Source organism: Physella acuta, unplaced genomic scaffold, assembly GCF_028476545.2.
Source record: "Physella acuta isolate Inbredline_101_S28 unplaced genomic scaffold, ASM2847654v3 ptg001326l, whole genome shotgun sequence".
NCBI lineage: Eukaryota > Metazoa > Mollusca > Gastropoda > Physidae > Physella > Physella acuta.
The window spans coordinates 28,206-172,384 of NW_026732841.1; the positions used below are offsets into that span (position 1 = coordinate 28,206).

The window sequence follows — 144,179 nt, forward strand, 5'->3', positions numbered from 1 at the left end:
TCCCCCATACATCCAGATATATGTCCCCCATACATCCTAACATATGTCCCCCATACATCCTAACATATGTCCCCCATACATCCAGACATATGTCCCCCATACATCCAGACATATGTCCCCCATACATCCTAACATATGTCCCCCATACATCCAGACATATGTCCCCCATACATCCAGATATATGTCCCCCATACATCCAGACATATGTCCCCCATACATCCTAACATGTGTCCCCCATACATCCTAACATGTGTCCCCCATACATCCAGATATATGTCCCCCATACATCCAAACATATGTCCCCCATACATCCAGACATATGTCCCCCATACATCCAGACATATGTCCCCCATACATCCAGATATATGTCCCCCATACATCCTAACATATGTCCCCCATACATCCAGATATATGTCCCCCATACATCCTAACATATGTCCCCCATACATCCTAACATATGTCCCCCATACATCCAGATATATGTCCCCCATACATCCTAATATATGTCCCCCATACATACTAACATATGTCCCCCATACATCCAGATATATGTCCCCCATACATCCTAACATATGTCCCCCATACATCCAGATATATGTCCCCCATACATCCTAACATATGTCCCCCATACATCCTAACATATGTCCCCCATACATACTAACATATGTCCCCCATACATCCAGATATATGTCCCCCATACATCCAGATATATGTCCCCCATACATCCAGATATATGTCCCCCATACATCCTAACATATGTCCCCCATACATCCAGACATATGTCCTCATACATCCAGATATATGTCCCCCATACATCCAGATATATGTCCCCCATACATCCTAACATATGTCCCCCATACATCCAGACATATGTCCCCCATACATCCAGATATATGTCCCCCATACATCCAGATATATGTCCCCCATACATCCAGATATATGTCCCCCATACATCCAAACATATGTCCCCCATACATCCAGATATATGTCCCCATACATCCAGACATATGTCCCCCATACATCCAGACATATGTCCCCCATACATCCTGATATATGTCCACCATACATCCAGATATATGTCCCCCATACATCCAGACATATGTCCCCCATACATCCAGACATATGTCCCCCATACATCCAGACATATGTCCCCCATACATCCTAACATATGTCCCCCATACATCCAGATATATGTCCCCCATACATCCTAACATATGTCCCCCATACATCCAGATATATGTCCCCCATACATCCTAACATATGTCCCCCATACATCCTAACATATGTCCCCCATACATCCAGACATATGTCCCCCATACATCCAGACATATGTCCCCCATACATCCAGACATATGTCCCCCATACATCCTAACATATGTCCCCCATACATCCAGACATATGTCCCCCATACATCCTAACATATGTCCCCCATACATCCAGATATATGTCCCCCATACATCCAGATATATGTCCCCCATACATCCTAACATATGTCCCCCATACATCCAGACATATGTCCCCCATACATCCTAACATATGTCCCCCATACATCCAGATATATGTCCCCCATACATCCAGATATATGTCCCCCATACATCCAGACATATGTCCCCCATACATCCAGATATATGTCCCCCATACATCCAGATATATGTCCCCCATACATCCAGATATATGTCCCCCATACATCCTAACATATGTCCCCCATACATCCTAACATATGTCCCCCATACATCCAGACATATGTCCCCCATACATCCAGACATATGTCCCCCATACATCCAGACATATGTCCCCCATACATCCTAACATATGTCCCCCATACATGCTAACATATGTCCCCCATACATCCAGACATATGTCCCCCATACATCCAGACATATGTCCCCCATACATCCAGATATATGTCCCCCATACATCCAGATATATGTCCCCCATACATCCAGATATATGTCCCCCATACATCCTAACATATGTCCCCCATACATGCTAACATATGTCCCCCATACATCCTAACATATGTCCCCCATACATCCAGACATATGTCCCCCATACATCCAGATATATGTCCCCCATACATCCAGATATATGTCCCCCATACATCCTAACATATGTCCCCCATACATCCTAACATATGTCCCCCATACATCCAGACATATGTCCCCCATACATCCAGACATATGTCCCCCATACATCCTAACATATGTCCCCCATACATCCTAACATATGTCCCCCATACATCCAGACATATGTCCCCCATACATCCAGATATATGTCCCCCATACATCCAGACATATGTCCCCCATACATCCAGACATATGTCCCCCATACATCCAGATATATGTCCCCCATACATCCAGATATATGTCCCCCATACATCCTAACATATGTCCCCCATACATCCAGATATATGTCCCCCATACATCCAGATATATGTCCCCCATACATCCTAACATATGTCCCCCATACATCCAGATATATGTCCCCCATACATCCAGATATATGTCCCCCATACATCCTAACATATGTCCCCCATACATCCAGATATATGTCCCCCATACATCCTAACATATGTCCCCCATACATCCAGATATATGTCCCCCATACATCCTAACATATGTCCCCCATACATCCTAACATATGTCCCCCATACATCCAGACATATGTCCCCCATACATCCTAACATATGTCCCCCATACATCCTAACATATGTCCCCCATACATCCAGACATATGTCCCCCATACATCCAGATATATGTCCCCCATACATCCAGATATATGTCCCCCATACATCCAGATATATGTCCCCCATACATCCAAACATATGTCCCCCATACATCCAGATATATGTCCCCATACATCCTAACATATGTCCCCCATACATCCAGACATATGTCCCCCATACATCCAGATATATGTCCCCCATACATCCAGATATATGTCCCCCATACATCCAGACATATGTCCCCCATACATCCAGACATATGTCCCCCATACATCCAGACATATGTCCCCCATACATCCTAACATATGTCCCCCATACATCCAGATATATGTCCCCCATACATCCTAACATATGTCCCCCATACATCCAGATATATGTCCCCCATACATCCTAACATATGTCCCCCATACATCCTAACATATGTCCCCCATACATCCAGACATATGTCCCCCATACATCCAGATATATGTCCCCCATACATCCTAACTTATGTCCCCCATACATCCTAACATATGTCCCCCATACATCCAGACATATGTCCCCCATACATCCTAACATATGTCCCCCATACATCCTAACATATGTCCCCCATACATCCAGACATATGTCCCCCATACATCCAGATATATGTCCCCCATACATCCAGATATATGTCCCCCATACATCCAGATATATGTCCCCCATACATCCAAACATATGTCCCCCATACATCCAGATATATGTCCCCATACATCCTAACATATGTCCCCCATACATCCAGACATATGTCCCCCATACATCCAGATATATGTCCCCCATACATCCAGATATATGTCCCCCATACATCCAGACATATGTCCCCCATACATCCAGACATATGTCCCCCATACATCCAGACATATGTCCCCCATACATCCTAACATATGTCCCCCATACATCCAGATATATGTCCCCCATACATCCTAACATATGTCCCCCATACATCCAGATATATGTCCCCCATACATCCTAACATATGTCCCCCATACATCCTAACATATGTCCCCCATACATCCAGACATATGTCCCCCATACATCCAGACATATGTCCCCCATACATCCAGACATATGTCCCCCATACATCCTAACATATGTCCCCCATACATCCAGACATATGTCCCCCATACATCCTAACATATGTCCCCCATACATCCAGATATATGTCCCCCATACATCCAGATATATGTCCCCCATACATCCTAACATATGTCCCCCATACATCCAGACATATGTCCCCCATACATCCTAACATATGTCCCCCATACATCCAGATATATGTCCCCCATACATCCAGATATATGTCCCCCATACATCCTAACATATGTCCCCCATACATCCAAACATATGTCCCCCATACATCCAGACATATGTCCCCCATACATCCTAACATATGTCCCCCATACATCCAGACATATGTCCCCCATACATCCAGATATATGTCCCCCATACATCCAGATATATGTCCCCCATACATCCAAACATATGTCCCCCATACATCCTAACATATGTCCCCCATACATCCAGACATATGTCCCCCATACATCCAGATATATGTCCCCCATACATCCTAACATATGTCCCCCATACATCCAGACATATGTCCCCCATACATCCAGACATATGTCCCCCATACATCCAGACATATGTCCCCCATACATCCAGATATATGTCCCGCATACATCCTAACATGTGTATGTGTCTCCTATATCAAATCAACCACCTTCTGATCGGGGTAGACAGAATCAAATCACCTTCCCTGTTCCATCAACAGTAATCAGCAATAGATACTATTTTTAGATTGGCCCACTGCGATTCGGTCATAACACTTGCTGATATCTAGATCTATAATTAGATCCTTAATGCAAAAAGCTGATTAGTATTATCTGTAGGCCTATACGAGTTTCTCTTACTGTGAGCTTGCGGGAAATGCTCTAAAACCACTGGCACATTAACTAATTCTAGGCCCTCATTCAGTCGTGGCAAAACGAAACCAGTGAAAGAGATTTTACGGTAATCTCACAGCGCGTCATCGCGACAGATAAAAAGGGAGCTGGTGGCTGGATGTTTTTTCTTTAGCTCAGTCCATTCGTGTTTTCTTTAGCTCGGTCCATTCGTGTTTTCTTTAGCTCAGTCCATTCGTGTTTTCTTTAGCTCAGTCCATTCGTGTTTTCTTAAGCTCAGTCCATTCGTGTTTTCTTTAGCTCAGTCCATTCGTGTTTTCTGTAGCTCAGTCCATTCGTGTTTTCTTTAGCTCAGTCCATTCGTGTTTTCTTTAGCTCAGTCCATTCGTGTTTTCTTTAGCTCAGTCCATCGTGTTTTCTTTAGCTCAGTCCATCGTGTTTTCTTTAGCTCAGTCCATTCGTGTTTTCTTTAGCTCAGTCCATCGTGTTTTCTTTAGCTCAGTCCATTCGTGTTTTCTTTAGCTCAGTCCATCGTGTTTTCTTTAGCTCAGTCCATTCGTGTTTTCTTTAGCTCAGTCCATTCGTGTTTTCTTTAGCTCAGTCCATTTGTGTTTTCTTAAGCTCAATCCATTCGTGTTTTCTCAAGTGTGTAGTTGCTGCTGGTGTTTTCACAGGATCTACCTGAGGCACCACGTGACACGGGTGTTATTATGTGACAGTCGTTGGTGGCGGTTCATTGAAGAAATATTTCAGGTGAGTAGATAGGATGAAGTCGTTAGTGAGAGAATGTGTTGGTATGAGAGATTGTGTTGGTGTGATGGAATGTGTTGGTGTGGGGGATTGTGTTGGTGTGGGGGATTGTGTTGGTGTGGGGGATTGTGTTATTGTGTTGGTGTGAGGGAATGTGTTGGTGTGAGGGATTGTGTTGGTGTGAGGGAATGTGTTGGTGTGGGGGATTGTGTTGGTGTGGGGGATTGTGTTGATTGTGTGGGTGTGAGGGATTGTGTCGGTGTGTGGGATTGTGTTGATTGTGTTAGTGTGAGGGAATGTGTTGGTGTGAGGGATTGTTTTGGTGTGGGGGATTGTGTTGGTGTGAGGGATTGTGTTTGTATGAGGGATTGTGTTGATTGTGTTGGTGTGAGGGATTGTGTTGGTGTGGGGGATTGTGTTGGTGTGAGGGATTGTGTTGATTGTGTTGGTGTGAGGGATTGTGTTGATTGTGTTGGTGTGGGGGATTGTGTTGGTGTGAGTGATTGTGTTTGTGTGGGGGATTGTGTTGGTGTGAGGGATTGTGTTGATTGTGTTGGTGTGGGGGATTGTGTTGGTGTGAGTGATTGTGTTTGTGTGGGGGATTGTGTTGGTGTGAGGGATATATATTTAAAGGATCAATGTCATAAGTTTATATATATATATATATATATATATATATATATATATATATATATATATATATATATATATATATATATATATATTATTATTAGTCAATCAACGACAGTAGAAGGGGTGACACCAAAATCAAATGACTTACGATAAAATAGATGGATTGTACGCACAACTCTAGGCAACTATAGGGGGGACACCACGAGGTTACGCACCGGGTAACACCCTACCTCGCGACGCCACTTGCCTTACCTAAACCTAACCATTTAGCCTAACATACACATAACCAGCTTCTAGCCTAACCTTAATCTAGCCAGCCTTTAGCCTAACATACACATAACCAACCTCTAACCCAATAAAAATATAACGATCTCCCCCCCCCCCCCCCCAAAAAAAATAAAATAAAAAAAAGATTAAATTCCCCATAAATGTTTTAACAGTTCAGGACAGGTGTTTATCTTGAGTGTGATGAGGGAGTTCAATTCGACCCCCTCCTCCCCCCCCCCCCCCGAGGGAGCTCAATTTGTTCCCTCCCCCCCCCCCCCCCCCCCACAGAGGGAGGCTAATATTTGAATATAAACGTATATCTTCAGCGCCATAAAACACAACATTATAGCGAACATCTGTTGGTGTCTGCCGTTTCTGGTGCATCCGCTTCCGGTAATCTGCGTAAACAAAATATGATCGGTGAGATAGTTCAAGAATTAGGGCACATCACCATTTGCAATCTAAACAAAATATGATCGGTGAGATAGTTCAAGAATTAGGGCACATCACCATTTGCAATCTAAACTTTTTGCCTTGGGAGGTTTAAAGCTAGCTACTGTTATTGCTGGGAGGTTTAAAGCTAGCTACTGTTATGGCTGGGAGGTTTAAAGCTAGCTACTATTAAGGCTGGGAGGTTTTAAAGCTAGCTACTGTTATGGCTGGGAGGTTTAAAGCTAGCTACTGTTATTGCTGGGAGGTTTAATATTAAAGCCAGCTACTATTAGGGCTGGGAGGTTTAAAGCTAGCTACTGTTATGGCTGAGAGGTTTAAAGCTAGCTACTGTTATTGCTGGGAGGTTTAAAGCCAGCTACTGTTATTGCTGGGAGGTTTTAAGCTAGCTACTGTTATGGCTGGGAGATATAACGTTATCTAAGTCTACCTGGTAGGGGGGTGGCTAAAATATGAAATGATTTTTTGTTAAGATCTTGCGTTTGTGAAATGATCTTTTGTTAAGATCTTGAGTTTGTGAAATGATCTTTTGTTAAGATCTTGCGTTTGTGAAATGAACCAACGTAGACGGTAGACGTGGAGTAAATTTCCCGCGCAATGACTTTGTTGTGACGTGGAAGTTGTTGTAGCCAGTGTTTCTTCCAGACTTTTTTCTCTGGGAGGGCACTTGAAATCTTCGGGGGGGGGGGGGGGGGGGGGGGGGCGGTAAACTTTCTTCGGGGGGGGGGGGGGCGGACACTGTTAAAAGTATATATTTTCTATATAAATTACATAAATTCCATTTCGTTCGGGGGGTGGGGCGGTAAAAATTTTTCGGGGAGGGGGGGGGGGGGGGGCAAAGCCCCCCCCCCCCCGAAGAGATGCCTGGAAGAAACTCTGGTTGTAGCAAACGTCTGATCTTGTCGTGCTGGAGTCAGTGTGTGGAGTCAGACAGCAGGAGTCAGTAAGTTTAGGCAGACAGTGGCGTCAGTGTTTGGAGTCGGACAGGTGTCAGACAGCAAACAGCTGGTAGCGCCTGATGAAATAATTTGTTTCTATTTTAGGAAACTTTTAACCAAGGCCGTTGTGGTGATATGTGGTGACGTCTGTATGTCGTGACGTCTGTGTGTCGTGACGTCTGTATGTCGTGAAACAACAATGTGGAAACTTGGAGGCGTGGCCCTGCTCGTGTTGCTTACATGCAACTTTCCCCAGGTGAGTACAATATGTGGGGGTTAGGGGCTGGTGGTGGTGGGGGTAGGGACTGGTGGTGGTGGTGGGGGCTGGTGGTGGTGGTGGGGGCTGGTGGTGGTGGGGGCTGGTGGTGGTGGGGGCTGGTGGTGGTGGGGGGTAGGGGCTGGTGGGGGTGGGGGTAGGGGCTGGTGGTGGTGGGGGCTGGTGGTGGTGGGGGCTGGTGGTGGTGGGGGTAGGGGCTGGTGGTGGTGGGGGCTGGTGGTGGTGGTGGGGGCTGGTGGTGGTGGTGGGGGCTGGTGGTGGTGGGGGTAGGGGCTGGTGGTGGTGGGGGCTGGTGGTGGTGGTGGTGGGGGCTGGTGGTGGTGGTGGGGGCTGGTGGTGGTGGTGGTGGGGGCTGGTGGTGGTGGGGGTAGGGGCTGGTGGTGGTGGGGGCTGGTGGTGGTGGTGGTGGGGGCTGGTGGTGGTGGGGGCTGGTGGTGGTGGTGGTGGGGGCTGGTGGTGGTGGTGGGGGCTGGTGGTGGTGGTGGGGGCTGGTGGTGGTGGTGGGGGCTGGTGGTGGTGGGGGTAGGGGCTGGTGGTGGTGGGGGCTGGTGGTGGTGGTGGGGGCTGGTGGTGGTGGTGGGGGCTGGTGGTGGGGGGTAGGGGCTGGTGGTGGTGGGGGGTAGGGGCTGGTGGTGGTGGGGGTAGGGGCTGGTGGTGGTGGTGGGGGCTGGTGGTGGTGGTGGGGGCTGGTGGTGGTGGTGGGGGCTGGTGGTGGTGGGGGTAGGGGCTGGTGGTGGTGGGGGCTGGTGGTGGTGGGGGGTAGGGGCTGGTGGTGGTGGGGGCTGGTGGTGGTGGGGGTAGGGGCTGGTGGTGGTGGGGGCTGGTGGTGGTGGGGGTAGGGGCTGGTGGTGGTGGTGGGGGCTGGTGGTGGTGGGGGTAGGGGCTGGTGGTGGTGGGGGCTGGTGGTGGTGGGGGTAGGGGCTGGTGGTGGTGGGGGCTGGTGGTGGTGGGGGTGGGGGCTGGTGGTGGTGGTGGGGGCTGGTGGTGGTGAGGGTAGGGGCTGATGGTGGTGAGGGTAGGGGCTGGTGGTGGTGGGGGTAGGGGCTGGTGGTGGTGGGGGTAGGGGCTGGTGGTGGTGGGGGTAGGGGCTGGTGGTGGTGGGGGTAGGGGCTGGTGGTGGTGGTGGGGGTAGGGGCTGGTGGTGGTGGTGGGGGCTGGTGGTGGTGAGGGTAGGGGCTGGTGGTGGTGGGGGTAGGGGCTGGTGGTGGTGGGGGTAGGGACTGGTGGTGGTGGGGGTAGGGGCTGGTGGTGGTGGTAGGGGCTGGTGGTGGTGGTGGGGGCTGGTGGTGGTGAGGGTAGGGGCTGGTGGTGGTGGGGGTAGGGGCTGGTGGTGGTGGTGGGGGTAGGGGCTGGTGGTGGTGGTGGGGGCTGGTGGTGGTGGGGGCTGGTGGTGGTGGGGGTAGGGGCTGGTGGTGGTGGTGGGGGTAGGGGCTGGTGGTGGTGGTGGGGGTAGGGGCTGGTGGTGGTGGGGGGGGCTGGTGGTGGTGGGGGCTGGTGGTGGTGGGGGTAGGGGCTGGTGGTGGTGGGGGGTAGGGGCTGGTGGTGGTGGGGGTAGGGGCTGGTGGTGGTGGGGGCTGGTGGGGGTGGGGGTAGGGGCTGGTGGTGGTGGTGGGGGCTGGTGGTGGTGAGGGTAGGGGCTGATGGTGGTGAGGGTAGGGGCTGGTGGTGGTGGGGGTAGGGGCTGGTGGTGGTGGGGGTAGGGGCTGGTGGTGGTGGGGGTAGGGGCTGGTGGTGGTGGGGGTAGGGGCTGGTGGTGGTGGGGGTAGGGGCTGGTGGTGGTGGGGGTAGGGACTGGTGGTGGTGGGGGGTAGGGGCTGGTGGTGGTGGGGGTAGGGGCTGGTGGTGGTGGGGGTAGGGGCTGGTGGTGGTGTACCAACACACATATATACATGTACCAACACACATATATACATGTACCAACACACATACATACATGTACCAACACACATAAGAAGCATAGCGTGAACTTTAAAACCAGCTCTTGTTTGGGTTAAGACACATCCCAGACACACGTCTGACCCAGGGCTGAATGTTTGCACGATCTTAAGGCCGGCAGAGTTCAAGGTTCACTCATATATTTACACCTGGCTTACCTGAGGCATTCAGTGCAACACGCTTACCCGATTGCCGTCTGTTTATAATTTAATGCTACTTCAATTTTAATTAAAGGCCAACTAATTCACTCACACATCTGTAGGCTAATTCACTCACACATCTGTAGGCCAACTAATTCACTCACACACATCTGTAGACCAACTAATTCACTCACACATCTGTAGGCTAATTCACTCACACACATCTGTAGACCAACTAATTCACTCACACATCTGTAGGCCAACTAATTTCACTCACACATCTGTAGGCCAACTAATTCACTCACACATCTGTAGGCCAACTAATTCACTCACACATCTGTAGACCAACTAATTCACTCACACATCTGTAGACCAACTAATTCACTCACACATCTGTAGGCTAATTCACTCACACACATCTGTAGACCAACTAATTCACTCACACACATCTGTAGACCAACTAATTCACTCACACATCTGTAGGCCAACTAATTCACTCACACATCTGTAGGCTAATTCACTCACACACATCTGTAGACCAACTAATTCACTCACACATCTGTAGGCCAACTAATTCACTCACACATCTGTAGGCTAACTAATTCACTCACACATCTGTAGGCCAACTAATTCACTCACACATCTGTAGGCCAACTAATTCACTCACACATCTGTAGGCCAACTAATTCACTCACACATCTGTAGGCTAATTCACTCACACACATCTGTAGACCAACTAATTCACTCACACATCTGTAGGCCAACTAATTCACTCACACATCTGTAGGCCAACTAATTCACTCACACATCTGTAGACCAACTAATTCACTCACACATCTGTAGGCTAATTCACTCACACACATCTGTAGACCAACTAATTCACTCAGACACATCTGTAGACCAACTAATTCACTCACACACATCTGTAGACCAACTAATTCACTCACACATCTGTAGACCAACTAATCCACTTACACATCTGTAGGCTAATTCACTCACACACATCTGTAGACCAACTAATTCACTCACTAACATCTGTAGGCCAACTAATTTACTCACATATCTGTAGGCTAATTCACTCACACATATCTGTAGGCCAACTAATTCACTCACACATCTGTAGACCAACTAATTCACTCACGCACATCTGTAGACCAACTAATTCACTTACACATCTGTAGACCAACTAATTCACTCACACATCTGTAGACCAACTAATTCACTCACACATCTGTAGACCAACTAATTCACTCACACATCTGTAGTCAAACCAATTCACTCACACATCTGTAGGCTAATTCACTCACACAAATCTGTAGACCAACTTATTCACTCACACATCTGTAGACCAACCAATTCACTCACACATCTGTAGGCTAATTCACTCACACACATCTGTAGGCCAACTAATTCACTCACACATCTGTAGGCTAACTAATTCACTCACACATCTGTAGACCAACTAATTCACTCACACATCTGTAGGCTAACTAATACACTCACACATCTGTAGGCTAACTAATTCACTCACACATCTGTAGACCAACTAATTCACTCACACATCTGTAGACCAACTAATTCACTCACACATCTGTAGTCCAACTAATTCACTCACACATCTGTAGGCTAACTAATTCACTCACACACATCTGTAGACCAACTAATTCACTCACACATCTGTAGACCAACTAATTCACTCACACATCTGTAGGCTAACTAATTCATTCACACACATCTGTAGACCAACTAATTCACTCACACATCTGTAGACCAACTAATTCACTCAGACACATCTATAGACCAACTAATTCACTCACACATCTATAGACCAACTAATTCACTCACACATCTGTAGACCAACTAATTCACTCACACATCTGTAGGCCAACTAATTCACTCACACATCTGTAGGCTAATTCACTCACACACATCTATAGACCAACTAATTCACTCACACACATCTATAGACCAACTAATTCACTCACACATCTGTAGGCCAACCAATTCACTCACACATCTGTAGGCCAACTAATTCACTCATACATCTGTAGGCTAACTAATTCACTCACACATCTGTAGACCAACTAATTCACTCACACATCTATAGACCAACTAATTCACTCACACACATCTGTAGACCAACTAATTCACTCACACATCTATAGACCAACTAATTCACTCACACATCTGTAGGCCAACCAATTCACTCACACATCTGTAGGCCAACTAATTCACTCACACATCTGTAGACCAACTAATTCACTCACACATCTGTAGACCAACTAATTCACTCACACATCTATAGACCAACTAATTCACTCACACATCTGTAGACCAACTAATTCACTCACACATCTGTAGGCCAACTAATTCACTCACACATCTGTAGACCAACTAATTCACTCACACATCTGTAGACCAACTAATTCACTCACACATCTGTAGGCTAACTAATTCACTCACACATCTGTAGGCCAACTAATTCACTCACACATCTGTAGACCAACTAATTCACTCACACATCTGTAGACCAACTAATTCACTCAGACATCTGTAGACCAACTAATTCACTCACACATCTGTAGGCCAACTAATTCACTCACACATCTGTAGGCCAACTAATTCACTCACACATCTGTAGACCAACTAATTCACTCACACATCTGTAGGCCAACTAATTCACTCACACATCTGTAGACCAACTAATTCACTCACACATCTGTAGGCCAACTAATTCACTCACACATCTGTAGACCAACTAATTCACTCACACATCTGTAGGCTAACTAATTCACTCACACATCTGTAGGCCAACTAATTCACTCACACATCTGTAGGCCAACTAATTCACTCACACATCTGTAGGCCAACTAATTCACTCACACATCTGTAGGCTAATTCACTCACACACATCTGTAGACCAACTAATTCACTCACACATCTGTAGGCCAACTAATTCACTCACACATCTGTAGACCAACTAATTCACTCACACATCTGTAGGCCAACTAATTCACTCACACATCTGTAGACCAACTAATTCACTCACACATCTGTAGGCCAACTAATTCACTCACACATCTGTAGGCCAACTAATTCACTCACACATCTGTAGACCAACTAATTCACTCACACATCTGTAGACCAACTAATTCACTCACGCACATCTGTAGACCAACTAATTCACTCACACATCTGTAGGCCAACTAATTCACTCACACATCTGTAGACCAACTAATTCACTCACACATCTGTAGACCAACTAATTCACTCACACATCTGTAGACCAACTTATTCAAACAGACCTATCCCAGCATTCACAGATATATTGAACAAATAATTCACACAGTCCCTCCCCCCTCCCCCCTCCCCCTCCTAACAACTACTACTCACATCAGTCGAGTTCGTGCGTTGGTTTATCCCGACCCCCGGGCTAACCCCCGATCCCCGGGCTAACCCCCGACCCCCGGAGTTTGTCTTAAGGTTTCTCATCCTTGTGGACATCTCATTATTGTGGACATCTCATCCTTGTGGACATCTCATTATTGTGGACATCTCATCCTTGTGGACATCTCATTATTGTGGACATCTCATTATTGTGGACATCTCATTATTGTGGACATCTCATCCTTGTGGACATCTCATTATTGTGGACATCTCATTATTGTGTACATCTCATTATTGTGTACATCTCATTATTGTGGACATCTCATTATTGTGTACATCTCATTATTGTGGACATCTCATTATTGTGTACATCTCATTATTGTGTACATCTCATTATTGTGGACATCTCATCCTTGTGTACATCTCATTATTGTGGACATCTCATCCTTGTGTACATCTCATTATTGTGGACATCTCATCCTTGTGTACATCTCATTATTGTGGACATCTCATTATTGTGTACATCTCATTATTGTAAACATCTCATTATTGTGGACATCTCATCCTTGTGTACATCTCATTATTGTGTACATCTCATTATTGTAAACATCTCATTATTGTGGACATCTCATCCTTGTGTACATCTCATCCTTGTGTACATCTCATTATTGTGGACATCTCATCCTTGTGTACATCTCATTATTGTGGACATCTCATTATTGTGTACATCTCATTATTGTGGACATCTCATCCTTGTGTACATCTCATTATTGTGTACATCTCATTATTGTAAACATCTCATTATTGTGGACATCTCATCCTTGTGTACATCTCATTATTGTGGACATCTCATTATTGTGTACATCTCATTATTGTGGACATCTCATTATTGTGGACATCTCATTATTGTGTACATCTCATCCTTGTGTACATCTCATTATTGTGGACATCTCATTATTGTGTACATCTCATTATTGTGTACATCTCTACACAATAACACGGTCTACACACCGGTACACACTAGCACATTCTAACCATCATCACATCCCACACACATCTACACTTTAGCACATTAATATCTTACTAGATTATTACTTGAACACACATTAGCACCCATCTTCATTAGATAGCACCCAACTTCAATTCTTATACTACATAAAAATAATATAAAATCAGGCCTGCCGAACAAGAGATACATACATTGTATTGTGTTGGCTAAGCTAATTTTAAAGAGTATTGATGAAGGGAGGGGTGCCGTTGGCAGTTCTCATATTCAATGTGTACCTTTCGCCGTGAGGCTCAGTCTTTACGAAAACCATATTTACAGGGGCCCTTTTGTCGTGAGCCAAAATGACAGGAGTATAGGCCTATTTGTCGGGAGCCTAAATGACGGGAGCCTATTTTTCGAAAGTCTATATGACGGGGTCCATTTGTCGCTGGACCTTTTGACGGGGTCAATTTGACGGGGCAGTTTTGTCATTGGTCGTTTTGACGCCGCACGGCAATTGAAAGTTATTTCATCAGATCGCATCTGATCGCTTAGCGCGGTGGTAACAAAAATAGATAAAAATACTGAATAGGTTCAACACTCTCACTTGCAAGCATTCAGGGCTGCCATTTTATTTACCAACTAAATATCAGTTGTTCCCTATGAAAATAAACCGGGAGTGATCTCCCCTAAACTTTCTCGAATATTTTTATAACACTACGGGGAATGGAAACGCCGGATATAGACATGATTTTTAATCAATTTTTATTACTTAAACTTTTTAAAATAGAATCTCATAGAAAAAAGAATTGCGCACCAATGGAAAGCCAAACAATCTGCGGAATATTATTAGTACTTTATAAATTCATTTTCATTTTTTGAGAAATCGGAAAGAGCTTAAATTACTACTTCCCGTAACCAAAAATTACTCAGAATTTGATAGAAGGCAAAAAATTAGATCTTTTACTTATATGTGAAATTTCGTTTATCTATCTGAATCAGTACTCAAGTTATAGGCTTTTAAAAAACTAAAAGTAGAATAAGTCCCACTTCCAGTTATCGGAAATCGCTGAAAAGTTGATACAGAACTACAAATTTGATATAATACGTATATATGAAATTTCATCAACCTAGCTGTAAGGGTAGACCTACTCAAGTTATCCTGTTTACACACACACACACACACACACACTCACACACACACACACACACACACACACAGACACACACACACACACGGTCAGCATTGCAAAACCCAGTGTTGAATGTTGAATCTGGAAACTGTTTCTTACAGTCTCAATGAATGTTGAATGTTTACAAATACGAAAGTATGAGATTTTTTTCCCACATGAAAATATACGGATGTCCTGTAGTTGGACATAAGCTCTACAATACAAACATTTGTAGTGTTAGCTGTCATCGCTTCATGTCCAACAATATAACGTGAACTCTCACCTAAAATAATAAATGGGTTTTTGATTGATCTTGCTCAACCAATAAAATCAGACCAGTAGGCCTAAGTAAATTACATCAGCCTAGCTTTGTGGGACGGGAAAATGAATAGTGGATTGATGACACATGAATATAGAGTGACATGACTATTTTTATAATCGTGGGCCTTCCACTGGGTTAGGGTTAGGCCTACTAAATGAATATAAAGTGACATGACTATAATTATAATCGTGGGTTAGGGTTAGGCCTACTAAATGAATATAAAGTGACATGACTATAATTATAATCGTGGGTTAGGGTTAGGCCTACTAAATGAATATAAAGTGACATGACTATTTTTATAATCGTGGGTTAGGGTTAGGCCTACTAAATGAATATAAAGTGACATGACTATAATTATAATCGTGGGTTAGGGTTAGGCCTACTAAATGAATATAAAGTGACATGACTATAATTATAATCGTGGGTTAGGGTTAGGCCTACTAAATGAATATAAAGTGACATGACTATTTTTATAATCGTGGGTTAGGGTTAGGCCTACTAAATGAATATAAAGTGACATGACTATTATTATAATCGTAGGCCTTCCGTTGGCTCCAGGCAGGAAGAACTTTGTTTACAATATAGGTGGGTCTACAACAAATTCCCGAAGGAAACCTTCCCAAATGCCGCTTTCCCCGATGGACACTTGCCCGAATGCGACAAACACCCGAATGGGACAACTGCCCGAATGCGACAAACACCCGATAGACTAGCGATAGAGAATTGATGCTCTAGACTCTAGACTAGCGATGTGTAGAGTATAACATAAATTGACCCGCAGTTGCATATCTCATCAATCTGTTTACTTCCGGCTTCACATTTTTATAAAACCTTATCTGATAGGCCGAGCCAACAGTTTATCAACAGAACCCATTTTTTAGGTGCACATTTTTTACTTTCTCGTATATACGAAGTATAGAGAAAGTCTTGTAATCGTGCAAAAAAAAAAATCGAGATTTTTGCAAATCTCGACGTTTTACATCTCACTGATACGGAAAAACATAATTTTGCAATCTTGTCCGTATGTCTGTGTGTCTGTGTGTGTGTGTGTGTGTGTCCGTGTGTAAACACGATAACTTGAGTACCGTTACAGCTAGGTTGATGAAATTTCATATACAAGTATTTTATCAAAATCGTAGATCCGTATCAACTTTTGAGCGATTTCGGATAACCGGAAGTGGTACTTTTTCTTCTTTGAATTTTTCAAAAGCCTATAACTTGAGTACTATTTCAGATAGATAAATGAAATTTGATATGTAAGTAAAAGATCTAATTCTCTACCTTCTGTCAAATTTTGAGAATTTTTCGTTGACCGGAAGTACTTATTTACGCTACTTCCGATTTCTCAAAAAACTAATGTAAATTTTAAAAGTACTAATAATATTGCGCACTATTATGCGCTTTTTTATTCGCGTTCACATGGTGTGCAATTAATTTGTCTACGAGATTTTATTCTATTTTTAAAACTTTAAGTATTTAAAATGGATTAAAAATCATGTCTATAGCCCGAGTTCCCATCCCCTGTTATTTTATATAAGAATATTCGAGAAAGTTTAGGGGAGATCACTCCCGGTTTATTTTTTCTACTGAGCTTGAGGAAGCATTCCAGATCTAAATGTTATTTCAAGACATTCGTCGGAGACTTTAAAGATAAAGAACATGGACGAGAACTGAAAAGTCGTTTCTAATGTTTTTTTATGGTTTTTATTTTATGCAAATCTGTTTGATCAAATGTTTTTTTATGGTTTTTATTTTATACAAATCTGTTTGATCAAATGTTTTTTTATGGTTTTTATTTGATGAAAATCTATTTGATGAAACGTTTTTGAAACTGACTTTATGAAAAGCTTCCACTTAATTCAAAAAGTATGTATTAGGAAATGTCGTGGTAATGTATCTGTTGTCATGGTAACCAGTGACGGTGTCAGGTTATTTAGCGCCCTAGGCAAATCTTATTGAAACGCCCCCCCCCCCCCCACCCCCACGCAATTTTTTTTGGGCCTCCATATTGTACATATAGTATATAAATACATATATTATGCATACATATATGTATTATATATATATATATATATATATATATATATATATATATATATATATATATATATGTATAGTCGAATATATATATATATATTCGTCATGGAAGTAGTTTAAAGGTTTGCATATTTTTCATACTACAAGTAAGTGTTTCATTTGTTAGTTATGTATCTGTTGTCATGGTAATGTATCTGTTGTCATGGTAATGTATCTGTTGTCATGGTAATGTATCTGTTGTCATGGTAATGTATCTGTTGTCGTGGTTAACAGGTTGCAGGAGGCGACGAACTTCAGGATGAAACCAGACTCGCTGGCTCCAGCAAGGTCAAAGTTCAAGAGAAATTGTCGAAAAAGAAAGGTAGGTCAGTAATAGGAAGAAGATTTGGGTTTGTCTCAGATTTAAGAAAGCTTTAGGCTACTATGTAGGACTGGTGGAAGGGGAATCGATGATGATGCAGTAGCTGATGGAGAAGGGGTCTCTTCCAATAGTTGTAGGAATGTTGTCAGGGGTCTATTCCAATAATGCTGTCAGGGGTCTATTCCAATAGTTGTAGGAATGTTGTCAGAGTTGATCAATGAGTGTAACGCTCTCTATCACAGTCCGTCAGAGTTGATCAATGAGTGTAACGTTCTCTATCACAGTCCGTCAGAGTTGATCAATGAGTGTAACGTTCTCTATCACAGTCCGTCAGAGTTGATCAATGAGTGTAACGTTCTCTATCACAGTCCGTCAGAATTGAACAATGAGTGTAACGTTCTCTATCACAGTCCGTCAGAGTTGATCAATGAGTGTAACGTTCTCTATCACAGTCCGTCAGAGTTGATCAATGAGTGTAACGTTCTCTATCACAGTCCGTCAGAGTTGATCAATGAGTGTAACGTTCTCTATCACAGTCCGTCAGAGTTGATCAATGAGTGTAACGTTCTCTATCACAGTCCGTCAGAATTGAACAATGAGTGTAACGTTCTCTATCACAGTCCGTCAGAGTTGATCAATGAGTGTAACGTTCTCTATCACAGTCCGTCAGAGTTGATCAATGAGTGTAACGTTCTCTATCACAGTCCGTCAGAGTTGATCAATGAGTGTAACGTTCTCTATCACAGTCCGTCAGAGTTGATCAATGAGTGTAACGTTCTCTATCACAGTCCGTCAGAGTTGATCAATGAGTGTAACGTTCTCTATCACAGTCCGTCAGAGTTGATCAATGAGTGTAACGTTCTCTATCACAGTCCGTCAGAGTTGATCAATGAGTGTAACGTTCTCTATCACAGTCCGTCAGAGTTGATCAATGAGTGTAACGTTCTCTATCACAGTCCGTCAGAGTTGATCAATGAGTGTAACGTTCTCTATCACAGTCCGTCAGAGTTGATCAATGAGTGTAACGTTCTCTATCACAGTCCGTCAGAGTTGATCAATGAGTGTAACGTTCTCTATCACAGTCCGTCAGAGTTGATCAATGAGTGTAACGTTCTCTATCACAGTCCGTCAGAGTTGATCAATGAGTGTAACGTTCTCTATCACAGTCCGTCAGAGTTGATCAATGAGTGTAACGTTCTCTATCACAGTCCGGTCAATGAGTGTAACGTTCTCTATCACAGTCCGTCAGAGTTGATCAATGAGTGTAACGTTCTCTATCACAGTCCGTCAGAGTTGATCAATGAGTGTAACGTTCTCTATCACAGTCCGTCAGAGTTGATCAATGAGTGTAACGTTCTCTATCACAGTCCGGTCAATGAGTGTAACGTTCTCTATCACAGTCCGTCAGAGTTGATCAATGAGTGTAACGTTCTCTATCACAGTCCGTCAGAGTTGATCAATGAGTGTAACGTTCTCTATCACAGTCCGTCAGAGTTGATCAATGAGTGTAACGTTCTCTATCACAGTCCGTCAGAGTTGATCAATGAGTGTAACGTTCTCTATCACAGTCCGTCAGAGTTGATCAATGAGTGTAACGTTCTCTATCACAGTCCGTCAGAGTTGATCAATGAGTGTAACGTTCTCTATCACAGTCCGTCAGAGTTGATCAATGAGTGTAACGTTCTCTATCACAGTCCGTCAGAGTTGATCAATGAGTGTAACGTTCTCTATCACAGTCCGTCAGAGTTGAACAATGAGTGTAACGTTCTCTATCACAGTCCGTCAGAGTTGATCAATGAGTGTAACGTTCTCTATCACAGTCCGTCAGAGTTGAACAATGAGTGTAACGTTCTCTATCACAGTCCGTCAGAGTTGATCAATGAGTGTAACGTTCTCTATCACAGTCCGTCAGAGTTGATCAATGAGTGTAACGTTCTCTATCACAGTCCGTCAGAGTTGATCAATGAGTGTAACGTTCTCTATCACAGTCCGTCAGAGTTGATCAATGAGTGTAACGTTCTCTATCACAGTCCGTCAGAGTTGATCAATGAGTGTAACGTTCTCTATCACAGTCCGTCAGAGTTGATCAATGAGTTTAACGTTCTCTATCACAGTCCGTCAGAGTTGATCAATGAGTGTAACGTTCTCTATCACAGTCCGTCAGAGTTGATCAATGAGTGTAACGTTCTCTATCACAGTCCGTCAGAGTTGATCAATGAGTGTAACGTTCTCTATCACAGTCCGTCAGAGTTGATCAATGAGTGTAACGTTCTCTATCACAGTCCGTCAGAGTTGATCAATGAGTGTAACGTTCTCTATCACAGTCCGTCAGAGTTGATCAATGAGTGTAACGTTCTCTATCACAGTCCGTCAGAGTTGATCAATGAGTGTAACGTTCTCTATCACAGTCCGTCAGAGTTGATCAATGAGTGTAACGTTCTCTATCACAGTCCGTCAGAGTTGATCAATGAGTGTAACGTTCTCTATCACAGTCCGTCAGAGTTGATCAATGAGTGTAACGTTCTCTATCACAGTCCGTCAGAGTTGATCAATGAGTGTAACGTTCTCTATCACAGTCCGGTCAATGAGTGTAACGTTCTCTATCACAGTCCGTCAGAGTTGATCAATGAGTGTAACGTTCTCTATCACAGTCCGTCAGAGTTGATCAATGAGTGTAACGTTCTCTATCACAGTCCGTCAGAGTTGATCAATGAGTGTAACGTTCTCTATCACAGTCCGGTCAATGAGTGTAACGTTCTCTATCACAGTCCGTCAGAGTTGATCAATGAGTGTAACGTTCTCTATCACAGTCCGTCAGAGTTGATCAATGAGTGTAACGTTCTCTATCACAGTCCGTCAGAGTTGATCAATGAGTGTAACGTTCTCTATCACAGTCCGTCAGAGTTGATCAATGAGTGTAACGTTCTCTATCACAGTCCGTCAGAGTTGATCAATGAGTGTAACGTTCTCTATCACAGTCCGTCAGAGTTGATCAATGAGTGTAACGTTCTCTATCACAGTCCGTCAGAGTTGATCAATGAGTGTAACGTTCTCTATCACAGTCCGTCAGAGTTGATCAATGAGTGTAACGTTCTCTATCACAGTCCGTCAGAGTTGAACAATGAGTGTAACGTTCTCTATCACAGTCCGTCAGAGTTGATCAATGAGTGTAACGTTCTCTATCACAGTCCGTCAGAGTTGAACAATGAGTGTAACGTTCTCTATCACAGTCCGTCAGAGTTGATCAATGAGTGTAACGTTCTCTATCACAGTCCGTCAGAGTTGATCAATGAGTGTAACGTTCTCTATCACAGTCCGTCAGAGTTGATCAATGAGTGTAACGTTCTCTATCACAGTCCGTCAGAGTTGATCAATGAGTGTAACGTTCTCTATCACAGTCCGTCAGAGTTGATCAATGAGTGTAACGTTCTCTATCACAGTCCGTCAGAGTTGATCAATGAGTTTAACGTTCTCTATCACAGTCCGTCAGAGTTGATCAATGAGTGTAACGTTCTCTATCACAGTCCGTCAGAGTTGATCAATGAGTGTAACGTTCTCTATCACAGTCCGTCAGAGTTGATCAATGAGTGTAACGTTCTCTATCACAGTCCGTCAGAGTTGATCAATGAGTGTAACGTTCTCTATCACAGTCCGTCAGAGTTGATCAATGAGTGTAACGTTCTCTATCACAGTCCGTCAGAGTTGATCAATGAGTGTAACGTTCTCTATCACAGTCCGTCAGAGTTGATCAATGAGTGTAACGTTCTCTATCACAGTCCGTCAGAGTTGATCAATGAGTGTAACGTTCTCTATCACAGTCCGGTCAATGAGTGTAACGTTCTCTATCACAGTCCGTCAGAGTTGATCAATGAGTGTAACGTTCTCTATCACAGTCCGTCAGAGTTGATCAATGAGTGTAACGTTCTCTATCACAGTCCGTCAGAGTTGATCAATGAGTGTAACGTTCTCTATCACAGTCCGGTCAATGAGTGTAACGTTCTCTATCACAGTCCGTCAGAGTTGATCAATGAGTGTAACGTTCTCTATCACAGTCCGTCAGAGTTGATCAATGAGTGTAACGTTCTCTATCACAGTCCGTCAGAGTTGATCAATGAGTGTAACGTTCTCTATCACAGTCCGTCAGAGTTGATCAATGAGTGTAACGTTCTCTATCACAGTCCGTCAGAGTTGATCAATGAGTGTAACGTTCTCTATCACAGTCCGGTCAATGAGTGTAACGTTCTCTATCACAATCCGTCAGAGTTGATCAATGAGTGTAACGTTCTCCATCACAGTCCGTCAGAGTTGATCAATGAGTGTAACGTTCTCTATCACAGTCCGTCAGAGTTGATCAATGAGTGTAACGTTCTCTATCACAGTCCGTCAGAGTTGATCAATGAGTGTAACGTTCTCTATCACAGTCCGGTTCACGGTTCGTCTCCGGCTTCCGGCTCGAAAGGTCGATGACCTTCTGGGCGATAAGAGCGGAGCTCAGTACCAGGAGTTGTCACGTGTGCTGGCACGTGACATAGAGCAACTGTATGCGGACATTCCCGGGGAACACAAGGTCTACAACCTTAAGCTCAGGTGAGCTGGGATGGTTTTAGCTCAGGTGGGCTTGGTGGTTTTAGCTCAGGTGGGCTGGGGTGGTTTTAGCTCAGTTGAGCTGGGGTGGTTTTAGCTCAGGTGGACTGGGTTGTTTTAGCTCCGGTGAGCTGGGGTGGCTTTAGTTGAGGTGGGCTAGGTGGTTTTAGTTGAGGTGGGATGGTGGTTTTAGCTCAGGTGGACTGGGGGCTGGGTGGCTTTAGTTGAGGTGGGCTGGATGGTTTTAGTTGAGGTGGGATGGTGGTTTTAGCTCAGGTGAGCTGGGGTGGTTTTAGCTCAGGTGGACTGGGTGGTTTTAACTCCGGTGAGCTGGGGTGGTTTTAGCTCAGGTGGGCTTGGTGGTTTTATCTCAGGTGGGCTTGGTGGTTTTAGCTCAGGTGAGCTGGGGTGGTTTTAGCTCAGGTGAGCTGGGGTGGTTTTAGCTCCATGGGCTGGGGGCTGGGTGGTTTTTAGCTCACGTGGGCTGGGGGCTGGGTGGTTTTAGCTCAGGTGAGCTGGGGTGGTTTTAGCTCAGGTGGGCTGGGGGCTGGGTGGTTTTTAGCTCAGGTGGACTGGGGGCTGGGTGGTTTTTAGCTCAGGTGGGCTGGGGGCTGTGTGGTTTTAGCTCAGGTGAGCTGGGGTGGTTTTAGCACAGGTGGGCTGGGGGCTGGGTGGTTTTTAGCTCACGTGGGCTGGGGGCTGGGTGGTTTTAGCTCAGGTGAGCTGGTTTGGTTTTAGCTCAGGTGAGCTGGGGTGGTTTTAGCTCAGGTGGGCTGGGGGCTGGGTGGTTTTTAGCTCAGGTGGACTGGGGGCTGGGTGGTGTTTAGCTCAGGTGGGCTGGGGGCTGGGTGGTTTTAGCTCAGGTGAGCTGGGGTGGTTTAAGCTCAGGTGAGCTGGGGTGGTTTTAGCTCAGGTGGGCTGGGGGCTGGGTGGTTTTTAGCTCAAGTGGACTGGGGGCTGGATGGTTTTAGCTCAGGTGGGCTGGGTGGTTTTAGTTGAGGTGGAATGGGTGGTTTTAGCTCAGGTGGACTGGGGGCTGGGTGGTTTTAGCTCAGGTGAGCTGGGGTGGTTTTAGCTCAGGTGGACTGGGGGCTGGGTGGTTTTTAGCTCACGTGGGCTGGGGGCTGGGTGGTTTTAACTCAGGTGAGCTGGGGTGGTTTTAGCTCAGGGGGACTGGGGGCTGGGTGGTTTTTAGCTCAGGTGGGCTGGGTGGTTTTAGTTGAGGTGGAATGGGTGGTTTTAGCTCAGGTGGACTGGGGGCTGGGTGGTTTTAGCTCAGGTGAGCTGGGGTGGTTTTAGCTCAGGTGGACTGGGGGCTGGGTGGTTTTTAGCTCACGTGGGCTGGGGGCTGGGTGGTTTTAACTCAGGTGAGCTGGGGTGGTTTTAGCTCAGGTGGGCTGGGGGCTGGGTGGTTTTAGCTCAGGTGAGCTGGGGTGGTTTTAGCTCAGGTGAGCTGGGTGGTTTTAGCTCCGGTGAGCTGGGGTGGTTTTAGCTCAGGTGGACTGGGGGCTGGGTGGTTTTAGCTCAGGTGGGCTTGGTGGTTTTAGCTCAGGTGGGCTTGGTGGTTTTAGCTCAGGTGGGCTGGGGTGGTTTTAGCTCAGGTGAATTGGGGTGGTTTTAGCTCAGGTGGACTGGGTGGTTTTAGCTCCGGTGAGCTGGGGTGGCTTTAGTTGAGGTGGGCTGGGTGGTTTTAGCTCATGTGGGCTGGGTGGTTTTAGTTCAGGTGGGCTGGGTGGTTTTAGTTGAGGTGGGATGGGATGGGTGGTTTTAGCTCAGGTGGACTGGGGGCTGGGTGGTTTTAGCTCAGGTGGACTGGATGGTTTTAGTTGAGGTGGGATGGGTGGTTTTAGCTCAGGTGGACTGGGGGCTGGGTGGTTTTAGCTCAGGTGGGCTGGATGGTTTTAGTTGAGGTGGGATGGGTGGTTTTAGCTCAGGTGGACTGGGGGCTGGGTGGTTTTAGCTCAGGTGGACTGGATGGTTTTAGTTGAGGTGGGATGGGTGGTTTTAGCTCAGGTGGACTGGGGGCTGGGTGGTTTTAGCTCAGGTGGACTGGGTGGTTTTAGCTCAGGTGGACTGGATGGTTTTAGTTGAGGTGGGATGGGTGGTTTTAGCTCAGGTGGACTGGGGGCTGGGTGGTTTTAGCTCAGGTGAGCTGGGGTGGTTTTAGCTCAGGTGGACTGGGTGGTTTTAGCTCAGGTGGACTGGGTGGTTTTAGCTCAGGTGGACTGGATGGTTTTAGTTGAGGTGGGCTGGGTGGTTTTAGCTCAGGTGAGCTGGGGGCTGGGTGGTTTTAGCTCAGGTGGACTGGGGGCTGGGTGGTTTTTAGCTCACGTGGGCTGGGGGCTGGGTGGTTTTAGCTCAGGTGAGCTGGGGTGGTTTTAGCTCAGGTGGACTGGGGGCTGGGTGGTTTTTAGCTCACGTGGGCTGGGGGCTGGGTGGTTTTAGCTCAGGTGGGCTGGGGTGGTTTTAGCTCAGGTGGACTGGGGGCTGGGTGGTTTTTAGCTCAGGTGGACTGGGGGCTGGATGGTTTTAGCTCAGGTGGGCTGGGTGGTTTTAGTTGAGGTGGAATGGGTGGTTTTAGCTCAGGTGGACTGGGGGCTGGGTGGTTTTAGCTCAGGTGAGCTGGGGTGGTTTTAGCTCAGGTGGACTGGGGGCTGGGTGGTATTTAGCTCACGTGGGCTGGGGGCTGGGTGGTTTTAACTCAGGTGAGCTGGGGTGGTTTTAGCTCAGGTGGACTGGGGGCTGGGTGGTTTTTAGCTCAGGTGGGCTGGGTGGTTTTAGTTGAGGTGGAATGGGTGGTTTTAGCTCAGGTGGACTGGGGGCTGGGTGGTTTTAGCTCAGGTGAGCTGGGGTGGTTTTAGCTCAGGTGGACTGGGGGCTGGGTGGTTTTTAGCTCACGTGGGCTGGGGGCTGGGTGGTTTTAACTCAGGTGAGCTGGGGTGGTTTTAGCTCAGGTGGGCTGGGTCTGGGTGGTTTTAGCTCAGGTGAGCTGGGGTGGTTTTAGCTCAGGTGAGCTGGGTGGTTTTAGCTCCGGTGAGCTGGGGTGGTTTTAGCTCAGGTGGACTGGGGGCTGGGTGGTTTTAGCTCAGGTGGGCTTGGTGGTTTTAGCTCAGGTGGGCTTGGTGGTTTTAGCTCAGGTGGGCTGGGGTGGTTTTAGCTCAGGTGAATTGGGGTGGTTTTAGCTCAGGTGGACTGGGTGGTTTTAGCTCCGGTGAGCTGGGGTGGCTTTAGTTGAGGTGGGCTGGGTGGTTTTAGCTCATGTGAGCTGGGTGGTTTTAGTTGAGGTGGGCTGGGTGGTTTTAGTTGAGGTGGGATGGGTGGTTTTAGCTCAGGTGGACTGAGGGCTGGGTGGTTTTAGCTCAGGTGGACTGGATGGTTTTAGTTGAGGTGGGATGGGTGGTTTTAGCTCAGGTGGACTGGGGGCTGGGTGGTTTTAGCTCAGGTGGACTGGATGGTTTTAATTGAGGTGGGATGGGTGGTTTTAGCTCAGGTGGACTGGGGGCTGGGTGGTTTTAGCTCAGGTGGACTGGGTGGTTTTAGCTCAGGTGGACTGGATGGTTTTAGTTGAGGTGGGATGGGTGGTTTTAGCTCAGGTGGACTGGGGGCTGGGTGGTTTTAGCTCAGGTGAGCTGGGGTGGTTTTAGCTCAGGTGGACTGGGTGGTTTTAGCTCAGGTGGACTGGATGGTTTTAGTTGAGGTGGGCTGGGTGGTTTTAGCTCAGGTGAGCTGGGGGCTGGGTGGTTTTAGCTCAGGTGGACTGGGGGCTGGGTGGTTTTTAGCTCACGTGGGCTGGGGGCTGGGTGGTTTTAGCTCAGGTGAGCTGGGGTGGTTTTAGCTCAGGTGGGCTGGGGGCTGGGTGGTTTTTAGCTCACGTGGGCTGGGGGCTGGGTGGTTTTAGCTCAAGTGAGCTGGGGTGGTTTTAGCTCAGGTGGACTGGGGGCTGGGTGGTTTTTAGCTCACGTGGGCTGGGGGCTGGGTGGTTTTAGCTCAGGTGAGCTGGGGTGGTTTTAGCTCAGGTGAACTGGGGTGGTTTTAGCTCAGGTGGACTGGGGGCTGGGTGGTTTTAGCTCAGGTGGACTGGGTGGTTTTAGCTCAAGTGAGCTGGGGTGGTTTTAGCTCATGTGGACTGGGTGGTTTTAGCTCAGGTGGGCTTGGTGGTTTTAGTTGAGGTGGGCTGGGTGGTTTTAGCTCAGGTGAGCTGGGGGCTGGGTGGTTTTAGCTCAAGTGAGCTGGGGTGGTTTTAGCTCAGGTGGACTGGGTGGTTTTAGCTCAGGTGGACTGGGTGGTTTTAGTTGAGGTGGGCTGGGTGGTTTTAGCTCAGGTGGGCTTGGTGGTTTTAGTTGAGGTGGGCTGGGTGGTTTTAGCTCAGGTGAGCTGGGGGCTGGGTGGTTTTAGCTCAAGTGAGCTGGGGTGGTTTTAGCTCAGGTGGACTGGGTGGTTTTAGCTCAGGTGGACTGGGTGGTTTTAGTTGAGGTGGGCTGGGTGGTTTTAGCTCAGGTGGGCTTGGTGGTTTTAGTTGAGGTGGGCTGGGTGGTTTTAGCTCAGGTGGGCTGGGTGTTTTGATTAGTTTTTCTACCTGCCAGCACACAGGACAAGAGACATCGGGCGGCCAATGAGATGCGAGACCAACACGCCACCCCCAGCACATATACACAACCTCGGTTGTTGCTGACGTCATCCTCGTCTGCCCCACCCGTCCCCTCAACCTCAAGGTCACCCGATAACAAAAGGTCACCGGATGCTCAAAGCAAAAATCGTGCTAGAAAACGGAAGAAGCAATCGACTACAAAAGGCAAGAAAGTTAAACTGCAGCATGGCTCAAAGATATCTTCACCAGTGGCAAGTACAGCACAGGTAAAGGGGAATAACAATGTAAATAAATAATAAATAAATAGTATAACGTCATCGATATATAGCTTCCCTTGATAGTAAAAATATTTAAGATCAGAGTTTCTTCCAGGCAAGAAAGTCTACCCCTCTCCCCCCCCCCCCCCCCCCCCACAGAACGAAATGGAATATATATAGAAAACATACTTTTACCAGTGTCCGCCCTCCCCCCCTCCGGAAAATGTTGTCCGCCCCCTCCCGAAAATATAAAGTGCCCCGTCCCCCGTAGAAAAAAGTCTGAAAGAAACACTGTTTAAGATCTCAAGTACTTTTATAAACCCTAAGACTTTTTTTTAATTTATGCACTTATAGCAATTAAATTTTAATATATTTCAGTATATATTTCAGTATATATTAAAATTTTTGTCACGACAAATTGTTGAAAGAGCTACTGGTCAGAATTTTACAAGGTTTGAAAAACAGCAAAAAGAAACAAAAAGTCGGAGGCAAAAATACCATATCTGTGTAATTTGTAAAGCCGTTTGTAAGCTTTGGGTGTTTCTGAGATGATTGAAAATACGATTATAAAAAACGAGCCGACCCGCAGCGTATCATAGCCGCTATTTAGTTGTTTTATTTTCTACTTTTCAGTAATTCATAATTTGTGAATTCGACAGTACCAATGCTGCCACTGAAAATATTTGCTTTAAAACACTAACCCCCTCCCCTTTCCCCTAACCCCGACCCTAAACCCCCCCCCCCCCCCCAGTGAAAGCAGCCTCCTCTTAGTTATTTCTTAGTTACCTCCTGTAAGTTTAAAATCGAACTAAATTATCTGCCCCTAATAGAAACCCGGCTCTACGGCTCTACGATTTGTAAACATTTAGCTTTGTAAACATTTAGCGTGACCACAACTCACCAGACAATGTGGGGGTGGGGTGGGGGTGGTAGTGATAGTGATAGAGAGAAGGAGAGGGGACTGCAAGGAGGCGCTTGCAGCTTGTTTTCTAACGGCTCCCAGAAGAGAATTATATATATAGATAGATACTTGAGAAATCCAGCTTTCCGATGATGCCAAATACAATATGATGACGGATTGAAAAATATTCGTTCAGAGCTTATAAGAAAAAAATTATTTATACATTTGAATGTTAAGTGCAGCCTATGACCTTTAACCTGCAGGTCAATTTTTGACTTCTAGTCCACAGTGCCAGTATCCGCTGCAGTGTCATCAATGTCAAGGTCTGACCTGCTGATGACGTCATCAGTCCCACCACGTGACCGCAAGTTTGACGTCACGAGACTGACGTCACTGTTCAAAAACTGTTTGACACTCCAGACTGGCAGCAACGATTACATCATACCATTACATGCTTACATAAGTGCTTACAATGAGCTGCTTGGGTGAGTATATCATAATTACATCATACCATTACATGCTTACATAAGTGCTTACAATGAGCTGCTTGGGTGAGTATATCATAATTACATCATACCATTACATGCTTACATAAGTGCTTACAATGAGCTGCTTGGGTGGGTATATCATAATTGCATCATACCATTACATGCTTACATAAGTGCTTACAATGAGCTGCTTGGGTGGGTATATCATAATTGCATCATACCATTACATGCTTAGATAAGTGCTTACATGTAGCTATTTGGGTAGTTAAACATTAGGGGGGGGGGGCATGGGGGCAACTCTAAATTGTAACTGTGAATGGGGTTTTTATTTAATTATTTCTTTATATCAGTCAATTCTTTTTTGACAAATCCTTAAATCACTGCTATAGAAAAACATGTGAAATTTGTTCCCACAGAATTTTCACCATTTTCGGCCCAATATTTTCATTCGCTGGCGATGACATCCGGAGTAAACTGGTCATCCTCAACCGGCTCAGGGCAGCAGACTCCCATGGCAAGCAGAGCAAGTACGAATCCCTACAAAGTATGTTCGAATACGAATACTCTCCTGCAGGGGCCACGGCCGACACTGAGGGTGTTAGTGCCACTAGGTGGCTCCACCGTGCCATGACCTTTATCCTGGAGGTCATCAACGGCCTCCGTGATGAGACCAGTGATGAGTCCATGAGCTCCAAGGCCAAGGTCGCCTACGACGAGGTACTGGCGCCCCACCACGAGTGGTATGTCAAGGTCGGCGTGCATATCGCCCTGCTGAGTTTCCCGAGCCGCGCGAGTCTCCTGGAGAAGATGGGTGTGCCAGACGACCAGACAGGTCAGCAGATGCTGGGAGACTTGTACAGCGTCATGGAGGCTGTCCATCAGGACATCCACAAGCTGTATGCAGCATATGCCCAGAAGACTGCAGCACAGTAGGGGCAAATGTCTTCACATTATACGCGCATATGTCTTCACATTATACGGGCATATGTCTTCACATTATACGGGCATATGTCTTCACATTATACGGGCATATGTCTTCACATTATACGGGCATATGTCTTCACATTATACGGGCATATTACACAAGACAATTAAGTTGGCCCAAAAAAAATATTTTCAGTCCATCGAGCATGACGCACTTTTTCCTTCCACATTTTTAGAGCACCGTTAGAACACCATTAGAACACATAACACCATTAGAACACACAACACCAGTAATACACACAACACCATTAGAATGCCATAGAACACACAATGTAATTAGACTATAATTAGACCAACATTAAAAAGATGTCATATGAACTTCTCCAACTAAATTATACATTTAAACGCAGCAGTTGAACCAACATTTGAACTGTCACAAAGTGACGTTGATAAACTGTGACCCAACAATCCACCAGCTGTAACCCAACAACCCACCAGCTGTGACCTCATATGCCACCAGCTGTGACCCAACAACCCACCAGCTGTGACCCAACAACCCACCAGCTGTGACTTGATGTGACCTGATGTGGCCCAGAACACAAGATCTAGTGTAACTCAAGCATGCTGTACCATCTATTCATGCAGGTCCGAATTATTTATCCCTTCCCATGTTTGCAGGGAAATGGCCAGTCTAAAATAAACTCCAAAAACTTCTGAATGTGAAAGCAAGTACACAATTTTTAGTTTGTAACGAGAGAAAATGTGAATCGACGTTTACATTGATCAACAATGTTTACAGATTGATGAACATGTTTTATTCTTATCTGTTAGCACTTAGACGGTTACAAATATTTTGGTATATTTTGAAACTTGATAACTACCAGCAAAACACTTGTAAGTTTGTCTCTGTCATCAGATACAGCAAAACAGTTGTAAGTTTGGTGCCATTGCTGTAAGCCCTACCATCAAATGGAGTCAAAGATCCAAATGTATTTCCGTGTAAAGAATTAAAACAATCAGAATGAGACCAAATTTACTCACGACTACATGTAAATTAATATACCTCAACTAACAACTACATGTAAATTAATATACCTCAACTAACAACTGCATGTAAATTAATTTACCTCAATTAACAACTACATGTAAATTAATATACCTCAACTAACAACTGCATGTAAATTAATATACCTCAACTAACAACTGCATGTAAATTAATTTACCTCAACTAACAACTACATGTAAATTATTAAATTAATGGAGCCCTAAATATTCTAGCAGTCCATAGATTGTGTACATAGTTGGTGCCCATCAGAAAATGGATTAGGTAACTATAAATCTATTTATTTCACTTTAATAAGCCCTGTATATATAATAAATATGTATGTATGCTGAAATAATGGATGGCAAGTCATTAAAATAAATTAAAACCATCTCAAGTCTGATTAATTGCTAGCGAATATGCCATATGTTAGTTATCTATGTATGACTGTTCATTTGTAAAGTTTTAGTCTGCGTAGTCTAGATCTTGTTTATTGTAAATTGGGTAAATATAAAATAAAACCAGATGTCTGGTAAAGGTATGAAAGAAAGTGGGATTTGTATTTTCTTTAAAATTTGAATTTAAATGTATTTTAGATCAAATAATTACAGAACCCCATTAGTCTTAATTATTATTTTCTAGACCTACACCAAAGATTTTGCCTAACAATTGTGCCATTATATTGACGCCGCTAGGTCGGGCGATTTGGTTTGTTTTCGTTTGCTTTTTTGTTTGTGTTTTCATTGTGTTTGTGATTGGGTTTGCGTTTGTGTTTTCTTTTGTGTTATGTTTGTGTTTTTTCGTGTTTTGGTTTTGGTTGGTTGTGGTTAGGGTGGGCAATGCTGGGTATATCATATACTATATGCTGATTACTAGATACACATGTCATGGTCCTTTACAGATAGGTTTTTAACAGAGGCAAGTGCAGGGCCTGGCCAGGACGGTTAGTATCTAATATATAAAGCTCAATTCTGTATGTAATAGGTTTGTCGTTGACATACTTTGATGGATTTAAGTGTTAGATAATTAAAGTCCTTATGGTCTAAATTTATGAGTTAAAAAATTAATATTGAAAGTTTTGGGAAATAATTTTCATTTATCAAACTGAAAGTAATAATTTTCGGCATGTTCATTACACACAAGTTTTAAAAAAAATATCATCTTTTACAAAAATTCTAATTATGTCTTTATTTAGTCCTATAGCACTTACTTCCCTTTGATAAATTAGGAAAACACAATTACTTCCCTTTATAAAACCATTGCATTAGTGGAAAAGAATTTACTTTTTATTACTTTGTTTTGGTGTTGGGAAAAAAATAATTACATAATTAGCGGGGATTGATCAAGTGCAAATGTTGTAGGTATTTTACGGATAAGCTTGGGATATTAAAATTTTTCATTAAATTGAAACAGGCGCGTTCGTTTAAGTGAGTGCAAAAGACTATGAATAAGTTGGGTTACTATAGTCGTTTATTAAGCTAAAACAGTCGATTCCGTTGGGTTTGCGTTAGTGGTTGCGGTTTGATTTGGTTCGTTTTTGTTCTTTCTTTTTTCGTTTTTGTTTGTGTTTTTTTCTTTGGGTTTGTATTTGTATTTTTGGTTGGTTTTACGTTTGGATTTGGTTTGTTTTCGTTTGCTTTTTCGTTTTTTTTGTGTGTTGTTATTGGTTGGTATTGGTGTTTGTGGTTGTGGTTGGGCTTGTTGTTAGGTTTTTGTTTTCGTTTGCTTTTTTGTTTGTTTTTTCTTTGTGTTTGTATTGGTGTTTGTGGTTGTGGTTGGGTTTGTTGTAAGGTTTTTGTTTTCGTTTGTATTTGTAATTGTGTTAGCGTTATGTTTGCGTTTTGTTGTTTTGGTTTTTGTTGGTTGTGGTTTGGGTGGGCAATGCCGGGTTTATGATGATTACTAAACACACAGGTAATGGTCTTTAACAGAAAGTTTTTTCACAGAAGCCAGAGCAGGGCCTGGCCGGGACGGCTAGTAATATAATAAAGATAGATAGTCAATCGCGTATTTTTTAAAAATTGCGCAAAACGTAAACAAAGTAAATTTTGCATCTAATTCAGCCAAATGTTATCCTACAATTCGTTGTCTTCGAGTCTAAGCCTACGTGAAAATTTTTGAAGAAATCTGTCTGGTAAAAAAGTAATATTTTTTTTCAGAAATCTGAAATAGCGTGAAGTCATACTTCCGTTGACTGAAAATCCCTAAAAATTGGAAAGAGTCAAGAGAATAAGATCTTATACCTATGTTTAAAATATCGTCTACCCGTGGAAATGACTGAAAATGTTACTCAAGTTTTTAGAATTATAGAGTCCAGAAATAGAGTCAAGTCCACTTCCGACTATCGGAAAGTAATCCAAGTTTAAGATCTTGTACTTACATACGGAGTTTTGTCTAACTACCTTGAACAGTGCTCAAGTTATAGCCTTTTTAAACGAAAGTACAAGAAGCATACGCATACAAGGTATAACTTATATGTGAAATTTCGTCCACGAAACGTAAACGGTACTCAAATTATTGGCTTTTCAGAAACCGGCAACAGGAAATCGTAAAAAAAAAAAACGCAATGCAGAACTACAAATTTGATATAATACCTAGAGGCCTACAACGAAACGGTACTCAAGTACCCTTTAAAAACTTGAAATAAATACATTTTATTTTAAATTCTCAAGCCCCATAACAAGGCATTTAGACTAGCGTGCGTGGGCGTGAGAATGTGTGTTTGAGTTTGAGTGAAAGAAAAAAACAATCCTAATATATAAAAGACCATGTGCGCACTTCTCTCTCTCTCTCTCTCTCTCTCACTCTGTCCGCAAGTTGTTTTTTTTTTAGGCGATGGGATCAGTATGTTCAGCGATATATGGAGAACTTAAAGATACGGAATTTTTTTGAAAATAATATGGTGGATGTTATAAATGTATGAACTAAATTTTATGTAAAGAAGAAAATAAAAATAAAGGCATATTCGAATGTAGAAACACAATTTTAATTATGCCAGCGGAAAAAACACTTATTGTTGTGAAAAGAACGCAATAAACAATGACGTCACGTGCCACATGTTTAATCTAAGGAAAGAACACAAAACTTATGGTGTCATCTTCCAATTTTAGAATATAAAGAATTAAATATTTTACTCAAATTTGATTTAGATCTACTTATCAAGACGTGCGCTATGAAATGGATACAATTTTCTCGGCCTAATCTTATAAAATTTACTTTTAAAAACAACATAGCTACCATTGAACAGCCGAACTTTTAACGAAATCATTTAAGTCTCATAATCAGTGTGTGGATTTCATATAGTTTTGTGTTGACTAATAATGTATATAATTTGGTTTTAATTTTTCTAAGAGAGGTATTGGTAATTTTTTAACGGTAGTGGTAGTCTGTTATTTTAAAATGTGTCGGATTTTTAAAGATATTTACTTATTTCTTTGCTTTGTCACTAATATCGTTCAACGTGTAGTAAAGTACACATCGTTTCGACCAATAACTTTTTTTTCTCAAACAAGTATAACATTAAAATACATATGCCTATACAGTGGCGTAGCGAGGTCACGTGTCACCCGGAGCGGCACTTAATGGTGTCACCCACAAGAGGCGTAGCGACCCTTCCCGGAGACAAACTAACAATTTTCGATTTGCACACCCCCCCCCCCCCCCCCACCCTCAAACTTTCGATTTGCACCTCTTAAAAAGACTATTTAACACTCAAATTAATCGCTTAATTAAGTGGAATTATCATTTAACTCTATGTATTTTGCTATTTTTTGCCTTGGTGTCACCCCCCCCCCCAAATGGTGTCACCCGGTGCGGTCCGCACCCCCGCCCCTCCCACGCTACCTCAGAGGCGTAGCGACCCCTCCCGGCGCCCGGGGCGAACATTCAGTTTGGCGCCCCGCCATATATATATATATATATATATATATATATATATATATATATATATATATATATATATATATATATATATATATATATATATATATATGTTTGTGTGTGTGTGTATGTGTATGTATTTGTGTGTCTTGAAAAAAATTAATAGTTACACTGTATGATTGTCGTTCCCTAAAACTCAACTCAACGCCAATTAAATTCCCCTTAAGATGCATTATCCTTTAAAGATGATGATTAGTAATGTCAGAAAAAAATATTGTAGCGGTGCTAATTCGTCTAGGACAGTCTTTTTATGTTTTATCTTTGGAACAGTCTCTTTTATGATATAGTATATATATTTGGACTATAAGTTTGTTAGATTAAGGTCATACAATTGACATACAATAGCAAATTATTGTTCACATTGGAATACGATATGGGGTATTTCGTTGAATGGTTGATTGTATAATGAAACAAGCTAGAGGAAAAAACATTTCTTTTTTAACCCTTTATCTACTGACGGTACTTATAAGTACCACTTTAATTAGGTGCCTGTATTATTTTTAATTTAATACGAATTTTAAAATTTTTTGAGGTAATTAATAGTATTATCTCCCCTGAGTCGACGGTAGTTGGAGGTATCGATGGTTTTTGAAAATTTCTGGTGTGGCGCCATTTTCAATGTCTTGCTGTATCGGTAGTTCACAATTGTTCTGCACAGTTCTCACACACGTTCCTGATTTCCCTTTGTTTTACCTTATTTTTCAAGTTTTCAACCCCAAATATTTTTTATTGGCACCTTTAATAGTCAGGGAAACGCGTCTAACTTCTAGTTTTACAATTTTTATCAAATTGTCTATGTAATAGATCGATGTTTACAAGTGAACTTATAAGTACCGTCAGGGCACACGGTCATTTTTTAGGATTTCTAGAAAATTGCGAATTTTCGATGTGAAGTGACATAAATATTATTTTGATAATTAATTATCGAAATGTACTCAAAAAATGATATTTACACATTTATAAGAAGGTTAGCATATGTTTTACCATAGAAATAGTGTAATTACATGTTGATTTCTAGTAGTAAAAGAATAACAATAATAAACGTAGCAGTTGCAGGCTCATTTACTAGGTTTAGTATACTTCATTTGTATACCAAAGCCTAGTTCTAGTAGTAATATTTAATTTGTTAGTTATATTTACTGCAATAAACTGTCTTGCCTACAATAACTAGCATTAACGTACTGTATACAAGTAGACTAGTAATAGCCCATATTTCTGCATATAGTATAGATCTATTTGGTACATTTTAATCAGCAAACAGAAAACAGTATGCTACTACGACTATCCTAAACACATTGAGCTCACTTCTATTTATGAACTTTACACTGTAGTGTAGACTTGTATAATTGTAGCCTACTAGAATGTTATTACTAGTATTACTAGTAGGCCCTAGTTGTGTGCTGAATGACTAGGCTTTTGTTTGTTTATGCGGCTCATTGTAATAGCTATTGAAAGCTTCCAGAAAAAGCATGTTCAGTCCGGCGACCGTTGCTACACCAAAAAGACCACAGATAAGAATGAGGGAGCATGACATGTCGGCAACTTTTGCTGTGTTTGAGGTCTAAGATGTGTTCCGATAGAAAATCCAGTAAAAATCGTACTTAAAATACACTTTTGTGCTGTATTTATGCGTGAAAATTACAAAAATGATTTTTATAATCATTGCCATGTTATTAGTTACTAAATGGTATCGTTTGTTCCTGTTTTGTAAAAAAAAATTTTTTTGGAAAAAATGTCCTACATTCCTGACGGTACTTATAAGTACCAATATATGTTTGGGCCACTAAAAATTTATGAAACGAAATTTCTTTCGACATATGCTTTAAATGTGCCAAAAGCAATATGATAACACATTGATTAAGAAAAAATTTCATTCAGAACTTAATTCCGTAAATAAAGGGTTAAGTGTTAAAAGAGTTATCTAGTAACCGATCCAGTACAAATCCTGCGATTTTTGTGGGTGAAAAAGCGCCCCCTCCCCCTCCCCCACCATCTTGGACAAAATTGGTAGAGCGGATTTTAAACGTCACTAACTCTTGTTTTTATGTTACACAATCGTAAAATACGCTTTAGTTACATGGGTTCTTTTCTGAGTTATTTATTCCTTAATTTTTCCGATTTTAGACTTCGAAAAAGCGCCCCCCCCCCCCTCCATCTAGGAAAGCTGGAAAGCAGTTTTTCCGGTCATTGTTTTTTACAGTTACTCAATCAAGGTAGAAAACAGTTAAATCAGTATGCAAAGGCTCTCGGCCGTTACATTTCTTTACTTTGACTGTTTATAATTCAAAACTGCAGCTAAAAATGAGCTTGTAATTTTTTTTTCTACCCCTTTTGGCGCCCCCTTAGGGTCGGCGCCCGGGGCGGCCGCCCTCCCCGCCCTCCCCTAGCTACGCCTCTGCGCTACCTGGGCCTAACGGGTAACGACGGCCTATCTCACGACGGTCAATTTCCTGGAAAACGGAAATTCCAAATTTAGAGTTTAAGAAAGTAATAATGTTGTCACTTCCGGAATTATTATTTTTTTAAATTGCAACACGACATGGCCAATTTAATTTAAAAAAAAAAACATGGATCTTTTAGTTTAATTCACTTAACTTAATACAAGCTAACGCAGAATGCAATAGTTACCATGATTATGAATACCCATTTATTCAATTTGGAGGGGCAAAGGGAATACTAACTCAGAACTGAGTAGTAGAGTAGTAACTAACTGAGTGAGTTGAAAAAGTCTGACGAGCTATTAAAATAATATTGACGGAGTAATTTTTTTAAATTGTATTAAATTATTTAGATCTATTTATTTAGGCCTAAATTGTAGTAAATCATTAGCCTATGTTTTGTATAGTCACATCATACTCTCATCATAGTGTCACACTATCTATGTCTATGTGACTAACTAAAGTATAGTATACTTATTACTTACGTCGTAAGTTACGAAGTGTCTACTCGGAATAAGATTTTTCGGCAAAAGATAGTTCTGCGCATGCGCAGTGACCTATGGCTAGGTTTAGGGCTAGAATGAGGGTTAGGGGTAGGATTAGGGATAGGGTTAGGGATAGGATTAGGGATAGGATTAGGGTTAGGGATAGGGTTAAGGATAGGATTAGGGTTGGTATTAGGGTTCTGGTTGGTATTAGGGTTCTGGTTGGTATTACGGTTCTGCGGTTGTAAACACACGCATGCGCAGTACCATCGAAAACATCGCCGCTAAGTCGTAGTTTCTCTCCATTGCGCATGCGTATCGCATGAGTATCTTATTGAAGTTATTCCGACTAGAATCGGCCTATTACTTATACAATACTAAGACTAAGAGAAGAGTGTAGTGTATAGTAAGTCAAGTAAGTGTGGCTAGGCCTAAATTAATAAATTATGAAATTAGTCTAATTAGATGATTAGGCGGTAATCTATCTAATCATCTATCGGTTTAGGTACGTAAAATCGCCCGCGACTAGTAATGTGAAAAACAGGTGACTCCTTAAATTTTAATAATTATTTCACATTTTAAGGAGGATTTATGTTTTGAAAAATACAAACATATTTCCTTGAATTAAAACTTTTCAGTGATAAATGAAGATTAGCGATGTTTCCAACAGATGCAACCATATTCATTTACTATAGTAGCCATCTTGTTTAAGTTTTTTCGTAGCGCGAGATTCAGGGGAAGTCACTCAATTTTACAAATGGCTGCTGTTTATACAATATTCGCAAACACTGCTGTTTAAAGTTAATTTCTGGCCTATATTGATAGATTTAGCCATTGATTTAGGTTTATTATTCATTTATCTATAATATTTGACACAAATATATCTCAATATAGATCTACTTCTATTATAGTCTTGACAATGAGGTAACTTTTTCGTACATTACTTAACTAGCCGCTGGCGATTTTACGTACCTAAAACGATAGATTATCGATTAGGTCTAGGACTATATAATATATACAATAGGCCTATACTATATTATATAATACGAGCCGACCCGCAGCGTATCATACGCCGCTATTTAGTTGTTTCATTTTCTACTTTTCAGTAATTCATAATTTGTGAATTCGACAGTATCAATGCTGCCACTGAAAATATTTGCTTTAAAACACTAACCCCCCCTTTCCCCTAACCCCGCCCCTCCCCCCGCCCCACCCCCCCCCCATCCCCCTCCCCCCGTGAAAGCAGCCTCCTCTTAGTTATTTCTTAGTTACCTCCTGTAGGTTTAAAATCGAACTAAATTATCTGCCCCTAATAGAAACCCGGCTCTACGGCTCTACGATTTGTAAACATTTAGTGTGACCACAGCTCACCAGACAATGTGGGGGTGGGGTGGGGGTGGTAGTGATAGTGATAGAGAGAAAGAGAGGGGACTGCAAGGAGGCGCTTGCAGCTTGTTTTCTAACGGCTCCCAGAAGAGAATTATATATATAGATATATTACTTTATAATAGGCAATAGGCCTTACCAAAGCCCCCTCTAGCCTAGGCGCTATTTTAAAATTAATTATTAAGTATAGTATTAGTAGCCTAGTAGGTCCTCCCTGGTCCCTGTATTAAAATATTTTATTATTTAGTTAGTAGTCCCTACTACCTACTATATGCTAGGTCTAATAATTACAAGGGATATTTTACTAATGTAGCCTTGCCTAATGCTTAAGATTTTATAGGACCAAGATCTAGGCCTAATGGACGCGAGCAAGAAGGTATTCGAGAGGCCCATTAATTAATTTAAAAATCATGCACGGTATAGTTACAATTAATATGGTTTTAAAATCCTTTCTGTCTGGTTTTTTCGGACTTTACTAAAGATTGGATGTATTTGATGTTTTTAATATTTTCGGTAACTAAAATAAAAACGAAACAAAAATTAAAAAAAAAGCAAAAACATTTTGGTTTTCGCATGTAATGGCGACATAAACAATGGCATCCTGCTATTCGATAGGCTGCCATAAATTTTATTGTACACATTTGTAAGTTAAAAAAAAGAAAAGCTAGGTCATGGGGTTTAAATTGGCATTGTTATTTCAAAACTTTATCTGCAAAGTTTTGTAAACAAATAATTATCAATCACAGAGTTCCTGTACAGCCAATCAATATGTGTCTTACGAAAGTGAAACATCCGGTTATAACTTAGGCTTGGTGAAAATAAATAGAAATATAGCCTAAACTCAACAAATTATTTTCAAGTTCTCTGGATTTGCAACTTTTAAAGCATTTATTCCAAAAATATAAAATTTCTAAATTAGGCCTAATTTTAGGCTTAAGTTTTTTTTTTTTTTTTTTTACATTCTAAATCTAAAAAAGCACGTTTTTATTTCATGTCAACAACATGATGGAATAATTCTCATCAACTCGACTCCATTATTAACTAATTAAAATTTGAAAAATTAATAAGCTTATTATAGAAATCAGCAACAAATCTGCTATAATAGACTAGATTTAGAACACAAAATATTGGAATAACTACGCCTTGTTTTATAATTTAATATTTACGAAGTTTCTACTCGGAAGAAGCTTCTTTCCCCCAGGACTAGTCCGGTCTGACCAGTGGTCAGCAGAAGATGCTAAACACAATGACTTGAATTATTTTAATAGCTGCGCAATGGTCTCAAATTATCCTTTTAGCCCTATTCTTTTGAGAACTGTCAGTGTTTGACCTCTCACCTTCAGCCCTTGATCATCTCCATTTATGGCAGCCTATAGAATAGCAGGATGCCATTGTTTATGTTGCCATTACACGCTAAAACCTAATTGTTTTTGCTTTTTAAAATTTTTTTATTTCGTTTTTATTTAGTTACCAAAAATATCTTGTATCTTATTGAAGCCATCATTGTGACTTACAAATAAATGAAGTCCCCAATTTGTTTGTCTTCTATGGGGGTGGGTCCTTGACTTTGGCTTTCATTTTCAAGACTTTTAGATTTTCCTGTGTTGTCTTTAGGTCTATCACTGTGTTGTCTTTAGGTCTATCACTGTGTTGTCTTTAGGTCTATCACTGTGTTGTCTTTAGGTCTATCACTGTGTTGTCTTTAGGTCTATCACTGTGTTGTCTTTAGGTCTATCACTGTGTTGTCTTTAGGTCTATCACTGTGTTGTCTTTAGGTCTATCACTGTGTTGTCTTTAGGTCTATCCTTGCAGCATACCCTACCAATAGGTAGTCCAAACTGAAATTAACTATTGATTGCAGACTTCTGGAGTGAGTATGTCATGAAAGAACTTTTAATTGTAAGGTCTATGCCACAAATTTTATAAAAATATCTCAATAAATAAAAAAGTTATGCGATTTTTAAAAAAGCAAAATTTGGTAAAAAACTGATTTTCAAAAAGTGCCATTTTTGAGAACCCATATTTTTTAAACATCTAAAATGAGTCTTTCTAAGGTAAAAAAATAATTGAAAATGACAAAAATGCGTTTTGGTCACTTTTATTTTCATAAAAAAAAAAAAATTCAATTTTTTTTTTTTTTTTTGCTTTGGAATAACTCTAAAATTATTGTGTTGGTAACATCGACGTGGAAAAATGTGTTAATTATTTTCAAAAATCACATGAGTTAAAATATTATTTTAAAAAATACCACAGTTATCTAGTGCAGGAGAAACAGAATCAAAATTTAGTAGAGTAAATGTAATGTAATGTAGTTTAATAAAGACGTGATGCCTACAAGTGATGCAGCAGTTGATGCCACATGCTTTGGTTTCTTTTCAAACCTGATAACTGCTTTGGGGGAACAGTTTTGGGGGAACATCTTTGTACGTCTTGTTTCCCTCAACCTTGATCTTGTGGAGCATCAAGAGTAAGTAATATGTTTTGGGAATTGTAGGGGGGAGGGGGGAGTGGGGTCTTGGCCTTCTTCCCTTCCCTTGTAAGGAAAGTTCTGGATAGGCCACCGTAAATGTCTCCAGCTATGGAACGAACAATTGATTTAGTGATTAATAAAATATAATTAAATTTACTACTAGCCTATTGTGTAGGCCTACTATTTGTCCTATGACTATAACTGGAAACATATGAAAAAGCCTGAAAACACCTTTTTGTTAAAAGTAATTTATATTTTTTATATATATTTTTAAGAGTAATTCTACTGAATGAAATTTGAAATAATCGTTGCTTGTCCCACAATGGTTAAGATATCCAATGATGAAGATGCCATACTGTGGTTCTCAACATCCTATAGGACAACTTAACTGTCCTTCATTGTTACTATTATATGCATATAAAATAAATAAATAATGAGAAATACTACTAGTACTACTTACACTTACAACTAATATAACATTTAAAACTAAGTCACAACATGTACAATCTTAATAAATTGCACAACCATCTAAAAATTGATCTGGTACATTTTATTAAGGAGACTGGCGCAGACCATTTCACATTATTCAGCAGGGGAATCAGAATCAGAGTGCACAACAGAAAATAAAAAAATTAATCACATTAGTCCTTAAAATTTAGTGTCTTTTGTTTTAAATAAATCGATAAAACGATGATTACTTATACCAGTGTCTGACAATATGTTCTTCCGGCCAATGATCTGCGTTGTACCGTGAAGTCTAAAAATAAAACGTCAACATAAACAAACTCACTTTGGCCTAAATAGGTCGCGCTAGGCACCGAGAGAACAGAGATGTGTAGTTTTTGTAACATAAATACTTTTTGCATAGTGATTATGAAAATAATAGGATTTGGAGAGGTGCCATAACAAAAAAAAACTATCTCCCTTCATTATCATTAGTGCTAATTAATTAATTAGCTTAATTACAATATGTTAATTATGCTAATTACTTCGTTAATGCACTTGTGGGTTCGTTTATAAGGTGTGTTTTTTTAAAGTTTTTTTTGTCTTGAAAAGACTTCTTGAACTTAAATATTATCATGACCAGATTAATTAATTATGTTAATCCAGTGATTAACATAATTAATTTGATTGTTTTATTCAGATGTCTATTTTATAGTTGAATAGTTTGATTAATTTTTAAATTAATTATACAAGTACCCCAAATTATAATTATAAACATTCCTTAAAATACCCAATTGTGTTGTGGCTGGGGTAAGTTACCGTAAGAGGAGTGGATATGTGTATTCTGGCAAACATGCATATCTGAATTAGGATTTATTTCAGACAATTTTTTGTATGGAAGATAAAGAATGCTTAAAATAGATTATTTACAATGGTCAACATTTAATTTTTATTCTGTACTTTGTGGGGGGGGGGGGGGGGGGGTTGGATACACCCCCTTTCCCCCCCCCCCCCCCCCCCCCACCAAGCGTGGCCAGGTCTGAGACACCTTATTATTTTTTAAACAGCCTACCACCCCTCCCCGACCCGAACATAATAGACAACGATCTATAATACTTTATAGAACATACATATATTTTACTAATTCCCCCCCCCCCCCCCCTTCTACGTGGGACATAGGAATCGTCCATAAACATCGTCACATTTCAGAGACGGGGGGTGGGGGGTCGCAATTTTTATTGTAAACTGTGGGGAGGAGGAGGTAAACTTCGTCAAAAAAGTGACATCTTTTAAACTTTCCATGACCACTGCGTGTATATTGATTATTAAATTCCAATCCCAATAAAATGTAACAAAAATCGTTTGACCGCGTAGATAATCGTGGTTATAAATATGTCCATGTATTTTCTTTTTTCGTATTAATAACATAAATCAGGCCTTTTTTGGTGCTTGAGAATCTTTACAAAGCAGTACAAGGTCAAGGCCATATGCAAATTTGCTTACGTCACTTTAAGTAGGTGAGAATAAAAAACACACAGCACTCGTCAAATTTTAAAAATAAATGCTCTCCTTTTCAAACATGTTTCTTGTTAAACGTATAGCCATACATAAAACAAAATGTGTTCACATTTTCTTAACCCTTACCCACTTTCATTTACAAATAATATTTTAAAAAGGTTATCCTTATGTCAGGGCCAACTAATTAGGCATAGGCCCCAAACCAATAAAATATATTATTACTATTAACATCCCGGGCCGAATGTGTGTTACAGCTAGAGCCCTAGACCTACACGTCTGAGCCTTCGAGGGTCATGTGGTGATCTAATTAATATTCATAAATGGCGTTGGAATAATTTTTTCTGCATGGATATGATGTCGTATTTTGTAAGTAGGATAATTTTTTTTCCTTTTTATTAATTATCTATACCTCCATCAAAGCGTTTAATCAATAAATTCAGCCGCTAAGCCGCGTTCGTCGAAATACTAGATTTAGATGTCGGGTGTCCATCTAAACTTTTGAGACATCACGTGACCTCATTTTCCCGCCTTGACCACTTTGCCATCGATCGGTTACAGTTTAAAATTAATTACATACCAATATCCCCACGTTCTAGATAATGCAAATTTAAAACAATGCAGCATTTAACACCCTTGTCTATAAAGTTAACGTTCCTTTGTGGCTTTACGCTAAGAAATTATATTTTGGCATTTAGCTGCGCGGGCTAGCCTAGATCCGTGCTTTGACCTAATTTGGAACACGTGCCGCGCAACCCTCCGCGGTGTGCTGTTGACAACTTTGTTTGCATGCTTTACTTCAATACGCAATAAAATATGATCAAAATAAATTTATTGTCTGTTTTCTTTGTATTATTTACATACTTTCGGCATCGGCCGATGAAACACGCACTTTATAAGCGTTTTGGTAGACTTGACAAAATATTAGTGCACGAAAAGGCAAATATTTAACAATGATTGCTTTTTCGGACGTCAATATTTTGAGATTTTGTGGCGTCATCATTGAAAAAAACGACTATCTCCATTTTTTAAAAGGGTCATTTTTCCCTCATTTTGAAAAAACGCGTTGCGATTTGAACTATAAATTAAATTTAGGCTTCAAAACCGCTGTTTTGACACACCGCGCTGATGACGTCACGCCTTACCAAAACGCTTAGAAAGCGCGTATTTCATTGGCCGATGCCGGATGTAGTCAAATCCCGGAGACTGGTATAAGCAATTAACCTCAACCTTTAAAACCGTTCGGCGAGCAACTTACTCGGGGCTGAAAGTCGACTCGAGGGTTATATGTTTATTGGGGGTACGGCTTCGCGACCGTAAATCAGAAATACTTGAATTTACAACACAAAGTAGTTATAAAACTGAACTTTACATCGGTGTAAAAATTGAAACAGAATTAGTTTGTTTCCGTGTATATATCGTCATTTAAAGTTTAAAATCTGTATTTTTTAAATGAAATAAACAAGTTATTTTTTCAATTTATACATCAAATGACAGCCTAGAATTCGATCTTTAAAATGACATTAAGATTATGCTTCTACGATGCTTCGTCGCGAAGCCGCGACCAAATAAAACAGTGTGGGGTCGATCGGTACACGCAAAACGGTGAAATTTGTTGACGTAACTGATACTTTTCAAACAAATATAAAACACATTCAGACATGTGTTACAGATATAAAAATACCAGATTACGACAGATAAAGACTTAAACTTTATTGACATATAATTTTTATTCTTATAGGACAACTAGAAGTAGTGAAATTTTTTTTTTGAAAACCGCAAAAACTGACCCTAAAACGCACTTTTTCGCCAGTTTGGACTACCTACTACCAAGCTATTTCGCTTTCTGTTGAATGTCCTGGTGACTAGGAGCTAGCAAACTCTGACCATTGTATAATCCAAGTCCTCTAGGATATAATGCTTAATCAAAGTTAATCAACTATTTATTAATCGACATTTTTTAATTCATTCTCACAAAGTACATGCTAACATTTCATAGTATTTGATCAATGAATTTTATTTTAATATGGACCCAGGCTCAACACATAAAGTTTAAAGAGCTTTCAAAATAGATTTAAAATTTTTTTTACCATTTCTTCTTTAGGCAATCAAAAGCTTAAGCAGTCTTAGATGGATGAGATCCAGCACAGTAGGTCTGCCTGTGGGCCTGCCTGTGGTGCTGCCTGTGGGGCTGCCTGCGGGGCTGTCTGCAAGCTGTTTGATGCAGTTAAAAAAAAAGATTTGCAGACTGTCAATGCCCTTCTAGATGAAGGCATCCCTGCCAACATCAAAGATGAGAACACAAACACAGCACTAATATTTGCAGCCTTCCACGCTGGGTATGAACTTGTCTTACTTTTATTGAGGCGCAATGCTGATCCAAATCTTCCAAACAGCTTTGGAGTGACTCCCCTTATGTGCGCAGCGTGGGCGGGGCATCTTAACATCGTACAGGCACTGTGTACAAGAGGAAGTGACATCAACGCCAGGACAGCCAATGGCTGGACTCCTCTCATGATGGCAAGTCACAAGAAACATGTGGAGGTGGTTAAAGTCTTGTGTCAGCGTAAGGCTGACGTCAATGCCCACAATGACCTGGGTAAGACAGCTCTGATACTGGCTTCAGTCAGTGGACACAGGGAAACAGTGCGCTATCTTCTGCCTAGAGTCAATGATGTCAACAGCAGAAAAAAGAATGGCTGTACAGCTTTGATCTCTGCTGCCAACAAAGGCCATGCCAGGATTGTCAAGGATTTGTTGAGGTCTGGGGCTGACGTCAATGCCACATGCAATGCTTCACGCACGGCTTTAATGTATGCCTCACAAAGGGGCTTTTTCAAAGTGGTGACAGCTCTTCTCACCAAACCTTGTCATGTTGACATCCAAGATGTAGACGGTGTGACAGCCTTGATGCTGGCTGCATATGAAGGACACAAGGACATCGTTGAAGTCTTATACAAGAAAACAGCAGATATCAACCTAGCCAGCAATAAAGGTTGGACAGCCTTGACCTTTTCTGTCTTTGGAGGACAAGTAGAGACCTTGAGATTTTTCCTTGACCTTGGCTGTGCTGTGAATGCCAGAGATGAAGAAGGATGGACATTGCTGATGCACGCTGTTAGTGAAAAACAAAACGCAGTCGTGCAGCTTCTGCTGCAGCACAATGCCGATGTCAATGTTGCCAGCTGCTCAGGCTGGAGCCCACTCATGGCTGCCGGCTACAGGGGTCACCTGACAACTGGCCAGCTACTGCTGGACCACGGCCCCACCTGTGTGGACATTGATGCCCAGGACGTGGATGGTTTGACTGCTGTCATGGCAGCAGCTTTTGCTGGTCAGGATGAATCTCTGCAACTCTTGCTCATGAACGGCGCTGACATCAACAGGACTAGCAAAACAGGCTGGACAGCGCTCATGTGTGCGTCTGTGTGTGGTCACGCCTCAACTGTATCTCTCATCATTCAGTGGGAAGGGAAAGTTCATGTCAAATGTAAGGATGGCTTTACTGCCCTTGTGTGGGCAGCAGCTTATGGGCATCTAAGCTCTGTTGAGCTCCTTCATAAGGCAGGAGCTAAGATTGATGAAAAAAATACTAATGGCTGCACTGCTCTGATGTGGGCCTCTGAGGGTGGACATAAGGCAGTGGTGGACTACTTGTTGGATCAGGGCAGTGATCCCAACGCCAGGGACAGGTACAACTGTACAGCCTTGATGTGGGCATCTAGAAAGGGTCAGCTGGAGGTTGTGGAGCGCCTGTGTCGCCATGGCGCTCAGATCAACCTGTCCAGCAGCAATGGGTGCACTGCATTAGACCTGGCACACAAGGGAGGCCACGCTGTTGTGGAAAAGTTTCTCTTTGAGGCCATGCTGCGCTCAGGGATGGCACAGACCACTCCAGGCCATCTCACTCCAGGCCATCTCACTCCAGGCCATCTCACTCCAGGTCATTTTCTTGTCATTTATGTCATAACACCAAATTAGTTTCATTTTGTTTCTCGTCAAATATTTCTTTTTTTATTGTATCTAGTTTATATTTCGGAGAAAAAAATGAAAATTCTTTTTCTGTTGTATTCAACATACACAGAAAGTGTACACAGAATTTTGGTAATGTTTTGGTGAATTGTGCCAGAACCTAATGGTGTTTTTTTTTTTGCCAGTTTCCAAAGATTTCAATTGTACACATAAAAGAACCAAAGATTTAATTAAATGAATACAGAAAAGAACTTATTATCCCATCTTATCTAATATTGATTGTCTTCCCTTCTCTAGCAGGTACTGATACAAACAATGCAATGCCAAGGGAAACTACCCAGCATTTACCATCCAGTGAAGTGCAGGAACCTGAGGGTGATCCACCATGTCAGCAGCCGCTGCCCATCACCCCTGGGTCCGCCCCAGCAAGCAGTGGGTTCAACTATCAAGGATTTATTAATTACATGAAATCCTGCGCCAATTTTTACATGGCGAATCAATCATCCAAGCCAGCTCAGCCAATTAGAATCTCAGTGGATGGTGAATCCAGTCAGACACCAGAGATTGTTGCTGGCTTTAAACTCAATGTGTCAGTATTGCTTTCACTTTCATTTATATTAGAACTGCAGTTAGTAGCATATATATATATATATATATATATATATATATATATATATATATATATATATATATATATATATATATATATATATATATATATATATATATATATATATATATGCGTGTGTGTGTGTATGTATGTATGTCTGTGTTATGCATTACTTTGGAAGAGTACTCTGACAAAAAAATTTTTTATAACAATTTGTTATAAAAAAACAATCTGGACTTTTTGGCAAAATGTAATTTTTGTATTTTTTATATTTTCATTCCACTTGTTTTTACTTTCTCGTATATACGAAGTATAGAGAAAGTCTTGTAATCGTGCAAAAACAAAAAATCGAGATTTTTGCAAATCTCGACGTTTTGCATCTCACTGATACGGAAAAACATAATTTTGCAATCTTGTCTGTGTGTCTGTGTGTGTGTGTGTGTGTCCGTGTGTAAACACGATAACTTGAGTACCGTTACAGCTAGGTTGATGAAATTTCATATATAAGTATTTAATCAAAATCGTAGATCCGTATCAACTTTTGAGCGATTTCCGATAACCGGAAGTGGTACTTTTCCTACTTTGAATTTTTCAAAAGCCTATAACTTGAGTACTATTTCAGATAGATAAATGAAATTTCATACGTAAGTAAAAGATCTAATTCTCTACCTTCTATTAAATTTTGAGTCATTTCCGTTGACTGGAAGTAGTACTTTACGCTACTTCAGATTTCTCAAAAAACTAATGTAAATTTTAAAAGTAATAATAATATTATTAACTATTATGCGCTTTTTTATTTTGCGTTCACTTGGTGTGCAATTAATTTGTCTACGAGATTTTATTCTATTTTTAAAACTTTAAGTATTTAAAATGGATTAAAAATCATGTCTATAGCCCGAGTTCCCATTCCCTGTTATTTTATATAAGAATATTCGAGAAAGTTTAGGGGAGATCACTCCCGGTTTATTTAAATTACAAAGAAACCAGAAAAAACAATGCACCCCCCCCCCTTAAAAATATATTTAGCTTTAAAGGAGCACCCAAAAATAGGTTTGTGTACAAATACACACACACACATTGTTATGTACACACTAACAGCTTTGTACACAGCCACAGTTATTCCATCTTACCAATGGGTAGTTGCATTAATTTTTTGAAATGTTGCACCTATGTAACAGTTTTTTCTTCTGACAGGATTTTCAAAAACCTTTCTTGTGAGACCCTCAACATTGATACAGCTACCAATGTGGCTACAGGAAAATATTCAAAAATCATTCACAGCTCTCAGACTAGTTCGGAGGGTGGGTCAGACGACTCGGAGGATGACAACCCTCTTAGGTTGGCATCCCTAGGCTCACATCCCCCAGGGCCTGACAACCCTCTTAGGTTGGCATCCCTAGGCTCACATCCCCCAGGGCCTGACAACCCTCTTAGGTTGGCATCCCTAGGCTCACATCCCCCAGGGCCTGACAACCCTCTTAGGTTGGCATCCCTAGGCTCACATCCCCCAGGGCCTGACAACCCTCTTAGGTTGGCATCCCTAGGCTCACATCCCCCAGGGCCTGACAACCCTCTTAGGTTGGCATCCCTAGGCTCACATCCTCCAGGGCCTGACAACCCTCTTAGGTTGGCATCCCTAGGCTCACATCCCCCAGGGCCTGACAACCCACATTGTGCCACACACAGAGAGGAAATCTTGCTGCAACAGTTTGAGGAGAATCTGCAGCTAGGGGAACTTTCTGGAATAAGAGGTGGATCAACAGACTTAGTTTCTGATGGCGACACCTCGTTACCTCATCCCACCTCGTTACCTCATCCCACCTCGTTATCTCATCCCACCTCATTATCTCATCCCACCTCGTTACCTCATCCCACCTCATTACCTCATCCCTCCTCACTGTCTCACCCCTCCTTGACTAGAGGTGAAGTTAAGGATGTTGGAAAAAGTGTACAAAATTTGGACAGGAAAACGTTAACAGGAAAAAGGCGGAAAGATTTTTTTCTTACTGGAACAAGCAAAAGGAAAAAGTAAATATTTTTGTCATCAGCTTGGACTCGCCTTACTCCAGTTTCCTGTTAAAGGTAGCTACATTTAGTCCCCCCCTCTCCCCACACTGGTGAAGATTTGGCTTGTGCCTTAGCACCAGTCATGCCTGGATCTTGTGCCTTAGCACCAGTCATGTCTGGACCTTGTGCCTGTTGTCTGTCTTGGATGGCCTTACAAACTTATAAAACCATTTTTGATCAACTTATAAAACCATTTTTGATCAACTTATAAAACCATTTTTGATCAACTTATAAAACCATTTTTGATCAACTTATAAAACCATTTTTGATCAACTTATAAAACCATTTTTGATCAACTTATAAAACCATTTTTGATCAACTTATAAAACCATTTTTGATCAACTTATAAAACCATTTTTGATCAACTTATAAAACCATTTTTGATCAACTTATAAAACCATTTTTGATCAACTTATAAAACCATTTTTGATCAACTTATAAAACCATTTTTGATCAACTTATAAAACCATTTTTGATCAACTTATAAAACCATTTTTGATCAACTTATAAAACCATTTTTGATCAACTTATAAAACCATTTTTGATCAACTTATAAAACCCACTTTTGATGAACTTATAAAACCACTTTTGATCAACTTATAAAACCATTTTTGATCAACTTATAAAACCACTTTTGATCAACTTCCCCACTTTTGATGAACTTATAAAACCATTTTTGATCAACTTATAAAACCATTTTTGATCAACTTATAAAACCCACTTTGGATCAAAACTTTTTTTGCTTTGTATGTGTAAATTGTGTAAATAAATGGGCAGCATTTGTAGACTTTGTAAATAAAATATCATGGTTTCTCACCTCCAAAGAATATATTCTAATTTTAGTACGGGCCTTAACTTTTTTTATTGACTACTTGTACCCATGCCAGTTGTTCAACTTTATTATCTTTTGATTAAACTTAGTTGGGCAACTTTTAGGATATTAAATGGTAGGATGTAGGACAATTTTAATACATTATAACTAGATGATTTAGGACATCATAACTAGATGATGTAGGACAAACCTTTAGGACATTATAACTAGATGATGTAGGACAAACCTTTAGGACATTATAACTAGATGATGTAGAACAAACCTTTAGGACATAACTACATGATGTAGGACAAACCTTTAGGACATTATAACTACATGATGTAGGACAACTTATAGGACATTATAACCACATGATGTAAAATGGTTAGGACACAGTCTGATACCAAATTGTCCAGTTTAGGACATTGCTTACATAATGACACATGTAACTAGATCTTTTCTTACATAATGACACATGTAACTAGATCTTTGCTTACATAATGACACATGTAACTAGATCTTTGCTTACATAATGAATTGTGTAACTAGATCTTTGCTTACATAATGACAGTGCCATTCTTAAATGTCTTGTGTCTCAAGGGTTCAATTCATGATCAGTTGTGTCATGATCACAAGATCTTGTATTAAACATGATCACAAGATCTTGTATTAAACATGATTTCAAGATCTTGTATTAAACATGATCAGTTGTGTCATGATCACAAGATCTTGTATTAAACATGATCAGTTGTGTCATGATCACAAGATCTTGTATTAAACATGATTTGATCAATAGTACCAGTTTCAATTGATTGGATTTTATTTCTGTAATTAATTAACTGCAATTGATGGCGACACTCAGACATTTCTGACACTCAACCATGCCATCATCCACACAGTCGCCAGCTAAACTTGTCATGGCACACAGGATGTCATATGGTGACGTCAAATGGCCTGCGCTGTCGACCCAGCGCCTCCAGAATGTGCTGTGCCACTTTATCTACACCTGTGCCGTGTTTGGCTTGGGTAAAAACTGTTGGGCCGTTCTGTCGCATCAAGGTGGAATCTCGCTGCATCACCTGTAAGAAATAAGACGTAAGCCAGCACGTGATGTCTAAACTAGAGTGTGTGTAGGCCAGTACGGGAGTCACGTGATCTATAGAGTTACCTCCAGGCTTGCACCCACTGCCGGGGCCAGGTCAGTTTTGTTGATGACCAGAAGGTCACTCTGGGTCACCCCAGGTCCACCTTTTCTTGGGATTTTGTCTCCACCTGCAACCAACAATATACGACCTGACTGATCTAAAGCTACCACTGACTGACTGATCTAAAGCTACCACTGACTGACTGATCTAAAGCTACCACTGACTGACTGATTAAAAATGGAAACCATGTTTACCTGCTACATCTATGACGTAGATAATGTAGTCTGCCAATTCACGTGAAAAGTTTGCAGCCAAATTATCTCCCCCTGATTCGATGAAGACAATGTCAGGGTGAAATTTGAGAGTTAGATCCCTTACTTCGGCCATGTTTAATGAGTAATCCTGGAGCATTTCAAATCATATAACAATCATTTCAAATCATTTAACATTAACAATAATTTCAAATCATTTAAACAATCAGTTAGGGTTAGCACACAGTACCATTTTTTAAATAATAGATTTATGGATAAAAAAAAATTATGTTGAATTGGCCATCCAATTACCAGGGGGGGGGGGGGGGGGGCTGGAGTTTTACAGTAAATTAGAGTAATTTTGCATTTTAAATTTGTTTTTATAAAAATTGTTTTTAAATTTGATCTAAATACCTAATTTTAACAAAGTTAAAGATTTTAAAAGATCTTGTAGTTTTTTTTAAATAAATATTGTGGGGGGGGGGGGTAAGTGTGACATAATAGGATGATCTTGTAAGGCTGGGTTCAGAAAATGTTTAGTGAAAGGCGATTCTGAACTACTTCCTCCCCCTCCAAGAAAAAGGTGTCACCTCTCTGATGGCGGCGTGAGGACAGCCGCCTGTCTCCACGGCCCGCAGACGGTCAGCATCCAGGGCCTCATTCCTGACCAGAAACTCCCAGTCCTCCCTGCAATATACGCTCACCATCAGAATCACCATCAGAATCACCATCAGAATCAGCATCACCATCAGAATCAGCATCACATTCAGAATTGATCAGACTTTTTTACTTGGTGACCATACAAACTTACTTGGTAAAAATATCATTGGTGACCACTTGGTAAAAATATCATTGGTGACCACTTGGTAAAAATATCATTGGTGACCACTTGGTAAAAATATCATTGGTGACCACTTGGTAAAAATATCATTGGTGACCACTTGGTAAAAATATCATTGGTGACCACTTGGTAAAAATATCATTGGTGACCACTTGGTAAAAATATCATTGGTGACCACTTGGTAAAAATATCATTGGTGACCACTTGGTAAAAATATCATTGGTGACCACTTGGTAAAAATATCATTGGTGACCACTTGGTAAAAATATCATTGGTGACCACTTGGTAAAAATATCATTGGTGACCACTTGGTAAAAATATCATTGGTGACCACTTGGTAAAAATATCATTGGTGACCACTTGGTAAAAATATCATTGGTGACCACTTGGTAAAAATATCATTGGTGACCACACAAACTTACTTGGTAAAAATATCATTGGTGACCACACACACACTGGACTTGCTCCTTAAATACCTGCAGAGTGCCAGAACTAAGGCGGTTTTCCCAGAACCCACTGGGCCACCGACGCCAACTGTAAACGCTCGCTGTGGAAAACAATTTTTGTGAGTCAAATACAGGTTTAACCTGGTCAACTGGTAACAACTGATGCTAGGTTTGACCTGGTTGACTCACCTGGTGCCAATCAACTCTGTACAACGGCAAGTCACGGCCGCTGAAAGTTCCAGGATGTTCCATGACGTCATGTGTGTGGCCGTGTGGATGTTCATGGCTGTGACTTTCATGGCAGTGACCTTTATGGCTGTGACCTTCATGGTTGTGACCTTTATGGCTGTGACTTTCATGGCTGTGACCTTTATGGCTGTGACTTTCATGGCTGTGACCTTTATGGCTGTGCACTAAGTTGTGAGCAGGTGGTATCATGGGGCCACCTACAACAGTAGAAAATCTGGTAGAGATAATGGTAGCTACATCAAGTCACTGGTAGCTACATCAAGTCACTAGTAGCTACATCAAGTCACTGGTAGCTATATCAAGTCACTGGTAGCTACATCAAGTCAATGGTAGCTACATCAAGTCACTGGTAGCTACATCAAGTCACTGGTAGCTACATCAAGTCACTGGTAGCTACATCAAGTCACTAGTAGCTACATCAAGTCACTTGTAGCTACATCAAGTCACTGGTAGCTATATCAAGTCACTAGTAGCTACATCAAGTCACTAGTAGCTACATCAAGTCACTGGTAGCTACATCAAGTCAATGGTAGCTACATCAAGTCAATGGTAGCTACATCAAGTCAATGGTAGCTACATCAAGTCACTGGTAGCTACATCAAGTCACTGGTAGCTACATCAAGTCAATGGTAGCTACATCAAGTCACTAGTAGCTACATCAAGTCAATGGTAGCTACATCAAGTCAATGGTAGCTACATCATGTCAATGGTAGCTACATCAAGTCACTGGTAGCTACATCAAGTCAATGGTAGCTACATCAAGTCACTGGTAGCTACATCAAGTCACTGGTAGCTACATCAAGTCACTGGTAGCTACATCAAGTCAATGGTAGCTACATCAAGTCACTGGTAGCTACATCAAGTCACTGGTAGCTACATCAAGTCACTGGTAGCTACATCAAGTCATTGGTAGCTACATCAAGTCAATGGTAGCTACATCAAGTCACTAGTGGCTACATCAAGTCAATGGTAGCTACATCAAGTCAATGGTAGCTACATCAAGTCACTGGTAGCTACATCAAGTCACTAGTAGCTACATCAAGTCACTGGTAGCTACATAAAGTCAAATGACTAAGAAACACAAACTTTATAAGTTTAAGATCTCTCCAATATTGTCTAAGATTAAGAAAACAATATTTGATTAGCAAAATATGATCAAGGTCAAGGTCATTCTAGTTATCAGAACAGGAAATAAGTCTGAAATCTAACAGATAAACAAAGATACAAGGTAAACAAAGATACAAGGTAAACAAAGATACAAGGTAAACAAAGATACAAGATACACAAAGATACAAGACACACAAAGATACAAGACACACAAAGATACAAGATACACAAAGATACAAGATAAACAAAGATACAAGATAAACAAAGATACAAGGTAAACAAAGATACAAGATAAACAAAGATACAAGATAAACAAAGATACAAGATAAACAAAGATAAAAGATACACAAAGATACAAGGTAAACAAAGATACAAGGTAAACAAAGATACAAGGTAAACAAAGATACAAGGTAAACAAAGATACAAGATAAAGGTACAAGAATTGACAAACCTTGAACAAATTTGAATTTCTCTGTGTGGTGGTCTGACATGACTTATGTTTACAATCAAAGTTTGAGTGATGTGACTCCAGGTTATGGGGGCAGCACCCAATTAGATCTATTGAAATCAGAAGAGATCATTTGACTGACTCATCTAATGAAATGCTGATTAAGACAGGCTGAAAGGTAAGATGACCTATGTAAGGTGACTTATGTCTGGTGACCTGCACATGCCATTCTACCTGTAATTACAGCCACTAGCTAGATAAAGTTCTAAAAGAAACAGGACAACGTCCCAGGATGACCTTAACCAAACTGCCCTGAGATCATTAAAAAAAATTTCTAGGTCATGGGAAGTGAAACCTACAATCTGCGTGTTGACATGGACACCTGTAGCCTGCCTTGTTTACCAACACACTCCACCACACTCAACATTCCACCACTCAACCACTATCCACCACACTCTCCACCACACTCCACCACACTCAACAACATTCCACCACTCCACCACACTCAACAACACTCCACCACACTCAACAACATTCCACCACTCCACCACACTCAACAACATTCCACCACTCCACCACACTCAACAACATTCCACCACTCCACCACACTCAACAACATTCCACCACTCCACCACACTCAACAACATTCCACCACTCCACCACACTCAACAACATTCCACCACTCCACCACACTCAACAACATTCCACCACTCCACCACACTCAACAACATTCCACCACTCCACCACACTCAACAACATTCCACCACTCCACCACACTCAACAACATTCCACCACTCCACCACACTCAACAACATTCCACCACTCCACCACACTCAAAAACATTCCACCACTCCACCACACTCAACAACATTCCACCACACTCAACAACATTCCACCACTCCACCACACTCAAAAACATTCCACCACTCCACCACACTCCACCACACTCAACAACATTCCACCACTCCACCACACTCAACAACATTCCACCACTCCACCACACTCAACAACATTCCACCACTCCACCACACTCAACAACATTCCACCACTCCACCACACTCAACAACATTCCACCACTCCACCACACTCAACAACATTCCACCACTCCACCACACTCAACAACATTCCACCACTCCACCACACTCAAAAACATTCCACCACTCCACCACACTCAACAACATTCCACCACACTCAACAACATTCCACCACTCCACCACACTCAAAAACATTCCACCACTCCACCACACTCAACAACATTCCACCACACTCAACAACATTCCACCACTCCACCTCTCCACCACACTCAGCACACCCAGTGCTGGCACCAAGTTATTTGGCGCCCTAGGCAATTTTTTTTCTTTCAGACCCCATATATATATATATATATATATATACATATATATATATATATATATATATATATATATATATGTGTGTGTGTGTGTAGGCCTATGTGTGTATTAGAATATTACTTTAAGAACTTTAAAATTCTGTTTAGGATTTTGTGGTGCCAACAATTAATTTGGTTTTAAAATCTAAATCTCTCCCTGTCTTACGAGATTTTAAAATTTAAAAATGAAAATTGCACCGGCGTCGTCACAGAGGGGGCACCAAACGCGATTGCTAATAATATAATTAGCTCAATACTGAATTATATACATTCGAAATAAACAATGTTGACTGCTACTTGTTATACGGACTAATTTAATTGTTTTCTACATTAGTTGTATGACAGCAAAATAAAAAGTCAAATTGACTGGTAAAAAGCGCCCCGACCTCTCTTATATATAGGCCTAATTTGAAGAAGGGTCGCAAAAATTTAAAGTTCGTCATGGGTACCGAAATAGATTGCCACGCCTTTGTATATTATCCTGTCTAAAGTTTATATAGTGTAATCAAATTTACTAATTATTATGTACTTTTTACTAATGGAGATTATACATTTTTGTGCCCCCTTATGGATAGCGCCCTAGGCGACCGTCCTGAGCACATCCACCACACACAACAACATTCCACCACTCCACCACACAACTCTCCACCACATACTACAATATTCCATCACACACTTCACCCCACACAACATTCCACCACTCCACCACACAACTCTCCACCACATACTACAATATTCCATCACACACTTCACCCCACACAACATTCCACCACTCCACCACACAATACAACACTCCACCACAAACTACAATATTCCATCACACACTTCACCACACACTCCAACATTCCACCAAACACTACAACACTCCACCACACACTTCAACACTCCACAACACTCTACCACTTGGTGCAACGGACGTTGCAAAAAACAACATTTTTTCAAGCGAGTGTGAAGTATATTTATAGGTTTGTAGTGTGATGTGTTTGGTGTAGTTTGTTGATGTGTAGTGTGTTGTGTAGTGTGTTGTGTAGTGTGTTGATGTGTAGTGTGTTGTGCAGTGTGTTGCTGTGTAGCATGTTGATATGTAGTGTGTTGTGGTGTAGTGTGTTATGTAGTTTGTTGATATGTAGTGTGTTGTTGTGTAGTGTTTTGTGTTGCGTTGATGAATGATATTCTCTTATCTAGAGCTGTCTAGAAAAGTGCAATGTGAAAACCTGTCTCCATACATGGTTTGTGAGCCTGTAGGTGACCGGCCTGTGACGTACAAGAGAAAGGTGGCATTTAGCGGAGGGCACGGTAAGGTGTTTTTTTTCCACCACCTAGTAAACACACTACACTACACATTTGTCCTACTGTTTCAACGGTCAAAATGTCCTACCCTGTCAACGGTCCAGTGTCCTACTGTGTCAACGGTCCAGTGTCCTACTGTGTCAACGGTCCAATGTCCTACTGTGTCAACATTGCAGTGTCCTACTATGTCCTACTGTGCCAACGGTCCAGTGTCCTAATGTGTCAACGGTCCAGTGACCTACTGTGTCAACGGTCCTGTGTCCTACTGTGTCATCGGTCCAGTGTCCTACTGTGTCAACGGTCCAGTGTCCTACTGTGTCATCGGTCCAGTGTCCTACTGTGTCAACGGTCCAGTGTCCTACTGTGTCAACGGTCCAGTGTCCTACTGTGTCAACGGTCCAGTGTCCTACTGTGTCAACGGTCCAATGTCCTACTGTGTCAACGGTCCAGTGTCCTACTGTGTCAACGGTCCAGTGTCCTACTGTGTCAACGGTCCAGTGTCCTACTGTGTCCTACTTTTTCAACGGTCCAGTGTACTACTGTGTCCTACTGTGTCAACGGTCCAGTGTCCTACTGTGTCAACGGTCCAGTGTCCTACTGTGTCAACGGTCCAGTGTCCTACTGTGTCAACGGTCCAGTGTCCTACTGTGTCAGCGGTCCAGTGTCCTACTGTGTCAACGGTCCAGTGTCCTACTGTGTCAACGGTCGAGTGTCCTACTGTGTCAACGGTCCAGTGTCCTACTGTGTCAACGGTCCAGTGTCCTACTGTGTCAACGGTCCAGTGTCCTACTGTGTCAACGGTCCAGTGTCCTACTGTGTCAACGGTCCAGTGTCCTACTGTGTCAACGGTCCAGTGTCCTACTGTGTCAGCGGTCCAGTGTCCTACTGTGTCAACGGTCCAGTGTCCTACTGTGTCAACGGTCGAGTGTCCTACTGTGTCAACGGTCCAGTGTCCTACTGTGTCAACGGTCCAGTGTCCTACTGTGTCAACGGTCCAGTGTCCTACTGTGTCAACGGTCCAGTGTCCTACTGTGTCAACGGTCCAGTGTCCTACTGTGTCAACGGTCCAGTGTCCTACTGTGTCAACGGTCCAGTGTCCTACCTTGTCAACGGTCCAGTGTCCTACTGTGTCCTACTATGTCCTACTATGTCCTACTGTGTCAACGGTCCAGTGTCCTACTGTGTCAACGGTCCAATGTCCTACTGTGTCAACGGTCCAGTGTCCTACTGTGTCCTACTGTATCAACGGTCCAGTGTCCTACTGTGTCAACGGTCCAATGTCCTTCTGTGTCAACGGTCCAGTGTCCTACCTTGTCAACGGTCCAGTGTCCTACTGTGTCCTACTATGTCCTACTGTGTCAACGGTCCAGTGTCCTACTGTGTCAACGGTCGAGTGTACTACTGTGTCAACGGTCCAGTGTCCTACTGTGTCCAACTGTGTCAACGGTCCAGTGTCCTACTGTGTCAACGGTCCAGTGTCCTACTGTGTCAACGGTCCTGTGTCCTACTGTGTCCAACTGTGTCAACGGTCCAGTGTCCTACTGTGTCAACGGTCCAGTGTCCTACTGTGTCAACGGTCCAGTGTCCTACTATGTCCTACTGTGTCCTACTGTGTCAACGGTCCAGTGTCCTACTGTGTCAACGGTCCAGTGTTCTACTATGTCAACGGTCCAGTGTCCTACTGTGTCCAACTGTGTCAACGGTCCAGTGTCCTACTGTGTCCAACTGTGTCAACGGTCCAGTGTCCTACTGTGTCCAACTGTGTCAACGGTCCAGTGTCCTACTGTGTCAACGGTCCAGTGTCCTACTGTGTCAACGGTCCAGTGTCCTACTATGTCCTACTGTGTCCTACTGTGTCAACGGTCCAGTGTCCTACTGTGTCAACGGTCCAGTGTTCTACTATGTCAACGGTCCAGTGTCCTACTGTGTCAACGGTCCAGTGTCCTACTGTGTCAACGGTCCAGTGTCCTACTGTGTCAACGGTCCAGTGTCCTACTGTGTCATCGGTCCAGTGTCCTACTGTGTCAACGGTCCAGTGTCCTACTGTGTCAACGGTCCAGCGTCCTACTGTGTCAACGGTCCAGTGTCCTACTGTGTCAACGGTCCAGTGTCCTACTGTGTCCTACTGTGTCAATTGTCCAGTGTCCTACTGTGTCAACGGTCCAATGTCCTACAGTGTCAACGGTCCAGTGTCCTACTGTGTCCTACTGTGTCAACAGTCCAGTGTCCTACTGTGTCAACGGTCCAGTGTCCTACTGTGTCCTACTGTGTCAACGGTCCTGTGTTCTACTGTGTCAACGGTCCAGTGTCCTACTGTGTCAACGGTCCTGTGTTCTACTGTGTCAACGGTCCAGTGTCCTACTGTGTCAACGGTCCAGTGTCCTACTATGTCCTACTGTGTCAACGGTGCAGTGTCCTACTATGTCCTACTGTGCCAACGGTCCAGTGTCCTAATGTGTCAACGGTCCAGTGTCCTACTGTGTCAACGGTCCAGTGTCCTACTGTGTCCTACTGTGTCATCGGTCCAGTGTCCTACTGTGTCAACGGTCCAGTGTCCTACTGTGTCAACGGTCCAGTGTCCTACTGTGTCAACGGTCCAGTGTCCTACTGTGTCCTACTGTGTCATCGGTCCAGTGTCCTACTGTCAACGGTCCAGTGTCCTACTGTGTCAACGGTCCAGTGTCCTACTGTGTCCTACTGTGTCAACGGTCCAGTGTTCTACTGTGTCAACGGTCCAGTGTCCTACTGTGTCATCGGTCCAGTGTCCTACTGTGTCAACGGTCCAGTGTCCTACTGTGTCAACGGTCCAGTGTCCTACTGTGTCAACGGTCCAGTGTCCTACTGTGTCCACGGTCCAGTGTCCTACTGTCAACGGTCCAGTGTCCTACTGTGTCAACGGTCCAGTGTCCTACTGTGTCAACGGTCCAGTGTCCTACTGTGTCAACGGTCCAGTGTCCTACTGTGTCAATGGTCCAGTGTCCTACTGTGTCAACGGTCCAGTGTCCTACTGTGTCAACGGTCCAGTGTCCTACTGTGTCAACGGTCCAATGTCCTACTGTGTCAACGGTCCAGTGTCCTACTGTGTCAACGGTCCAGTGTCCTACTGTGTCCTACTGTGTCAACGGTCCAGTGTCCTACTGTGTCAACGGTCCAATGTCCTACTGTGTCAACGGTCCAGTGTCCTACTGTGTCAACGGTCCAGTGTCCTACTGTGTCCTACTGTGTCAACGGTCCAGTGTCCTACTGTGTCAACGGTCCAATGTCCTTCTGTGTCAACGGTCCAGTGTCCTACCTTGTCAACGGTCCAGTGTACTACTGTGTCCTACTATGTCCTACTGTGTCCTACAGTGTCAACGGTCCAGTGTCCTACTGTGTCAACGGTCCAGTGTCCTACTGTGTCATCGGTCCAGTGTCCTACTGTGTCAACGGTCCAGTGTCCTACTGTGTCCAACTGTGTCAACGGTCCAGTGTCCTACTGTGTCAACGGTCCAGTGTCCTACTGTGTCATCGGTCCAGTGTCCTACTGTGTCAACGGTCCAGTGTCCTACTGTGTCAACGATCCAGTGTTCTACTGTGTCAACGGTCCAGTGTCCTACTGTGTCATCGGTCCAGTGTCCTACTGTGTCATCGGTCCAGTGTCCTACTGTGTCATCGGTCCAGTGTCCTACTGTGTCAACGGTCCAGCGTCCTACTGTGTCAACGGTCCAGCGTCCTACTGTGTCAACGGTCCAGTGTCCTACTGTGTCAACGGTCCAGTGTCCTACTGTGTCCTACTGTGTCAATTGTCCAGTGTCCTACTGTGTCAACGGTCCAATGTCCTACAGTGTCAACGGTCCAGTGTCCTACTGTGTCCTACTGTGTCAACAGTCCAGTGTCCTACTGTGTCAACGGTCCAGTGTCCTACTGTGTCCTACTGTGTCAACGGTCCTGTGTTCTACTGTGTCAACGGTCCAGTGTCCTACTGTGTCAACGGTCCTGTGTTCTACTGTGTCAACGGTCCAGTGTCCTACTGTGTCAACGGTCCAGTGTCCTACTGTGTCAACGGTCCTGTGTTCTACTATGTCCTACTGTGTCAACGGTCCAGTGTCCTACTGTGTCAACGGTCCAGTGTCCTACTGTGTCAACGGTCCAGTGTCCTACTATGTCCTACTGTGTCAACGGTGCAGTGTCCTACTATGTCCTACTGTGCCAACGGTCCAGTGTCCTAATGTGTCAACGGTCCAGTGACCTACTGTGTCAACGGTCCAGTGTCCTACTGTGTCCTACTGTGTCATCGGTCCAGTGTCCTACTGTCAACGGTCCAGTGTCCTACTGTGTCAACGGTCCAGTGTCCTACTGTGTCAACGGTCCAGTGTCCTACTGTGTCAACGGTCCAGTGTCCTACTGTGTCAACGGTCCAGTGTCCTACTGTGTCAACGGTCCAGTGTCCTACTGTGTCAACGGTCCAATGTCCTACTGTGTCAACGGTCCAGTGTCCTACTGTGTCAACGGTCCAGTGTCCTACTGTGTCCTACTGTGTCAACGGTCCAGTGTCCTACTGTGTCAACGGTCCAATGTCCTACTGTGTCAACGGTCCAGTGTCCTACTGTGTCAACGGTCCAGTGTCCTACTGTGTCCTACTGTGTCAACGGTCCAGTGTCCTACTGTGTCAACGGTCCAATGTCCTTCTGTGTCAACGGTCCAGTGTCCTACCTTGTCAACGGTCCAGTGTACTACTGTGTCCTACTATGTCCTACTGTGTCCTACAGTGTCAACGGTCCAGTGTCCTACTGTGTCAACGGTCCAGTGTCCTACTGTGTCAACGGTCCAGTGTCCTACTGTGTCCAACTGTGTCAACGGTCCAGTGTCCTACTGTGTCAACGGTCCAGTGTCCTACTGTGTCATCGGTCCAGTGTCCTACTGTGTCAACGGTCCAGTGTCCTACTGTGTCAACGGTCCAGTGTTCTACTGTGTCAACGGTCCAGTGTCCTACTGTGTCATCGGTCCAGTGTCCTACTGTGTCATCGGTCCAGTGTCCTACTGTGTCATCGGTCCAGTGTCCTACTGTGTCAACGGTCCAGCGTCCTACTGTGTCAACGGTCCAGCGTCCTACTGTGTCAACGGTCCAGTGTCCTACTGTGTCAACGGTCCAGTGTCCTACTGTGTCCTACTGTGTCAATTGTCCAGTGTCCTACTGTGTCAACGGTCCAATGTCCTACAGTGTCAACGGTCCAGTGTCCTACTGTGTCCTACTGTGTCAACAGTCCAGTGTCCTACTGTGTCAACGGTCCAGTGTCCTACTGTGTCCTACTGTGTCAACGGTCCTGTGTTCTACTGTGTCAACGGTCCAGTGTCCTACTGTGTCAACGGTCCAGTGTCCTACCTTGTCAACGGTCCAGTGTCCTACTGTGTCCTACTGTGTCAACGGTGCAGTGTCCTACTATGTCCTACTGTGCCAACGGTCCAGTGTCCTAATGTGTCAACGGTCCAGTGACCTACTGTGTCAACGGTCCAGTGTCCTACTGTGTCCTACTGTGTCATCGGTCCAGTGTCCTACTGTCAACGGTCCAGTGTCCTACTGTGTCAACGGTCTAGTGTCCTACTGTGTCCTACTGTGTCAACGGTCCAGCGTCCTACTGTGTCAACGGTCCAGTGTCCTACTGTCAACGGTCCAGTGTCCTACTGTGTCAACGGTCCAGTGTCCTACTGTGTCAACGGTCCAGTGTCCTACTGTGTCAACGGTCCAGTGTCCTACTGTGTCAACGGTCCAGTGTCCTACTGTGTCAACGGTCCAGTGTCCTACTGTGTCAACGGTCCAATGTCCTACTGTGTCAACGGTCCAGTGTCCTACTGTGTCAACGGTCCAGTGTCCTACTGTGTCAACGGTCCAGTGTCCTACTGTGTCAACGGTCCAGTGTCCTACTGTGTCCTACTGTGTCAACGGTCCAGTGTCCTACTGTGTCAACGGTCCAATGTCCTACTGTGTCAACGGTCCAGTGTCCTACTGTGTCAACGGTCCAGTGTCCTACTGTGTCCTACTGTGTCAACGGTCCAGTGTCCTACTGTGTCAACGGTCCAATGTCCTACTGTGTCAACGGTCCAGTGTTCTACCTTGTCAACGGTCCAGTGTCCTACTGTGTCCTACTATGTCCTACTGTGTCCTACTGTGTCAACGGTCCAGTGTCCTACTGTGTCAACGGTCCAATGTCCTACTGTGTCAACGGTCCAGTGTCCTACTGTATCAACGGTCCAGTGTCCTACTATGTCCTACTGTGTCCTCTAACCTACCTGTGTAAGCCCTGTCTTCCACCACATTGTCCACGGTTTTATCGTCCTCACATGTGTCACGTGGTCTGTCACATGTGTCACGTGGTCCGTCGCACCTGGACCGAGGGACGGGTGACGTGGGTCACGTGGGTCAGTCACCCAACACCAGACATGTGGGGTAGGTTCCAGCTGTTCTAGCTCTCGTGTAATGCATGCTAATTTTATGACGCCCCCCACCAACTCTGTCAGTGGGGTGGGGGATGTTTCTAGAAAGTTTAAATGCTGCTCACAATGTTCACATGATAATGGAAGATGGCGTAAACTGGATGGTATTTTTCTGGCACACCTCCCCCCATGCCAAAGAGTTGACCAGGTACCACGCCAGGATTTAGATCAAACTTGCCAGGCTGGCCAAGCTGAACATACCGTCCACAATGGTCAAGGACCACCTGGGAAACCAAGAAGTCACGTGACTAGTGTGACGTGCGGCCAATGGGACTGAGGCGGCCATTGCACCTGTTTCTCTCCCTTAACTTGATAGCGGACAGAATTATTCCCCTTTCATGGTTTGCATAGTCTTGTTAGAGTTGGGTTGCATTCAGTAATATCTCATGCGCCATTTTGTGGACACCTTTAGAGGGGAGGGGGGTTGAAGGGAGGGGGGGGGGGGGGGGGGGGCTCCTGTATCACGTGACCTGGTGACGTCAAGGATCACGTGACATGCTGACGTGAAGGATCTACATCGGATCGCACTTCACACTGGATGCTAAGATAAGCACATTATATGCTATATGACACTGTACACCAGATGACACTGTACGCCTGATGACACTGTACGCCAGATGACACTGTACGCCAGATGACACTGTACGCCAGATGACACTGTACGCCAGATGACACTGTACGCCAGATGACACTGTACGCCAGATGACACTGTACGCCTGATGACACTGTACGCCTGATGACACTGTACGCCAGATGACACTGTACGCCAGATGACACTGTACGCCTGATGACACTGTACGCCAGATGACACTGTACGCCAGATGACACTGTACGCTAGATGACACTGTACGCTAGATAGATACCTCAGGGACACATGCACATATGACAGCTAGTGGAGTATACCCAAGGTCAAGGGTTGGCATGGTGGGTATACCCAAGGTCAAGGGTTGCCATGGTGGGGTACACCCCAAGGTCAAGGGTTGGCATGGTAGAGTATACACACTCAAGGTCACGCGTTGGTATAGAGGAGTACACCCAAGGTCAAGGGTTGGCATGGTGGAGTATACCCAGGGTCACGGGTTGAGACAATTTTCTAAAGAAATAAAAAAATGTTGACTTACGTGAAAGACTTCGAGTGCAGACAGCAGACGACTGGAGCAGAAATATTGTACCAAGCGTCCAGACGGACAGGTCCAGAGATTCAACTTTTGGTCTCGGTTGTGACGTGTGTTGGGTGTGGGGGGGAGGGGGTGAATACCTGGCCCTACACACTTGCCCAGCAGTAGAAACGTGAACATAAATCATTTTTTGTTGTTGTGTCTGGGGGAGGGGGGACCTCACCAGAGCATGTCTTGTGTGTCGGCCTTTTCATTCCCAGCAACATCGGGTCAGGGTAAGTGTTCTGGTCAGAATCATTATAGTTGTGTCCTAATTTATTCAATCATTATAGTTGTGTCCTAATTTATTCAATCATTATAGTTGTGTCCTAATTTATTCAGTCATTTTAGTTGTGTCCTAATTTATTCAATCATTATAGTTGTGTCCTAATTTATTCAATCATTATAGTTGTGTCCTAATTTATTCAGTCATTTTAGTTGTGTCCTAATTTATTCAATCATTTTAGTTGTGCTCTAATTTATTCAATCATTATAGTTGTGTCCTAATTTATTCAATCATTATAGTTGTGTCCTAATTTATTCAATCATTATAGTTGTGTCCTAATTTATTCAGTCATTTTAGTTGTGTCCTAATTTATTCAATCATTATAGTTGTGTCCTAATTTATTCAGTCATTTTAGTTGTGTCCTAATTTATTCAATCATTATAGTTGTGTCCTAATTTATTCAATCATTATAGTTGTGTCCTAATTTATTCAGTCATTTTAGTTGTGTCCTAATTTATTCAATCATTATAGTTGTGTCCTAATTTATCCAATCATTATAGTTGTGCTCTAATTTATTCAATCATTTTAGTTGTGCTCTAATTTATTCAATCATTTTAGTTGTGCTCTAATTTATTCAATCATTTTAGTTGTGCTCTAATTTATTCAATCATTTTAGTTGTGCTCTAATTTATTCAATCATTATAGTTGTGCCCTAATTTATTCAGTCATTTTAGTTGTGTCCTAATTTATTCAATCATTATAGTTGTGCTCTAATTTATTCAATCATTATAGTTGTGCTCTAATTTATTCAATCATTATAGTTGTGTCCTAATTTATTCAATCATTTTAGTTGTGCTCTAATTTATTCAATCATTATAGTTGTGTCCTAATTTATTCAATCATTTTTGTTGTGCTCTAATTTATTCAATCATTATAGTTGTGCCCTAATTTATTCAATCATATTCAATCATTATAGTTGTGCCCTAATTTATTCAATCATATTCATACATTATAGTTGTGCCTTAATTAATTCTATCATTCTACTTGTATCCTACATATTTTAATTGTGTCGCCCCCCCTCCCCTAGGGCGATAAACCTTCTACTGAAGTCATCAACTTTTTGTTACACTTTAAAATCGCCCTGGTGACGCCACTGTTTAGTTTTACAATCCTATTCCTGCCTGTACCCTTTTTGTGACGCCATTTCCCACCCACACCCCTATTTGTGACGCCACTTCCGGCCTTCCCCTATTTGTGACGCCACTTCCCACACGCACCCCTATTTGTGACGCCACTTCCGGCCTTCCCCTATTTGTGACGCCACTTCCCATCCGCACCTTATTTGTGACGCCACTTCCCACCCGCACCCCTATTTGTGACGCCACTTCCGGCCTTCCCCTATTTGTGACGCCACTTTATACCCGCACCTTATTTGTGACGCCACTTCCTGCCCCCCCTATTTGTGACGCCACTCCTGCCCCCCCTTATTTGTGACGCCACTCCTGCCCCCCTTATTTGTGACGCCACTCCTGCCCCCCACTTATTTGTGACGCCACTCCTACCCCCACCCCTTATTTGTGACGCCACTCCTGTCCCCCTTATTTGTGACGCCACTCCTGCCCCCCTTATTTGTGACGTCACTCCTACCCCACCCCTTATTTGTGACGCCACTCCTGTCCCCCCCCCCACCCCTTATTTGTGAAGCCACTCCTGCCCCCCCCCTCTCTTATTTGTGACGCCACTCCTACCCCCCCCCTTATTTGTGACGCCACTCCTGCCCCCCTCCCTTATTTGTGACGCCACTCCTGCCCCCCCCCCCTTATTTGTGACGCCACTCCTACCCCCACCACTTATTTGTGACGCCACTACTGCCCCCCCCCCTCTTATTTGTGACGCCACTCCTCCCCCCTTATTTGTGACGCCACTCTTGCCCCCCCCCTCTTATTTGTGACTCCACTCCTACCCCCACCCCTTATTTGTGACGCCACTCCTGTCCCCCTTATTTGTGACGCCACTCCTGCCCCCCCCCTTATTTGTGACGCCACTCCTGCCCCCCCCCTTATTTGTGACGCCACTCCTGCCCCTCCTTATTTGTAACGCCACTCCTACCACCCCCCCCTTATTTGTGACGCCACTCCTACCCCCCCCCCCTTATTTGTGACGCCACTCCTGCCTCCCCCCTTATTTGTGACGCCACTCCTGCCCCCCCTCCCTTATTTGTGACGCCACTCCTACCCCCCCCCCCTTATTTGTGACGCCACTCCTACCCCCCTTATTTGTGACGCCACTCCTGCCCCCCCCCCCTTATTTGTGACGCCACTCCTACCCCCCCCCCCTTATTTGTGACGCCACTCCTGCCCCCCCCCCCCTTATTTGTGACGCCACTCCTACCCCCCCCCCCCTTATTTGTGACGCCACTCCTGCCCCCCCCCCCTTATTTGTGACGCCACTCCTGGCCCCCCCCTTATTTGTGACGCCACTCCTACCCCCCTTATTTGTGACGCCACTCCTACCACCCCCCCCCCCTCCTTATTTGTGACGCCACTCCTACCACCCCCCCCCCTCCTTATTTGTGACGCCACTCCTGCCGCCCATGTAGAAAGGACCGCCGTGAGACTGGGCAGATGTGACGTAGACATGTAGGTCAATGCCAGACTGACACAGGTCTGCCGCATTACGTCAGAGGTTAACGACACTTCATACATGTCAGCCAATCAAATTCTGCTGACAAAGTCACGTGACCAGATGAGATGGTTTAAATGGAACCACATGAATATTTAATAACCGAATTGGTCACAGACCATCCTAGGGTAAGTAACCGCATCATAATTCTTTTCCAGGGGCAGAGAACTGCTTGTGAATTACCTGGACTTTGTGAGATATTTTGTTCTAAGGTACGTAATGCCATAACATTTCAATGTTGCTTCAGATGTTTAGATCTAGCAAAAATTCAACTTTAGCGTTAGGTTGGCATCGTGAGACGCTTAAAACAAAACGTACAACAAAACTTACAACAAAACTTACAACAAAACTTACAACAAAACTTACAACAAAACTTACAACAAAACTTACAACAAAACTTACAACAAAACTTACAACAAAACTTACAACAAAAGGGGAAGGGTGGGGGGGAGGGGGGGGGGGGGGTTAGAGCACACTGGTGTGTAGCTTCAAAGTTGTGGGGGTCTGTACGACTGTGGTGGTACACTGTGGTGGTACACTGTGATGGTACACTGTGGTGGTACACTGTGGTGGTACACTGTGGTGGTACACTGTGGTGGTACACTGTGATGGTACACTGTGATTGTACACTGTGATGGTACACTGTGGTGGTACACTGTGGTGGTACACTGTGGTGGTACACTGTGATGGTACACTGTGGTGGTACACTGTGGTGGTACGCTGTGATGGTACACTATGATGGTACACTGTGATGGTACACTGTGGTGGTACTTTTGTGCCGCAAGCTGACTACAACTGATCTAGTCAAATGCAAATGTTTATACCTTCAACTCTCACTAACATTGCTCTCTTATTGTTATTGTTTTACCAATGTACACGTTCAGCGAAGATTGTGGTGAGACTATAACAGACGAGAGAAGATTGTGGTCAGACTATAACAGACGAGAGAAGATTGTGGTCAGACTATAACAGACGAGAGAAGATTGTGGTGAGACTATAACAGACGAGAGAAGATTGTGGTGAGACTATAACAGACGAGAGAAGATTGTGGTGAGACTATAACAGACGAGAGAAGATTGTGGTGAGACTATAACAGACGAGAGAAGATTGTGGTCAGACTATAACAGACGAGAGAAGATTGTGGTCAGACTATAACAGACGAGAGAAGATTGTGGTGAGACTATAACAGACGAGAGAAGATTGTGGTGAGACTATAACAGACGAGAGAAGATTGTGGTGAGACTATAACAGACGAGAGAAGTTTGTGGTGAGACTATAACAGACGAGAGAAGATTGTGGTGAGACTATAACAGACGAGAGAAGATTGTGGTGAGACTATAACAGACGAGAGAAGATTGTGGTGAGACTATAACAGACGAGAGAAGATTGTGGTAAGACTATAACAGACGTGAGAAGATTGTGGTGAGACTACTGTAGGCCTGACATTGACCACCCCCCAGTTGACGTGTTAAATCCTCTCCGTGCACCCCCACCCCCCAGTTGACGTGTTAAATCCTCTCCGTGCACCCCCACCCCCCAGTTGACGTGTTAAATCCTCTCCGTGCACCCCTCCCCCCCCCCAGAGGACGACATGAGGCTGGCACCCAGAGAGCTGGACGGGCTCCTCATCTTTCAGGCAGGGAGCCTGGCCCAGAGGAGGCTGGCCCGGGGGGTCAGGCTTAACCAACCAGAAGCTGTAGCGCTCATATCCATCGTGGTAAGTGATTGTATTATGTTCTAATACACGGGTTCCCAACCTGGGGGTCGCGACCCCCCTGGGGGTCGCCAAGGGCTTTCTGGGGGGTCGCCAACTGATATACTAAACCTAAGTAATGAGAAACAAAACATAAATATTTAGAAGAATATCTGCAGTTCTGCTTTACTAACATCACTGGAATTCAAATAGAGAAGAAGCAAAGCGTAGGCCTACTGTGCAAAGTTGTTCTCAGTCACGAGTTTATAAAATCTTCAAAACTAAAACGTCATTTGAGACGAGTCATTCGGAACACACCAAAAAAGATATAGCATGAAGCTAGTTGCAAACGTACGTCAGAGACTTGATCGAACAGGAAGTTTTTACCAAGGAAATACAGCATTAGCGCAAGCATCAAATGAAGTTGCGATAGAAAATGCCAAGCACAAAAAAAAAACACACAATAGAAGAAAATCTCATCAAACGCTGCATGTTGAAGATAGTGAAGTTAATTCTTGGGGATTCCAGTGCAGTAAAGATGAAACAAATATCTCTGCCTAATAATACTACTCAGCGGCTTGTAGCCGACGTGTCCGTAGATATTAAATAACAAATTTGTAATGAAATCAAGCGTTCACCATTGTTTGCTTTTCAAGTTGATACATCGATAGACGTGAGTTCGTGTTCGCAGTTGCTGGTCTTTGTCTATATTTATTCAGATGATAGCAAAGAAGAGTTGCTATTTTGTGAAATAGCATGGAGAAAATAAATACATTTTTTTTTACTGGAAGATTAAAGTTGGTTAAAACGGCTTTAGGGGTTTGTACGGATGGTGCGCTATCCAGGTTTAGGTAAAAATCGGGCATTCAGAAAACAGAAAAGATTTAGCTCACTAGCCACTGCATGATTTACCAGTACGCCCTCGTCATCAAGACTCCATTGCAAGTAACAGTCGTACTCTATATTTAATCGGGAGCAAAGACATTAATATAGATCACGAGGTTCTGCTCTTCTACACTACAGTACGCTGGCTGTCAAACGAAATGTTGTGAATCGTGTTTTTGAATTGAAATCTGAAATCAAATTGTTCTTGGAAGTGCAAAGGAAACAAGACCTTTTGGTATACTTAAAACGACATAGAGTGGTTGGAGAGAGTATCATACCTAGCAGATATATTCGAACATCAACGTAAGCTTAACCTGAAGCTTCAGGGAAAATGAACGAGGATTATTACTTTCCATAATAATCTCGGGGCATTTTTATCAAAGCTGCAAAATTGGCGAAGAAAATAAATCTTGGAAATGTTGTACATTTGAGAAACTCTGCAGTGTGGTAGATGAACCTGATTGTGAGATAATTAAAATTTTGAAAGAAACGATTTCTGGGCATCTTGAATCTCTTGAAAATGAACTGCAGCGCTATTTCCCTGAGCTGAAAGAAGAAGAATCTGCATTGACGCAATACCCATTCTCTACTTCCCTTGATGTTGCCAGCATTCCCGATGAATTACAAGGTGAATTCTTTGATTTGCAGAATGATTCCGCCTAAGATGAAAAACTGCTCACACAATTTTGGTGTATTATTCACCATTCATACCCAAACATAAAATTGATCGACTTTTCGAGAATAGCCTTTCAACACTATTCTTCGATTAAAAACAAAATTAAGAAGTAAATTGAATGTTGATAATGACATAGGTTAGCGTTAACAAAAACTTATTAACCGCGAATGTTTAGTAAATAGCATGCAATTTCACACATCGTATTAAAACAGTTATCAAGAGTAGTTCATATTGAAAGTCTTCTAGAAAATCTTATTTTAGTGCTTATTACTTTCCATACTAAATTCGGCTTTTTAATTTTATGGGGGTCGCGGGTCACTAACTATTTATAAAAGGGGGTCGCCACTCGAAAAAGGTTGGGAACCACTGTTCTAATAGATCTGTTGTGTGATGAATAGATTTCTTGTCTGATGAATAGATCTGTTGTCTGATGAATAGATTTGTTGTCTGATGAATAGATTTGTTGTCTGATGAATAGATTTGTTGTCTGATGAATAGATTTGTTGTCTGATGAATAGATTTGTTGTCTGATGAATAGATTTGTTGTCTGATGAATAGATTTTATGTCTGATGAATAGATGTGTTGTCTGATGAATAGATTTGTTGTCTGATGAATAGATTTTATGTCTGATGAATAGATTTGTTGTCTGATGAATAGATTTGTTGTCTGATGAATAGATTTGTTGTCTGATGAATAGATTTGTTGTCTGATGAATAGATTTGTTGTCTGATGAATAGATTTGTTGTCTGATGAATAGATTTGTTGTCTGATGAATAGATTTGTTGTCTGATGAATAGATTTGTTGTCTGATGAATAGATTTGTTGTCTGATGAATAGATTTGTTGTCTGATGAATAGATTTGTTGTCTGATGAATAGATTTGTCTGATGAATAGATTTGTCTGATGAATAGATTTGTTGTCTGATGAATAGATTTGTTGTCTGATGAATAGATTTGTTGTCTGATGAATAGATTTGTTGTCTGATGAATAGATTTGTTGTCTGATGAATAGATTTTATGTCTGATGAATAGATTTGTTGTCTGATGAATAGATTTGTTGTCTGATGAATAGATTTGTTGTCTGATGAATAGATTTGTTGTCTGATGAATAGATTTGTTGTCTGATGAATAGATTTGTTGTCTGATGAATAGATTTGTTGTCTGATGAATAGATTTTATGTCTGATGAATAGATTTTATGTCTGATGAATAGATTTTATGTCTGATGAATAGATTTGTTGTCTGATGAATAGATTTGTTGTCTGATGAATAGATTTGTTGTCCGATGAATAGATTTGTTGTCTGATGAATAGATTTGTTGTCTGATGAATATATTTGTTGTCTCATGAATAGATTTGTCTGATGAATAGATTTGTTGTCTGATGAATAGATTTGTTGTCTGATGAATAGATTTGTTGTCTCATGAATAGATTTGTTGTCTCATGAATAGATTTGTTGTCTCATGAATAGATTTGTCTGATGAATAGATTTGTTGTCTGATGAATAGATTTGTTGTCTGATGAATAGATTTGTTGTCTGATGAATAGATTTGTTGTCTGATGAATAGATTTGTTGTCTGATGAATAGATTTGTTGTCTGATGAATAGATTTGTTGTCTGATGAATAGATTTGTTGTCTGATTAATAGATTTGTTGTCTGATGAATAGATTTGTTGTCTGATGAATAGATTTGTTGTCTGATGAATAGATTTGTCTGATGAATAGATTTGTTGTCTGATGAATAGATTTGTTGTCTGATGAATAGATTTGTTGTCTGATGAATAGATTTGTTGTCTGATGAATAGATTTGTCTGATGAATAGATTTGTCTGATGAATAGATTTGTTGTCTGATGAATAGATTTGTCTGATGAATAGATTTGTTGTCTGATGAATAGATTTGTCTGATGAATAGATTTGTTGTCTGATGAATAGATTTGTTGTCTGATGAATAGATTTGTTGTCTGATGAATAGATTTGTTGTCTGATGAATAGATTTGTTGTCTGATGAATAGATTTGTTGTCTGATGAATAGATTTGTTGTCTGATGAATAGATTTGTCTGATGAATAGATTTGTCTGATGAATAGATTTGTTGTCTGATGAATAGATTTGTTGTCTGATGAATAGATTTGTTGTCTGATGAATAGATTTGTTGTCTGATGAATAGATTTGTTGTCTGATGAATAGATTTGTTGTCTGATGAATAGATTTGTTGTCTGATGAATAGATTTGTTGTCTGATGAATAGATTTGTTGTCTGATGAATAGATTTGTTGTCTGATGAATAGATTTGTTGTCTGATGAATAGATTTGTTGTCTGATGAATAGATTTGTTGTCTGATGAATAGATTTGTTGTCTGATGAATAGATTTGTCTGATGAATAGATTTGTTGTCTGATGAATATATTTGTCTGATAAATATATTTGTTGTCTGATGAATAGATTTGTTGTCTGATGAATAGATTTGTTGTCTGATGAATAGATTTGTTGTCTGATGAATAGATTTGTTGTCTGATGAATAGATTTGTTGTCTGATGAATAGATTTGTTGTCTGATGAATAGATTTGTCTGATGAATAGATTTGTTGTCTGATGAATAGATTTGTTGTCTGATGAATAGATTTGTTGTCTGATGAATAGATTTGTTGTCTGATGAATAGATTTGTTGTCTGATGAATAGATTTGTTGTCTGATGAATAGATTTGTTGTCTCAACAGCTGCAAGAACTGGCCAGAGACGGGCAACGAGTAACAGATCTGATGGAGAAAGGGAGGCAACTCCTCGGTTTGTTGGGTGGTTGTGTGGACTGTGTGTGGGTGGTTGTGTGGACTGTGTGTGGGTGGTTGTGTGGAATGTGTGTGGGTGGTTGTGTGGACTGTGTGTGGGTGGTTGTGTGGGCAGTGTGTGGGTGGGTGTGTGGACTGTGTGTGTGTGGTTGTGTGGACTGTGTGTGTGTGGTTGTGTGGACTGTGTGTGGGTGGTTGTGTGGGCAGTGTGTGGGTGGGTGTGTGGGCAGTGTGTGGGTGGGTGTGTGGATAGTGTGTGGGTGGGTGTGTGGATAGTGTGTGGGTGGTTGTGTGGGCAGTGTGTGGGTGGGTGTGTGGATAGTGTGTGGGTGGGTGTGTGAATAGTGTGTGGGTGGTTGTGTGGACTGTGTGTGGGTGGTTGTGTGGGCAGTGTGTGGGTGTGTGGATAGTGTGTGGGTGGTTGTGTGGGCAGTGTGTGGGTGTGAAGATAGTGTGTGGGTGGTTGTGTGAACAATGTGTGGGTAGTTGTGTGGACAATGTGTGGGTGGTTGTTTGGATGGTTGTGTGTGTAGTGTTTGGGCAATGTGTGGGTGATTGTGTGGACAGTGTGTGGACAGTGTGAAGTGTCTAGCAGTTCAAACTTTCAATGTGTGGATGATTGACATCTTATAACTCCGCCCCCTCAGGGTTAAACCAGGTCATCCCAGGGGTGGAAGACATGGTGAGCGAGGTCCAGATCGAGGCTACATTTCCTGACGGCACCAAACTGGTGAGTCAAACTTTGGGAGATCAGAGGTCAATGTTAGGGACGGAGTGGACTAGCGGTAGAGAGCTGGACTGCTGACCCATAAGTCTCGAGTTCGAATCCGGGTTTAAATTTAAAATTGGCCTGTGTGTGCCAGATAAATTATTTCAAACAATCCTTACAGGTGACTGTCCACAAACCTATTGTCCGACAACATGGCGACCTGAGTCTGGCATTGTACGGGAGTTTTCTGCCAGTTCCTGAGATCACAACCCTAACAGCAGACCAGAACGGACACAATGTAACTGTTGGTGTGGTGGGCAGGGAGGGGGGGGGAGAGATAGTTTCAGGGTGGGGAGACTGTCTTGCCACTGTATCGTATTTGAGGGTGAGGTAGGGGTGGAGATAATCAAATTTAAAGAGTAAATAGGACTACACATCAAACAATAACATGGCTATTGACCTTATATGGCTACACATCAAACAATAACAAGGCTATTCACCTTATATGACTACACATCAAACAATAACAAGGCTATTGACCTTATATGACTACACATCAAACAATAACAAGGCTATTCACCTTATATGGCTAAACATCAAACAATAACAAGGCTATTGACCTTTACGTAGGACGTCAGCCATAACTTGATCACGTGTCCTGTTGACGTCACACCCGGTGAACTCCTGGTTAAAGAAGGGGAGATCACTATCAACAAGGGCAGGGAATCCATTCTCTTAGACGTCACAAATTACTGCGACCGTCCCATTCAGGTATTGAAAGTCTACCCCTGGCCTGTCTCTCCTTAAGTTGTCTGCCCTAAGTCTGTCTCTCCTTAAGTTGTCTGCCCTAAGTCTGTCTCTCCTTAAGTTGTCTACCCCTGGTCTGTCTCTCCTTAAGTTGTCTTCCCTAAGTCTGTCTCTCCTTAAGTTGTCTGCCCTAAGTCTGTCTCTCCTTAAGTTGTCTACCCTAAGTCTGTCTCTCCTTAGGTTGTCTGCCCTAAGCCTGTCTCTCCTTAAGTTGTCTACCCTAAGTCTGTCTCTCCTTAAGTTGTCTGCCCTAAGTCTGTCTCTCCTCAAGTTGTCTACCCTAAGTCTGTCTCTCCTTAAGTTGTCTACCCCTGGTCTGTCTCTCCTTAAGTTGTCTACCCTAAGTCTGTCTCTCCTTAAGTTGTCTACCCTAAGTCTGTCTCTCCTCAAGTTGTCTGCCCTAAGTCTGTCTTTCTTTAAGTTGTCTGCCCTAAGTCTGTCTCTCCTTAAGTTGTCTACCCTAAGCCTGTCTCTCTTTAGGTTGTCTGCCCTAAGTCTGTCTCTCCTCAAGTTGTCTACCCTAAGTCTGTCTCTCCTTAAGTTGTCTACCCCTGGTCTGTCTCTCCTAAAGTTGTCTACCCCTGGTCTGTCTCTCCTTAAGTTGTCTACCCTAAGTCTGTCTCTCCTTAAGTTGTCTACCCTAAGTCTGTCTCTCCTCAAGTTGTCTACCCTAAGTCTGTCTCTCCTCAAGTTGCCTACCCCTGGTCTGTCTCTCCGTTGTCTGCCCTAAGTCTGTCTCTCCTTAAGTTGTCTACCCTAAGTCTGTCTCTCCTTAGGTTGTCTGCCCTAAGCCTGTCTCTCCTTAAGTTGTCTACCCTAAGTCTGTCTCTCCTTAAGTTGTCTGCCCTAAGTCTGTCTCTCCTCAAGTTGTCTACCCTAAGTCTGTCTCTCCTTAAGTTGTCTACCCCTGGTCTGTCTCTCCTTAAGTTGTCTACCCCTGGTCTGTCTCTCCTTAAGTTGTCTACCCTAAGTCTGTCTCTCCTTAAGTTGTCTACCCTAAGTCTGTCTCTCCTCAAGTTGTCTGCCCTAAGTCTGTCTTTCTTTAAGTTGTCTGCCCTAAGTCTGTCTCTCCTTAAGTTGTCTACCCTAAGCCTGTCTCTCTTTAGGTTGTCTGTCCTAAGTCTGTCTCTCCTCAAGTTGTCTACCCTAAGTCTGTCTCTCCTTAAGTTGTCTACCCCTGGTCTGTCTCTCCTAAAGTTGTCTACCCCTGGTCTGTCTCTCCTTAAGTTGTCTACCCTAAGTCTGTCTCTCCTTAAGTTGTCTACCCTAAGTCTGTCTCTCCTCAAGTTGTCTACCCTAAGTCTGTCTCTCCTCAAGTTGCCTACCCCTGGTCTGTCTCTCCTCAAGTTGTCTGCCCTAAGTCTGTCTCTCCTTAAGTTGTCTACCCCTGGTCTGTCTCTCCTAAAGTTGTCTACCCCTGGTCTGTCTCTCCTTAAGTTGTCTACCCTAAGTCTGTCTCTCCTTAAGTTGTCTACCCTAAGTCTGTCTCTCCTCAAGTTGTCTACCCTAAGTCTGTCTCTCCTTAAGTTGTCTACCCCTGGTCTGTCTCTCCTTAAGTTGTCTACCCCTGGTCTGTCTCTCCTTAAGTTGTCTACCCTAAGTCTGTCTCTCCTTAAGTTGTCTACCCTAAGTCTGTCTCTCCTCAAGTTGTCTGCCCTAAGTCTGTCTTTCTTTAAGTTGTCTGCCCTAAGTCTGTCTCTCCTTAAGTTGTCTACCCTAAGCCTGTCTCTCTTTAGGTTGTCTGTCCTAAGTCTGTCTCTCCTCAAGTTGTCTACCCTAAGTCTGTCTCTCCTTAAGTTGTCTACCCTAAGTCTGTCTCTCCTCAAGTTGTCTACCCTAAGTCTGTCTCTCCTCAAGTTGCCTACCCCTGGTCTGTCTCTCCTCAAGTTGTCTGCCCTAAGTCTGTCTCTCCTTAAGTTGTCTACCCCTGGTCTGTCTCTCCTAAAGTTGTCTACCCCTGGTCTGTCTCTCCTTAAGTTGTCTACCCTAAGTCTGTCTCTCCTTAAGTTGTCTACCCTAAGTCTGTCTCTCCTCAAGTTGTCTACCCTAAGTCTGTCTTTCCTTAAGTTGCCTACCCCTGGTCTGTCTCTCCTCAAGTTGTCTGCCCTAAGTCTGTCTCTCCTTAAGTTGCCTACCCCTAGACTGTCTCTCCTCAATTTACCTAGAAAACACAATTCAAAGATTTTAAAAATGAACTGTTTGACCTCCCAGATTGGAAGCCACTACCACTTTATTGAGACCAACAAAAACTTAACCTTCGACCGTGAGGCGTCCTATGGGAAAAGACTGGTGAGATTTTTTTATTTGTTATTTCTGTTTGTTAGGCTATAGACAGTTGATCTTTGATCTGTAGCCTAGCCCGATGAAAGATCATAAACAGCTGACCTACTCTAGCCAAAGTAGTTGACCAAACCTATCCTAATTTATTGCCTTAATCCTAATCTCTTTTGATGAGAACCACCTGCATGTTTACATTTGATTTCTAGAACATCCCAGCAGGTACGGCCGTGAGATTTGAACCAGGTGCTATAAAGACAGTTCACCTTGTGGACATTGCTGGTAAAAGGTGGGTCACTTTTGTCTGAAAACCAAATAGCTAGCAAATATTTTAGACCAGTGGTTCCCAACCTTTTTCGAGTGGCGACCCCCTTTTATAAAAAGTAAGTGACCCGCGACCCCCATAGAATTAAAAAGCCGAAATTAGTATGGAAATTAATAAGCACTAAAATAAGATTTTCTAGTAGACTTTCAATATGAACTACTCTTGATAACTGTTTTAATAGCATGAGTAAAATTGCATACTATTCACTAAACCTTCGTGGTTAAGTTTTTAATTTTTAAATTTTTTGTTAACGCCAACCTATGTCATTATAATTATCTTAATTTTGTTTTTAATCGAAGAATAGTGTTGAAAATATATTCTCGAAAAGTCAATCAATTTTACGTTTGGGTATGAATGGTGAATACCTACTACACCAAAATTGTGCCTGCAGTTTTTCATCTTACTCGAAATCATTCTGCAAATCAAAGAATTCATCTTGTAATTCATCGGGAATGCTGGCAACATCAAGGGAAGTAGAGAATGGGTAATGCGTAAATGCAGATTCTTCATTTTTCATCTCAGAGAAATAGCCATGCAGTTCGTTTTCAAGAGATTCAAGATGCCGAGAAATCGCTTCTTTCAAAAGTTTAATTATCTCACAATCAGATTCATCTACCACACAGCAGAGTTTCTCAAATTTACAATATTTCCACGATTTGGTTTCTTTACCGATTTTGCAGCTGTGATAAAAATGCCCCGAGATTATCATGGAAAGTTATAATATTCGTTCATTTTCCTTGAAGCTTAAGGTTAAGCTTATGTTGATGTTCGAACACATCTGCTAGGTATGATACTCTCTCCAACCAAAACGTCTTCTTTCCTTTGCACTCCCCAATAACAATTTGATTTCAGATTTCAATTCAAAAACACAATTTACAACATTTCGTTTGACAACCAGCGTACTGTAGTGTAGAAGAGCAGAACCTCGTGATCTATATTAACGTTTTTGCTCAGTTATTTGAAGGCTCCAGATTTTATATAATTTACGACTTATACTAGCAATGGACTCTTGATGTCGATTGGATAGGGCAGTGGTTAGGGAGCTAAATCTTTTCTGTTTTCTGAAAGCCCGATTTTGAGCTAAACATAGATGGCGCACCATCCGTACGAACCCCCACAGCCGTTCTAACACATTTTAATCATCCAGTTTTTAAAAAAGGTATTTATTTTCTCCATGCTATCTTCACAAAATAGCAACTCTTTTATCTTTGCTATCATGCGCATGAATATAGACACAGACCAGCAACTGCGAACACAAACTCACGTCTGTTGATTTATCAACTTGAAAAGCAAACAATGGTGAAAGCTTAATTTCAATAAAAATGTGTTATTTAACATTTACGTACATGCAGCGTTTGATGAGATTTTCTCCTATTTTTTTTTTTTTTTTTTTTTTTTTTTTTGCTTGGCATTTTCTATCGCGACTTTATTTGATGCTTGCACTAATGCTGGTGAAAACTTCCAGTTCGATCAAGTTTCTGGCGTTTGCAAATAGCTTCTTACCGACGAAAGAACTCCAAATCTTTTTTGGTGTGTTCCGGTGGAGATTTCATAGATTCGTGACTGAGAACAACTTTGTACAGTGCGATTTGTTTCTTCTCTATTACATTTCCAGTGATGTTAATGAAGTCGAATTTCAAAAATTCTTCTAAATATTTATATTTTGTTTCAAATTACTAAAGTTTAGTATACCAGTTGGCGACCCCCCAGAAAGACCTTCGCGACCCCCAGGGGGGTCGCGACCCCCAGGTTGGGAACCCGTGTTTTAGACGAAGGGGATATGGTCTACTTTGGGGTAAGTAACCTCCCCCCCCATTTCTGTTAGGGGGGGGGAGGGTCCAAAACTTGCCAACAAACTCAATAAGAGTCTATTGCAATGTTTTATATATATTATAGTGTAATGATTTTCTTTCAGGAATGTCTGTCATTAGATATGTTATGTAAAATCTAGAATCTTATTTTTAAGAAAAAAAAATATATTTTGTCAGTGATTTTAAAGTCAGGCTTTAAATGTTAAAAAAGTCTTAAGATTTTAAAAAGGTCAGGTTTTAACTGTTAAAAAATCTGTCAAGATTTTAAAAAGGTTATGTTTTAACTGTAAAAAAATCTGTCAAGATTTTAAAAAGGTCAGGTTTTAACTGTAAAAAAATCTGTCAAGATTTTAAAAAGGTCAGGTTTTAACTGTTAAAAAATCTGTCAAGATTTTAAAAAGGTCAGGTTTTAACTGTTACAAAATCTGTCAAGATTTTAAATAGGTCATGTTTTAACTGTAAATAAACCGGGAGTGATATCCCCTAAACTTTCTCGAATATTCTTATATAACTTTGAATATAAACATGATTTTTAATTACTTAAACTTTTAAAAATAGAATAGAATCTCATAGAAAAAAGAATTGCGCACCAAGCGAACACAAAAAAAATATGCATAATAGTGTCCAACATTAGTACTTTATAAATTTACATGCGTTTTTTGAGAAATCGGAAATAGCGTAAATTAGTACTTCCGGTCAACGGAAATTACTCAAAATTTGACAGAAGGTAGAGAATTAGATCTTTTACTTACATGTGAAATTTCATTTATCTATCTGAAACAGTCCTCAAGTTATAGGCTTTTGATAAATTCAAAGTAGAAAAAGTACCACTTCCAGTTATCGGAAATCGCTCAAAAGTCGATACGGATCTACGATTTTGATAAAATACTTATATATGAAATTTCATCAACCTAGCTGTAACGGTACTCAAGTAATCGTGTTTACACACACACAGACACACAGACAGACAGACATACGGACAAGATTGCAAAATTATGTTTTTCCGTATCAGTGAGATGTAAAACGTCGAGATTTGTAAAAATCTCGATTTTTTTTTTGCACGATTACAAGACTTTCTCTATACTTCGTATATACGAGAAAGTAAAAATCTGTCAAGATTTTAAAAATGTCATGTTTTAACTGTAAAAAATCTGTCAAGATTTTAAAAAGGTCATGTTTGAACTGTTAAAAATCTGTCAAGATTTTAAAAAGGTCATGTTTAAACTGTTAAAAATCTGTCAAGATTTTAAAAAGGTCAGGTTTTAACTGTAAAAAATCTGTCAGGATTTTAAAAAGGTCAGGTTTTAACTGTAAAAAATCTGTCAGGATTTTAAAAAGGTCAGGTTTTAACTGTAAAAAATCTGTCAGGATTGTTCGCGGTGGAAACAATTTATGTGATGGGGAGATTAACAAGGACAACATAGACTGTGTGATGAAGAAAGTTTTGACCTTGAACTTCGGACATAAAAAACAGGTGGGTGGTGCGTTGTGTCACCTTGTGAATATTCTGGTACAAGCTGTTACCTCCTGCACTTGATGTTAGCAGAGGGAAAGGGTAAAGTTTGTGGCCTATAGTTCTAATGGAGGCCAACTTACAACTGCTCTTATAATTCTAATGGTGGCCAACTAACAACTGTTCTTATAATTCTAATGGTGGCCAACTTACAACTACTCTTATAATTCTAATGGAGGCCAACTTACAACTGCTCTTATAATTCTAATGGTGGCCAACTTACAACTACTCTTATAATTCTAATGGAGGCCAACTAACAACTGTTCTTATAATTCTAATTGCTGCCAACTTACATCTACTCTTATAATTCTAATGGAGGCCAACTAACAACTGCTCTTATAATTCTAATTGCTGCCAACTTACAACTGCTCTTATAATTCTAATGGAGGCCAACTTACATCTACTCTTATAATTCTAATGGAGGCCAACTAACAACTGCTCTTATAATTCTAATTGCTGCCAACTTACAACTGCTCTTATAATTCTAATTGCTGCCAACTTACAATTGCTCTTATAATTCTAATTGCTGCCAACTTACAACTGCTCTTAAAATTCTAATGGAGGCCAACTTACAACTGCTCTTATAATTCTAATTGCTGCCAACTTACAACTGCTCTTATAATTCTAATTGCTGCCAACTTACACCTGCTCTTAAAATTCTAATGGAGGCCAACTTACAACTGCTCTTATAATTCTAATTGCTGCCAACTTACAACTGCTCTTATAATTCTAATTGCTGCCAACTTACAACTGCTCTTATAATTCTAATTGCTGCCAACTTACAACTGCTCTTATAATTCTAATTGCTGCCAACTTACAACTGCTCTTATAATTCTAATTGCTGCCAACTTACACCTGCTCTTAAAATTCTAATGGAGGCCAACTTACAACTGCTCTTATAATTCTAATTGCTGCCAACTTACACCTGCTCTTAAAATTCTAATGGAGGCCAACTTACAACTGCTCTTATAATTCTAATTGCTGCCAACTTACAACTGCTCTTATAATTCTAATTGCTGCCAACTTACAACTGCTCTTATAATTCTAATTGCTGCCAACTTACAACTGCTCTTATAATTCTAATTGCTGCCAACTTACAACTGCTCTTATAATTCTAATTGCTGCCAACTTACACCTGCTCTTAAAATTCTAATGGAGGCCAACTTACAACTGCTCTTATAATTCTAATTGCTGCCAACTTACAACTGCTCTTATAATTCTAATTGCTGCCAACTTACAACTGCTCTTATAATTCTAATTGCTGCCAACTTACAACTGCTCTGGTCTAAACTTCCAGGAACTGATTGAAAAGGGTAAACCAGAGACAATGACACGTCATCTGTATGCCAACACCTTTGGTCCAACACTTGGTGATAAGGTCAGCTCATTGTGTGTGTGTGTCTGTGTGTGTGTGTGTGTTGGTCCAACACTTGGTGATAAGGTCAGCTCATTGTCTGTGTGTGTCTGTGTGTGTCTGTGTGTGTGTGTCTGTGTGTGTGTCTGTGTGTGTGTGTCTGTGTGTTGGTCCAACACTTGGTGATAAGGTCAGCTCATTGTGTGTGTGTCTGTGTGTGTGTGTGTGTCTGTGTGTGTGTGTCTGTGTGTGTGTCTGTGTGTGTGTGTCTGTGTGTTGGTCCAACACTTGGTGATAAGTTCAGCTCATTGTGTGTGTGTCTGTGTGTGTGTGTCTGTGTGTGTGTGTCTGTGTGTGTGTGTCTGTGTGTGTGTCTGTGTGTGTGTGTCTGTGTGTTGGTCCAACACTTGGTGATAAGGTCAGCTCATTGTGTGTGTGTCTGTGTGTGTGTGTCTGTGTTTTGGTCCAAAATTTGTTAAGGTGAGCTCGTTGTGTGTGTGTGTGTGTGTTGGTCCAACACTTGGTGATAAGGTGAGCTCATTGTGTGTGTGTCTGTGTGTGTGTGACTAGCTGATCTTAGTGTGTGTGTGTGTGTGTTGGTCCAACACTTGGTGATAAGGTGAGCTCATTGTGTGTGTGTCTGTGTGTGTGTGACTAGCTGATCTTAGTGTGTTGTGTCTGTGTGTGTGTGACTAGCTGATCTTAGTGTGTTGTGTGTGTGTGACTAGCAGATCTTAGTGTGTTGTGTGTGTGACTAGCTGACCTAAGTGTGTGTGTTGCAGGTACGGCTAGGTGACACAAGTGTGTTGTGTGTGTGTTGCAGGTACGGCTAGGTGACACAAGAGTGTTGTGTGTGTGTTGCAGGTACGGCTAGGTGACACGTGTGTGTTGTGTGTGTGTTGCAGGTACGACTAGGTGACACAAGTCTTCTGGTCGAAGTGGAGAAGGATTTTACAGTCTATGGGGACGAATGCAAATTTGGTGGTGGCAAGGTAAATTTTAGTTTTGGTGGTGGCGAGGTAAAGTTTAGTTTTGGTGGTGGCGAGGTAAAGTTTAGTTTTGGTGGTGGCAAGGTAAAGTTTGATGGTGGCGAGGTAAAGTTTAGTTTTGGTGGTGGCAAGGTAAAGTTTAGTTTTGGTGGTGGCGAGGTAAAGTTTAGTTTTGGTGGTGGCGAGGTAAAGTTTAGTTTTGGTGGTGGTAAGGTGAAGTTTGGTGGTGGCGAGGTAAAGTTTAGTTTTGGTGGTGGTAAGGTGAAGTTTGGTGGTGGCGAGGTAAAGTTTAGTTTTGGTGGTGGTAAGGTGAAGTTTGGTGGTGGCAAGGTAAAGTTTAGTTTTGGTGGTGGCAAGGTAAAGTTTAGTTTTGGTGGTGGCGAGGTAAAGTTTAGTTTTGGTGGTGGCGAGGTAAAGTTTAGTTTTGGTGGTGGCGAGGTAAAGTTTAGTTTTGGTGGTGGTAAGGTGAAGTTTGGTGGTGGCAAGGTAAAGTTTAGTTTTGGTGGTGGCAAGGTAAAGTTTAGTTTTGGTGGTGGCAAGGTAAAGTTTAGTTTTGGTGGTGGCGAGGTAAAGTTTAGTTTTGGTGGTGGCGAGGTAAAGTTTAGTTTTGGTGGTGGCGAGGTAAAATTTGGTTTTGGTGGTGGCGAGGTAAAGTTTAGTTTTGGTGGTGGCAAGGTAAAGTTTGGTGGTGGCAAGGTAAAGTTTGGTGGTGGCGAGGTAAAGTTTGGTGGTGGTGGTGGTGAGGTTAAGTCCCTCTCATCACTGCCAGAGTCACGTGACCTGCTCGTCCACTAATTTTCTGCCTGCAGGTGCTGAGAGATGGAATGGGTCAGGCATCAAGACTGGCCAGTGGTCAAGCTCTGGACACTGTCATCACTAATGTTTTAATCATTGATGCTGTCACTGGAATTGTCAAAGCTGATGTTGGCATCAAGGTATTTAAAAGGGTTGGGATACGGTGGGGGAGGAGGTGGGGTGGTGTGGGGGAGGGGGTGGGGTGATGTGTGGGAGGGGGTGGGGTGGTGTGGGGGAGGAGGTGGGGTGGTGTGGGGGATGAGGTGGGGTGGTGTGGGGGACGAGGTGGGGTGGTGTGGGGGAGGAGGTGGGGTGGTGTGGGGGAGGAGGTGGGGTGGTGTGGGGGAGGAGGTGGGGTGGTGTGGGGGTAGAGGATGTGAGAACACCACTGATCAGGTTTAGAGTTGTATTTACCATGTTAGAAGAAAGTTTGTCTTCAAAATAAAACTTGGTCTTTGTGGATGAAAACAGTTTGACCCCAGGACATTTGACCCCCAGGACACGTTTGACCCCAGGACACGTTTGACCCCAGGACATTTGACCCCAGGACACGTTTGACCCCAGGACACGTTTGACCCCAGGACACGTTTGACCCCAGGACATTTGACCCCCAGGACACGTTTGACCCCAGGACACGTTTGACCCCAGGACACGTTTGACCCCAGGACACGTTTGACCCCAGGACACATTTGACCCCCCAGGACACGTTTGACCCCAGGACGTTTGACCCCAGGACACGTTTGACCCCAGGACACGCTTGACCCCAGGACACGCTTGACCCCAGGACATTTGACCCCCAGGACACGTTTGACCCCAGGACACGTTTGACCCCAGGACACGTTTGACCCCCCAGGACACGGTTGACCCCAGGACATTTGACCCCCAGGACACGTTTGACCCCAGGACACGTTTGACCCCAGGACACGTTTGACCCCAGGACACGTTTGACCCCAGGACACATTTGACCCCCCAGGACACGGTTGACCCCCCAGGACACGTTTGACCCCAGGACACGTTTGACCCCAGGACACGTTTGACCCCAGGACACGTTTGACCCCAGGACACGTTTGACCCCAGGACACGTTTGACCCCAGGACACGTTTGACCCCAGGACACATTTGACCCCCCAGGACACGGTTGACCCCCCAGGACACGTTTGACCCCCCAGGACACGGTTGACCCCAGGACGGTTGACCCCAGGACATTTGACCCCCAGGACACGTTTGACCCCAGGACACGTTTGACCCCAGGACACGTTTGACCCCAGGACACATTTGACCCCCCAGGACACGGTTGACCCCCCAGGACACGTTTGACCCCAGGACACGTTTGACCCCAGGACACATTTGACCCCCCAGGACACGGTTGACCCCCCAGGACACGTTTGACCCCCCAGGACACGGTTGACCCCATCAACATTTACAATTTTTACTTTACTAGAATGGTCGAATAGCTGGCATTGGCAAGGCTGGGAACCCTGACGTCATGGAGGGAGTGGATAAGGTAAGTGACGTCATGGGGGAGTGGATAAGGTAAGTGACGTCATGGGGAGTGGATAAGGTAAGTGACGTCATGAGGGAGTGGATAAGGTAAGTGACGTCATGAGGGAGTGGATAAGGTAAGTGACGTCATGAGGGAGTGGATAAGGTAAGTGACGTCATGAGGGAGTGGATAAGGTAAGTGACGTCATGGAGGGAGTGGATAAGGTAAGTGACGTCATGAGGGAGTGGATAAGGTAAGTGACGTCATGAGGGAGTGGATAAGGTAAGTGACGTCATGAGGGAGTGGATAAGGTAAGTGACATCATGAGGGAGTGGATAAGGTAAGTGATGTCATGGAGGGAGTGGATAAGGCAAGTGACGTCATGGGGGAGTGGATAAGGTGACGTCATGGAGGGAGTGGATAAGGTAAGTGACGTCATGAGGGAGTGGATAAAGTAAGTGATGTCATGGAGGGAGTGGATAAGGAGAGATCACATCAATGAATGTCTTTTGATAATAAACTACTGTTAATTAAATAAGAGATAACCTGTGCTATTAAATAAGAGTTCAGATACCTTTTCTCCATTGAAATCCACCAAAAGAAGTCACCCTCTGACTCCCACCCCCCTCCCCAGGCAATTACCCTCTGTCAATTACCACCTCTCAATTACCCACTGGGCGATTACCTCCCCTCCCCCTAGCTAAAGATTCCTGACTCCAACTTTAGACATATATATTACCTCAAGCCTAACCTTAAGAAAAAGCCTAAACCTAAACTCAACCCCAACTCTAAACATTAGTTTAATCCTAACCCTGATATTAACACTAACTCAAACCTTAAACCTGACCCTAACCAGAGCCCTAGCACTAACCCTAACTGTCCCATTAGCTATGAGTGGGGAGGGGGGGTAATGTACTACTAGTGGGGGGGGGAGGGTAACCTTTTGGTCAATTAATAAAACACAACACATAATCTCAATAGCTACTTACACTACAACTTAGTTCTTAGGATTTAATTGCACACAAAGTAAGTGGATGACGTGAATAAAGTTCATGAAGTTAAGACTAAAGTAAGTGAATGACGAGAATAAAGTTCATGATGTTCAGACTAAAGTAAGTGGATGACGTGAATAAAGTTCATGAAGTTAAGACTAAAGTAAGTGAATGACGAGAATAAAGTTCATGATGTTCAGACTAAAGTAAGTGGATGACGTTAATAAAGTTCATGAAGTTAAGACTAAAGTAAGTGAATGACGTGAATAAAGTTCATGAAGTTAAGACTAAAGTAAGTGAATGCCGTGAACATGACTGTTTCAGAACCTGGTTGTTGGGACTGGCACAGAGGCCATCGCAGGTGAGGGTCTGATCCTGACAGCTGGTGCCCTGGACACCCACGTCCACTTCATCTGCCCCCAGATCATCAAGGAGGCCATCGCTTCTGGCACCACTACCTTGATTGGTGGGGGCACCGGCCCCGCTACTGGCACTAACGCCACTACCTGCTCGCCTGGGGCCAATCATATTAAGTAGGTCCAAATTTTAAAGCTGTTAAGTAGGTCACTTGTATTTCAAAAGTCAGTAGGCTCAATTATCTGGCAAAACCTGTTTTGAAATGATGGTAAACAGCTTCTTCCTGGAATCTCTTTGGGGGTCTCCCTGAAAAATGTCTCCCCCCCCCTCTGAACAAAGAATAGAATTAATATAGAAGAGAAATACTTTGACCAGTGTCCGCCCCTTGGCTCAGTCAAGTCATGTAAAGTTTTAGAAAGGTTCACTGAAATGTGCCAAAGCCATCAAACTAACCTGTTTCATGAGTCAACTGCTCACCACTTAATTACATACGCATGCTCTAAAATATTTGACCTTCAGACACATGGCTTAAAATATTTGACCTTCAGACACATGGCTTAAAATATTTGACCTTCAGACACATGGTCTAAAATATTTGACCTTCAGACACATGGTCTAAAATATTTGACCTTCAGACAAATGGCTTAAAATTTTGACCTTCAGACACATGGCTTAAAATATTTGACCTTCAGACAAATGGTCTAAAATAGTTGACCTTCAGACACATGGTCTAAAATATTTGACCTTCAGACACATGGTCTAAAATATTTGACCTTCAGACAAATGGCTTAAAATTTTGACCTTCAGACACATGGCTTAAAATATTTGACCTTCAGACAAATGGTCTAAAATAGTTGACCTTCAGACACATGGTCTAAAATATTTGACCTTCAGACACATGGCTTAAAATATTTGACCTTCAGACACATGATGCAAGCAACTGATGAGTTTCCCCTCAACTTTGGCTTCACTGGGAAGGGAAATACTTCCGACACAGAGAAAGTTCCAGATGAATTGTGGGAACAAATTGAAGCTGGAGCTATGGGGTAAGGGGTGGGGAGGGGTTTGATTTCTAAACCATGTACCTGCATAAAATCTGATGTGAATTTAGGAATTTTAGTTTCCTTAAATTTTCAATTTTGGTTTAAATTTCCAGTTTTTATTTTCTTCTTTAAATTTCCAGTTTTTATTTTCTTCTTTAAATTTCCAGTTTTTATTTTCTTCTTTAAATTTCCAGTTTTTATTTTCTTCTTTAAATTTCCAGTTTTTATTTTCTTCTTTAAATTTCCAGTTTTTATTTTCTTCTTTAAATTTCCAGTTTTTATTTTCTTCTTTAAATTTCCAGTTTTTATTTTCTTCTTTAAATTTCCAGTTTTTATTTTCTTCTTTAAATTTCCAGTTTTTATTTTCTTCTTTAAATTTCCAGTTTTTATTTTCTTCTTTAAATTTCCAGTTTTTATTTTCTTCTTTAAATTTCCAGTTTTTATTTTCTTCTTTAAATTTCCAGTTTTTATTTTCTTCTTTAAATTTCCAGTTTTTATTTTCTCTAGGCTAAAACTCCATGAGGACTGGGGCAGCACACCTGCGGCTATTGATGCATGTCTAAATGCAGCAGAGAAGGCAGACATACAGGTAAGAGAAGGCAGACATGCAAATTTTACCTCACAAAATGTCTGAATCTCCCATTGTGCAGGTGATGATACAGATACTAAAATTGTGCAGGTGATGATACATACAGATACTAAAATTGTGCAGGTGATGATACAGATACTAAAATTGTGCAGGTGATGATACAGATACTAAAATTGTGCAGGTGATGATACATACAGATACTAAAATTGTGCAGGTGATGATACATACAGATACTAAAATTGTGCAGGTGATGATACATACAGATACTAAAATTGTGCAGGTGATGATACATACAGATACTAAAATTGTGCAGGTGATGATACAGATACTAAAATTGTGCAGGTGATGATACAGATACTAAAATTGTGCAGGTGATGATACATACAGATACTAAAATTGTGCAGGTGATGATACAGATACTAAAATTGTGCAAGTGATGATACATACAGATACTAAAATTGTGCAGGTGATGATACAGATACTAAAATTGTGCAGGTGATGATACATACAGATACTAAAATTGTGCAGGTGATGATACATACAGATACTAAAATTGTGCAGGTGATGATACAGATACTAAAATTGTGCAGGTGATGATACATACAGATACTAAAATTGTGCAGGTGATGATACAGATACTAAAATTGTGCAGGTGATGATACATACAGATACTAAAATTGTGCAGGTGATGATACATACAGATACTAAAATTGTGCAGGTGATGATACATACAGATACTAAAATTGTGCAGGTGATGATACATACAGATACTAAAATTGTGCAGGTGATGATACAGATACTAAAATTGTGCAGGTGATGATACAGATACTAAAATTGTGCAGGTGATAATACATACAGATACTAAAATTGTGCAGGTGATGATACATACAGATACTAAAATTGTGCAGGTGATGATACATACAGATACTAAAATTGTGCAGGTGATGATACAGATACTAAAATTGTGCAGGTGATGATACATACAGATACTAAAATTATGCAGGTGATGATACATACAGATACTAAAATTGTGCAGGTGATGATACAGATACTAAAATTGTGCAGGTGATGATACAGATACTAAAATTGTGCAGGTGATGATACAGATACTAAAATTGTGCAGGTGATGATACAGATACTAAAATTGTGCAGGTGATGATACATACAGATACTCTAAATGAATCTTCTTGTGTGGAGCACACAATTGAAACCTTCAAGGGGAGAGCAATCCACACCTACCACACAGAAGGCGCTGGTGGTGGCCACGCCCCTGATATCATCAGGTAGATCAACTTTTCCATCGTATGGGCTTAAGAACATGGGTTCAACATTTTTATTCATTGAAATTGTTCCTTGTTTTTGTTCAATGAAATTGTTCCATGTTTTTATCCAATGTAATTGTTCCATGTATTTATTCAATGAAATTGTTCCATGTTTTTAACTGAATCTTGAAACAGAGTGTGCGGTATCAATCAAGTGCTGCCTTCATCCACCAACCCCACCCGCCCCTACACTGTCAACACATTGGACGAGCATCTGGACATGCTCATGGTGTGTCATCATCTGGACAAGTGAGTTCAAAGGTCAACCCTAGTTGGGTTCAGAGGTCAAGTCTAGTGAGGGCAAGCTAAACCTACTTTAATAATCTCTAACATCCAAATCCACTAAAAACAAACTTTTTATCTCTAGACAAAAAAATAAAAGCCTAGGTTGCTCAAATATTTGAGATTTTATTAGTGTTCAACCCTTTTATAATAGCTGAAGGAAGAAGTTTTTGATACTTACATTTTTTTTGTTTTATTTTCTACTTTTTAGTTTAAATAAATTGTAAGCGTAATATATTAGGTCAACATTTCTGTTTTAAAACAACTAGAATCTGATTTATTCTTACCATTTCAACTGTACTTAAATAAGTTAAGCAATGATTGTCTTGTGATGTGTTTTTCTGTGAACACCTTATCGATCATCTGATTGTTACTGTTTTGTTATCTCCCCTTTTGTTAATGAATAATAATAGTCATCTTTAAATTGATGAAAATCACTAACATTCCATCTAGATTGTAAATGATTTATTCATTTATTAGTCTATTAATAGAAATGGGTCAAAGATTTGATCTTAAACCCAATGACAAACATTGTAACAAAATAAAAGCTTCTAAAGTAGTTACAATTTTAGTAACAATATTTGGTAAAGTTGTGACAATATTTGGTAAAGTTGTGACAATATTTGGTAAAGTTGTGACAATATCTTTTAACTTGAATTCAATTAACTCCGCCCCCTACAGAAATTTAAAAGAAGACGTGGCATTTGCGGAGTCCAGAATCCGTGCGGAGACCATAGCAGCAGAAGACATTTTACATGACCTTGGTGCCATTAGCATAATGGGGTCGGACTCGCAGGTTTGGATTTGATTGGTTACATTTTACAAGCACTTGATTGGTTACATTTTACAAGCACTTGATTGGTTACATTTTACAAGCACTTGATTGGTTACATTTTACAAGCACTTGATTGGTTACATTTTACAAGCACTTGATTGGTTACATTTTACAAGCACTTGATTGGTTACTGCCTACATTTTACAAGCACTTGATTGGTTACTGCCTACATTTTACAAGCACATGATTGGTTACTGCCTACATTTTACAAGCACATGATTGGTTACTGCCTACATTTTACAAGCACTTGATTGGTTACTGCCTACATTTTACAAGCACTTGATTGGTTACGGCCTACATTTTACAAGCACTTGATTGGCTACGGCCTACATTTTACAAGCACTTGATTGGTTACTGCCTACATTTTACAAGCACTTGATTGGTTACTGCCTACATTTTACAAGCACTTGATTGGTTACTGCCTACATTTTACAAGCACTTGATTGGTTACTGCCTACATTTTACAAGCACTTGATTGGCTACTGCCTACATTTTACAAGCACTTGATTGGCTACTGCCTACATTTTACAAGCACTTGATTGGTTACTGCCTACATTTTACAAGCACTTGATTGGTTACTGCCTACATTTTACAAGCACTTGATTGGTTACTGCCTACATTTTACAAGCACTTGATTGGCTACTGCCTACATTTTACAAGCACTTGATTGGTTACTGCCTACATTTTACAAGCACTTGATTGGTTACTGCCTACATTTTACAAGCACTTGATTGGTTACTGCCTACATTTTACAAGCACTTGATTGGCTACTGCCTACATTTTACAAGCAATTGATTGGTTACTGCCTACATTTTACAAGCACTTGATTGGTTACTGCCTACATTTTACAAGCACTTGATTGGTTACTGCCTACATTTTACAAGCACATGATTGGTTACTGCCTACATTTTACAAGCACTTGATTGGTTACTGCCTACATTTTACAAGCACTTGATTGGTTACGGCCTACATTTTACAAGCACTTGATTGGTTACGGCCTACATTTTACAAGCACTTGATTGGTTACGGCCTACATTTTACAAGCACTTGATTGGTTACTGCCTACATTTCATTTTACAAGCACTTGATTGGCTACTGCCTACATTTTACAAGCACTTGATTGGTTACTGCCTACATTTTACAAGCACTTGATTGGCTACTGCCTACATTTTACAAGCACTTGATTGGCTACTGCCTACATTTTACAAGCACTTGATTGGTTACTGCCTACATTTTACAAGCACTTGATTGGTTACTGCCTACATTTCATTTTACAAGCACTTGATTGGCTACTGCCTACATTTCATTTTACAAGCACTTGATTGGCTACTGCCTACATTTTACAAGCACTTGATTGGTTACTGCCTACATTTTACAAGCACTTGATTGGCTACTGCCTACATTTTACAAGCACTTGATTGGCTACTGCCTACATTTTACAAGCACTTGATTGGTTACTGCCTACATTTTACACGCACTTGATTGGTTACTGCCTACATTTCATTTTACAAGCACTTGATTGGCTACTGCCTACATTTTACAAGCACTTGATTGGTTACTGCCTACATTTTACAAGCACTTGATTGGCTACTGCCTACATTTTACAAGCACTTGATTGGCTACTGCCTACATTTTACAAGCACTTGATTGGTTACTGCCTACATTTTACAAGCACTTGATTGGTTACTGCCTACATTTTACAAGCACTTGATTGGTTACTGCCTACATTTTACAAGCACTTGATTGGTTACTGCCTACATTTTACAAGCACTTGATTGGTTACGGCCTACATTTTACAAGCACTTGATTGGTTACTGCCTACATTTTACAAGCACTTGATTGGTTACTGCCTACATTTTACAAGCACTTGATTGGTTACTGCCTACATTTTACAAGCACTTGATTGGTTACTGCCTACATTTTACAAGCACTTGATTGGTTACTGCCTACATTTTACAAGCACTTGATTGGTTACTGCCTACATTTTACAAGCACTTGATTGGTTACTGCCTACATTTTACAAGCACTTGATTGGTTACTGCCTACATTTTACAAGCAATTGATTGGTTACTGCCTACATTTTACAAGCACTTGATTGGTTACTGCCTACATTTTACAAGCACTTGATTGGTTACTGCTGTGTTTACAGAAAGATAGACCTATTTTATTATTTTTTATACAGGCAATGGGCCGTGTAGGGGAGGTAATAACAAGAACTTGGCAGACGGCTGACAAAATGAAGTTATTCAGGGGCAAACTAACAAGTGAAAAGGTGCACTTGTCTTTCACTTTTAGGATCTAGTTTTCATCCAGTTTTTTTTTTTAATTTATTTCAAAAGTCTAAAATACAAAACTGTTATTTAAAAACTCTAACAAATATTTTTTAAAATTTCTTTCTAGGGAGACAATGACAACATGAGAGTGAAAAGATTTATTGCTAAATATACAATTAACCCAGCCATTGCGCATGGAGTCTCAGAGCTAGTAGGATCAGTTTCTGTAAGTCTTCATTCTAGCAAAAAACACAGTAAGTCACCATCCTAGCACAAAACACAGTAAGTCTTTATCCTAACACAAAACACTGTAAGTCTTTATCCTAACACAAAACACTGTAAGTCACCATTCTAGCACAAAACACTGTAAGTCTTTATCCTAGCACAAAACACGGTAAGTCTTTATCCTAGCACAAAACACTGTAAGTCTTTATCCTAGGACAAAACACAGTAAGTCTTCATTCTAGCACACAAAAAAAAACAAATACAACAAAGCAGACTGTATGGCACTAGCTTGGATGTAAGACTGATAAAATATTTTTAACTGCTCATCTGACATAGATCAAATATTTTTAACTGCTCATCTGACAAAGATCAAATATTTTCAACTGCTCATCTGACAAAGATCAAATATTTTCAACTGTTCATCTGACAAAGATCAAATATTTTCAACTGCTCATCTGACAAAGATCAAATATTTTCAACTGCTCATCTGACAAAGATCAAATATTTTCAACTGCTCATCTGACAAAGATCAAATATTTTTAACTGCTCATCTGACAAAGATCAAATATTTTCAACTGCTCCTCTGACAAAGATCAAATATTTTCAACTGCTCATCTGACAAAGATCAAATATTTTCAACTGCTCATCTGACAAAGATCAAATATTTTCAACTGCTCATCTGACAAAGATCAAATATTTTCAACTGCTCATCTGACAAAGATCAAATATTTTTAACTGCTCATCTGACCAAGATCAAATATTTTCAACTGCTCATCTGACAAAGATCAAATATTTTTAACTGCTCATCTGACAAAGATCAAATATTTTTAACTGCTCATCTGACAAAGATCAAATATTTTCAACTGCTCATCTGACAAAGATCAAATATTTTTAACTGCTCATCTGACAAAGATCAAATATTTTCAACTGCTCATCTGACAAAGATCAAATATTTTCAACTGCTCATCTGACAAAGATCAAATATTTTCAACTGCTGATCTGACAAAGATCAAATATTTTTAACTGCTCATCTGACAAAGATCAAATATTTTCAACTGCTCATCTGACAAAGATCAAATATTTTCAACTGCTCATCTGACAATGATCAAATATTTTTAACTGCTCATCTGACAAAGATCAAATATTTTCAGGAAGACAAACTGGCAGATTTAGTCCTCTGGAATCCTGCATATTTTGGTGCCAAGCCTGACCTCATTTTAAAAGGAGGTCAAATAGCCTGGGCTCAGATGGGTAATCAATGTCTTAATTAAGTTCTCTTAATTAAGTTCTCTTAATGATATGTCTTAATTAGGTTCTCTTAATGATATGTCTTAATTAACTTCTCTTAATGATATGTCTTAATTAAGTTCTCTTGATGATATGTCTTAATTAAGTTCTCTTAATTTTTAATGATATGTCTTTATTAAGTTCTCTTAATGAAGTTCTCTTAATGATATGTCTTAATTAAGTTCTCTTAATGATATGTCTTAATTAAGTTCTCTTAATGATATGTCTTAATTAAGTTCTCTTGATGATATGTCTTAATTAAGTTCTCTTAATTTTTAATGATATGTCTTTATTAAGTTCTCTTAATGATATGATAATAAAGTGGTTAATTACTTTATAACTATGGAAACACCTCAACTCCACAACTCCTAAAGGAGGGGGGGTAGGGGGGGGGGGGGGTAGGAGGACAACATTTCATGTTCCAACAGATGACCAGAGTGTTGTCCACATGTTGTACTGATCCAACTGTAAGGTTGTTGTACTGATCCAACTGTCAGGTTGTTGTACTGATCCAACTGTCAGGTTGTTGTACTGATCCAACTGTCAGGTTGTTGTACTGATCCAACTGTCAGGTTGTTGTACTGATCCAACTGTCAGGTTGTTGTACTGATCCAACTGTCAGGTTGTTGTACTGATCCAACTGTCAGGTTGTTGTACTGATCCAACTGTCAGGTTGTTGTACTGATCCAACTGTCAGGTTGTTGTACTGATCCAACTGTCAGGTTGTTGTACTGATCCAACTGTCAGGTTGTTGTACTGATCCAACTGTCAGGTTGTTGTACTGATCCAACTGTACTGTTCTATGACCCCTGATATTGACTGGTAGGTCTCTATGACCCCTGATATTGACTGGTAGGTCTCTATGACCCCTGATATTGACTGGTAGTTCTATGACCCCTGCTATTGACTGGTAGGTCTATGACCCCTGATATTGACTGGTAGGTCTATGACCCCTGCTATATGACCCCTTCTATTGACAGGTCTGGCCAACGCCTCCATCCCCACCCCTGAGCCCGTCAGACAAAGAAAAATGTTCGGAGCTTACGGCAAGGCTGTTGGACCTCAGTCGTACGTTTTTGTCAACAAGGTCAGGTCAATGTTTAACTTTTGTGACAAGGTCAAGTTTAATATCAATCATTTTCCTAACTTGACTGTTTGCATAAAAATGCTGGGTTTGCTGTCATGTTACTTTTTTCCACCAATTTCCCAAAGATTAGAATAGTTTTAACACTTGTACACAAACCAACATTTCAATATTTTCATTCACTCTTCTTTAAGTTTAACCCAAAAATTATTTTTAAAAAACTAGGTGGCCATTGAGGGTGGAAAACTTGAGAATTATGGGATATCCAAACAGTTTTATCCTGTATCCAACTGTAGGAACATTGGCAAGTCAGACATGATATTCAATGACTTTTGTCCAAACCTGGAAGGTAAAAATCTGGCATGTTTACTTTCATGCAATCAATTAATTGTATCAAATTGACCATTTTAAATGTTACCAAAATCAATTTAATGTTTTAAAAATTGATCCTCCTTTGTATTTCATTCAGTGGACCCGCAGAGTTACTCTGTCAAAGTTTCAAACGGCAAGAAGATGACGGAACTTCTTACCTGTCCCCCTGCTGACAGGCTGTCTCTGGCACAGAGATACTTCCTGTTTTAAGACAGCTGAGACAGAGACTTCCTGTTTTAAGACAGCTGAGACAGAGACTTCCTGTTTTAAGACAGCTGAGACTGAGACTTCCTGTTTTAAGACAGCTGAGACAGAGACTTCCTGTTTTAAGACAGCTGAGACTGAGACTTCCTGTTTTAAGACAGCTGAGACAGAGACTTCCTGTTTTAAGACAGCTGAGACAGAGACTTCCTGTTTTAAGACAGCTGAGACAGAGACTTCCTGTTTTAAGACAGCTGAGACTGAGACTTCCTGTTTTAAGACAGCTGAGACAGAGACTTCCTGTTTTAAGACAGCTGAGACAGAGACTTCCTGTTTTAAGACAGCTGAGACAGAGACTTCCTGTTTTAAGACAGCTGAGACAGAGACTTCCTGTTTTAAGACAGCTGAGACAGAGACTTCCTGTTTTAAGACAGCTGAGACAGAGACTTCCTGTTTTAAGACAGCTGAGACAGAGACTTCCTGTTTTAAGACAGCTGAGACAGAGATACTTCCTGTTTTAAGACAGCTGAGACAGAGACTTCCTGTTTTAAGACAGCTGAGACAGAGATACTTCCTGTTTTAAGACAGCTGAGACAGAGACTTCCTGTTTTAAGACAGCTGAGACAGAGACTTCCTGTTTTAAGACAGCTGAGACAGAGATACTTCCTGTTTTAAGACAGCTGAGACAGAGACTTCCTGTTTTAAGACAGCTGAGACAGAGACTTCCTGTTTTAAGACAGCTGAGACAGAGACAGCTATACATTATTGCCTGTTTTAAGATAGCTCAAACTTTGAATAAATGATCAAGATTGTTCTCTCAATCATATTCTGATGTAGATTGAACATCTCCTGCATGCAGTGTTAAACAAATATACACCATTGTAAATACTAAGCATGCATTTGAGAGAGAAATTATTTAAATGGTTAATTAATTTTTTTTAAAGTAAAACCTTTGAAATATAATTCTTTACCTAGAAATCTAGGAGGTATCGCCAATTTCTAAAAATAAAAATTAACTTTTGCAATTTGACAACTTGTGTTTCATTAGGCCTAAACACCTGATTAAATAGGTTGGACATCCACACTATAAGCAATAGATTGGACATCCACACTATAAGCAATAGATTGGACATCCACACTATAAGCAATAGATTGGACATCCACATCAATAGATTGGACATCCACACTATAAGCAATAGATTGGACATCCTTTGGGTTGACCATAAATACACACACAATGTTGTTAACTTAGGGAATTGACCAGAGGCATAAATAGGTTTTTGGGCTAGGGGGAGCGGAGAGTTGAGAAAAAACACCATATATATGTAATTTATATATATTAAAACACCATATATATGTAATTTATATATATTAAAACACCATATATATGTAATTTATATATATTAAAACACCATATATATGTAATTTATATATATTAAAACACCATATATATGTAATTTATATATATTAAAACACCATATATATGTAATTTATATATATTATTTACTAGCTGTGTGTCATTGCTTTGCTACGGTGAAAAATACATTGAAACATTCTGCAGTAAACAAAACACAGACAACACGTAAAATACATTGAAACATTCTGCAGAAAACAAAACAGACAACACAATTCTACACAATTTTCAAATAGGTGAGAAAATTAAACCATCTGATATTTGATTATGCCACTTGCAAAACCTGCTAAGTTCACGTTTTGAAAAAAAAAATAAGGTGCTGTTTTTATAGAGGTAATTTAAGTAGAATATTACTTTTGTTAAAAAAAGGTAGACACTATACATTAAAGATTTCAGCCTTCATATCATATAAATGATCAGACATCAAGTGATTTGAATCCCCACTATTACGATCAAACTAACATCTTTTTGTATACATAAGTAAGGGCCGTTTACGAATAACTTTTACCTAAACTGCCAGTGCAGTGCCTGGCCGGCGCCGCTAGTAATACAGTAGTAATACTATAAATTTTAGTAGGCCTAAACGACACGCTGCAGAGCTTCACAGGTTCAAAAAAATTTTTTATGAGAATTCACAATAAAAATGTTACGTCATCTTAATCATGTATGGCAATCCATTTCCGTCATTAGAAACATAATTTTTGTCACAACCCCAATGGACTGGAGAAAGTGAACTAAAAAAAAAATTTTTTGTTATTGGCGGATTTACAATATATCGGGGAATATCCACACATGGCAAGTAAATATCTATGGCAATTCCCGATTAGATTCTATATATAGAACTTAGCCTAAACAAAAACTGATTTTTCTAAGGTTATTTTAATATAGTCAAACTACGTCTTAATTTCTTAGACCTGGTGTTTAAAAATAGCAGCTGTTTATAGATCTACACTGGCAGGTTTATCTTTAAATAGTTTTTATCTTTTACTGTAAGCGAGCAGAATTATTTTAGAATTTGGATTCAAATCTCTTCCAGAGTTTCTTCCAGGCATCTCTTCGGGGGGGGGGGGGATTATATAGTAAACATACTTTTACTAGTGTCCGTCAAGAGGCGGGGGGGGGGGGGGGGGGGGGGACATATGTCCCCGGGCGCCGACCTTAGAGGGTTGGAAAAACAAATTGACAGTTTGAGGGGGGGGGGGGATTGCAAACCGAAAGTTTGTCCCCGGGCGCTGGGAAGGGTCACCACGCCTGTGTTCGTCCCCCGTTTCACACACCCCCCCCCCCCGGAGAAAAAAGTCTGGAAGAAACACTGATCTCTTCTAGAGCACTTTTAAATTTATCCTAAAGCGGAAAATGTTTCAATTGATTAATAAAAATAGTTCTGGTTTCATCCAGCTCGCCCTAGAGTCTTCACACTGTCCCTAGATTTTGTCCACCCTGTCCATAGACCTCCCCCCCCCCCCATACCCATACCCTCTTGTATTGAGCAATGTTCTGAAAATTTCGTTGAGGAGCAGATCTACTAGAGAATCTAGATTACATATTAAGACTTATTTTATCTTGACATCCCATCTGTTTGTCATGTTGATACGTCAAAAAGTGACTTTTTCGGCGGGCAGGTGATCAGTTGTAGCCCTACTACTTAGAGAGGTGGCAATCTTCAGATAAATACTTAATAATAGGCCCACTAGACTAGATCTAATCTAGATCTTACTCGATCCTTTCAAAACTGGTATACCCGATAACAACCAGAGTGGATTTTCCCGATAAAAAAAACAGGTCTATAAAAAGAAACATAGACGTTTAAATTCAAGTATTTCCTAAGTCATTCCTCGGGATAGCGCTATTCATATATTTACAGTCTAGTGATAATCATGTTTGTCGAATTTGTTGTGATTATTCTACTTATGTCGGGAATCAAATCAAGTGAGTAAAAATGTTTTAAACATGTCACGTATATAATAGAATATGAATATGACCTAAACTTTAAACTCAATATGAATAATAAACTATATACTAATAATATAATAGTCCTACTAAGTAAAAGTAAGTAGATCTAGATCTAGTAAGTATACTAGCTACTAGTTAGTATAGTTAATATTAGTTATTAGTAATATTAGTTACTATCACTATTAGTATTACTAGCAGTTTGGGCCTATCCTATAATAATATTATTTAATTATACTAATTAAAACTATAGTATTAAATATGGTATTAATATACTATATTGTATTTTAATTTGTAGCACCACCAACTTTAGAGGATCTTACAGCACTGAAATGCAGAAGCGAGAAACCCTTCCTATGTCTGCCGTACGGCGTCTGCTACAATGCCGACAGTTTTTGTTACCATGGTTCCATCGAGTCTTGTTTCCCTGGCAACATAACAGCCGAGCAGCTAGAGCAGTGGTGCAGGTCCATTGGCCAACACAGGCCGGAGTTGATGAGAGACACTGCACTGTGTAGCCTCGCATGTCAAGCCAGGTTCTCTTCACTGGACTTGTCAAATGGTCAGTCTCTTACTTGTCAATTGTTTTTTATAGGCCTAATTAAATAGTAATTATTAGGCCTACTAATTAGTAATTATATAATAGTTATTATAACTATAGTAATAGTACTATTACTAAGTAGTAAGTAAGTATTATTATACTAAAAAACGGTAAAATCTTAGTTTAGCGTCGTAAATTCGGCCAAAACTAGTAATGTAGGAGAGAGTGCATTAATGAATATGTCATTAAATATGAGTATATTTTCGTATATTTTGATAAAATATTATAAATAATTGAATAATAGATCACCATTTATGGTCAAATCAATTTAAATATCCTGAAATTAATTTTTATCAACCCTGTTCGAGATAGTAAATTTGCTATTAAAAACAGCAGCCATCTTAAGAAAATGTTATTTAGAGTAGCTTCCCTTTCATTTCTATTCGTATGAAAATGTATTTAAATATGATTGTCTTGTTGTATAGTCCGTATTACAAAGCATTTTTTTTTTTAATTCTGCTCTTTAAAAATTGAATTTCCTAACAAACAACTTTATTAATTCTAGAAGCATTGTGAGATGCAACTTGTATCCATGTTTTAAATCACGTTTTTTTACTAATGTTTATTTGATCTTACTATTACTATATAGTTTGAGTTTTTTCTTATTGTTTGAATGTTCACTATTTTCATTTCAGGTTTTTCTTTTTATCAATTAGTGATTCTATCGTAACCTATGACATTTTTTACTTCTCTTTACCTTAATTAAACCCCAACCTCCGTCATATTTTTGTTGTCAATGTCACAACAAGTCATAAGGGGTCATCCATAAATGACGTCACACTCATAGGGGGAGGGGGGAATTTTGTGACGATGTGTGATGAGGGGGAGGGGGGGGGGGGGGTTCAGATGTTGCGACGTCACATTTTTGCATTATAAAAAAGCAATGTTAGAAAACGAATTTTAGACGTTATTTCGCGTTTTAGATAACTGTTTTAATAAATTGTAATAGTTTAGACAAGATTTTGGAAAAATATCGATGTTTAAAAAAAAATTCAACTGCAATTTTGAGGGGGGGGGGGTGTAGGTTGAGGTGTGACGTCATTTTAGCGGGGGTCTGGCTTTTTGTGACGACGTGTGACGGAGGGGAGGGGGGGAGGTAAAAATCGTCAAAAAAGCGTGACGTCATTTATGGATGACCCCTAATGTAAAAAATTACGCTTTCCTCTGCCTTATCTAAGATCTCTAGCCATAATTTTGACAACAATACATGTTTGTCATCATTTATATATACAGAGAGACAAAATGTACTATCCACCAGCTTCCCCCGTAAAACATCATCTAAAATAATCAGCCACTCCACCCCTTAAGTGCGTGTTGTCATTATGGTTGATCGCAAGCAGTGTTTCTTCCAGACTTTTTTCTCCGGGGGGGCACTTGAAATTTTCGGGGGGGGCGGTAAACTTTCTTCGGGGGGGCGGACACTGTTAAAAGTATATATTTTCTATATGAATTATATAAATTTCATTCCGTTCGGGGGGGCGGTAAAATTTTTTCGGGGGGGCTTCGCCCCCCCGAAGAGATGCCTGGAAGAAACTCTGATCGCAAGTCTCCACCTGCCAGACACATTTTGGTTATCCTTTGTTGTCAAAATGTCAATATCAAGTACCCAAGTGAGTGATATGGGGTTGTCCATAAATGATGTCACATATGATTTGCTACGGGAGTCAGTAAAGATTTGTGACGTCAACTCAGGCGGCTCCGCAATTTATGACGTGTCGGTCTCATGAAAGTAGGTGAACGGGGAAAAATACCTAGGTGGTTGATGGAGAACCTCTATAATGCTTTGTTCAATCAAAATAACGAAAAATAAGCATTAGTATACGTATACCTTGCTTAAAACGAATCATCACAAATGTTGCAAGCCTGCTAGTTTAAGACATTTGGCAAAACGGCCTTAACTTAACACATTATCCCCGTCAAAAAGGCTTGCCACCAAATGCCTGCCGACGAATAAGCCGCGTCTAATGCGGGGCGTTAGGAATACGGCCATTAGCATGGGCCGCGTTAGAGCACCAGTAGGCTATCGCGCTTTGTAAGATGACGTAAATACTTAAATTCAATTTCGCTAAACTGCGCGAAAATTTAGTAATGTTCCATCGTTTGAGGAAATTTATTTTCTTGGACTTAAATTGAAATATCATGTTGACTGTATGGCTCTTAATTTCCGAATATCACTTTTAATGAAATCAAGTTTTAGAACTATAATTTACTTTAATATAAGTGTCATTTTATCGTTTATTGTGCTTTTTAAAAAGCTCAGAGCAGCTTCAAAATCGGACGGCCATCCTGTTTTCACCAAGCTTCTTTTGGAGCTTATTATGGGTAGTCTAGTTCTATACGGTGAGAGCTTAATACCTTTTTAAAGGGGCGAATGTCTCAAGACAGCAAGCTTGCAGAAATAACCACGTACGTTTAAATGGACGAGTGATAGGTGTGTTAGGGGCTGTTTAATGAACACCAACTTATGTAATCAAATTAAACGTCGCATAAGCGTCAAAAAGGCAGTGCTTGTTGTTCGGCGGTACCGGTACATGACGTCACGCGCGAGCGTTATCTCGGTGACGTTGTGCTAAGTGTGGGATGAAACGGTTGGGTTCAAGAAATACGACTCAGCATGCTTTGTACATTTCTCGACCCTTCTTAATAGTTCTATCGTCCCCACTGAGAAAATGGATCACCAATGAATGACGCGTCATACTTCTACAGCTGGTCTTTCTCCCACAACCATCCCCTGTTTTCACGAAAAAAAAACCTGACCCGTCTCCAAAATCACATCGCTGAGTTCTACTCAACCTCTCCCCACCACAAATCACAATTTCTATCTGAAACAATATGTTCATATGTTTGTTCTGTAATAATGCACGCTGTCATTACTATCTTAAGAGCGACGTCATTTATGAGCGATCTAATATTGATTTGCTTACTGCAAATAAAGTGTTCAAAAGTTCGACCTCCCAACAATAGTTGTGGTCTTGGATGCACATTATCAAGTCTGATAAGGTCTATTAGTCATTCATGTCAACTATATTAAAAAAAAGAAAAATTACTATACAGGGGGTCATCCATAAATGATGTCACGCTTTTTTTGACGGTTTTTACCTCCCCCCACCTCCCCTCCGTCACACGTCGTCACAAAAAGCCAGACCCCCCCCTAAAATGACGTCACACCTCAACCTACAACCCCCCTCAAAATTGCAGTTGAATTGTTTTTAAACAGCTATATTTTTCCAAAATCTTGTCTGAACTCTGTCAAAATAGAGTATAAAATCAATTGTTATTACAATGTATTAAAACAGTTTTTTAAAACGCAAAATAACGTATAAAATTCGTTTTCTAACATTGCTTTTTTAAAATGCAAAAGTGTGACGTCGCACCATCTGACCCCCCCCTCCCCCTCATCACACAACGTCACAAAATTACGGACCCCCTCCCCCCTACGAGTGTGACGTCATTTATGGACGACCCCCGGCATATATTAAAGCAATACAAACAATCATATAAAACCACAAAATCAACACAAAAGACATGCGAATAGACAATTTATTGTTTTTAAAACATGGCCGCTGCTTGAATTTACTCATTGTTGTCTCGAACGGAGTAGTTTAAAGTTTATTCCAGGATATTTATGACTGGTTTGGTCTTGGATTGTGATTTGTTATTCAATTATCTGTTATATTATGTAAAATATGACATAAATATGGCCAAATGAAAGAAATATTCATTAGTTACCTTCATCGCACATTACTAGCTACGTTGGAATTTACGACGCTAAACTAAGATTTTACCTAAAAAACTAATAATACTATTATTACTATTATCCTAATATATAATAAAAGGCTGGGACTGGGCTCTAGACAGTATGCCTTGTTCATTTTGTTGTTAACTTGTTACCTGTACTGTTGTAACTAGATCAGATTCTAACTACTTGCTATTATTACTATTAAAGTTTTAAAGCTACTATTAATACTAGAGCTTAACTAATATTAAAATTATAAGGCTAGGGGCCTATATTCTTATTATATATTATATACTATATAGCCCTATATTCTACATTGTTTTATTCTAGGATCTATTAAAAAAAAATTATAGATTCAAGAAACCTAAAAAATACTATATACTATACTACATACTACATACATTGTAACAATGATTGTTTAATAAAACAAGCATGTTATTAATTCAAAATATTAATACATTAATTTAGTTTTAACCAATTTGTTTTTAGTTAGACTTAGTTTTCTTTGTGCTGCAGTTATTATCAAAATAAAAATAACCTTTTAATTAAATAATTACAACTAAAATCCCACTTTTATTAAAACTCTAACAGCTGTGGAGAAACTGGTCAGTATAAAATGTCCAGCAGACAAGCCACTAAAGTGTCTCCCTGCCGGCATCTGTCATGGCTTTGACGAGTACTGCCATGCTGGACAAAACAAATCATGTTTTGATGGGGGGATGTCGGAGGGGGAACTGTTGCGGTGGTGTCAGGTCCATGGGCAGGATGACGTCAGTTCACTGCCAGACCCATCCTGCAAGTTTGCCTGTCAGACAAAGTTTGCAACTTTATTTCATCCAGGTCAGTGCCTTTAAAACATTCAGTCATGTGACTAGGTTTTAAATATCTTTTAAAACATTCAGACTGGGTTTAAAATGGGTTATAAAAACTTGTAAAAAGGCAAAATTTTTAACATAAATTGTAAACAATACATTTTTTATTCAAACAGCCACAGACGCGTGGACGAGCAGAAATATTGCCATCGGTATGGGAGTACTTGCACTCGTGTTCTTCGTGTGGGCGTGCACTTGCACTGTGTGGCTGTTGGTAAAACACAGAGAAGTTTTCTGTGTAGGTCAGCCTAAAGAAGAGATAGAGCTTGAAGAAGTTAGGCCACATGGGAGAGATGGTGAGATTAGTATCTACATTTGTTAAATGTCATGTCATTTGAAGATGGTGAGATTACTATCTACATTTGTTAAATGTCATGTCATTTAAAGATGGTGAGATTAGTATCTACATTTGTTAAATGTCATGTCATTTGAAGATGGTGAGATTAGTATCTACATTTGTCAAATGTCATGTCATTTGAAGATGGTGAGATTAGTATCTACTTTTGTTAAATGTCATGTCATTTAAAGATGGTGAGATTAGTATCTACATTTGTTAAATGTCATGTCATTTGAAGATGGTGAGATTAGTATCTACATTTGTTAAATGTCATGTCATTTAGAGATGGTGAGATTACTATCTACATTTGTTAAATGTCATGTCATTTAAAGATGGTGAGATTAGTATCTACATTTGTTAAATGTCATGTCATTTGAAGATGGTGAGATTAGTATCTACATTTGTTAAATGTCATGTCATTTAAAGATGGTGAGATTAGTATCTACATTTGTTAAATGTCATGTCATTTAGAGATGGTGAGATTAGTATCTACATTTGTTAAATGTCATGTCATTTAAAGATGGTGAGATTAGTATCTACATTTGTTAAATGTCATGTCATTTAAAGATGGTGAGATTAGTATCTACATTTGTTAAATGTCATGTCATTTAAAGATGGTGAGATTAGTATCTACATTTGTTAAATGTCATGTCATTTAGAGATGGTGAGATTAGTATCTATATTTTTAAAATGTCATGTCATTTAGAGATGGTGTGAATAGTATCTACGCAGATATATCTTAAAGAATAGGATGATTGAATTTTACAGTCAGTTCAAGTGATGTAGATTTAATACTGAAAAACACAATATTATTAGGTCATTGAAATAATCTAGATTAGTGAAATTTATCTTTAAAAAAACTGTAATTCAGAACACAATGCTTACATTGGTAACAACAATAAAAAATTTGGTTACATTTTTAATTAAAACCCATGCACCAACTTAAAGTATTATTAAAATATTCAACTTATTCCTCTAGAACCGGGCCAACCACCGGCTAATTTAGGAGATCAAGCCAATCTGGCAGCAGCTGATCCTTCCTATGTGCGTCTTGACGCGCTAGCTGAAACACCGTCAACACCACAGGACATCGACATAGGACAAGGTGAGACTTTAGAAAATTTATCGGACACTTTGACATACGACGTGAGACTAGAAAATTTACCAGAAACTTTGACATACGACGTGAGACTTTAGAACATTTATCGGACACTTTGACATACGACGTGAGACTAGAAAATTTACCAGAAACTTTGACATACGACGTGAGACTTTAGAACATTTATCGGACACTTTGACATACGAGGTGATACTTTAGAAAATTTACCAGACACTTTGACATACGAGGTGAGACTTTAGAAAATTTATCGGACACTTTGACATACAACGAGGTGAGACTAGAAAATTTACCAAACCCTTCGACATACGAGGTGAGACTTTAGAAAATTTACGACGTGAGACTTTAGAACATTTATCGGACACTTTGACATACGAGGTGAGACTTTAGAAAATTTACCAGACACTTTGACATACGAGGTGAGACCTTAGAAAATTTATCAGACACTTTGACATATGAGGTGAGACTTTAGAAAATTTATCGGACACTTTGACATACAACCAGGTGAGACTAGAAAATTTACCAGACACTTTGACATACGAGGTGAGACCTTAGAAAATTTATCAGACACTTTGACATATGAGGTGAGACTTTAGAAAATTTACCAGACACTTTGACACGGTGAGACTTTAGAAAATTTACCAGACACTTCGACATATGAGGTGAGACTTTAGAAAATTTACTGGACACTTCGACATACGAGGTGAGACTTTAAAAAATTTACCGGACACTTCGGCATACAATGAGGTGAGACTTTAGAAAATTTACCAGACACTTTGACATACGAGGTGAGACTAGAAAATTTACCAGACACTTCAACATACGAGGTGAGACTTTAGAAAATTTACCAGACACTTTGACATATGAGGTGAGTCTTTAGAAAATTTACCAGACACTTTGACATACGAGGTGAGACTTTAGAAAATTTACCAGACACTTTGACATACGAGGTGAGACTTTAGAAAATTTACCAGACACTTTGACATACGAGGTGAGACTAGAAAATTTGAATATGTTTTCAACCATGTGATGTTGTACCTACCTAGTCATTTGTTGAGGAGTTTATTAACTTTTTTTTAATCCATTCTCAATTGTAGTAATTACTCTCATAAGGATTTTTGGGTTGACAAATATCTGAAACAAACAAGATAAAATGGGAATGGCCAAAAAGAAGTTTTTAAACTGTTAATAGAATCAAAGAAACAGTATGCAAAGCCTGGTGTGCAATGAAACGAATGTGTTTTTATTTTTTCACATTTCTCGCAGACCCAGAAATCACGGACAACCTGAGAAATGACCTGTTGACAAATAACGTGGCACCAAGCAGCCACCCAGGGGCACAAGTTAGTGTGGAGATCCATAACCCTGGCATTGACCTCACGCCAACCAATGAGACTCAGCCACTTTTAACAAATCCTATCCCTACGTAAACTTGTGGCACAGTACTGCCAACATAAACTCTTGAAATCAGGCTTACCCGTCAGTCAAGTGGACAGTCACATGACTTCAGTCAAATGGTCAGTCATGTGACTTCAAATAGCTTCAAGCATCTGATTCAAATGCTGATGATTTACTCAGCGAGTTATAAGAGTGGGTGACCCACCCATATACTGACCCTTTATCTGACCAGAATTTAAAGCAGACCAAACAGAAGACCAGAGTAAAACCAGAGCCAGTCCTGTAGTTTGGTGATCACCCTGGGTAGGTCTAGCCCAGCCCCCCCCCCCCCCCCTCCAGCTTAAAGGTTTCTGTACCAAATAATTGAATGTGATATTTTTAAGTTTTGAAACTGTACACCTTAATGATCTGTAGTTTTAAGGTTATGAATACAAAATGTGTAATGTGTCTTTAAATAAATTCGTTAATTTTGCATTACATAATTTCCATTGCACTATTTTTATCATGCTTGTAGAGGGTTACTGATATAATGAATACATATTGATATAATGAATACAGATACAGATTGATATAATGAATGTATACAGAAATAAAACAGTGAAACCATTGTAAATTAATTTGCTGAAGTAGTGTTCATATACCCCCCCCTAGTAGTGTTCATATACCCCCCCCAGTAGTGTTCATATACCCCCCCCCCCCCAGTAGTGTTCATATACCCCCCCCCCCCAGTAGTGTTCATATACCCCTCCACCCCCAACAGTTCATATAGATGAAGCTGGCTACATCACGTTCTCGTCCATTAAAACATCATGTTGATTTTTGTACACTCAACATCACACATACAGTCAGACCCACCCCCCTCATAGGCCTACTGCCAAACCACCTACTGCCCCCCCCCTCCAACTTATCACCAACAACAAAAATTTAAAAAGCACCCCACCACCACACCACCCCAAACAAATCAAACGAAAAGAAACATTTTTGTTATTTTTAAAGTTATATAATATTAGTATTATTAGAAAATTTCACCTCCCCCATTTAAAAATCATCCAAATATGTGTAGGCCTACCAATCGAATTCTCCACACCCCCCCTTCCCCCCCCCCCCCCCCCCCCCCCCCCCCACGTGAGTGAAATGTAGCTTTATTTAAACTTGAAGCCTCGACCTATAAATGAAGAAAAGTTTGATATCTTGTCCTAGACACTAAGCCTTGGAGTTACCTACCCAAGAATTACCTACCCTTGGAGTTACCTTACCGAGAATTACCTACCCTTGGAGTTAGCTACCCGAGAATTACCTACCCTTGGAGTTAGCTACCCGAGAATTACCTACCCTTGGAGTTACCTACCCTGGAGTAAACGACACAGCTATCAACCTAGGTTCAATCCCCAAATCTCACGAGAACATTATTCTTCTTTGTCCTTAATTCTAGTGTCGGACTGGATTCCCTCCAACATTATTAATATAACGTATCAACTTGTTATGCGCCATCTAGGCGGTTGACTTAATTTCAGAAGTTGTTTGATTTTAGTCTGACCTAGACAAGTAGCTGTCCCAAGCTATCGAGCCTCATCTCCCGAGGGTCGGGGCCTTGACCGACCACGCCGAACAAGTTAGAGCAAGCAAAATTGAAATTTGGTCGCCAATCTTTTTTTTGGGGGGGATTCTATATGGTTTGCGAGATGTAGAATCTAGATATGAAGGTGGACGTGTTTGATAAATATTTTAAATCTAAACATTGATTTAAAAAAAAATATCGCCAGCTTGATTAATTAATTCATGTTAATTAGTGTAGTGCCAATCATAATTAGTAGCAGTAGGGCCTAGAATAACGTTGGCTTCAGAAGTAAAAAAAAAAAATCTTTACTTCTTTCAGCACGTATCATACAGGCACACCACCTCAGTAGCCATACATACATAACATACATAACATACAGACAGACAGACATACATACATACATACATACATACATAACATACATACATACATACATACATACATACATACATTCATACATACATACATACATACATATAACATACATACATACATACATACATACATTCATACATACATACATACATTCATACATACATACATTCATACATACATACATACATACATACATACATACATACATACATACATACACACATTCATACATACATACATACATACATACATAAATACATACATACATACATACATACATACATACATACATACATACATACATACATACATACATACAAACATAGTCTCCTATGGGATTAAGGACGCCATACCTCACCCTCCCTACAACTATATCGCTAAATGTAAGCTACTAAAACAGAAGGCACGTTAGAATATCTCACACCATTCAACGATTGCACCATTCTATATATAGAACTAGGCCTACTTTAACGAGGTAGGTATAGGGCCTACATTATTTTTAGAATAGATTCCACGTACATCTGGTTTTCCCGACATTATTTTGGACGACTTCAACATAAGAAGATACATCAGACTATGTTTTTTAGTGGGACTTAAATTTAAATTAAAGTAGATGAAGTTCTAGAAAACTAAACGAAGACCTGAAAAAAGTGTTTAAAATTCCATACAGCCGACCTACATGCAAGGAATATAATGAAGCTTAAATTAATTGGTATAGCCTTACTTCTTGCAGATTTGGCCTTTTTATCATGTCATGCAAGTAAGTCAGACTTGACATTATCACTAAAATTTGCTAATTAACTAATTGATGTAATTATTTATCAATGAATTCATTGTTCTAACTTGCTTGACTAAAACTTCGTGTGCAAGACACTTATAATTTTACAAGTAGACGAGTAGGTTTCCCCTTTACAAGTAGACGAGTAGGTTTCCCCTTTACAAGTAGACGAGTAGGTTTCCCCTTTACAAGTAGACGAGTAGGTTTCCCCTTTACAAGTAGACGAGTAGGTTTCCCCTTTACAAGTAGACGAGTAGGTTTCCCCTTTACAAGTAGACGAGTAGGTTTCCCCTTTACAAGTAGACAAGTAGGTTTCCCCTTTACAAGTAGACGAGTAGGTTTCCCCTTTACAAGTACACGAGTAGATTTCCCCTTTTACTGGGAATGATTTATTTGTAACTTTTAACATTATAATATTTATTTTAAAAATGATTCTATAGGCAGTATAGTATACGTCTACTCTTTTTATAGGCTATAGCTATAGTGGCATGTTATTATAATTATAAGGTTACACATTTTATAGCCTTTTAAAAAATCTAAAAAAAAAAATGGTTTAACAAAAACAAGTTACTTCTTTTTGTCGATGTAGATCTAGATCTAGATCAGTGTTTCTTCTAGACTTTTTTCTCCGGGGGTAGGGGGCACGAAGTTTTGGGGGGCGGAGGGGGGGGGGGGGTGCGGACACTGTTAAATGTATATATTTTCTATATACATTCCATTTCGTTCGGGGGGGGGGGGGGCGGTAGACCTGCCTGGAAGAAACTCTGATCTAGATGTTATTAGTTCACACAGAGAGAATTGCCTTTTTTTAATGAAAACTGATTGAAGACATACAATCACATATTAAAGAACTATAAGTATGCTGTGGGTGTGAATGTTGTCACATAAAATTGCAAGCACTCATTAGACCTAGATCTAGTAATGATGTTATCGTATAATGACTGAAAGTTTTATGTGTAGGTCAAAACATTTGTTTGTTTACATTTTTAAAAAGTCCAAGTGGGTTATTTTTAGTTTGATAATTGAGTTAGCCCGGGAGTTGAAAGGTCACACAAAGTTTGTGCTCAGTATTGTACGAACCGTTCAACTGTGTAACTGTAGGACAAAGTGTGTGCTCAGTATTGTACGAACCGTTCAACTGTGTAACTGTAGGACAAAGTTTGTGCTCAGTATTGTACGAACTGTTCAACTGTGTAACTGTAGGACAAAGTGTGTGCTCAGTATTGTACGAACCGTTCAACTGTGTAACTGTAGGACAAAGTGTGTGCTCAGTATTGTACGAACCGTTCAACTGTGTAACTGTAGGACAAAGTGTGTACTCAGTATTGTACGAACCGTTCAACTGTGTAACTGTAGGACAAAGTGTGTACTCAGTATTGTACGAACCGTTCAACTGTGTAACTGTAGGACAAAGTGTGTGCTCAGTATTGTACGAACCGTTCAACTGTGTAACTGTAGGACAAAGTGTGTGCTCAGTATTGTACGAACCGTTCAACTGTGTAACTGTAGGACAAAGTTTGTGCTCAGTATTGTACGAACCGTTCAACTGTGTAACTGTAGGACAAAGTGTGTGCTCAGTATTGTACGAACTGTTCAACTGTGTAACTGTAGGACAAAGTGTGTGCTCAGTATTGTACGAACCGTTCAACTGTGTAACTGTAGGACAAAGTGTGTGCTCAGTATTGTACGAACCGTTCAACTGTGTAACTGTAGGACAAAGTGTGTGCTCAGTATTGTACGAACCGTTCAACTGTGTAACTGTAGGACAAAGTGTGTACTCAGTATTGTACGAACCGTTCAACTGTGTAACTGTAGGACAAAGTGTGTGCTCAGTATTGTACGAACCGTTCAACTGTGTAACTGTAGGACAAAGTGTGTGCTCAGTATTGTACGAACCGTTCAACTGTGTAACTGTAGGACAAAGTGTGTGCTCAGTATTGTACGAACCGTTCAACTGTGTAACTGTAGGACAAAGTGTGTGCTCAGTATTGTACGAACCGTTCAACTGTGTAACTGTAGGACAAAGTGTGTGCTCAGTATTGTACGAACCGTTCAACTGTGTAACTGTAGGACAAAGTGTGTGCTCAGTATTGTACGAACCGTTCAACTGTGTAACTGTAGGGCAGCCAACACTAGACCAGCTGACCACTAGCAGATGTCAAGCGGGAAAACCCTTCAAGTGTTTGCCCTACGGAGTCTGCTACAATGCCGACCAGTTTTGCTATTCTGGGAGTCTCGAGTCATGTTTCCCCCGGGACATCCCCGCTGACCAGCTGGAACTGTGGTGCCAATCTTCGGGGCAGAACAGATCTCAGCTGATGCGTGACCGTGACCTCTGCACCCTGGCCTGTCAGGCGAGATTCCCCACACTGGATTTGTCGAATGGTTGGTTTCAAGTTTTTGTACCAATGTTAGGCCTACTAAATAGCTCATGATTTTTAATAAAGATCCACCTAAGCTTTTTTTGTTTACTCTACCAATTTGACACAAGAAAGCTTAAAATTATTTTAAATAAGTGAAAAATTATTTCATTGTGTGCATGAAATTAATGTCTTGATATACCTTGATTTGTTTTTTTTTAATTCTCATATATTAACTGACTGAACAAAATTATTGTCTGCTAAAATGTTGAAAAATGTTCCTGGCAACTGTTTACTGAGTGTCAGTGAGTGTATTTCACTCAACATCTGAATAAGAAGAAAACAACAATGTAAACAAAAATGACTACTTGATATTTTTCATCAACAGCTGTGGAGAAACTGGTCAGTATAAAATGTCCAGCAGACAAGCCACTAAAGTGTCTCCCTGCCGGCATATGTCATGGCTTTGACGAGTACTGCCATGCTGGACAAAACAAATCTTGTTTTGATGGGGGGATGTCGGAGGGGGAACTGTTGCGGTGGTGTCAGGTCCATAACGTCAGTTCAATGCCAGACCCCTCCTGCAAGTTTGCCTGTCAAGTCAGGTTCCCTGCCTCCTCCAACACAGGTGACCTGTCAATTATGTTTTCCTCATGGGTGGGGTGGGGGGGGGGTGCAGGACATACGTCCTGGTAGCATCTAAAATAAGGATTTGGCTAGGAAAAGATATTGTTAGTTTGATAATATTGATATTCATGACCTCTTTCCTAGATGGTTTGTTGTGGTTTATTGAAGCAATCTCACATAGACTCACATTCTTTATATGGGCCTATATATCAATAGATTATATATATATATATATATATATATATATATATATATATATATATATATATATATATATATATATATATATATATATATATATATGGATACAAGTATTTAGTCTGTTTAGTGGTGAAACTATCATAGATAGATTCCTATGTTTTAGAAAACCATGTTGTTGAGTGAATGATGCTTACACTTTGATTACATCAATGATTCTATCAATGCTTACATTAATGATTACATCAGTGCTTACATTAATGATTCTATCAATGCTTACATTAATGATTACATCAATGCTTACCCGTGTTTCTCTCCCATCAGTGAGTTCTGGGTCTGGGCCATGTTGTGAAACTGCCAAGGCTCTAGGCGGTACTCTAGCAGGTGTGGTGGTGCTAGGAATTGTGGGTCTTGTGCTTTACATATGTGTGTGGAGGAGAAGACCACATGGTATGACCTCACCAACCATGTTTGCTTCTAGGCTAAAAATAGAATATCTACTGAGCATTCTCAACAAAACTAATTTCCTTTTTAAAAATATCTTTGGGTAATTTATTTCTAGGTCCAGGAGGAAAGATTGCAGCAGGAAACCGTGGCACCAACAAACCAACGGCAGCAGCTGAGCCATTGATGCCAGAGCAGACACCTGGGGTAGAAGATTCTGGAATAGCCGGCACCAGACGTCTGATCAGAGCCATGTCTGATGAAACAGGAAATGGTTTGGCTGAGAACCTGCATCGTCGAGAAGAAAATGTCACCAATCAGCAGATGGATGCAGTAGACATAACTATAGCAGCTGATCCTTAGAACATCTTGAGTAGATAACTATAGGACCAATTCTAGCACATTCTTGCAAAATAACACTAGTTAGATTGGCGTTTTCCATTCATTACATGACGTCTTGTAGACGAAATAATATTTTCAACGAATGTCTTCAAATACATCTAGTGGACCATCATTTTTTTTTTTAAACCTTAAAATATGTAGACACTAAAATGGTTTTTACATGTAGATATTATAAAATCCAGAGAACTAGTTTTTTCATGCAGAAGGTGGTGTACCCTTGACCTAGTTCATATGATCCATATCAGTTATCCAATTCTATGACATTCAATAATTGCTAAATATTTCGAGATTAAATTGGAGGGAGGTTTAAAGTAACAGCAAAGTATCATAAGGATCACATTTTTAGCTGTAGTCATTAATAAAGTCAATCTAATGTTAGAGATATTTCTAAATTTGCCCCTTAGTTAATTCAATATCTAATGAAGTTTTCTTGCTGTGAGTTGAAAGTATGTAGCTGTTTGAAGTAGTCTACCACTATATCACTGATATTATACTGCATATGACCATTGATAAAAATACACAAGGGCTATATAATTGTATTTTTTAGCAGTTTTAAACTGTTGTCATTGCTGATGTTTTTTTTTTCAATCACTGAATATGTTGGTGTAGGATATACTACCAAATCCTGTATGTTATTTTTGATACTACCAAATCCTGTATGATATTTTTCATACTACCAAATCCTATATGATATTTTTCATACTACCAAATCCTGTATGATATTATTTTGGACACTACTAGATGATGGAATGGAATGAATGTGACTTATGTTTTCAATGCCAGAAGATTAGATTGAATATTTATTGAAATTGTCCTGGGTCTTATTCCTATGTTAATTTGTATTGTTAGTAGATTAAAAAGACAGCAAAAAAATGTTTCCATGTTGAAAGATGGTCAGAACATCAAGTAAAAAAATATTTTGTGCAGGTGAAAATAGTCAGTTGTGAATAAAACTTAGGTATAAATGTGTAATAGGTAAGGTGATGTGTGAGGTGATGTGTGAGGTGATGTGTGAGGTGATGTGTGAGGTGATGTGTGAGGTGATGTGTGAGGTGATGTGTGAGGTGACGTGTGAGGTGATGTGTGAGGTGATGTGTGAGGTGATGTGTGAGGTGATGTGTGAGGTGATGTGTGAGGTGATGTGTGAGGTGATGTGTGAGGTGATGTGTGAGGTGATGTGTGAGGTGATGTGTGAGGTGATGTGTGAGGTGATGTGTGAGGTGATGTGTGAGATGATGTGTGAGGTGATGTGTGAGGTGATGTGTGAGGTGATGTGTGAGGTGATGTGTGAGGTGATGTGTGAGGTGATGTGTGAGGTGATGTGTAAGTGATGTGTAAGTGATGTGTAAGTAATGTGTAAGTGATGTGTATGATGTTCATGGTGATGTTTAAGGTGATATGTAAATATGCTTTGGGTAAAGTAAGCTGTAAATTATGTAAAATTTTGTAAAGTGATTTCTTAAAATAAAGTAAAAAAAAAAGTTTTAATTATTTGTCTTGAAAAATGTTTTTACTAAAACTGTAAGTCTTAGTGCCAGAGCTAGTTTAAAAAAATAGAATTCATGATTTTAAGCAGAGCTATGATCAAGAACTTTTACCGACTAATGATATAATCAACTTTTGTAGCATCTATGCGTTAGGTAGGTGCAGATGTTTTTTTTTTAACCTCAGTCATTTTCTGTTCTGGTAGAGAAAATTGAGAGGACAGAAGTAATAGAACAAATCGTTAGACAGCTCTATCAGGTTTTTAAGAGAATTATGGTAAGGGAGGTAATTAATCATTACGTGATCATGAAGTATTTAAATGACCTCCCAGCGTATACGTATGTGTGACATTAATGTCGCTCTACACAATTACGGCCTGTCACGGTCTGGTGGTGAAATGGTGTAGGGGGGGGGGGGGGAATAACCAACTCAGTAACCAAAGAGTCAGTTTTTAGATGGCTCTCCTAAACATACAAATACAATTATACATATAATTATACTGATTCAGAAATAGATGTGAATAAGTTACTTTGGTATTATGACATTAATATTTTTTTAAAAAAAGAGGGGTCAATGGGGGTTATAACCACCCCCCAAACACCCCTGCCTACGTCACTGAATCCTAATAGCCAGCTGGCGGGCATATGACGGCCGTGTGTTTAAACACAGGGATGATTGTGTTTAAACATAACGTCTTTTGTCAACGAAACTTTATACATCTACCTCCGGTTGTTCCAGCTTGTACCCCTGACCCCTGACTGACCCCCTGACTGACCCCCTGACTGACCCCCTGACTGATCCCCTGTGCAGGACGCCCATCTACTAAGACTACCGCTGGGGAAGTGTGGGCGCCAAACCGCACCCTGCGGCTGAGATGCCACCACTCAGACAGATTTTTTAAATATATGCCTATATATAAATATTTATATATATAGGCCTATATATATATATATATATATATATATATATATATATATATAGGCCTATATATATACATCGAGAGAGAGAGAGAGATCTACTGTTTACATGTTTTTGATAAGCCATCCTCCCTTCCCCCCTCCCCCGCCTTCCATTATGAAACCATCTGTCACACGTTTAAAGCTATGTTGGTCGATATTTGGCTGCATGCTGTTAGAATTCTCCTTTAATAAGACAGAATAAAGTAGTCCTAGCTCTTTGGTAAGACACAATGAGGTAGCCCTAACACTTTAGTGAGACACAATGAGGTAGCACTTTGGTGAGACACAATGAGGTAGCACTTTGGTGAGACACAATGAGGTAGCACTTTGGTGAGACACAATGAGGTAGCACTTTGGTGAGACACAATGAGGTAGCACTTTGGTGAGACACAATGAGGTAGCACTTTGGTGAGACACAATGAGGCAGCACTTTGGTGAGACACAATGAGGTAGCACTTTGGTGAGACACAATGAGGTAGCACTTTGGTGAGACACGATGAGGTAGCACTAACACTTTGGTGAGACACAATGAGGTAGCACTTTGGTGAGACACAATGAGGTAGCACTTTGGTGAGACACGATGAGGTAGCACTTTGGTGAGACACAATGAGGTAGCCCTAATACTTTGGTGAGACACAATGAGGTAGCACTTTGGTGAGACACAATGAGGTAGCACTTTGGTGAGACACGATGAGGTAGCTCTAACACTTTGGTGAGACACGATGAGGTAGCACTAACACTTTGGTGAGACACAATGAGGTAGCACTTTGGTGAGACACAATGAGGTAGCACTTTGGTGAGACACAATGAGGTAGCACTTTGGTGAGACACAATGAGGTAGCACTTTGGTGAGACACGATGAGGTAGCTCTAACACTTTGGTGAGACACGATGAGGTAGCTCTAACACTTTGGTGAGACACAATGAGGTAGCACTTTGGTGAGACACAATGAGGTAGCACTTTGGTGAGACACAATGAGGTAGCACTTTGGTGAGACACAATGAGGTAGCACTTTGGTGAGACACGATGAGGTAGCTCTAACACTTTGGTGAGACACGATGAGGTAGCTCTAACACTTTGGTGAGACACAATGAGGTAGCACTTTGGTGAGACACAATGAGGTAGCACTTTGGTGAGACACAATGAGGTAGCACTTTGGTGAGACACAATGAGGTAGCACTTTGGTGAGACACAATGAGGTAGCACTTTGGTGAGACACAATGAGGTAGCACTTTGGTGAGACACAATGAGGCAGCACTTTGGTGAGACACAATGAGGTAGCACTTTGGTGAGACACAATGAGGTAGCACTTTGGTGAGACACGATGAGGTAGCACTAACACTTTGGTGAGACACAATGAGGTAGCACTTTGGTGAGACACAATGAGGTAGCACTTTGGTGAGACACGATGAGGTAGCACTTTGGTGAGACACAATGAGGTAGCCCTAATACTTTGGTGAGACACAATGAGGTAGCACTTTGGTGAGACACAATGAGGTAGCACTTTGGTGAGACACGATGAGGTAGCTCTAACACTTTGGTGAGACACGATGAGGTAGCACTAACACTTTGGTGAGACACAATGAGGTAGCACTTTGGTGAGACACAATGAGGTAGCACTTTGGTGAGACACAATGAGGTAGCACTTTGGTGAGACACAATGAGGTAGCACTTTGGTGAGACACGATGAGGTAGCTCTAACACTTTGGTGAGACACGATGAGGTAGCTCTAACACTTTGGTGAGACACAATGAGGTAGCACTTTGGTGAGACACAATGAGGTAGCACTTTGGTGAGACACAATGAGGTAGCACTTTGGTGAGACACAATGAGGTAGCACTTTGGTGAGACACGATGAGGTAGCTCTAACACTTTGGTGAGACACGATGAGGTAGCTCTAACACTTTGGTGAGACACAATGAGGTAGCACTTTGGTGAGACACAATGAGGTAGCACTTTGGTGAGACACAATGAGGTAGCACTTTGGTGAGACACAATGAGGTAGCACTTTGGTGAGACACAATGAGGTAGCACTTTGGTGAGACACGATGAGGTAGCACTTTGGTGAGACACAATGAGGTAGCCCTAATACTTTGGTGAGACACGATGAGGTAGCACTAACACTTTGGTGAGACACAATGAGGTAGCACTTTGGTGAGACACAATGAGGTAGCACTTTGGTGAGACACGATGAGGTAGCTCTAACACTTTGGTGAGACACGATGAGGTAGCTCTTTGGTGAGACACGATGAGGTAGCTCTAACACTTTAGTGAGACACAATGAGGTAGCTCTAACATTTTAGTGAGACACAATGAGGTAGCTCTAACACTTTGGTGAGACACAATGAGGTAGCACTTTGGTGAGACACAATGAGGTAGCACTTTGGTGAGACACGATGAGGTAGCTCTAACACTTTGGTGAGACACGATGAGGTAGCTCTAACACTTTGGTGAGACACAATGGGGTAGCACTTTGGTGAGACACAATGAGGTAGCACTTTGGTGAGATACAATGAGGTAGCACTTTGGTGAGACACAATGAGGTAGCACTTTGGTGAGACACGATGAGGTAGCACTTTGGTGAGACACAATGAGGTAGCCCTAATACTTTGGTGAGACACGATGAGGTAGCACTAACACTTTGGTGAGACACAATGAGGTAGCACTTTGGTGAGACACAATGAGGTAGCACTTTGGTGAGACACAATGAGGTAGCACTTTGGTGAGACACAATGAGGTAGCACTTTGGTGAGACACAATGAGGTAGCACTTTGGTGAGACACAATGAGGTAGCACTTTGGTGAGACACAATGAGGTAGCCCTAATACTTTGGTGAGACACAATGAGGTAGCCCTTTGGTGAGACACGATGAGGTAGCCCTAACACTTTAGTGAGACACGATGAGGTAGCCCTAACACTTTAGTGAGACACAATGAGGCAGCCCTTTGGTGAGACACGATGAGGTAGCACTTTGGTGAGACACAATGAGGTAGCACTTTGGTGAGACACAATGAGGTAGCACTTTGGTGAGACACAATGAGGTAGCACTTTGGTGAGACACAATGAGGTAGCACTTTGGTGAGACACAATGAGGTAGCACTTTGGTGAGACACAATGAGGTAGCACTTTGGTGAGACACAATGAGGTAGCACTTTGGTGAGACACAATGAGGTAGCACTTTGGTGAGACACAATGAGGTAGCACTTTGGTGAGACACAATGAGGTAGCACTTTGGTGAGACACGATGAGGTAGCTCTAACACTTTGGTGAGACACAATGAGGTAGCCCTAATACTTTAGTGAGACACAATGAGGTAGCACTTTGGTGAGACACAATGAGGTAGCACTTTGGTGAGACACAATGAGGTAGCACTTTGGTGAGACACAATGAGGTAGCCCTAATACTTTGGTGAGACACGATGAGGTAGCACTAACACTTTGGTGAGACACAATGAGGTAGCACTTTGGTGAGACACGATGAGGTAGCCCTAACACTTTAGTGAGATACAATGAGGTAGCCCTAACACTTTGGTGAGACACGATGAGGTAGCCCTAACACTTTAGTGAGACTATATTAACACAGTCTGTATTAATTTCATGCAACATCAATAATCTTAAGCCGATTTAGCTAATCTCTATTGACTGGATCACATGAACTAAGCTGCAGTATTTCAAACCAGTTTTGAAAGTATTTCCTCCAACATTAAAACGTTTGACATGTTAACGTGACTTGATCTAAATGTTTTGACCCGTTCACGTGACGTGATCTAAATGTTTTGACCCGTTCACGTGACGTGATCTAAACGTTTGACCCGTTCACGCGACGTGATCTAAATGTTTCAACCCGTTCACGTGACGTGATCTAAACGTTTTGACCCGTTCACGTGACGTGATCTAAACGTTTTGACCCGTTCACGTGACGTGATCTAAACGTTTTGACCCGTTCACGTGACGTGATCTAAACGTTTTGACCCGTTCACGTGACGTGATCTAAACGTTTTGACCCGTTCACGTGACGTGATCTAAACGTTTTGACCCGTTCACGTGACGTGATCTAAACGTTTTGACCCGTTCACGTGACGTGATCTAAACGTTTTGACCCGTTCACGTGACGTGATCTAAACATTTGACCAGTCCACGTGACGTGATCTAAACGTTTGACCAGTCCACGTGACGTGACCTCCAGTAGTTTGGTACAGGATGCAGGTGAAGACGTTCATTGTTGCTTTCACCTCGGGCTATACGGCGTGTTGTGTCAGTTTCATCGTTTTCTTCGGAGGCTCACACTTGTCACGTGACACTGCCAGGGTCTTAACGGCAAACTTTGACGTCATTAATGGCACCAGACAGCACGGTAGGTTTGTTGGTCTATATTAAGACAAGGCGTCAAGTCACGTGTAGTTCTATATATAGACAAGGCGTCAAGTCACGTGTAGTTCTATATTTAGACAAGGCGTCAAGTCACGTGTAGGTCTAAATTTAGTCAAGGTGTCAAGTCACGTGTAGGTCTATATTTAGACAAGGCGTTAAGTCACTTGTTGGTGACGTCAAAAGACCAGATTTGACACTTTTGTTCCGCCAGGAGTTGATGACGTCAGCCTAGCCGACCTGAGGAAACAGGTCAAAGTTCTCATTTGGGTGATGACGTCACCAAGTACTCTCAATACGAGGGCGGAAGTGGTAAAAAAAACATGGGCGACACACGCAGAGAAGGTTCTTTATATGAGGTCAGTGGTCAAATACTGACAGGGACATATACTGACAGGGTCAAATACTGACAGGGACATATACTGACAGGGACAAATACTGACAGACAGAGACAAATACTGACAGACAGAGACAAATACTGACAGACAAAGACAAATACTGACAGACAGAGACAAATACTGACAGACAGAGACAAATACTGACAGACAGAGACAAATACTGACAGGGGCAAACACTGACAGACAGAGACAAATACTGACAGGGACACATACTGACAGACAGGGACAAATACTGACAGACAGAGACAAATACTGACAGGGGCAAACACTGACAGACAGAGACAAATACTGACAGACAGTGTCAAACACTGACAGACAGAGACAAATACTGACAGACAGAGACAAATACTGACAGACAGAGACAAATACTGACAGACAGGGGCAAACACTGACAGACAGAGACAAATACTGACAGACAGAGACAAATACTGACAGACAGGGACAAATACTGACAGACAGAACCAAATACTGACAGACAGAGACAAATACTGACAGGGGCAAACACTGACAGACAGAGACAAATACTGACAGACAGAGACAAATTCTGACAGACAGAGACAAATACTGACAGACAGACAAATACTGACAGAGACAAATACTGACAGACAGAGACAAATACTGACAGACAGAGACAAATACTGACAGGGGCAAACACTGACAGACAGAGACAAATACTGACAGACAGAGACAAATACTGACAGACAGAGACAAATACTGACAGACAGAGACAAATACTGACAGGGGCAAACACTGACAGACAGAGACAAATACTGACAGGGGCAAACACTGACAGACAGAGACAAATACTGACAGACAGAGACAAATTCTGACAGACAGAGACAAATACTGACAGACAGAACCAAATACTGACAGAGACAAATACTGACAGACAGAGACAAATACTGACAGACAGGGACAAATACTGACAGGGACAAATACTGACAGACAGAGACAAATACTGACAGGGGCAAACACTGACACTGGCATGATTGTCTTGTTTATATGTCCAATGACTGTCTTGTTTATATGTCCAATGATTGTCTTGTTTATATGTCCAATGACTGTCGTGTTTATATGTCCAATGACTGTCTTGTTTATATGTCCAATGACTGTCGTGTTTATATGTCCAATGATTGTCGTGTTTATATGTCCAATGACTGTCTTGTTTATATGTCCAATGACTGTCGTGTTTATATGTCCAATGATTGTCGTGTTTATATGTCCAATGACTGTCTTGTTTATATGTCCAATGACTGTCTTGTTTATATGTCCAATGATTGTCTTAAGCAGTGATTGTCCATGAATTGACCAGTAACTGTTCTAGCTCCCAGAGCAACTCGAGTTTCCCCGCGATCGGGCTGAACGTGACGGAGGGCAGGGATCAGCTGTCAGTGAAAACCATGGAGGCGTTTAGCTACGTTTATCGTCATCACTTCCAGCAGTTTGATTGGTTCATGAAGGTCAGTCAGCGCTGTAGTCTAGCACGGGGGAATATTTGGGCTACTTTGTACTGCATAAAGGGGTCGTCCATGAATGATGTCACACTCGTAGGGGGAGGGGGGTCCGTAATTTTGTGACGGTGTGTGATGAGGGGGAGGGGTGGGGGGTTCAGATGGTGCGATATCACACTTTTGCATTATAAAAAAGCAATGTTAGAAAACGAATTTTAGACGTTATTTTGCGTTTTATAAAACTGTTTTCATAAATTGCAATAGGAGTCGATTAAAATACTCTATTTTGACAGAGTTCAGACAAGATTTTGAAAAATATCGATGTTTAAAAAAAATTCAACTGCAATTTTGAGGGGGGGGGGGATTGTAGGCTGAGGTGTGACGTCATTTAAGGGAGTGGGTCTGGCTTTTTGTGACGATGTGTGACGGAGGGGAGGGGAGGGGGGGAGGTAAAATCGTCAAAAAAAGCGTGACGTCATTTATGGATGACCCCAAAGTGGATCACCTTCAAGATTTTTGCCTGATGTTGGAGGCAGATGTTGGAGGCAGATGTTGGAGGCAGATGTTGGAGGCAGATGTTGGAGGCAGATGTTGGAGGCAGATGTTGGAGGCAGATGTTGGAGGCAGAGGCTTTAAACCTCGACCCAAAAACTGTGACGTTTTAATGTGTGTCAAGACACGATTTTCTAGGCCTGACCTACAACAGAAACAAGAGTTGAATATTGTTGTCGTCAGGGGTAGAGAATCTGATACAAGAGTTGGAGGGTGGGGGGGGGGGGGGGGAATCTGATACAAGAGTTGGAGGGTGGGGGGTGGGGAATCTGATACAAGAGTTATTGGAGGGGGGGGGGGGGTGAGAATCTGATTTGACTTGAAGAGTTGTTGGGGGAGGGGAGAGAATCTGACATGAAGAGTTGTCTGTGTTTGCCAGGCTGACGACGACACTTACGTCATCGTGGAGAACCTGCTCTTCTTCCTCTCTGACAAGGACTGCAATGACCCGGTTTATTTCGGTAACATCTACAAGGTCAAGGTCAAGCAGGGCTACAACAGGTGATTATCCGGCTATCATCATGTGCTAGTGGAAAGTGTGTCCTGCCGTGTTCTTTGTCCTACCAGTGTATATATTTTCTATATGAATTCCATTTCATTGGGGGGGGGGGGGGGTGACGGTAGACTTTTTTCGTATTGCCCCTCCCCCCCCCTTTAAAGATATGTCTGGAAGAAACTCTGTGTCCTGCATGAGTTGACAGTTGTCCTACTGTGTCCTACACGTGTTGAGAATTGTCCTACCATGTCCTACTTGTGTTGACAGTTGTCCTACATATGTTGATAGTTGTCCTACCATGTCCTACATGTGTTGACAGTTGTCCTACCTGTGTTGACAGTGGTGGGGCCGGCTATGTTCTGAGCAAGGAGGCGCTGAGACGACTGTGCCTGCACGGAGACGCACAGAAGTGCAGACAAGAGGGGAGGGAGGAGGACGTGGCTATGGGCGAGTGCCTGCAAAGACTGGGCGTCAGGGCAGGCGAGACTGTAGACAGCCAGGGCAGGACGAGGTTCCATCCCAACTACCCAGAGTACCATTTGGTGCCCTACTACCCCCCTGCTTACAGCCTGTATGACCTATATAACGGTACTAAAAGTGTGAGTCTAATTATCTCATTAGTAGCACTAATTGATGTGGCCTATGTGTGTTTTGTCAGCTCAAACCATTACGCTTGCCCCAAGTGTCTTGGGACTCGAACCCTAACCATCTGCTAACAATGTTGCAGGGTATAAAATGGATGAGCGACTACGCTGTGAGCTTCCACTACATTAAACCTGGCAAAATGTTGGAGCTGGAATATTTCATCTACCATCTCAGGCCGTACAGTGGAAATAAATATGCACCGAGTCATCTACATAATAAATAATTTCTTAATAAATAAAATCGTAAATATATAGGCTAAACATATAAGCATATAGGCAGTGTATCTTTCAGACATTTTCCCCGGGGGGGGGGGGGGACGGGACTTAAAACTTACGAGGAAGGGGCGGACACCGGTTGCAATAAGCTAGATATATTTATTATAATATTTTCTAGGCAGTATTTTATTTCAGTCAAGAGATGGGGGCGGTAAATGTGCTTCCGCCCCCCCCCCCCCCCCCCGCAGAGATTGTCCGAAAGAAACAATGCATATAATCCTAGATTCTAGATATCTAGATCTAGTATAAAAATTTAGATCTATATTCTAGATCTGAGATCTAGATCTAGAAATCTAGTCATGATAACCCAAAATGACACTACACCGGCTGACACCCAACCTTGAGTCTGAGTAGTAGAGTTTCTTACTTAGCGTCACAGGTTAGATCTAGTTGTCAAGAGATAATCAATACCATAAAGGATGAGTGATATTAGTTATATAAATTAGATAACATAGATCTAGATCTAGATCTAATTTTTTGAAATAGGCCTAGATCTACTATTTAAAAAAATTGTCAACGCTTAATTTTTTTCGAATTTTTTGAAAGGCGTTTTTGTTATAAAAAACGGTCACTTCTAGATCTAGGTCAAATCCGCCATGACACTTTGCGATTAATCAATATTATTAAGCCGGGTAATCTATTTACAGAGAATACAGTGAAGTTGTTTAAAATAAATGTAGACCTAGATCTTAAAATGCTGGCTTAGAACTGTTGGAACATTAAACAATAACGCAATATAGATCTATAATTATTTCTTGCAATTGTTTTATTATGTAGTACCATAATACCTTCCTACATATTCCATATAATTTCGGCAGCCGAAATAGCTCAGTTGGGAGAGCGTTAGACTGAAGATCTAAAGGTCCCTGGTTCGATCCCGGGTTTCGGCACCAATCCGGCGCTTGCCATAACTTTTTTTCGTTTAAGGCGAAATAGAATTATAGTAATTTTAAACAGCACTCTTTAAAAGCTGACTTACGTTTAATGAGTAAATTAGTCTTAAATTGTTTATTAGCTATTTATAAATTATTTATAAGTTATAGGCCTAGCTGCTAGCAATCTATTATCAAATTGAAATTATTAAAATCATCTTGTTCAAACATTTAGTAATTTTGTTGTGAACAATTTTTTTTTTCTGTGTGTAGGCCCTGCAAGCAATAATAAATTATTAGTTTTTATTATATTTTTATTCAAAACACATTCAAGAAAAGAATATTGCACAGTAATATTTTCTAATAAATAAATTAAATGGATGAAAGTACATAGATTTTTTGTTGTATCTGAAAATGTAAATAGATCTAGATCTAGGCCTATATATAAAAAAAATAATTATTGGCAAAATATTTTTTTCTATAGTACTTAGATACACAGTTGTTTGGATTAAAGGTCAAAATATTTCAGCAACATATGGCAACAATTTTATCAAAGTGTGTTTACATCTAGTTAGTCTAAATATGATTTTGTTTTTAAATTTAGTTTTTCTATCCTCTGTGATGAGTAAAAAGGACTTTGCTATCAATTTAAAAAAACCCCAAAAGAAAACAATATAATAAAGAAAAGGAAGTAAATAATTTCAATTCAAATATCTTAAATATAACATTTTATAACAACAAAGTAAGGTTTGTTGACTCTACTACAAACTAAACCAACCAACCAACCAAACAAACAAACAAACAAACAAATAGAAAGTAAAGAGACAGAGCTAAGTGCTCAGCTGTTCTCATCCCTACATTTGTATTGAACTAACTTGTGGGCTTAGGGTTAGGCTTTCATCCTTATCTCGTTCTTCATCATCTTCGTGCTCCTTTTCTTTCTTCATTTTGTCCAGCTCATTATCATTTTTATTGATAGACAAAAGCTCATCAACCTTCCGCAGGTGTTTAGTGATTTTTCTTTGGCCATCATCAGAAAGAATTTGACGACATTTTGGTTGATCCAGAAGGTTTTTGAAGCTCATCAGATTCTCTTCGACTTTGTTGTGAGGGATGTTGTGTGGGCTCTCCTTCTTGTGTGGCCTGTTGGTGTGGGGGTCAGCCGGTGGGTAGCCTAGGTCACAGTGTAGAAACTGGGAGAAGGTCTGGGGGTGGGGCCTGTCTTCCTTACACGGCTCGTCTAAGCTGTCCTCATCTCGGCTGTTGACATGGGTCGACACGGGTCTGTTGACGTGGGTCGACACCGGTCTGCTGAGTGACCTCAGAACACGCGGGTTGTAACATTTTGGGTCGGACACCATTTTGAAAAACAGACTTCTCATAACCTAGATAAATGTCAACAAAAGTTCACCTACACACTAAAGCTAATCTAGCACATACATAAACTAGCTAAATAGTTGTCAACATAGTTATAGATAACAATTTTAAACGCTATCAGACCAAACTAAAAAATTGTCCAGATTTTTAACAAGTTTCATACTACCATAAAAATGGCCAGATTTTGAAGAAGTTTTATACCAACCTGTGCCCTCTGAAGGTGATCTCGTTGGTTGTCAAAAATAATTTCATCCTCAAATGCTGCAAATGTATTTTCATCAGATTCTTGAAAAATAAATATTGAAATAACAAGTCAATGTCTATGTTTCATGTGATATTAGTGCTTCATCATCACAATCAACATAAATATACATCAGTGATACACACAGATTTCCCTCCTCCCTACCTATGTCAAGGTCACACATATTGCCCTCCTGCCTACCTATGTCAAGGTCACACAGATTGCCCTCCTCCCTACCTATGTCAAGGTCACACAGATTGCCCTCCTCCCTACCTATGTCAAGGTCACACAGATTGCCCTCCTCCCTACCTATGTCAAGGTCACACAGATTGCCCTCCTCCCTACCTATGTCAAGGTCACACAGATTGCCCTCCTCCCTACCTATGTCAAGGTCACACAGATTGCCCTCCTCCCTACCTATGTCAAGGTCACACAGATTGCCCTCCTCCCTACCTATGTCAAGGTCACACAGATTGCCCTCCTCCCTACCTATGTCAAGGTCACACAGATTGCCCTCCTCCCTACCTATGTCAAGGTCACACAGATTGCCCTCCTCCCTACCTATGTCAAGGTCACACAGATTGCCCTCCTCCTTGTTGCTGTCACACCTCTGCCTCTCGTGCAGCAGCTCGTCCACTGTGGAGGTGATCACGTGCCAGGCGTAAGTGATGTCGTCATCACAGGCGTACTCAGTACAGAGGGCAAACCTGTTGATGTAAACAACTCACCTGATGTAAACAACTCACCTGATGTAAACAACTCACCTGATGTAAACAACTCACTTGATGTAAACAACTCACCTGATGTAAACAACTCACCTGATGTAAACAACTCACCTGATGTAAACAACTCACCTGATGTAAACAACTCACCTGATGATGTAAACAACTCACCTGATGTATACAACTCACCTGATATAAACAACTCACCTGATGTAAACAACTCACCTGTTGATGTAAACAACTCACCTGATGTAAACAACTCACCTGTTGATGTAAACAACTCACCTGATGTAAACAACTCACCTGATGTAAACAACTCACCTGATGATGTAAACAACTCACCTGATATAAACAACTCACCTGATGTAAACAACTCACCTGTTGTTGTAAACAACTCACCTGATGTAAACAACTCACCTGATGTAAACAACTCACCTGATATAAACAACTCACCTGATGTAAACAACTCACCTGATGATGTAATGCTCATTCAGCAATGCAGGCACCATGTGGAGTTTCCCGCTGTCATTTATTGTCTTCAGGAGTCTTTGGGTCAGTGTGTTTGGGCCCTGGGTAGTTAAGGTTAACCTTTAGTTCTGGTAGTTAAGGTAAACCTTCAGTTCTGGTAGTTAAGGTAAACCTTTAGTTCTGGTAGTTAAGGTAAACCTTCAGTTCTGGTAGTTAAGGTAAACCTTTAGTTCTGGTAGTTAAGGTAAACCTTCAGCTCTGGTAGTTAAGGTAAACCTTCAGTTCGGGTAGTTGAGGTAAACTTAAAGTCTGTGTCTAGGTTCTATGTGAGAGTAGTACCAACACACCATCCTTACTTTACTTAACACAACATCCTTACTTTACTTAACACACCATCCTTACTTTACTTAACACACCATCCTTACTTTACTTAACTCAGTAAGCTTACTTTACTTAACACACCATCCTTACTTTACTTATTAACACACCATCCTTACTTTACCTTTACTTAACACACCATCCTTACTTTACTTAACACACCATCATTACTTACTTAACACACCATCCTTACTTTACTTAACACACCATCCTTACTTTACTTAACACACCATCCTTACTTTACTTAACACAACATCCTTACTTTACTTAGGTTCACATATTTTGTAAAGTATGGGCAGGACTTTTTGTTTTAGAATGTTATATGTACAGCACACTTTAACTCAGGTGAATTCAATTTTCTTTAATTTAAAGAGCACATAAACTAATTACAATAGTTTTTAAAAAATTACATATGAACCATATTTACATACCACACAAACATTTGCCATACAAACCATAAATACATACCCTAAGAACAACCATAAATACATACCCTACAAACCATAAATACATACTCTACAAACCATAAATACATACCCTACAAACCATAAATACATACCCTACAAACATAAATACATACCTTACATTCCATAAATACATACCCTACAAACCATAAATACATACCCTACAAACCATAAATACATACCCTACAAACCATAAATACATACCCTACAAACCACGTATACATACCCTACAAACCATAAATACATACCCTACAAAGCACGTATACATACCCGGAGTCTGAAGCAAACAAGACCCATAGTGACGTCACCCAGTAGCACAAATCTGTTGTCGGATAAAATTTTCTCCTCAAACTCTTTGGCCAAGCGACAATGCTAAGCAATGGGAAATAACCGAGTTTAATTTAAAAAGCTACCAGATTAAGTGAAGTTGCTTCCCTTATCTCAATTTTAACATTCCAGCTTTATACTTTAATTAAATATTTAGAGCCAAAAGTGCTTAATTGACTAGATAATGACATAATTTAAAATATCTATTTTTAAATTTATTTGGCCAGTACAAGCTGTTAGGGTTAGCGTGACACGTGACAGGGGCCTTTGTTAGGGTTATCGTGACGTGATAGGGGCCTTTGTTAGGGTTAACGTGATACGTGACAGGGGCCTTTGTTAGGGTTAGCGTGACACGTGACAGGGGCCTTTGTTAGGGTTCGCGTGACAGGGGCCTTTGTTAGGGTTAGCGTGACACATGGCAGGGGCCTTTGTTAGGGTTAACGTGACACATGACAGGGGCCTTTGTTAGGGTTAGCGTGACACGTGACAGGGGCCTTTGTTAGGGTCAACGTGACACGTGACAGGGGCCTTTGTTAGGGTTAGCGTGACACGTGACAGGGGCCTTTGTTAGGGTTAACGTGACACGTGACAGGGGCCTTTGTTAGGGTTAACGTGACACATGACAGGGGCCTTTGTTAGGGTTAGCGTGACACGTGACAGGGGCCTTTGTTAGGGTTCACGTGACAGGGGCCTTTGTTAGGGTTAGTGTGACACGTGACAGGGGCCTTTGTTAGGGTTAACGTGACACGTGACATGGGCCTTTGTTATGGTTATCGTGATACGTGACAGGGGCCTTTGTTAGGGTTAGCGTGACAGGGGCCTTTGTTAGGGTTAACGTGACACGTGACAGGGGCCTTTGTTAGTGTTAACGTGACACGTGACAGGGGTCTTTGTTAGGGTTCACGTGACAGGGGCCTTTGTTAGGGTTAACGTGATACCTTACAGGGGCCTTTGTTAGGGTTCACGTGACAAGGGCCTTTGTTAGGGTTAGCGTGACACGTGACAGGGGCCTTTGTTAGGGTTAACGTGACACGTGGCAGGGGCCTTTGTTAGGGTTAGCGTGACAGGGGCCTTTGTTAGGGTTAGCGTGACACGTGACAGGGGCCTTTGTTAGGGTTAGCGTGACACTCGACAGGGGCCTTTGTTAGGGTTAACGTGACCCGTGACAGGGGCCTTTGTTAGGGTTAGCGTGACACGTGACAGGGGCCTTTGTTAGGGTTAACGTGACACATGACAGGGGCCTTTGTTAGGGTTAGCGTGACACGTGACAGGGGCCTTCGTTAGGGTTCACGTGACACGTGACAGGGGCCTTTGTTAGGGTTATCGTGATACGTGACAGGGGCCTTTGTTAGGGTTAGCGTGACACGTGACAGGGGCCTTTGTTAGGGTTCACGTGACAGGGGCCTTTGTTAGGGTTAGCGTGACACGTGACAGGGGCCTTTGTTAGGGTTAGCGTGACACGTGACAGGGGCCTTTGTTAGGGTTAGCGTGACAGGGGCCTTTGTTAGGGTTAACGTGACACGTGACAGGGGCCTTTGTTATGGTTATCGTGATACGTGACAGGGGCCTTTGTTAGGGTTATTCTGATACGTGACAGGGGCCTTTGTAAGAGTTAACGTGACACGTGACAGGGGCCTTTGTTAGGGTTAACGTGACACGTGACAGGGGTCTTTGTTAGGGTTCACGTGACAGGGGCCTTTGTTAGGGTTAACGTGATACCTTACAGGGGCCTTTGTTAGGGTTAGCGTGACACGTGACAGGGGCCTTTGTTAGGGTTAGTGTGACACGTGACAGGGGCCTTTGTTAGGGTTAACGTGACACGTGACAGGGGCCTTTGTTAGGGTTAGCGTGACAGGGGCCTTTGTTAGGGTTAACGTGACACGTGACAGGGGCCTTTGTTATGGTTATCGTGATACGTGACAGGGGCCTTTGTTAGGGTTAACGTGATACCTTACAGGGGCCTTTGTTAGGGATAGCGTGATACGTGACAGGGGCCTTTGTTAGGGTTAGCGTGACACGTGACCGGGGCCTTTGTTAGGGTTATCGTGTCACGTGACCAAACATCAGCACATGGGCCAGCGATTTCTCGCTGCTTCGCAAAATGGCCAGCCAAAGTAGCAAATAAAAGGACCATGTCAAGTACCCAACATAGGACCGACCTTGGTCAAAACTCTAAAATGATTGGTCAGTTTGGGGACAGGTTGTGACGTAGGTTGTGACGTAGGCATGAGTTACCTCCCTGATCCGTTTCTGCAGCCCCTCCAGCCCGTAAGTCCTGATGACGAACCAAAGTTTGAGGGCTCGAAATCTGCGACTCAGCGGGATCCCCCAATGCTGAAGTAGGATGACATTTTACACAAGTAGGATGACATTTTACACAAGTAGGGTGACATTTTACACAAGTAGGATGACATTTTACACAAGTAGGGTGACATTTTACACAAGTAGGATGACATTTTACACAAGTAGGATGACATTTTACACAAGTAGGATGACATTTTACACAAGTAGGATGACATTTTACACAAGTAGGATGCCATTTTACACAAGTAGGATGACATTTTACACAAGTAGGATGACATTTTACACTAGTAGGATGACATTTTACACTAGTAGGATGACATTTTACACAAAAAATGACATTTTACACTAGTAGGATGGCATTTTACACTAGTAGGATGACATTTTACACTAGTAGGATGGCATTTTACACAAGTAGGATGACATTTTACACTAGTAGGATGACATTTTACACAAGTAGGATGACATTTTACACAAGTAGGATGACATTTTACACAAGTAGGATGACATTTTACACTAGTAGGATGACATTTTACACAAGCAGGATGACATTTTACACTAGTAGGATGGCATTTTACACTAGTAGGATGACATTTTACACAAGTAGGATGACATTTTACACTAGTAGGATGGCATTTTACACAAGTAGGATGACATTTTACACTAGTAGGATGACATTTTACACTAGTAGGATGACATTTTACACAAGTAGGATGACATTTTACACTAGTAGGATGGCATTTTACACTAGTAGGATGACATTTTACACAAGTAGGATGACATTTTACACAAGTAGGATGACATTTTACACAAGTAGGATGACATTTTACACTAGTAGGATGACATTTTACACAAGTAGGATGACATTTTACACAAGTAGGATGACATTTTACACTAGTAGGATGGCACACCGACCATGGAATTGAGCGACTCAGCTAAAATCCGACATGTATCTTACCCTCAGGTCAATGGCCTTGTCGCCGTGTCTGTGCTGTAGATAAAGTGGGTCAACGGTCAAGGCCGTGGTCAGTGTCTCGACGCTCTTTACCCTGTCAAAGGTTAAAGGTTATCAGTTCACCTTGAAGTAAAATGAACCAGGTAATTTCTGTAGACTTTGTTTTAGTGCAGGGGCGTAGCGACCTATTTCGGCACCCGGGGAGCTTCAATTTTACACCACCCCTTGTATTATATAGACATATATGTGAACAAGCACCCAACTCGAAAAGGTCGGGACGCTGTCACCCAGTCACTGTATCATTGACATTTTTATCTCAAACAATTGGTGCTAAATCAGTCCGTCAAACCAATACAGCCCAGTCAAAGTTCACTTTCAAACCTGACGGTCTATTTTTAAACCTCGCGGTCTACGGGGCAATTGAAGTAGAGTTCACTTGTTTCTGTGAACCTGACGCTCAACGGGGCAGGTGAAGTAGAGTTCACTTGTTTCTGTGACCTCGGCATACAGCTCAGAATGAGCTTTAATTTGTTTTTATTTCAACCTCGTTTGGCGCCCCCTAAGGTCGGCGCCCAGGGCGGCCACCCCACCCTTTCTCACCTAGACGCCTCTGACTTTATGACACTAACAGCCAACATCATCATACCACAGTATCAAACAGTCAACATCTTCATACACAGAAACAATCAACATCATCTTACCACAGAAACAGTCAACATCATCATACACAGAAACAATCAACATCATCTTACCACATGAGCGAACAGTCGAAGTTGACCTGTAGCCATTTGTTTGTATTGAAGCCAAACGAGTCCACATTCTAAGAGAGTGGGAGAAATATTTGGTCAATGCCCAGCTAGATCTCTCCCATAACACCAGAAATGTCTGATCTCCCCACCTCCCCCCCCCCCCACACAGAGGGAATATATTTAGGTAAATTGACGAACATACACTCAGTATCGTCAATGTCAAAGTAACCACATATTCAACTGTTGAGGAACGTATTTACCTACCTCCCCCGCTTCTTCAACACAGTCGTCAGTAAATCCAGACCAAGTAACCAGACCAAGTAACTAGACCAAGTAACATGACCAAGTTACCAGACCAAGTTACCAGACCAAGTAATCTGACCAAGTAAAATGACCAAGTAACATGACCAAGTAACATGATCAAGTAACATGACCAAGTAACCTGACCAAGTAACATGACCAAGTAACATGACCAAGTAACCTGACCAAGTAACATGACCAAGTAACTAGACCAAGTAACTAGACCAAGTAACCTGACCAAGTAACCTGACCAAGTAACCTGACCAAGTAGCCTGACCAAGTAACCTGACCAAGTAACCCGACCAAGTAACATGACCAAGTAACATGACCAAGTAACATGGCCAAGTAACCTGACCAAGTAACATGACCAAGTAATATGATCAAGTAATATGACCAAGTAACATGACCAAGTAACATGACCAAGTAACCTGACCAAGTAACATGACCAAGTAACTAGACCAAGTAACTAGACCAAGTAACTAGACCAAGTAACCTGACCAAGTAACCTGACCAAGTAACTTGACCAAGTAACCTGACCTAGTAACATGACCAAGTAACCTGACCAAGTAACCCGACCAAGTAACATGACCAAGTAACCTGACCAAGTAACCTGACCAAGTAACATGACCAAGTAACCTGACCAAGTAACATGACCAAGTAACTAGACCAAGTAACTAGACCAAGTAACCTGACCAAGTAACCTGACCAAGTAACCCGACCAAGTAACATGACCAAGTAACATGACCAAGTAACCTGACCAAGTAACCTGACCAAGTAACCTGACCAAGTAACCTGACCAAGTAACCTGACCAAGTAACCTGACCTAGTAGCCTGACCAAGTAACCTGACCAAGTAACCCGACCAAGTAACATGACCAAGTAACATGACCAAGTAACATGACCAAGTAACCTGACCAAGTAACCTGACCAAGTAACATGACCTTACTGACTTCTTAGACCACTGAACCCAAATTATTCAATAATTGATTTTGAACCCTTAAATCATTGACCTTGAAACCCTTAATGACTGACCTTGACCCTTTAAATCACTGACCTCGACCCCTTCAATAAGGAACTGAAACTCTGGACAGATGAGAGCATTGCCGGCATAAGCAGCGTCGACGTGCAGGTAGACGCCGTGTCTGGTGCAGACGTCCCCCAGCTCCTGCAGGTTGTCGAAGGAACAGCAGGCCGTGGTACCCAGGGTCGCACACACCTGGGTCAATAGTGGACGTTACTAGTGATGTTACGTCACGTGGTGCCCAGGGTCAATAGTGGACGTTACTAGTGATGTTACGTCACGTGGTGCCCAGGGTCAATAGTGGACGTTACTAGTGATGTTACGTCACGTGGTGCCCAGGGTCAAAAGTGGACGTTACTAGTCATGTTACATCACGTGGTGCCCAGGGTCAATAGTGGACGTTACTAGTGATGTTACATCACGTGGTGCCCAGGGTCAATAGTGGACGTTACTAGTGATGTTACGTCACGTGGTGCCCAGGGTCAATAGTGGACGTTACTAGTGATGTTACATCACGTGGTGCCCAGGGTCAATAGTGGACGTTACTAGTCATGTTACATCACGTGGTGCCCAAGTCAATAGTGGACGTTACTAGTCATGTTACATCACGTGGTGCCCAACGTGGTGCCCAGGGTCAATAGTGGACGTTACTAGTGATGTTACGGTACGTGGTGCCCAGGGTCAATAGTGGACGTTACTAGTCATGTTACATCACGTGGTGCCCAACGTGGTGCCCAGGGTCAATAGTGGACGTTACTAGTGATGTTACGTCACTCGGTGCCCAGGGTCAATAGTGGACGTTACTAGTCATGTTACATCACGTGGTGCCCAGGGTCAATAGTGGACGTTACTAGTGATGTTACATCACGTGGTGCCCAGGGTCAATAGTGGACGTTACTAGTGATGTTACATCACGTGGTGCCGAGGGTCAATAGTGGACGTGACTAGTGATGTTACGTCACGTGGTGCCCAGGTATCTTACATCAAGTGGGCCTTACATGAATAATATGAGGGCCCAACATAGACGACACCAGCTTTAAAAAAAAACCAGGAATCTTGTTACTATAAATAGCTGTAGATAAGTACTCACAAAAATGGAATCTTGTTACTATAAATAGCTGTAGATGAGTACTTACATAAAATGGAATCTTGTTACTATAAATAGCTGTAGACGAGCACTTACAAAAAATGGAATCTTGTTACTATAAATAGCTGTAGACGAGTACTCACAAAAAATGGAATCAGCCCGAGCTTTTTATCCTCCTGCACAGGAAAAAGTTTTAAAGCAGGCGTTAGTAAGGTTAAGGATTAGGGTTAGGATTATCAGAATTTTTCTTCAGTTCAATGTGTCAGCCAATCAGATTGTACCTCGATGGCGTCCTCCAACACGTGACCTCGCAGTGAGAACTTCTCGTCCACATCCAGGTGTCGCATCTTGACAAACCCGATCATGCCAGCCTTCTCCACGCATGAGTGAGCCTGAAACCATTTTACACTCAAGGTCACGTTAACTCAAGTGTATCCAGTTCAAGGTCATTTACAGTTTCATTGAAATATTTTACAGTAGTCTGACACATCCACAACCACCCACACATCCACCGCCACCCACACATCGACCACCACCCACACATCCACCCAAACATTCACCACCCACCCATACATCCACCCACACATCCACCACCACACTCACATCCACCACCTACACATCCACCACCTACAGATCCACCACCACCCACACATCAACCTCCACCCCCACCCACACATCCACCACCCCCACAAGTTCACCACCACCTACAGATCCACTACTGCCCACACATCCATATTATCCCCACATTGAGTTCCACCTATACATCCCCACATTGAGTTCCGCCTATACATCATGAACTATATTATCCCCCCATTGAGTTTCGCCTATACATCCATATTATCCCCCCATTGAGTTTCGCCTATACATCCCCACATTGAGTTCCGCCTATACATCCCCACATTGAGTTCCGCCTATACATCCCCACATTGAGTTCCGCCTATACATCCCCCCCCCCACATTGAGTTCCGCCTTTACATCCCCACATTGAGTTCCGCCTATACATCCATATTATCCCCCATTGAGATGCGCCTATACATCCCCACATTGAGTTCCGCCTATACATCCCCACATTGAGTTCCGCCTATACATCCCCACATTGAGTTCCGCCTATACATCCCCCCCCCCACATTGAGTTCCGCCTTTACATCCCCACATTGAGTTCCGCCTATACATCCCCACATTGAGTTCCGCCTATACATCCCCCCCCCCACATTGAGTTCCGCCTATACATCCATATTATCCCCACATTGAGTTCCACCTATACATCCCCCCCCCCCATTGAGTTCCGCCTATACATCATGAACTATATTATCCCCCCATTGAGTTTCGCCTATACATCCCCCCATTGAGTTTCGCCTATACATCCCCACATTGAGTTCCGCCTATACATCCCCCCCCCCATTGAGTTCCGCCTATACATCCCCACATTGAGTTCCGCCTATACATCCCCCATTGAGTTCCGCCTATACATCCCCCCATTGAGTTCCGCCTATACATCCATATTATCCCCACATTGAGTTCCGCCTATACATCCCCACATTGAGTTCCGCCTATACATCCCCCCCCCCACATTGAGTTTCGCCTATACATCCCCCCCCCCCCCATTGAGTTCCGCCTATACATCCCCCCCCCCCCCATTGAGTTCCGCCTATACATCCCCCCATTGAGTTCCGCCTAATGAACTAATCATGACAGCTGTAGCTGTAGAAGAAAGGTCAAGGTGAGCCACTGACCAGCTTGGAGCAGTAGCCGACCAGCTTTGAGAGCAGTTGACCGTCCTCTATGTACGGCTGCTTGAGCTTGAGGCTCTTGATGCTCTTATGTCGGGCAGACAGCAGCGCCACCAACACACACTCACTGGCTGAACCCTGGGGTCAAAGGTCGGCATTAACAAACAATCTCATTGGTCAAGAGATTAGCAAATAAATAATTTGATTGGTCAAGAGATTAGCAAAAAAAATAATTTGATTGGTCAAGAGATTAGCAAAAAAATAATTTGATTGGTCAAGAGATTAGCAAAAAAATTAATTTGATTGGTCAAGAGATTAGCAAAAAAATAATTTGATTGGTCAAGAGATTAGCAAAAAAATTAATTTGATTGGTCAAGAGATTAGCAAAAAAATAATTTGATTGGTCAAGAGATTAGCAAACAAATAATTTGATTGGTCAAGAGATTAGCAAACAAACAATTTGATTGGTCAAGACATTAGCAAACAAACAATTTGATTGGTCAAGACATTAGCAAACATCATCCTGTTTTACCTGTATAACGCCCCCTCCCTGCCCGCTCGTGTGAAGGAACCGGTTAGGCAGGCCAATCATTTGACCTGAAAAGTTGGGACAAACTTTGACATTGTCTATAGGCAGGCGGAATTTTAATGACAAACTTTGACATTGTCTATAGGCAATCCAGTCGAGTGTCAAACTTCAAAGTCAATTACCGATCCAGTCGAGTGTGGAAGTTCAAGGTCGCTCACCGAGCCAATCGTGTCGAAGTTCAAGGTCACTTACCGATCCAGTCGTGTCGGAGTTCAAGGTCACTCACAGAGCCAGTCGTGTCGAAGTTCAAGGTCAGTTACCGATCCATTCGATTGTGGAAGTTCAAGGTCGCTCCCCGAGCCAGTCGTGTCGAAGTTCAAGGTCACTAACCGATCCAGTCGTGTCGAAGTTCAAGGTCACTTACCGACCCAGTCGAGTGTGGAAGTTCAAGGTCACTTACCGATCCAGTCGTGTCGAAGTTCAAGGTCACTTACCGATCCAGTCGTGTCGAAGTACAAGGTCACTTACCGATCCAGTCGAGTGTGGAAGTTCAAGGTCACTTACCGATCCAGTCGTGTCGGAGTTCAAGGTCACTTACCGATCCAGTCTAGCATGAGAGTCTCGAGCTCCACACAGGCGGGACTTGCAGCCTGGGGAACAAACATGACCGACACTGTTGTCTACGTCACATACAGGGGGGGGGGGGGGGGGGGGGTCACGGTCGGGTCACCCAATTATAACGTTCATAAAAATATCAATTAGAAACCCCCCTCTCTCATTTTACACATTTCGGACGAACCCCCACCCAACCCTCGAGTTTCAGGAGAGATCAAAGGGAACAAAATAAAAAAAAAATTCTAGCCTCCCTAGAACTGATTGAGATCTGTTAGCTTAAACAATCACACCGCTACAGACAAACAGACAAACACATCTCTCACCCACGAGAAGCCGATGCAGCCAATGACGTCAGACAACATGTCCGCAAGGATCGACGGGAAGGAATTACCGGAAGCGAAGTAGGCGTGGAAGTTTGGGTGCTGCCAGTGTGTGATCTGTGGGCAGAAGAGTCACGTGATGGTACTGGTCAACTGGTCAAACTTTGGTCTGTCAAACTTTTGTCTGTCAAACTTTGGTCTGGTCCAACTTTTGTCTGTCAAACGTTTGTCTGTCAAGCTTTTGTCTGTCAAACATTTGTCTGTCAAACATTTGTCTGTCAAACGTGTATCTGTCAAACATTTGTCTGTCAAACTTTGGTCTGTCAAACGTTTGTCTGTCAAACATTTGTCTGTCAAACATTTGTCTGACAAACATTTGTCTGTCAAACTTTTGTCTGTCAAACATTTGTCTGTCAAACATTTGTCTGTCAAACGTGTGTCTGTCAAACGTGTGTCTGTCAAACATGTGTCTGTCAAACTTTTGTCTGTCAAACTTTGGTCTGTCAAACATTTGTCTGTCAAACTTGACAGACCCCAGGCATGACAGCTCTCTCCAGGTCCGCCATGATGGTCTCCCACTCCTCCCCCTTCTTGGGTGCTGCGGCAGGAAGTAGTGTCCTGATGTAGCCAGGCTCCACTTCCGGTGTGACTGGCCTTGACCGTATGTTGACCATGTAGTCTGCTATGTAGTCCACCATCTCCCGCCCCCGCTTTCTGAACTCTGAGGCATCCATCTTCAGCTCCTGTCTAAAGGACATCAGCCATAACGTCTAGCTGACAGCCATAACAACTGTCTAGCTGACAGCCATAACAACTGTCTAGCTGACAGCCATAACAACTGTCTAGCTGACAGCCATAACAACTGTCTAGCTGACAGCCATAACAACTGTCTAGCTGACAGCCATAAGACTAACTGTCTAGCTGACAGCCATAACAACTGTCTAGCTGACAGCCATAACAACTGTCTAGCTGACAGCCATAACAACTGTCTAGCTGACAGCCATAAGACTAACTGTCTAGCTGACAGCCATAACAACTGTCTAGTTGACAGCCATAACAACTGTCTAGCTGACAGCCGTAACAACTGTCTAGCTGACAGCCATAACAACTGTCTAGCTGACAGCCATAAGACTAACTGTCTAGCTGACAGCCATAACAACTGTCTAGCTGACAGCATTAATAACTGTCTAGCTGACAGCATTAACAACTGTCTAGCTGACAGCCATAACAACTGTCTAGCTGACAGCCATAAGACTAACTGTCTAGCTGACAGCCATAACAACTGTCTAGCTGACAGCCATAACAACTGTCTAGCTGACAGCCATAAGGCCAACTGTCTAGTTGACAGCCATAACAACTGTCTAGCTGACAGCATTAATAATTGTCTAGCTGACAGCCATAACAACTGTCTAGCTGACAGCCATAACAACTGTCTAGCTGACAGCCATAACAACTGTCTAGCTGACAGCCATAACAACTGTCTAGCTGACAGCCATAACAACTGTCTAGCTGACAGCCATAACAACTGTCTAGCTTACAGCCATAACAACTGTCTAGCTGACAGCCATAACAACTGTCTAGCTGACAGCCATAACAACTGTCTAGCTGACAGCCATAACAACTGTCTAGCTGACAGCCATAACAACTGTCTAGCTGACAGCCATAACAACTGTCTAGCTGACAGCCATAACAACTGTCTAGCTGACAGCCATAACAACTGTCTAGCTGACAGCCATAAGACTAACTGTCTAGCTGACAGCCATAACAACTGTCTAGCTGACAGCCATAACAACTGTCTAGCTGACAGCCATAACAACTGTCTAGCTGACAGCCATAAGACTAACTGTCTAGCTGACAGCCATAACAACTGTCTAGTTGACAGCCATAACAACTGTCTAGCTGACAGCCGTAACAACTGTCTAGCTGACAGCCATAACAACTGTCTAGCTGACAGCCATAAGACTAACTGTCTAGCTGACAGCCATAACAACTGTCTAGCTGACAGCATTAATAACTGTCTAGCTGACAGCATTAACAACTGTCTAGCTGACAGCCATAACAACTGTCTAGCTGACAGCCATAAGACTAACTGTCTAGCTGACAGCCATAACAACTGTCTAGCTGACAGCCATAACAACTGTCTAGCTGACAGCCATAAGGCCAACTGTCTAGTTGACAGCCATAACAACTGTCTAGCTGACAGCATTAATAATTGTCTAGCTGACAGCCATAACAACTGTCTAGCTGACAGCCATAACAACTGTCTAGCTGACAGCCATAACAACTGTCTAGCTGACAGCCATAACAACTGTCTAGCTGACAGCCATAACAACTGTCTAGCTGACAGCCATAACAACTGTCTAGCTTACAGCCATAACAACTGTCTAGCTGACAGCCATAACAACTGTCTAGCTGACAGCCATAACATCTGTCTAGCTGACAGCCATAACAACTGTCTAGCTGACAGCCATAACAACTGTCTAGCTGACAGCCATAACAACTGTCTAGCTGACAGCCATAGCAACTGTCTAGCTGACAGCCATAACAACTGTCTAGCTGACAGCCATAACAACTGTCTAGCTTACAGCCATAACAACTGTCTAGCTGACAGCCATAACAACTGTCTAGCTGACAGCCATAACAACTGTCTAGCTGACAGCCATAACAACTGTCTAGCTGACAGCCATAACAACTGTCTAGCTGACAGCCATAACAACTGTCTAGCTGACAGCCATAACAACTGTCTAGCTGACAGCCATAACAACTGTCTAGCTGACAGCCATAACAACTGTCTAGCTGACAGCCATAACAACTGTCTAGCTGACAGCCATAAGACTAACTGTCTAGCTGACAGCCATAACAACTGTCTAGCTGACAGCCATAACAACTGTCTAGCTGACAGCCATAACAACTGTCTAGCTGACAGCCATAAGACTAACTGTCTAGCTGACAGCCATAACAACTGTCTAGCTGACAGCCATAACAACTGTCTAGCTGACAGCCATAAGACTAACTGTCTAGCTGACAGCCATAACAACTATCTA

The 144,179-nt window shown here is 41.6% G+C and overlaps 8 protein-coding genes, 1 long non-coding RNA gene and 1 other non-coding gene across 16 annotated transcripts in view; 8 read left to right on the forward strand and 2 right to left on the reverse strand.

Annotated features, from left to right (window-relative positions):
- Positions 1-4,770: 4,770 nt before the first annotated feature.
- Positions 4,771-30,761, forward strand: LOC131958411 (glycolipid transfer protein domain-containing protein 2). The gene is made up of 7 exons (XM_059323429.1): positions 4,771-5,397; positions 7,788-7,938; positions 18,214-18,301; positions 22,723-22,888; positions 27,469-27,739; positions 28,914-29,116; positions 29,536-30,761. Exons 2-7 carry the CDS (start codon positions 7,882-7,884, stop codon positions 30,050-30,052), a joined length of 1,302 nt encoding a protein of 433 aa, XP_059179412.1. The 5' UTR covers positions 4,771-5,397; positions 7,788-7,881; the 3' UTR covers positions 30,053-30,761.
- Positions 30,762-45,947: 15,186 nt separating this feature from the next.
- LOC131958414 (ankyrin repeat domain-containing protein 50) lies at positions 45,948-51,851 on the forward strand. The gene is made up of 3 exons (XM_059323437.1): positions 45,948-47,705; positions 48,032-48,323; positions 49,539-51,851. The coding sequence occupies exons 1-3, from the start codon at positions 46,178-46,180 to the stop codon at positions 50,374-50,376; spliced, it is 2,658 nt and encodes an 885-aa protein (XP_059179420.1). The 5' UTR covers positions 45,948-46,177; the 3' UTR covers positions 50,377-51,851.
- Positions 51,852-52,030: 179 nt separating this feature from the next.
- Positions 52,031-55,886, reverse strand: LOC131958405 (urease accessory protein UreG). Its single transcript, XM_059323419.1, has 7 exons — positions 55,713-55,886; positions 54,095-54,351; positions 53,882-54,006; positions 53,209-53,305; positions 52,622-52,769; positions 52,391-52,494; positions 52,031-52,301 (listed from the first exon to the last, which is right to left on the reverse strand). The coding sequence occupies exons 1-7, from the start codon at positions 55,750-55,752 to the stop codon at positions 52,155-52,157; spliced, it is 918 nt and encodes a 305-aa protein (XP_059179402.1). The 5' UTR covers positions 55,753-55,886; the 3' UTR covers positions 52,031-52,154.
- A 2,383-nt stretch (positions 55,887-58,269) lies between these two features.
- On the forward strand, positions 58,270-97,963 carry LOC131958406 (urease subunit alpha). Of its 4 annotated transcripts, none has more exons than XM_059323423.1 (26): positions 58,288-58,395; positions 69,084-69,137; positions 70,509-70,642; positions 74,893-74,959; positions 75,609-75,691; positions 75,852-75,968; positions 76,301-76,441; positions 78,689-78,766; positions 78,964-79,043; positions 82,259-82,364; positions 83,701-83,781; positions 84,663-84,749; positions 85,556-85,681; positions 86,982-87,044; positions 88,340-88,548; positions 89,296-89,418; positions 89,923-90,004; positions 91,157-91,287; positions 91,462-91,575; positions 92,290-92,404; positions 94,626-94,715; positions 94,844-94,942; positions 96,093-96,192; positions 97,209-97,315; positions 97,538-97,661; positions 97,782-97,963. In XM_059323423.1, the coding sequence occupies exons 3-26, from the start codon at positions 70,517-70,519 to the stop codon at positions 97,892-97,894; spliced, it is 2,562 nt and encodes an 853-aa protein (XP_059179406.1). In that variant the 5' UTR covers positions 58,288-58,395; positions 69,084-69,137; positions 70,509-70,516; the 3' UTR covers positions 97,895-97,963. The 4 variants fall into 4 exon arrangements, with proteins under 4 accessions (XP_059179403.1, XP_059179406.1, XP_059179404.1 ...); XM_059323421.1 differs by lacking the exon at positions 58,288-58,395 and adding an exon at positions 66,191-66,253; XM_059323420.1 differs by lacking the exon at positions 69,084-69,137 and having other exon boundaries at positions 58,270-58,395.
- Positions 97,964-101,097: 3,134 nt separating this feature from the next.
- Positions 101,098-109,907, forward strand: LOC131958407 (uncharacterized). The gene is made up of 6 exons (XM_059323425.1): positions 101,098-101,228; positions 101,548-101,811; positions 106,178-106,426; positions 106,575-106,754; positions 107,775-107,900; positions 109,179-109,907. Exons 1-6 carry the CDS (start codon positions 101,177-101,179, stop codon positions 109,340-109,342), a joined length of 1,035 nt encoding a protein of 344 aa, XP_059179408.1. The 5' UTR covers positions 101,098-101,176; the 3' UTR covers positions 109,343-109,907.
- A 4,231-nt stretch (positions 109,908-114,138) lies between these two features.
- On the forward strand, positions 114,139-117,096 carry LOC131958408 (uncharacterized). The gene is made up of 4 exons (XM_059323426.1): positions 114,139-114,406; positions 114,770-115,009; positions 115,531-115,656; positions 115,769-117,096. The coding sequence occupies exons 1-4, from the start codon at positions 114,340-114,342 to the stop codon at positions 116,011-116,013; spliced, it is 678 nt and encodes a 225-aa protein (XP_059179409.1). The 5' UTR covers positions 114,139-114,339; the 3' UTR covers positions 116,014-117,096.
- A 5,559-nt stretch (positions 117,097-122,655) lies between these two features.
- LOC131958413 (glycoprotein-N-acetylgalactosamine 3-beta-galactosyltransferase 1) lies at positions 122,656-126,690 on the forward strand. 2 transcript variants are annotated; one of them, XM_059323435.1, is made up of 6 exons: positions 122,656-122,849; positions 123,078-123,222; positions 124,586-124,721; positions 125,644-125,765; positions 126,101-126,359; positions 126,488-126,690. In XM_059323435.1, the coding sequence occupies exons 1-6, from the start codon at positions 122,696-122,698 to the stop codon at positions 126,626-126,628; spliced, it is 957 nt and encodes a 318-aa protein (XP_059179418.1). In that variant the 5' UTR covers positions 122,656-122,695; the 3' UTR covers positions 126,629-126,690. The 2 variants fall into 2 exon arrangements, with proteins under 2 accessions (XP_059179418.1, XP_059179419.1); XM_059323436.1 differs by having other exon boundaries at positions 126,101-126,348; positions 126,488-126,651.
- A 292-nt stretch (positions 126,691-126,982) lies between these two features.
- LOC131958404 (uncharacterized) overlaps positions 126,983-144,179 on the forward strand; it is a 37,544-nt gene continuing 20,347 nt past the window's right edge. The window contains exons 1-2 of the long non-coding RNA XR_009389234.1: positions 126,983-127,059; positions 134,795-134,928. This is a non-coding gene — a long non-coding RNA (uncharacterized LOC131958404). The remainder of the gene's footprint in view (positions 127,060-134,794; positions 134,929-144,179) is intronic.
- On the forward strand, positions 127,498-127,570 carry Trnaf-gaa (transfer RNA phenylalanine (anticodon GAA)). The gene has a single exon. It is a non-coding gene; the product is annotated as a tRNA-Phe (tRNA).
- LOC131958402 (aromatic-L-amino-acid decarboxylase) overlaps positions 128,022-144,179 on the reverse strand; it is a 31,376-nt gene continuing 15,218 nt past the window's right edge. For 2 of the 3 annotated variants that reach the window (XM_059323412.1, XM_059323411.1), the window contains exons 2-17: positions 141,669-141,882; positions 141,139-141,252; positions 140,799-140,850; positions 140,204-140,268; positions 139,675-139,809; positions 138,223-138,333; positions 138,085-138,117; positions 136,888-137,049; positions 135,538-135,605; positions 134,789-134,879; positions 133,765-133,863; positions 131,473-131,574; positions 130,364-130,461; positions 129,732-129,877; positions 129,135-129,214; positions 128,022-128,937 (exon numbers count right to left, since the gene is read on the reverse strand). In XM_059323412.1, coding sequence (XP_059179395.1) covers positions 128,407-128,937; positions 129,135-129,214; positions 129,732-129,877; positions 130,364-130,461; positions 131,473-131,574; positions 133,765-133,863; positions 134,789-134,879; positions 135,538-135,605; positions 136,888-137,049; positions 138,085-138,117; positions 138,223-138,333; positions 139,675-139,809; positions 140,204-140,268; positions 140,799-140,850; positions 141,139-141,252; positions 141,669-141,869 — 2,088 coding nt within the window. In that variant the 5' untranslated portion in view covers positions 141,870-141,882 and the 3' untranslated portion in view covers positions 128,022-128,406. The remainder of the gene's footprint in view (positions 128,938-129,134; positions 129,215-129,731; positions 129,878-130,363; positions 130,462-131,472; positions 131,575-133,764; positions 133,864-134,788; positions 134,880-135,537; positions 135,606-136,887; positions 137,050-138,084; positions 138,118-138,222; positions 138,334-139,674; positions 139,810-140,203; positions 140,269-140,798; positions 140,851-141,138; positions 141,253-141,668; positions 141,883-144,179) is intronic. The other variant, XM_059323413.1, reaches the window with a different exon arrangement.

Excerpts from the sequence above, each read along its gene's own strand:
- LOC131958411 (XM_059323429.1), top strand. The coding sequence starts at position 7,882 with ATGTGGAAACTTGGAGGCGTGGCCCTGCTCGTGTTGCTTACATGCAAC. Across the intron at positions 22,889-27,468 it reads GTCTACAACCTTAAGCTCAG|CACACAGGACAAGAGACATC; the intron begins GTGAGCTGGGAT and ends TCTACCTGCCAG. Across the intron at positions 29,117-29,535 it reads GCTTACAATGAGCTGCTTGG|AATTTTCACCATTTTCGGCC; the intron begins GTGAGTATATCA and ends TTGTTCCCACAG.
- LOC131958414 (XM_059323437.1), top strand. The coding sequence starts at position 46,178 with ATGTGCGCAGCGTGGGCGGGGCATCTTAACATCGTACAGGCACTGTGT. Across the intron at positions 47,706-48,031 it reads TCCAGGCCATCTCACTCCAG|CAGGTACTGATACAAACAAT; the intron begins GTCATTTTCTTG and ends TCCCTTCTCTAG. Across the intron at positions 48,324-49,538 it reads GCTGGCTTTAAACTCAATGT|GATTTTCAAAAACCTTTCTT; the intron begins GTCAGTATTGCT and ends TTCTTCTGACAG.
- LOC131958405 (XM_059323419.1), bottom strand. The coding sequence starts at position 55,752 with ATGTCAGACCACCACACAGAGAAATTCAAATTTGTTCAAG. Across the intron at positions 54,007-54,094 it reads ACAGAGTTGATTGGCACCAG|CGAGCGTTTACAGTTGGCGT; the intron begins GTGAGTCAACCA and ends TGTTTTCCACAG. Across the intron at positions 52,302-52,390 it reads CAGTGGGTGCAAGCCTGGAG|GTGATGCAGCGAGATTCCAC; the intron begins GTAACTCTATAG and ends TATTTCTTACAG.
- LOC131958406 (XM_059323420.1), top strand. The coding sequence starts at position 58,326 with ATGGTTTGTGAGCCTGTAGGTGACCGGCCTGTGACGTACAAGAGAAAG. Across the intron at positions 75,969-76,300 it reads CAGACCAGAACGGACACAAT|GACGTCAGCCATAACTTGAT; the intron begins GTAACTGTTGGT and ends ACCTTTACGTAG. Across the intron at positions 85,682-86,981 it reads AAGCTGATGTTGGCATCAAG|AATGGTCGAATAGCTGGCAT; the intron begins GTATTTAAAAGG and ends TTACTTTACTAG.
- LOC131958407 (XM_059323425.1), top strand. The coding sequence starts at position 101,177 with ATGTTTGTCGAATTTGTTGTGATTATTCTACTTATGTCGGGAATCAAA. Across the intron at positions 101,229-101,547 it reads TATGTCGGGAATCAAATCAA|CACCACCAACTTTAGAGGAT; the intron begins GTGAGTAAAAAT and ends TTTAATTTGTAG. Across the intron at positions 106,755-107,774 it reads TAGGCCACATGGGAGAGATG|AACCGGGCCAACCACCGGCT; the intron begins GTGAGATTAGTA and ends TTATTCCTCTAG.
- LOC131958408 (XM_059323426.1), top strand. The coding sequence starts at position 114,340 with ATGCGTGACCGTGACCTCTGCACCCTGGCCTGTCAGGCGAGATTCCCC. Across the intron at positions 115,010-115,530 it reads CCCTGCCTCCTCCAACACAG|TGAGTTCTGGGTCTGGGCCA; the intron begins GTGACCTGTCAA and ends CTCTCCCATCAG. Across the intron at positions 115,657-115,768 it reads GTGGAGGAGAAGACCACATG|GTCCAGGAGGAAAGATTGCA; the intron begins GTATGACCTCAC and ends ATTTATTTCTAG.
- LOC131958413 (XM_059323435.1), top strand. The coding sequence starts at position 122,696 with ATGCAGGTGAAGACGTTCATTGTTGCTTTCACCTCGGGCTATACGGCG. Across the intron at positions 123,223-124,585 it reads GAGAAGGTTCTTTATATGAG|CTCCCAGAGCAACTCGAGTT; the intron begins GTCAGTGGTCAA and ends TAACTGTTCTAG. Across the intron at positions 125,766-126,100 it reads GTCAAGCAGGGCTACAACAG|TGGTGGGGCCGGCTATGTTC; the intron begins GTGATTATCCGG and ends CTGTGTTGACAG.